General features: G+C 40.0%; 1 protein-coding gene across 1 annotated transcript; it reads left to right on the forward strand.

Moving 5' to 3' along the window:
• Positions 1 to 38,556: 38,556 nt before the first annotated feature.
• Positions 38,557 to 77,087, forward strand: ANKRD1 (ankyrin repeat domain 1). The gene is made up of 9 exons (XM_044056920.1): positions 38,557 to 38,823; positions 39,339 to 39,521; positions 48,823 to 48,957; positions 64,458 to 64,565; positions 71,333 to 71,431; positions 71,570 to 71,668; positions 73,039 to 73,137; positions 73,498 to 73,596; positions 74,433 to 77,087. The coding sequence occupies exons 1-9, from the start codon at positions 38,797 to 38,799 to the stop codon at positions 74,607 to 74,609; spliced, it is 1,026 nt and encodes a 341-aa protein (XP_043912855.1). The 5' UTR covers positions 38,557 to 38,796; the 3' UTR covers positions 74,610 to 77,087.
• The last annotated feature ends 67,092 nt before the right edge of the window (positions 77,088 to 144,179 follow it).

Raw genomic sequence — 144,179 nt, forward strand, 5'->3', positions numbered from 1 at the left:
TGGAAAAATCAGAGGTCAAAATGAAGAAAAGGCTGGCTGACTATGAGACTGCTCAAAAAGAGATGTTTCAAAAAATGATAGAGATAGAGGAAAACATGAGAATTTCTGCTGTACTAGAGAAATTAGAAGGAATAGACTGTATTAATTTTATGAAAGCACAGATAAACAACTGGACGGGTATTCCATAGCAGGATTTGTTAACTGAAAGGGCACATCAAGTCTATGCTTCAAACCTGGCTATGAGAAAGCAAATACAATATTGTATTATTAAAAATGTGATCCTACTGGCAGAAAGAGGTGCCCATGACAAAACTGTGGCAAAAGGGCAAAGTATTAAAAACTGAAGGCAGTAGAATGTTTGTGGAAAATTATTATTTACTGTACACCAGGCAGAAGAGAACAAATCTATCGTAGCAATGAGGGAATATTGAGAGGCAGGTGTGAGATTCAAGCTGCCGTATCCAATTGTCTTCAGAATATTTTGTCCTGGAGGATCAAATCACTTTTGGTGCAGAACTGGCTAAGGAGGAAACACAAAAGTTTGTCCAGCAAAAAGTGTGGCACCAAACAGAAAGGATTCTGTTCCTCATTCTTCTGTAATTAGGGGTACAGAATAGGCAAGACGGGACTGGAATTTACTAGGGAAGACTGGCAAAGGAGCAAATAACTAGAAGGAAATGTAATAGAATGAGTAGAGACCAAGAAGACATTTGGGCTGCAGACTAGAGACTGCCTTCCCTATCACGGACTGATATCAGCATACAGGCAAAGCGAAAGAGATGGAAGAATCCTAAGTGAAAGATCTTCTCTGGTAGAGTTTTTAGTTGAATGTACAAGAGAAGCTGCTGTTAAAAAGATATAATTAGTAGGGCCTATAAAACATTGCACAATAACGATAGGAACCAATTCTGAGGAGGTTAGAAAAAACTAGGAAAAGATAGATACTGGGATAAGCAATTCACAAGGAAACAATGGGAGGACATATGTATGGCTCCCAAATATGCAATAAAGTCTAGAAGATTCAGGATTTTTGCTTGGAAGTGTTTGCATAGGTATTTTTATACCCCAAGCAGCCTACACAGAATTTTTCCTCAAGTAGAAGCCAAATGTTGGAGAAGAAATAGATAACTGAGAACATACATTTATGGAGTGTAATAAGTTGGCAGATTTTAAAAACTCCCTGCATAGAACTCTGTCAGAAATATTGGGTGAGCAATTGGGTGTAACTAAGGAAATTATTTTTTGAGTGGGATGCAGGGTTTGAACTGCCTTGACATAATAAGGCCTTGTTAAGTTTAATTTTGGTGGCTGCCAGTAAAGCAATTACTAGAAAATGGATATCAAAATATAAACCAACGCTATTTGAAATACTGAATATTGTAATAGAGATAAAAGAACTGGAAGTGGGATCTTTAGAAAAGTGCAGGAGCAAATTACATTGAAAAAATAGAAATTGTGGGAACAATAAATGTACAATATTTTGTAAGAGGAGAGGTTTAAGGAAAGGCAGGAATTGAGCAATTTATGTAATGCTGGATTGATGATAGTTATAGAAAAGAATACATGTAATGTATAATGTTTGTAACTGGGAACATGTTAATATGGTTTGTTTTCTTTCATATTAATGCACGTTTGCCTATGTCTTAAGTGATAATTCGATAAAGGTGTTTAAAAACGAATTAATACTTGAACAATAACACTGACGTCATCAGTGTTGTGGAACAAAAGCACTGCTGCCCAGACATTTGTCTTTTCAAGTGGCATCACAAACAAGCATATTCACAGGTCTCATCCACAGTAGGGTGGCCCTAAAGGAGGGCAGGAAAGATGACCAAAACTCAGGGAAGGTCTAACTAGCCTGCATATATGATATATTAGTTAGCTAGGATCCGGTGCTAAAGACTACATGTCAGTAACTAGGTGCAGTAAAGAAAAGTACCCAATGGGAAACCTGACGTACACTGCACAGAATTAAAGGATAGCCAAATAAACTACACACCAGGCTCTGCAGCTCGCATAATGAACACAGGAAATGTAGAAGCTCTTCTACACTTCCAAAAGGCACTGGATGGCAAGACTTCAGACCAACTTTTATGGTGAGGCTGCCATATTTTATAACAAGTTTTCAGCTTGCTGAAGATGGATCATGGAACGCCAAAGACAATCAAATGGTTTCATAGCAACCAGAACTTGTAGAGTGGCATGGATGACAGAACCTCATAATAATAAAAAAAATACTAAGTGTTTTAGGTGCTTAGGGTGAATATGGAAACAGAATCTGCTGGCGGGGTGTAAACGTGTTTTTACTCCTTGTTTTTCTCTGTTACCTTGGCTTCAGTATGGCTGTAAAACCAATAATTCTTTGTCCTTTGTTTTTTTTCTACCTTTATCCTCTGTAGATATCAAGTAAGAGGCAAATTCCATGCTGGAAAGTTAAAAACGAGCTCTGCACTGGTGATTATGAGCTTGATGAAAGTGCCAGTCATTGATTTATATTTTTCTCACACACAAAAGATTTCCAAGTGGTCTTTGTAGATTAAAGTTGGTGGAAAGATTTTTGTGTTTGTTTTGTTTTTGTCTTCCAGATGCTAAAATGGTAAACTTACACAGGCTTTTTAGCATCAGAAGAAACAAAACCATTAGTTCCTACCCGCAGATTTGTTTTTTAGGTGGACTGGAGGAGAAAATGCTTTTTATCCAGTGCAGAAAAATTATTAAAATAGTACATTTAAAAATTGTTGCACTACTTCAGAAGTAGCTGCAAACTCATCAACATTTGTGGAATATAGACTGTGCCACTGACACTATGAAGATGTAAATATGCATATACATAAGGATACACGTGTGTGTGTGTGTGTGTGTGTGTTTTAAGGTATTCACTGGAATGCATATGTATTCCATGGGTCTATATTAAAATCTCGAAGTCTCACAATATCGAATACGATATTGTCGACACGAGAATACCGAAAGTGCACTACATCGAACGTTTAAACAGAAAATCTCCGTAGGGGGAGAGTTCCGTTTACTTCAATGTAGTGCGTTCTCGGAGTTGGTAAATTTAAGTGGGGGGGGGTGTGGGAGGCCCCCCTGCCTACACACTATTTAGTTGTTTTTTTTTTAATTTAGTATTTTTTTTTTTGGTTTCAATGGTTTAAGACTTTGATCACTAAAGTTCGATCTTTAGTGAGTTGAAGTTTTAAACCTTCGAGATTATAATATAGACCTGTATTCCATATGACTCTCTAAACAGCAGTGCAATGACTGGCTCCCAGCCAGAAATGGAGGAATCTTCTGAACTACTGCTTGCTCTTTATATGATAGTAGGGGATCTACTTGACATTACTAAATGTCAGAAGACGAACTTTCATATCACCAAGATGAAAAGAGCGAAGTTTCATATAACTGAAACTTCACTATACTGAAGTTCAGATGACTAAAAGAATGAAATGCTGACTCTAAGCTGAGCGGTACAGGAAGTCCATTCATTTCCGCACTATAGTGTGACTTCAGAGTTGGTATATTTAATTTGCAGGGGGGTTGGGGATGCAGCCCTCATGGGGGAGTGCAATGGTGCACAGTCCCGGGAAAAAAAAGTAACATTTTAAATTAAAATTTTTGTGATTTTTGTTTTAACAAATCTCCACTGAATATTTTTGTGGGGTATCCACATGAATATTCAGTGGGATTTGTTATTTTCAAGCAGCTACTGGTTTGTGGGGGGGGGGGGATTCTGGGAGCATTTGGTAGTTGTGTAGTTCACTTTATTTAACAGGGCAATGCTTATATTGATGAGTTTTTGGTTTTGTTGATAGGTTATGTGACAAGTAGATTGTACATTATTGGGTCGGTTTTTTGATAGTCGGCTATGTGGGGTTTCAGAGTTTTGGAATTTCGGCGTTGTCATCTTGATGATATGAAAGTCGGTCTACTGACATTTCGGTGAAGTCAAGTAGACCCAATAGTATTCATCATGGAGATCTATAGAGGACATCTAAACATCCTTCATGAGCAGAGGTAGAATGGATGGTACTGTGACCATCCAGAATTTTGTCTATTTTACAAATTGATTCAGATTGCTGAGATCCAAAATTGGTCACGGGTCCCCCTGTCTTTTTTTGCACTAAACAGAACTTTGAAATGACTCCAGATAATGTTCGTCTTGGAGCACTGGTTGGTTGACTGTTTTGTCCAGCAACTTTAAAACTTCTATTGCTGCAGATTCCAGCTGATTTGGTGGAATGTTGAGAATCTTTTTTTTTTTTTGTTTTTGGAGTTTCTGAAAAGGGTATTGTATAACCTCTAGTAATGATCCTAAGCACCCAAGTATCTGAAGTTATAATTAAGGGTGTACGGTGAAGCATCTCTCGAATGTCTCCAGAATGCGGCAGTTAGGCAAGTATTCAGGGACACTGATAAAGTTTCTTAGTGAATGGTCAACAGAAACCTTGGTTTTTGGGCCACCTCTACTTCTTGGGTGACATCCCATGGAATTGCCTTTGCCTCTGCAAGGCTTCTCCCTAGAAGCGTCCAGGTAAAAACCTTGAGATTTCCTGAACCACATTTTTCTTCCCCTTCTCTAATTCCTGGACAAGGATCTTTGAGGAGTCGATCATAGGAAGTTACTAGGCTAATGCACCTAGGGCCCTTACAAGCCTAGCCAAGTTCTACCCTTATTTCTGTGATCAGCACCTATTGCGCCTGTCCAAGAGGGACACAGGTGGTACCCCTGGGGTGAATTTACGGTTACTCATCCAATCATCCAGATTGTGTCTGAAGAAGGCCAATGAGGCTCTGTTTGACATGAAGTGGGAGTCTGTTCCAAAGGTGTGGTAACTTCTGGAAGACAAACCTGTCCCTCCAGCAGGTTCTATTAATGTCACATGCCAGGTGAAGGTCTTTAGAGCGAGTAATCCATATACCATTTGACTTGTGGATATGCAGCCTTTCCAATAAAGCAGGGTCAGAGATTGTCTTATATGCAAGTCAGAGATCACCTCTGAGTAGTCAGTATGAAGCAGAATAAAGTGACAGTGATTTCAGATTATCTGCATAGGACAGATGCTGAAGACCTTGAATTTTCCTTGTGAGGAGCCTTTGTGTCTCTCAGATTGCTGCAGGTGCTTGAAAAGGTACATACCAAAAGGGGAGTTGTACTCAATTATTGGCCTGATGAGGGAAGAGTGCAGGGAGGTTTTAACTTCTTTTTTTCTGGAGACAATGCCCTTTTTATGAGATGAGCAATATAGAATGCCCTTCTTTCCACTGCAGAGACATGGCGATCAAAGGTAAGGTCACTGTCAACCTGTGTGCCCAGGTCTCTCACCACTTACTGCGTACTTAGGGTGTTGCTATTGATGTGGTTGTTAGCAGGAACATCACTCTTACCAAAAGGGATGATAATACATGTTTTTGCATTGAGTTTAAGGCCATGATGTTGGCACTAATCATTTGTTTGTTTAAGACCTTCGTGTAGGATGTTAACGTCATTTGGAGATTCTATGACCACTCCCAATTTGCAGTCAACAGCAAACTTTGTCAGCCACAAATCTTTAGTTTTTGCTTGTACTTCGCAGAAATAGATTCCAAACAAGAGGTCCCAGGACTGATCCTTGTGGAACACCACTGATTACAGGTCTTCTGTTGGAGGTGGATTCCCTTATTTTGACTATACGGGTTCTATTAGTGAGCCAGTGAGTGACTCATCTAATGATATAAGGGTTGATACCTAGCTGTGTGAACTTGTCAATGATGCCTGAGTGGGAGATAGTGTCAAATGCCTTGGCTAAGTCTAGGTAAGCTGTATTCACAGATTTCCCCTCTTCCAGGGCCTTGGTGACCGTCTCGAAGAAGTCCACCAGGTTTAACAGACATGAACTCCCTTTGACAAATCCAAGCTGAGTAGTGTTAAGAAAGTGCAGTAGCACTCATGTTTTGTAACAATAATGCTAAACTGTATCTGTAATATGTTGACACTCCTGGCATTATAAGCAGCAAATAATGCAAGAAGAATTTTTTTCATTAATAAAATATAACATAAAAATTAACAGTTTGCTATCAGTTTAAGAAATGCTAACTTTCAGAACAATATAAGAAATGTGTTATTTCTCCTTAAATAAACACATCTGTTTACAGAACACTGTACAATAAAACATAAATAAATAAATACTGCTTAATATATAAAATAAAGCTAAGACTCTGTCATGTTTTACAACACAAAGTAATATTAAACTTTGTCAAGATAAAGTGATTCAAAGTAAAGTGATCACATTTTGTAAGATTGCCAGTGTTTTGGAAAAGTGTGACATAGTCAGTTTTATGCAGTTGTAACTAGCCTTAGTTTTCAGTTTGAGGTTTAGCTCAAACGATTTTCAAATTTTCTAAGAAAATGCCTTAAGCTGCTAAATGATTAAAATATTAATCATTATTTTGTGAAGAAACTGGTGTCATTAATAAATAAAAATGTAAAATGCTAGACTCTAGAGCAGCCTAATAAATAACCTTAAAATCATTTACATTCAAAGTATTATTTTCAACAGAAACATTCATAAGATTTGGCTAATAATTAGATAATTAATCCTTTACATGAGCATTTAAAACAAATGAAACTGGATGGATGGAAACAAAATTAAATTCTCTATAAAACTTGTGCCCACATGCATTTCTTAAAGGAACAAAGACAAAAAATTAACTCATCTAGAGCATTTTTTCAGTGAGAAGAATACACTATATTATGCTCAAAAGCAATCATAAATATATCAGTGATGCAGTAAATAAAAATATTTTATCTTTACATAATAAATTATTTCAAGGAAATTCTAAATATTTGTAACTTATTTTCCGTTTTACCCGTCTGTTATTTCTCTTCTAGTAACAAGCTTTTACAAGACATCTACTGTTGAATAAAACTCACGAAACTCCACTATGTCTTTTATAAAATAATCATACTATTGGTCTTTCTGATTTCTACTGATGTCTGGAGAATGACTTCTTCTTCTGGTTTCTGACATCCTAACTCGGATATACCACCTCTGCAAGCATTCCATAGAAGTTGGTGATGTTTTCTTCTGTTAACGACTTAAGACTTACTCCTTGCAGTAGGAAGTTATTTTAAAGGCCTTAGATCAGTGGTTCTGAAACTTTGCCAGCTGGAGGACTCCTTTTATAAACTAAATATTTTGGCGGACCCTATATTTTAGATTGTGTTTTTAGACTGATATTAATTAATGTTGTTGTTTTTCTTTCGGCTTTATAAATAATGCAACATGTGAATTTTAAATAATAGTTTTATTTTTAAATGATTACAAATTAAACAGACTCCAGATTCTAAAACTGTCAGATGAGCTAAAGATGCACTTGAGTTAATTTCTACAATATGTAGTGCATTATGGCACTTCCAAATATTATTAAATGTCATAGGTTTTCTTAAATATTTCTGTGAAAATGCTAAGTTATGTTGAAAACACATAATCAGGCTCCAGGGCCAATAAGTGAACTCTGAGCACCTTGGCTACAGTGAAAGCTATACCAACAGTTCTGGCTATTACGAAAGTAAATTTTAACAGGACAATAAAAGTAAGAAACATCAAATTGCTAGCATACCTCCTCTGAACCTAATCCTGAAATCACACGTTAAAGCTTAGTTATGAATTAAAAACCTAAGTAACAAATCACCAACCTCTGGGCTGTTTTCAAATCATAGGCCCCTTACACATTTTTAGGACTATGGAAAAGTTCTTTGCTTCACCTTCCTGATTGTATTAAATTATATCCCTTGTATAATACAGCACCACTTGTTAGAGCATGTTTTAAATTTATAGTTTGGAACATTTTTCCAGTAAGCAATGAAACAAAACATGTGAACCAATAATGACAAAACTGCCCAATTCAGAACATTTCAACCATAAAAGGCCACTCAGACTTTTGTCATTACAATCCACCAATATCAATCAATATGCACAATTTCTGCAGAAGTAAAAGTCATCTAAATATTTCCACATTAAAGAGATCTGTAACTAATGAAAAGATTGCTGCTAGCAAACAACTTAATATTTCAGTATTTCATCTACAAATTCAGTGATTGCTGCCCTTGAAGAATAAATTGCCTATGGTACATTAAAAACATGGTAAGCTGGTAATATTGCAATAGGCCAGGGAATGGATGGCAAACTGAAAACAGGTTCATAGTTACTAGGCATCTCATCCAAAGGAAGACATACTCAGGACTGCAGCACCCCACCCCCTTAAAATACAACACAGTATCAGCAATCCATCTACATGCTGATGGAGTAGAACCCACAGCCTTCTGCATTAAAACACAAGTATGCTACCTGTGCTAACACTGCTTTAAAATTCTATACCACAATAGTAATACCATTTGCACATTGTAAACAGACAGTATGAGCAGCAGTACACTTCTCTTCTCTTGAAGCTCACAATTCCTTAAAAATGCACTTGAAACTAAATTCCTTGGAAAATGCACCTGAAACTCGGTTCCTTGAAAAATGCAGCTTGGTAGTTGGGGTAGGATTTAGGCTCTTCTTTCCTGTAGCTAAGATACAGGGTTTGAACCTAAGCAAATTACTAACCATCTGCTAACCCTAACTAGGGTATTTCAGTCTCTCACAAGCACACCTCATCCTCTTAGTGCAAAAAATCTGGACAAAGCCTAAAATAAATAGTGACAGATTATAAATATTGCTCTCATGAATTTAGAAAATTGCTAGAATAAAAGGATTTGTGTTAGTATGTATTTTTCTAAGGATATGAAATCTAAAACTCAATTGTATGTTATTATTTCACAACTTCAAGCTTTTTCATGAGGAAGATACAAAAATATGGGCAAAATCTGGACATTCTTCAAAATCCTGAACAGTTGAGGGGTACACTACCTACTTGTTACACGCGCGCGCACACACACACACACACACACACACACACACACACACACACACACACACACACACACACACACACACACACCATACCTCTCAATCTCTTAGCACAAGAAATCTGGACAAAGCCTGTCATAATGGGGGGACAAAGAACAAAACTAAGAACTCATTTTAAATATTTCTCTTATAAATTTAGAAAGTTGCTAGAGTGCATTTTCTGAAGGATATGAAGTCTGAAACTCAAATGCATGTCATTATTTTAGTTTTAGTAACTTTAATCATCCCAGTGAATTGTCAAACAAGGACAATTTTTATGAGAAACAGACCAAAAATATGAGACAAAATCTGGATATTCTGCGAAAATCTGGACAGCTGTACCGCTTTGGAGGGATTTATTCAAGCCTTGGTTAAGAAAAAAAATACCTTCAGGGTCTTTGAACACTGTGTTCTCGCTCCTGAATTGCCAGGACAAGATCTTCAGGATCAGGTCTGCAGTCCTGGGTTTGCTATGCTAAGGACAGGCACACGCCTCCGTGACCAGCCTAAATCTACCACTGTAATTTATAGTCTGTACATGTTTCTAGTCTTACCCATACAAGACACACAGAACAGTTCATTTAAATTTTCCTCCAAGTTCCAACTGCCAGGCAGAAAATACAGGCCAAGCAAGCAGCTGCTTAGCCTCAGCCACAAATGCGAAAGTTATTAGTTCTTATTCTTCCTTTTTTTAACTCAGGATGAGCAGCCACTCAGCCGTGAACATGGAATTTTTTTACTGAGGGTCAGCTGCGTAGCCATAGCAGGAAATTAATTTTTTTTTTTTAACTACAGCAAGGTCGATCTTTGGGATACTGCAGAAGTGGATGTGAGGATGCAAAATCCAGGTGGGTGCAACAACCTGCAGACCCCTAGATGTTGTCATATGCAGAGCACAGGTTCAGATAATTCAGCAGCAGGATACTCCTCCTCAGTATGAGTTTGGTTCTGTTTAAATTTCTGTTTATTCTTTTCCGCCAAGTTGACTGATGGGAGAATTTCAGTTTCCTGTATATTTTCTGTCTTCCTCCCTTCCCATCTCTGTCAGTTCAGTTTCTCACATCTTAGCTTTTTCTGTGAAATATTATTGCTAAAGTCATTTACATTTTCTGCTCCCTTCTAAGAAAATCTCCAATTTGATCAAGTTCTACCTAAAACAACAGGACATATAAATGAGGTTAATATTCCAGGTTTATATATCTGAGTCCTATATGGATAAAGCTGCAGTCTTGCCTGAATTATTTCTTGACAGAAGTCATCAGATGGCTTCACTGTAAGATTTTTCCATTTTATTCTTATGTCTTCACTGCTTGTATTTATCTGACATTATTTAAGTTAATAAAATTTAATCCAGTATCATTAAAACTTGTCTGAGCACTCTTTCCTCATGACTCTCTTCCCACTCTGTAAATCCTTTCTTTTATTAAAGTCCTTCAGCAAATTTAACGCATCCAGAATGAATTAAGAAAATCAAAACCTCTTCTCTTCCTTCTTTAGGTATCCCAAACACTCTTATGTTTTGCATTATAGATCATCTGTTTTATGACCCTGTTTAATAGCTTCCTTATGCAGTTTGCTCATTTCAGTTTCTCTGCCTTCAAGTTGTTGAAGATTACCATGCCTTTTTCCCATTAGCTAAGAGTTTACCTTATTTGTTTGATGCTTAGGCTAACTAAAGATTTTGTGGACTATGCTAAATCAGTTTCCACAGCTAACAGTGTTCTCCAAAAAAAGGATAACAAACGTTATCACTCCTGCAAATAAGGATGAGTGCAACTAGGGGTACAGAGAATAAACAAGAGGTGGCAGAAATGTACTGTAGAAACCGACAAAGGAACCAAAGTACTGGTAGCAAATAACTGGAGCAGGAAATGTAATAGAATGAGGCCAAGAATACATTAGGACTGCAGGCTAGAGACTGCCTTCCCTGTCAAGGCCTGATAACAGAGCAGAGTCAAAGAGAAAGGGCTAGGGGAATCCTATGTGAAAGACAAGCATTGGTAGAGGTTTTAGCTGAATCTAGAACAGAAGCTGCTGTTAAAAAAAGTGATGATTAGTAGGGCATATAAAATATTTCATGATAAACTATAGTAATCAATCAGTGGAGGTTAGAAAATATTGGGAAGAGACTGGATAAGCAAGTCACAAAAAATAAATAATGGGAGAGGACATATGCATGGCGCCCAAATATGCAACAAAATCTAGACAATTTAACATTGGAAGTGGCTGCATAGGTATTTTTATATCCCAAGCCAACTCCAAAGGATTCTCCCTCAGGTAGATGTCAAATGTTGGAGGTATGATGGAGAAGAAAGAGATAATTGGAAACATGTTTTTCAGAGTATAATGAGTTGGCAGGGTTTAAACATTCCCTACAGACCCCCATGTCACAAATACTGGGTGAGGAAACAGTGTAACTAAGGAAATTATTTTTTTAAGTTGTGATACAGTGTATGAATTACCTAGACAGGCCTTGCTGAGTTTCATTCTGGTGACTGCCAAAAAAGCAGTTACTAGAAAATGGAAATTAAAATTTAAAGCACCCAGATTTGAAGTAGTGAATATAGTAACAGAGATAAAATGACTGGAAGTGGGATCTTTAGTAAAGGGTAGGAGCAAATTACATTGAAAATGAAATTGTGGGAACAATGCATGCAGAATAATGCTTTGGAGGAGGAATGAGGGAAGGCAGGAATGGACTGAGCCATGTAAAGGTGGATTAACAATGGCTGTACAGAAGCTCATGTGTGTATAATGTTTGTTACGGAGAATATGTCAGTATGGTTTGTTTTCATTTATATAACTACAGAATGTCGTAAGTGATAATTCAATAAAAAATTATTAAAAAACATCTCGCACAGAAAGGATTCATTAGTCTAGTTCTTCTTTCTTCCTTTTTCTATAATACATTCCTACACATTTCTTTACAGAAATTAATTTTGACCAAACAGTTACTGGACTATGCTGCTCCTTTTTTTTTTTTTTTGCATTGCACACTGGGATTTTAGTTTGATAGACAGGCAAACTTGAGCTTCACCAATGCCTTACTTGCCTTTTTTTTCTTATGGAAGCTACATGTTAATGCTAAAGATTTTTTTCTGCTTTTTTTATTTTAAAAACTGCTGCATAGCAAAGAAAAAACAGAAGCAATGTGTTTACTTTTTCTCACTAAGAGGATGTGCTTTTTAAAGCGAAGCTGTTTAAATCTTTGTCTATGAGACATAAAAATACATGCCCACACAGAAAAGATGTTTTGTCCAATCAGGTGAATGTATTTTTGTTCTAGAACTCATACAAGTGAATAATTCTGCATGATGACCAGATGATTCACCTGAGGCACGTGCTCAAACTATTCCTTCTTCTTTGACTAGTTGCAGTCTCGCACTTAGAAACAATACTGATAACATAAAAGCAAGAAGAAACATTATACATCTTAACATATCAGAATTTCTCCACACAATGAACTAATAAAACTTTAAAACAATACCTGAGAAAGAGCCTTACAACAAACTTAATTCTGCTTTGAGGAAAGGCTGAGTTTCTTTCTGTGTTAAGCAGGATAACAAAATCAAACTTTAAATAAAACTCTAAAAGCATCTCATATATGCACTTTCTGCACTGACTTCCTAAAAGAAATAAGTAGCACATCAAGGACTTAGCTACATTCATGAACTTGGAGTTCATCAAGGACTTAGCTACAGTCATGAACTTGGAGTTCACACACTGAGAGCACAGCCTAACAACAAGAGATGAAACAGAAAACAAAATAAAAAAATATGCATTAAAATTTCAAAACATGAGAAAAACTGTAGGCATGGTATAACAGATATAATATGGTATAATTATAACTTGGTATAATTACTTATGTTTCTAATGTAACATTTTAATGCCTTTTTATGATGATACTTGTTACAACTAGTGGAGCTTTTCTCCCCGGGCCTCTACTGAAAATGGACATATATCCAGCTAGACTAGCCCGGTCAACAAATGTAAAATAAAATAAAAAAAATAAAATAAAAAATATGTAATGTGATGTGGGATATACATGAAGATTACCATTCGATTCACATTAGGAGTAAAGCAATCACACAGTGACTAAATCGAAACATAATCCATAAATCATCACCGCTCCTCAAACTATGTGTTGGATTGACTGGACTGATGTGATTAAGCAATAACAAATATCTGAAGCAACATTCCTGTTACAAAGTCCCCAGTAATAATAAAAATAATAATAACATAACTGCTGAATATTATTACTGCATCTGTGGCTCAGTAGGTAACTATAAAGTCTTCTGAATTCCTATAGTCATTGTATAAATTAACTCTGTAAACAGTTTTTTTCCACAATTTGCTCCTCAACACTTTCTCCTCTCATAATAAGACTGCCTGGCTTACAAAAAGGCAGCATTTTTCACAAAGCTATTCATATTTACAGTAGTATAACTACATTGCAGATGTATATTTTCCGCTCCATGAATATAAGTAACCAGCTGTAGACCTGCTGATTGCAAGAGACTCTTTGTGGTGTATCTACTGCCCACACAGTTACAACCTGTCATATTCTCTTCTTTAGCAGCGTAACTGTTAACCTTGCATCTGATACCAAGAAAAGTACAGTTTTGTACCTACCATAAATGTAGATGTTCGAGTGTTCACCCTGCTGCAGTCATCACACTTCGGTTATCCTGCAGTCAGGCGGTCCCGCAGTCGGCCCGAATTCCAAAGTCTTGGTCCGGCATCGGTTGCTGTCACTTCTTCCCTGACGTCAGTGCACCAGGGGTATTTAAGAGGCATCCGATGCCATTTTCTTCAGTTTTTCTTGCCCCAGATGTCAGGTGCCCCCAACAGGTAGGCAAAATATATATGGTTATATAAAAATCAAACAAAACCCTTAGGCACAAGCAAACACACCGCAGAGGTAGTATAGGAAGAAGTGGTAGAGATAAATTTAGCTAGTTCAGAGGGGATGGAGGGAGGGTAACCTGGACTGCAGCAGGGTGAACACTCAAACATCTACATTTATGGTAGGTACAAAACTGTACTATGTTCATCGTGTTACCCTGCTGCAGTCATCACACTTGGGTTGAATCCCAAGGCTAAGGATGGGAGGTGGAATCAAACAGGGTTAGAAGAAGCTAGTAGGCCCTGCAAAACTGCAGTGGCAAAACCAGCTCTAGTCTTAGAGTATAGAGGTAAATGATAGAGTTTGGTGAAGGTGTGCACTGAACTCCAAGTAGCAGCTTCCAGAATGTCCTTGGTTGGCACTCCCCTGAGAAAGGCTGCTGATGTAGCTGTAGCCCTGGTGGAGTGGGACCTAATTTTAGCAGGTACTGGTTTCCCATGATGTGTGTAGCAGAAACGTATGCAATGTCATATCCATTTTGAATGGTCTGTTTTGAGATAGCTTTTCCTTGTGATCCTGTAGCACAGGCTACAAAAAGCTGGTCAATTTTTCTGAAAGCTTTAGTTTTATCCAAGTAGTAACGTAATTGCCTGTGAATGTCCAAATAGTGCAGGAGTCTTTCTCCTTTGTTCTGGGGATTTGGGAAGAAGGTGGGCAAGTGAATGGTTTGGTTTAGGGCCACACCGGATGCCACCTTTGGCATAAAGGAAGGATTGGTTCATAGAGAGACTCTGTCTTGATGAAAAATGATGAAAGGTTCCACTGCCATTAGTGCCTGTAGCTCTGAGACTCTTTAGCTGAGGTTATTGCTAGTAGTTGGGCAGTTTTCCATGAAAGAAATTTTAAATCAGCTGAAAAAGCTGGTTCAAAGGGCGGCAGTGTAAGCTTTTCCAGAACTAAGTTGAGATCCCAAGTAGGTGTTGGAGCTCTCCTTGGTGGTCTTAAGTTCTTGGCCCCTCTGAGGAACTGTCTTAGGAGTGGATGTGAAAATAAAGGAAGATCCGTGCTGTAATGCTCTGAAATTGCTGAGGCGTGGATCTTAATAGATGAAAAGGAAAGTCCTTTGTGAAACATCTCAGTCAAATATTGTAGAATCTGAGGGATGTTTGGATCAAGGGGGTTTAGGCCTTTAGCCTGGTTCCAGGCGCAAAATATTTTCCATTTGTCTGAATAGGCTTTCCTGGTGCTGGGCCTCCTGGCCTCCAGAATGACATCCATAACAGCTTTGCATAAAGGTGTTGGTTGGTTGTTTAGGTAATTTGCCATGCAGCCAGGTTTAAAGTCTTGAGCTGGCTGTGTAGAATCTGATGGTCTCGCTGGGTGAGCAGGTGAGGAATTTGTGGCAAAATCCATGGTGGGCCGTGGGCCATATTCCTTAAAATTGGATACCAATGTTGGCATGGCCAGTCTGGTGCAACAAGTATCATTTGTGGCCTCTCTAATCTGACTTTCAGCAGTACCTTTGCTAGAAGAGGCAGTGGAGGGAAGGCATAAACTGTTAATGTTTTCCAACTGAATGAGAGGGCGTCCACTATCCAAGCTAGTGGATGGAAGGTCCTTGTGCAAAATTTTTGAAGTTGGTGGTTGTGGGGGCTTGCAAACAGATCTATGTCTGGGTGTCCCCATCTTTGAACTATCATTGCAAATACTTGTGGATCTAGTTTCCATTCGTGTGGCTCCATGATGTTTCTGCTTAGGTCATATGCCAATGTGTTTTTCTTTCCTGGCAGGAATTGTGCTTGTAATTGAACCTGGTAAGAGAGTGCAGTGTTCCACAAGGTCATTGCTTGCCTGCATAGGGGGTAGGAATGTGTGCCCCCTTGCTTGTTTATGTACCACATAACTGTGGTATTGTCTGTCTTTATTAGTAGTTGTCCAGGGTGTAGAAGGTCCTTGAAAGCTGTTAGGGCATTCTGCACTGCTAGCATTTCTTTTTGACTGATATGCAGGTGTCTCTGATCTGTAGTCCATTTGACCTGAATGCACTGTCCTGCCATGTGTGCTCCCCAGGCATAGTCCGATGCATCTGTTGTCATAGTTTGCCTGGCTGTGGGTAAGGTGAAAGGCTGACCCTTGTTGAGGTGACATGCCTATGCCCACCACAGAAATTCCTGTTGAAGGCAGGGAATGAGTGGTATCATTGTTTCCAAGCTGTGGCTGGGCTGAGTCCATACACTTTTCGGGTACCATTGTAATTTCCTCATATGCAGTTTTGCAAATGGTATTAGAAGAATGCAAGATGCCATGAATCCCAAGGCCTGCAGAATTTTTCTTGCAGGGAGTTGGGTCTTTGTTGCCATTATTTTGAAATATTGAAACAGCTGTCGTTGCTTGTCTGGCATGAGGAAAGCCATCTGGGCCGTTGTATTCAAGCTGGCACCCAGGAATATTATGTTTTGTGAGGGTACTAGTTACATTTCGTTTCGTTTACTGTGTACCCTAGGCAACTTAGAAGGTGTTTGACAAATGCCAGATGCTTTAAAAGAATGTCCTTGCTTTCTGCTTGAATAAGGCAGTCGTCCAGATATGGGTATATTTGAATTTCTCTTTGTCTGCAGTATGCAATTACTGGTGCCAGGCATTTTGTGAAGACCCTGGGCGCAGTAGATAAGCCAAAGGGCAGTGCAGAGAACTGATAATGCGTTCAACCTGCAATGAAGCGGAGGTATCTTCTGCAATTTTGTCAGATAGGGACATGCAGGAATGCCTCCTTGAGGTCCAAAGTGACTAGCCAAGTATTCTTGCCCAGCATGGGAAGAAGCTGCTGTAGTGTTAGCATCTTGAATTTTGGTACTTGCAGATAGGTGTTCAGAATTGAAAGATCCAGAATGGGTCTCCATGCTTTCTCCTTTCTTGGGACTAGGAAGAGTCTTGAGTAAAATCCTTACTCTTGCTCCTGTGCAGGTACCTGTTGAATGGCTTTCATGTTCATGAGAGCTGTAATTTGTTTTTGTGCCTCTGCCCATTGATTTGGTGGCTGGTTTGGCATTCCTTTGATCCTTGGTAAGGTATGAAAGTGGAATCTGTAACCTTGGGAGACAATGTTTAGAACCCATTTGTCTTTTGTGATGATGTGCCAGTTGTCTGCAAAAAATGCTAGTTTTGCCAGGAGAGATTTGCTTGGTAGTTTGAGGATAGAGTCATTGTGTTTGTCTTCTGCTAGCCTGGGGCCTGTCTTCTCCTCCTTTCTGGGTAGCAGAACCCCCATTGGCGAGGTTTGTAAGGGCCCTGTGACTGGCCTCTGCCCCTTGGGCATCTGTATTTGCCCCTCTCCCATCTGTCTGAAGCTGGAAAGGACCAGTTTTTTGTAGGCCAATTTCTGCTGAAACGAGGGGGTTGTACCTGCAAAAAATCCTTGACCGTTTGCATAGACTTTGCCTTATCCTCCATTTTCTTTAAAACCTCTTCTACTTTGACACCAAATAATACATCCTGTTGTAAAGGTGCATCCAATAATTTTTCTTTAACATGGTCAGGGAGGGTTTGTTCTTTTAACCAAGCATGTCTACGTATGACAGAGCCAGTAACAGCTGCTCTACAGGAAGCTTCCAATGAATCAAATCCGCATTGCAAGGTATGTTTGCCCACCTATTCAGCTGCATGCAACAGATCCTGCATTTTCTTGAATTCAGGCTGTTCTGAATGTGTGCTCATTTTTTGTTTTAACTGAGACATTAGGAATTGTTGATATTTCAGCATGTGAAACTGGCAATTTAATGCTCTCATAGCCAGAGTTGCTGAGGTGTAAATTTTCTTTCCCCATCTATCTAGGGCTCTGGAATCCCTTTCAGAGGGCACAGGATTTTTAGCCATAGAAACTTTTGCTCCCTTAGGACCCTGGGAAATTGTTTCTGGGTCAGCTACAGGGCTTTTATAAAGGAATTTGTGTGAGTCAGGTACTCTGTAGTATCTGTCTGGTTTGGCTGGAGCAGGAGGTAGAGAGTCTGGATTTAAACTAGACGCCAAGTAAACATCATCCACAATATCTAAAACAGGAGGGATAGCAAGAGGTCTGTGCTGGGGTAGTAAAAGGAACTCTCTGAGCCTTTTCTTAGAATCTGAGTAATCCTGGCCTTCCCAGTGGAAATGTTCCCTCATGGTATGCAAAGTTTCCCCAAAGGAGTAGTCTTCAGGGGAAGAAGCCAAGGGAATGGAATCTTCAGCCTCAGAATCCTCATAAGGTGGAAAAGTGTAATCCTGTTCCTCAGAAGAATCTGAGGAGAGAGAAACCTGGTCAGAGGATGCATAATCCTCCTCTTGTCTTGGTCTTTTATCAGGAGGGGGATGGGAACTCCTAACAAGGTTAATTAAATCTTCAGCCATCTTAAGCATCTGTTTCTTAGGCATGGGGCCTTGAACTGTAGCCTGATGTACAGTTTTCTTTGGTTTTAAAGGAGTTTTAAGTTTAGCATAAGATTTAATGGTGAGTGTAGTCGGTCTGAAGACACCTTCTGCAACCGAAAGTGTTTCTGTTGCACTGGTGTCTAGTTCTGCTCCGGCATCGGTAGAAGGCTGTGTCGGCCTAGTGGACTCCGCTTGGGAGTCCGCAGCTGTCTGGGGTTCCAGTTCTGTGGTCGTCAGGGGCTGTGTAGGCGCCTCACTGAAAACCGGAGAACCGGCAACAGGCCCAACTGAGGCCTCGGTGTCTGGCTTATTCCTAGGCTGCCTGTCCTTATCCTTGTGTTTTTTATGAGTGGCGGTCATCGGCTGCTCCGACGGCATGATATAATTAAATTTCCTACCAAAGTAATGCCGTGCGAAGTCAAAACGGTGTTTGATAGTTCGTTTATTAAACCTAGCACAAAACCGACAACCTGTGACGTCGTGGTCTGGGCCTAGGCAAGGAATACAATAGGAATGGAAGTCCTTATGAGGTATTTGCTTCCCACAAGAAATGCAATTGTTAACTTTTTCTGACATCGGACTGAGGCAAGAAAATGTTCCCCAACGGGGTACCTAGCTTTAATGAAGACTTCGGACTGAAATTCAAATCGAAAATCTTAGGTGCCGGCCGACCGGCACTTGCAAACTGCTTCTGCTTCGGGCGGCAAGAAAGACTGAAGAAAATGGCGTCAGTGCCTCTTAAATACCCCTGGCACACTGACGTCAGGGAAGAAGCGACAGCAACCGACGCCGGACCAAGACTTTGGAATTCGGCCCGACTGTGGGACCGCCTGATGGCAGGATAACCCAAGTGTGATGACTGCAGCAGGGTAACACGATGAATATCTCAAGGTACAGATGCACTGCATCTCAAGTGTTCTACTAACCAGGCATGTTACAGATGATTTCAGTGCAAAAAGTACAAGGATATGCATTTTGGTAAAAGGATTTCAAGAACCACATATGTGTTATGAGTGCATCTGTCACATATACAAGAGGAAAACACTCCTGGAGTTATAACTGTACACAGAGTGTTTCGGCCTAGGTGGGGCTGACAGTGATCTGTTTAAGGATTTAGTTTCCAAAGCGGTTTCATTTGAAGTACCCGAAGAAAGAAGTGTTGGAACAATGTTCCACTGCATTCCTGCTCACTTTCATTACTATTATTTATGCAATGCCAGCTTTGGGGACATTGACTTGAAGATGAAAATGATTACTATAAACAAGGATCCAGATTGTAACCAGTTTAAACTGCATCTGACCTGCTACTGCAGACAAGACCACCCGGTGACTTTTGCTTAATACAGGGTATTAGTAATAGTACGACCTGCACTTTTTCTAGCTGATTTTAATAACTCTCTGGTGGCAGAAGATACATTAGAACAGTTCTAGATGTGTTTGCTACTGAGGCAAATGTCTAGCATGTTGCTATTGGTATACCTTGTTTGAGCTTTCTCTTGCTGGTTTCCATTATTAGAAATAAGTTTAAGATTGTAAGCAGCTACCGGATATGATTTTGCTACTGAATCCAAGACCACCTGAGTAATTGACTTTGGTGTTGATTCCTGTTGAGTACACCATCACAGCCTGCCCTTTCTAGCTGCTTTTACTGACCCTGCTTTGAATTTAAATTTCTGTATTTTTGTTTGTTTTATTTTTAATGCAGAAGAGAAACCCAGAATAGCTTTATGACTGTGTTTGCTACAGAGGTAAAATTCTAGTTAGTAGCTAGTGGTTGGTGTACTCTACTGAGCTTTCACTTGCTGTTTCCTACTGTTAAAAATAAGATAGTTTCTTGCTGTTTTCCATTACTATAAAGAAGTGGCTTCAGATTGCAAGCAGCTTAAACCAGATCAGATTCCTCTACTAAATCAAAGACCACACTGGTAAGTGACTTTTGTTTGATATTGCTTAATACTCAGAATACTATCACAGCCTGCACTGTCTAGTTGATTTTCATGACCCTGCTTTGAATTTAAGTTATTGTTTCTTGCTTACTTACTTGTTTGTTTATTTTTGAATGGCAGAAGAAAAAGCCAAAATACTTTTAGGCTTGTATTTGCTACTGAGGTAAAATTCTAGTGTGTTGTTCATGGATGAGCTTGCAGATTTCCATTGTTATAAATAAAGCACTTTAATGCATTGTTGCACTTAGGGTGTGCCATTGCAGTGTGCATTGCACAGATGCAGGTGTCCTGACCTATACCTCCTCCTGCTTCTCCCAAACCTTCTGTAGTCAGTGTTCCGAACAGAATGTACAAGTACTCACTGCTACCCGTAGCTGTGCAATGAGCCACGGTGTGCAATTGGATTACTGTCTAGTGTTTCAAGCTGCCGTAGCTATTCTTCATCACTCATAAGTTGAGTTGCCATCTTAGCTTGTAAACAACCAGTGTTAGCACAATGTGGTACAATCCACGATCTTCTTTACTTTTTACTTCTTTTATACGTTTAGTGTGTGTGCTTTCCTTCTTAGCTCATTTAATTTAGCTACATATAGTTAGTGTGTGTTAGTCAGCGTATCCTTCCATAAGATAACTTACTTAGTTACATCCCTCTATAATTTATATTTAGCTGTATGTGTTAGTTTATTGTGTATTTTAACTGAAAAGCCTGAATCACTGGAAAAAACAGCCCACTTATCTCCCTTCTATTGCCAGTCTCATCACTTGGTATATAAAAACAGTACAGTAATTGCCTTATCCTCAAAGATATACGCAATACAAATAATTCTGTCTATGACAGCAACAATTATTTAACTAAAATAAGCCAAACAAAAGTGCTCCACAGTGGATAAAAGTCATTCAAGCAAAAATACCACAATACAAAAATATAAAACTGAAGGATGAGACACGGCTAAAATAATAGTAAATTTATTAAAGGTTAGCATTTTCACAGCAAGGACTGGTGCTTCTTCAGACCATACACATCTCTCAACCATAAAAACGTTTTTATATATATATATATATATATATATTCAAAAATTAAAACAAATTCAAATCACATTCCATAGAGAGATAAAATAACCAATCAAAATGCAGCAATAAAAGGCGTATACAGTCACATGATCAGAAAAAAACAAATCCACGTACATCACACATTTTCCTTTAGCTACTGAAATTAGCAAATCAAATTGGTGGGTATGTCCCTATGCACCAATTAAAACAAATGGGTGTATATATTCAAATCATCAAACAAAAATATGAATCAAAACCTAGTAAATGAAACAGCGTGACCACTACATATAAACAATCTCTCAGTCAGCATAAAATAACAAATTTATATATATATATATATATATATATATATATATATATATATATATATATATATAGGGTCTATATCATGAAGTCAAACGATAAAAAGAGCGAACTTTCTTATATCGAACACTAAAAATCAAAAGCACGGAATGTTGAACATGCAGAATCGCTGTTCCGTGTGTTCAACATTTACTGCTTTCAGTTTTTAGTGTTCGATATAACAGCGTTCACTCTTTTTATCATTCAACTTCGTGATATAGACCCTATGTGTGCATGCGTGTGTGTGATATATATATATATATATATATATATATATATATATATATATATATGTATGTATATATATATATATATATATATATATATATATATATATATATATATATATCATTTACTAGGTTTTGATTCATATTTCTGTTTGGCGATGTGAATATATACACCCATTTGTTTTGATTGGTACATAGGGACATGCCCACCAATTTGATTGCCTAATTTCATTAGCTAAAGGAAAATGTGTGATGTACGTTGATTTGTTTTTTTTCTGATCATGTGACTGTATACACCTACGCTTTTTATTGCTGCATTTTGATAGGTTATTTTATCAATCTATGGAATGTGATTTGAATTTGTTTTAATTTTTGAATACATATAACATTTTCTGTGTATGGTCTGAAGAAGCACCAGTCCTTGGTGCAAAAGTGCTAGCCTTTAATAAATTTACTACTATTATTTTAGCCATATCTCATCCTTCAGTTTTATACTGTTGTATTCTAATTATTTAACTAATTTGGAGGTTCCCTCCTACATATTAAAAAAAAAGAAAAAAACAGACTGTGAGATGCATATACTTCCATCACAGTCCAAACAAAACTATATTAAAATGTCTTAACCAAAGCCTCCTCTCCTACATCTAGGAAGTGTTGGTTTCACTGTAAATCCAACACCTTATCTCATTCATACATACCTACAGCAAAGAGTCCGATCACTTTACCTCTTTTACTTCAAACCACTGCATTAATAAACATGTTTTACTGCTAGGTGACACCAGAGTGGAAAAAGATAGGGCAAAATTGACTTGGCTTTCTGGTGCCAGGATCTCTGACATCACAATGATTCTAAAGCCCCCTTTCCCTGACAGATGTGACTACATCATGGTGGTGGTGGTCCATGTGTGACTAAATGAACTGGGGTGCATACCCCTATGGGACATGTAGAGAAGCATATTACAAATGCAAGTCAGACACTAATCCTGAGTGGAATCTAGCCTTCTCCAAGAATGATGCCTAGGTACAAAAAAGATGATTTGCTTCAACTATTGGTTAAATAGTTGGGGTCATTCCAATGGAATCCAGTGTCGGCACAGGACAAAATGACAGAAAATCAAACTTGCTTCAGAAAAGATGGACTGCACTTCCTGTTCCAATATCCAGTATATGTATTTATCTGAAATTGTAACTTAATAATTTGAGATTTGTGCACTTTAAATGAACAAAATATTTTGACTGTATAATTGATTAATTAATCATCATTGATTGTGTAATTGAGGAGAAGCACTTGTATAAATGAAGTGGTTTGGTGCAAAAAGTTATTCCTTGAAGGCATAAGCCATGGTACCAGAAGCACTAGTAAAATAGAGTCTGGCTGCTGAACTGCTTGGTTCCAGTGTAGTTTTATGACTTATTATCAGGAAAAACCTAAAGACATAGCCAGGAGTAATGCCTCATCAGTAAACCAAAGATAGCAACCCTAGAAGAGGCATTAGCTGCATCATAGCTGCATTTAATTGAGTGATGGGCAACTTGAGAAGTGGACCCTAACAAGGAAGAGCAGAAGCCTTCCATTCAGAATTAGGAAAGTCAGATACCACCTTAGAAGCTTGGGAAAGGAGGGCCAAAACATTCCTGGTCATATGAGTCTGACAGTTAATGGCCCTAAAGGACAAGGTGGTAGCAGTATACACTTTCTTGCCCAACCTTTCCAGAGTACAACTATCATTATCAGAAGGGAGACATTAGTAGATGGCAACAACTTAGAGGGTTTGTCAGAAGACACTGATACCACTTAAGGATCAGCAGAAAGGCATTTATACAGAAATATACAGTCCTCAAGCACCTGGTAGAACATATAGGCTTTTTAGCCACAGGGGGGTGAATGTCAAGGCTTACAGAGGCTGCAGAAAAAGTACACAAAAGGGCAGCCAGAACAGGAGGGAGAGATGAAGGTTTGGGAGACTCCATACGCACAAGCTCATAAAACCACTTTTGAATGTCAGAGACCTGGGAACAGTCCTACTTAAAACAGTTCATCATGTAGGCCAAAGGACAACTCTTCCAAGGGGTAATCTGGACTCAGGGAATCCTCTTATCCAAACCATAGTCCAGGGGAAAGGAATTTGGGAAGAGTAAGCCAGAGATTCTTCCCCAGCATCCAAATCCTCATTTGAGGAATAACTCTTAGAATAGCAAGCGTAGATCCCCTGGACTCGAGCCGTGAATCAGAAGCAAACTCGCCTGTTGCTTTTTGTCACACAACTTTATTCGATAACTGCCAGCACCACAAAGTACATCTAGTAAGAATGGTTGAGTGCTTTCATCTGCATTCACCAGATTTCTTCAGAACCATTTACCTTAACATGTCACTTCCTTTATATACACAAATTTTTGGCGCCAAAAAGTTAATTACATAATTGGTTAAAAACAAAATTGTTAATTAAAAACAAAATCACTCAATTGACATTTGTTGTGAATAAAAATGCAATAAAAGTCACAAAAATATGTATATTAACCACTGTCATAAAATGTACTATATACTAGTACTAAAGTGCTTTTATACAGTGCATGATACATTTCATTATTGGGTCCCTTATACTATCTACCCTATGCTAAAATTTTAAATTTATAAATTCATAGTAAATATATATAAATAAGTAAAAATATATACTGTGTGTTAATGTATAAAATATATATAAAATGTACTCGGCTGATGAAATTTCCTTACTCTAACGCCAAAAAAGGCTTGATACTTATATAGTCATTTATACCCGGGGGGGATGTGGCATCTAAACATATCTGCCACTTGCTTTCTAACCAAGCTAAATATATTTTCCAATTTCCTCCTCTGTCATTTACCTCTACCTGGTCTATAATAGCAAATTTAAAACTATAATTGAAATAAAGTACTTGCTGAGCAAAGCAATGAAGGTAACCAGCAGTTCAAAAATTCACTCCCAGTAGATGTCCGTAGTGAATAAAATCCAAACGCTTCCAGTACAAATAATCCAAAGAGTGTTGAGATAAAAAATAGGTTTTATTAATAAATAGGTTAGCGCTTTCGCAGTCGCTTCATCAGACCTCTATTCACATATAAAAACTGCATTTTAAATACAAAAAAGGGCGCCAAAATCCATAGGAATTCCTTAAAGGAACAGTATATCAGAAGTACACTAGAGGCATATAAATTCAACTCATACATGATGGGAACAATTAAAATGCAGCATCATTTAACACTTTAATAAGATGCTTGAGTGAAATATTCAATAATAAAATTTAAAAACAAAGATAAAAACAAATGAGCTTTAATAAATATAAATATATATATAGTTTTCCCATCATTTATTCTTCAATCTCCTAGATTTCAATATAGGACGTATGGGAACCTTCCCATTCAAACCGGGAGGTTGATCAGCCCTAAATCTACACAAGTTCAACACTATAAACAAACTCGTGGTGTTGCAATGGGGGCTTCTTGTGCCCCATCTTTGCTAATTTGGTTATGCTCGAGTGGGAGAACAAGTACATCTTCCCAAGTGAATATTACCAATACATCGGACTATACACTAGGTTCCTGGACGACATGTTTATTTTATGGAAAGGTCCAGAAGAGAAGATACAAGAGTTCTTAGAGTACCTTAATAACACCACGGAATTCCTCAAATTTACTTACCAGTATGACAAAGTGGGAATAGCATATCTGGACACTTGGATTAGTACTACAGGACAAGGGTTTGAGTCTAGAATATACAGAAAACCCACGTTTTCAAATGACTACATACATTATAGCAGTTGTCATCCTGGCCACATCTTTCGTAATGTAGTTCAAGGCCAATGCATAAGGATAGCCAGAATGTCATCGACTAAGGAGATTATGCAAAGTGAATTAGATATTCTTTTCAAGTTATTTTTAGATAGAGGTTACCCTAAACATATGTTGATCAACATTACGTCTTATGTTAAGAAAGAATGGGGTAGTAAATATGTACCACTACTGGGTACAGGCAGTATGGTGAGTACTAAAGTCCAAATAGACCGAGATAATAGAGTATGCATCATCAGGTTTAACCCCTATACCAACATCATGACAGAAATTTTAAAGAAACATTGGGACATAATTACTAGTAATGTACCTATTGGAAACATACTAGGTACCTAAACCCTCTATAGTATATAAAACAGGTTTGAATTTAAAAGAATAATAGAGACTAAGAAAAGGCCTACACAGGAAACAGTAGGAAGGGCACTACGAGTTGTGGTGCATGTAGTCAGTGTAAATATATTAACACAAAATGTAGGATGAGACTTAAGAATATTGTGAAATCTGTAGTATACGCTAAGAAGGGTAATTGCAATACACAGCGTATTGTGTATATTGCTGAGTGTGAGAAATGCGACGTATACTATATAGGAAAGACTGAGAGGAAATTCAAAACTCGTATATACGAGCACCTGTATAGTATTAGGAAAGGAGATACTAAGAACGGTCTAAGTAGACACATTATAGAAAAGGGAAGTGAACATAGTTTTAAATTTGCTATTATAGACCAGGTAGAGGTAAATGACAGAGGAGGAAATTGGAAAATATATTTAGCTTGGTTAGAAAGCAAGTGGCAGATATGTTTAGATGCCACATCCCCCCCGGGTATAAATGACTATATAAGTATCAAGCCTTTTTGGCGTTAGAGTAAGGAAATTTCATCAGCCGAGTACATTTTATATATATTTTATACATTAACACACAGTATATATTTTTACTTATTTATATATATTTACTATGAATTTATAAATTTAAAATTTTAGCATAGGGTAGATAGTATAAGGGACCCAATAATGAAATGTATCATGCACTGTATAAAAGCACTTTAGTACTAGTATATAGTACATTTTATGACAGTGGTTAATATACATATTTTTGTGACTTTTTATTGCATTTTTATTCACAACAAATGTCAATTGAGTGATTTTGTTTTTAATTAACAATTTTGTTTTTAACCAATTATGTAATTAACTTTTTGGCGCCAAAAATTTGTGTATATAAAGGAAGTGACATGTTAAGGTAAATGGTTCTGAAGAAATCTGGTGAATGCAGATGAAAGCGCTCAACCATTCTTACTAGATGTACTTTGTGGTGCTGGCAGTTATCGAATAAAGTTGTGTGACAAAAAGCAACAGGCGAGTTTGCTTCTGATTCACGGCTCGAGTCCAGGGGATCTACGCTTGCTATTCTAAGAGTTATTGTTGTTTTGTTCCACTTTGGTTACTAGTTGCGAAATGGCAGAGGTGGATTGTCTTGGGACTCCATTGAGTCGTGAAGAGTACTCTACACTACGGTCGGAAGTGACGTCATTACAAGGAGACGTCAACAGGCTCCTTGAACTTGTGCAGAAGCTCACCGAAGCTGTAACAGCTGGTGTGGAACCAGCAAAAACTATTCAAAGTATTCAAGCCAACGCGGAGACATCGCAAGTGGAAGCGGTGTTGGTGGAGGTTACCAGCGAAGCTAGTGATATCCCTAATGGACAAGGTGAAGGGACTAAAATACACGACTTGGATATAGGAGATGAAAACAGGGACATATCAATTGAAGCTGATTTTACGTTTGATTTCAGCTTATTTCACACTAACAGTGAGAATATGAGAATGGGGGCACGCCCTAAAGAGCAGCGTGCTCCAGTACGGACATATTCAGCTATTGCCAAGAAGGCAAATAGCAAAAACAAAGGTACTGTAAATTTAGATAAGATATCTAGTCCTAAACCGAAAGGTATTCAGAAAAGGGATTATCGGGAACGTGTGTTAAATGTATCTAAAGTACTAAATGAATTTTTAGCTGATGAAGATAATTTTGGGGGGAGAAATACAAGTGAATACAGGCAAAAAGTATATGAATGTGAGGAAAATGTTACTAATGATGTGAAATCCAGAATTTATTTATTGGGTAAAAAACTAATACAACTTAAAAGTGTAAAAGTGGACAATGCATATCTTGAAAAATGTATTCAATTACAAGTGGTACCAAAAGGTTTGAGGTTTTTCAAACTACCACTGGGTTTAAAATATTCTTCAAAAATTGAGCAATTGTTTAACAAAATGTTCGATGATTTTGGCTTTTCGTACATGAAAGCACTTTTGAAATGTAATGAAGAAAAATTAATGCCCTTCTACAGGAAGTAGAATGTTTAAATGAATCTATTATAAAAGGTGTGGATTTTGTTGAATGGTATGATTTATATTCCAAACAGTTTACTAATGCAAAAAGTAAAGTGCACAATGTTTACAATAGAAAAATGAATAAAATAGAGCGAGATATGGAAATGTATAGGACAGGAAGAGCGTACATCTGGCCTAAGTATACAGATGAAAGGGAAGGGTATTTGAAGTAGTAGAAACAAAAGGAAGAAGAAGAAAGTATAGGTTGAACGAAGAAGAAAATTTTCAAGGGGGGCGATTTTACCCGGCACCAAAAAGATGGCAAAGGGGATACAATCAATAGAGAATACAGATGGAATGATTGACGGAGAAGGTGGTGGAAAAAGTGTACAGAAGCATGCACCCCCCACCCCTGTAGATAACAGAATTAATGAGAAGGCATCTACTTTTTGTACCAGTATTAGTATACCTGAGGAAAATCCAGTAAGGCATCCGAACATACATTGCTTTGAAGGGTTTAAAGTATACAACTATACACAAGTTCAGGTTACTACGGAAATTACTACATTGTTTAGCAAGGGGATGAAATTCATACCCACAGTTAAATTTGATATTTTTGATGCCATAAAAGAGGTGAAATTATTCTGTAGAAGACTTAATCTTGCTATACAGTTCAATCAAGGCCAGAATAAGGGAAAAGGAAACACTAATTGTAACAAGTTAACTAAGAAAAGCACGTACATTCCTGTATCTAACGCACAGATAGCTTTATACGAGAAAATGGTTTGTAAAGATTTACACATTTTACACAGGAATATAAAGAATAACAAGTTAGATCCCACAGCTAATAAGGACAATTTACTAACTGAAGAAAGGAAATGTTTAGAGAATCTCATTATGAATGATGAGATAAGAATAATGAAGCCAGATAAAGGTGGTGGGATTGTGATTTTTGAAAATAAAGAATATCTAAGAGAAATACAGAAGATCCTAAATGAATCTGGTAACTACAAACAAGTGTCGTTGAACCAAATAAATACAGGATATAGAAGGATAGATTTTGCTGTAGAGGAGTATTTATTAGATAGAAGAATAACCAATGAAGTATATGAATTTTTCAAAATGATTTTCCATTATTATCTAAAATTATAGGAATACCTAAATTACATAAAAATCTGGAACATCCACCTTTTAGACCTATTATATCTGGCTCCAAATCGAAAACATTTAAGTTAGGGGTAGCCATTGACCACTGGATGAAACATATATATACTAAAGTTAACCACATAGTAAAAGATTCATGGGATTTTTTGAGCAAACTAACGGATGAAGTTTGGCAGGAGAATTTGATTTTCCTCACAGTTGATGTGAAAGATTTATTTTCCAGTATACCGGCAGACATTGGTCTTGAATATTTTTGTAACAGCATGACCAAGTATTCAGGTTGTAGTTGGGACAGGATCAATCTCATCATGGATATGATGGGGCTGGTCCTAGACCACAACTACATCTTCCACTCAGGTCAACACTATAAACAAACTCGTGGTGTTGCAATGGGGGCTTCTTGTGCCCCCATCTTTGCTAATTTGGTTATGCTCGAGTGGGAGAACAAGTACATCTTCCCAAGTGAATATTACCAATACATCGGACTATACACTAGGTTCCTGGACGACATGTTTATTTTATGGAAAGGTCCAGAAGAGAAGATACAAGAGTTCTTAGAGTACCTTAATAACACCACGGAATTCCTCAAATTTACTTACCAGTATGACAAAGTGGGAATAGCATATCTGGACACTTGGATTAGTACTACAGGACAAGGGTTTGAGTCTAGAATATACAGAAAACCCACGTTTTCAAATGACTACATACATTATAGCAGTTGTCATCCTGGCCACATCTTTCGTAATGTAGTTAAAGGCCAATGCATAAGGATAGCCAGAATGTCATCGACTAAGGAGATTATGCAAAGTGAATTAGATATTCTTTTCAAGTTATTTTTAGATAGAGGTTACCCTAAACATATGTTGATCAACATTACGACTTATGTTAACAAAGAATGGGTAGTAAATATGTACCACTACTGGGTACAGGCAGTATGGTGAGTACTAAAGTCCAAATAGACCGAGATAATAGAGTATGCATCATCAGGTTTAACCCCTATACCAACATCATGACAGAAATTTTAAAGAAACATTGGGACATAATTACTAGTAATGTACCTATTGGAAACATACTAGGTACGAAACCCTCTATAGTATATAAAACAGGTTTGAATTTAAAAGAATAATAGAGACTAAGAAAAGGCCTACACAGGAAACAGTAGGAAGGGCACTACGAGTTGTGGTGCATGTAGTCAGTGTAAATATATTAACACAAAATGTAGGATGAGACTTAAGAATATTGTGAAATCTGTAGTATACGCTAAGAAGGGTAATTGCAATACACAGCGTATTGTGTATATTGCTGAGTGTGAGAAATGCGACGTATACTATATAGGAAAGACTGAGAGGAAATTCAAAACTCGTATATACGAGCACCTGTATAGTATTAGGAAAGGAGATACTAAGAACGCTCTAAGTAGACACATTATAGAAAAGGGAAGTGAACATAGTTTTAAATTTGCTATTATAGACCAGGTAGAGGTAAATGACAGAGGAGGAAATTGGAAAATATATTTAGCTTGGTTAGAAAGCAAGTGGCAGATATGTTTAGATGCCACATCCCCCCCGGGTATAAATGACTATATAAGTATCAAGCCTTTTTTGGCGTTAGAGTAAGGAAATTTCATCAGCCGAGTACATTTTATATATATTTTATACATTAACACACAGTATATATTTTTACTTATTTATATATATTTACTATGAATTTATAAATTTAAAATTTTAGCATAGGGTAGATAGTATAAGGGACCCAATAATGAAATGTATCATGCACTGTATAAAAGCACTTTAGTACTAGTATATAGTACATTTTATGACAGTGGTTAATATACATATTTTTGTGACTTTTATTGCATTTTTATTCACAACAAATGTCAATTGAGTGATTTTGTTTTTAATTAACAATTTTGTTTTTAACCAATTATGTAATTAACTTTTTGGCGCCAAAAATTTGTGTATATAAAGGAAGTGACATGTTAAGGTAAATGGTTCTGAAGAAATCTGGTGAATGCAGATGAAAGCGCTCAACCATTCTTACTAGATGTACTTTGTGGTGCTGGCAGTTAACGAATAAAGTTGTGTGACAAAAAGCAACAGGCGAGTTTGCTTCTGATTCACGGCTCGAGTCCAGGGGATCTACGCTTGCTATTCTAAGAGTTATTGTTGTTTTGTTCCACTTTGGTTACTCATTTGAGGAATCCCGTTCCCAGAAGTACAGGGAGCAGGAACTGACAACCCTTGAGGAGGCTTCAAGGCCATTAAAGCATTTAACAAACCCAGAGTGAAATCCTGCCATTCAATCTGGGAATTCCTAACAAAAGAGGAAATATGCTTATTCTTCTGTTTCTTTTTCTGGGGATATCCACCTGAAAAACCCTTGGAGGGTCAGACCCTTGACAGGACTCATTCATGGTGGTAGGAAATTCCTTCTTCACTAAAATTTGAGGCATTCCCCCTCAGTTCCTCAGATACCATCAGCTGAGGTTCCCCCTCATCATCAGGTGCAGATGTTTGAAATGCCTCATAGGACATGTGAGAATTCAAATCCATGCCGGCCTCTGATGGGGTCTCGGCAGATGAATACGCAAGCACTGGACAATCCTCAGGGCTTTCACTTGCCTCTACAGAGACATCTGATAGAGGCTGGACAGCACCCAGATCAGGCTTAACCTTTTTTGGCCTTGTCCTTGGCAGATGGCCAGCCTTTGGGATAGGAGGATTCCACCATAGCACATTGAGCCAACAGCTTAAGTCAAGATATATGAACAGAGAGGGCAGGCAACTACATAGGGTATTAGGCACAAAAGCCTGGCAGACAGAACACTGTGTATGATCACGGGAAGCACCCAACAAAAAAGTCACTGGCCATGGTGGTCTTTCTGGGGAATCTGCCTCCTAAACTGATATTTCCCTTTCCAGATGACCTATACACAATACCAGATAATAGGAACAAAAGAAGACAGGAAACCTCAACGGGGCACTTATCTGAAAAATGACCTGGTAAGCAGCACAGCAGAAGGGCATTCAGACCGACATACGATAATAATGTTCAGACTGGCGGCAATGAAGTTCTGAGTGTTTGCATCTGTACATCACCTTTATGCCCTGCGTCATGCACAGGGAGCATACGTGTAACATACGGAGCTTATAAGGACTGAAGGCTTTGATATACTGGCCAGGCATTGGACTCTCCTTGGCAGGAGATCCCTTAGGTGATGAATACTGCAACAGTGATATGGAAGGACATCTATAAATCACCCTAAACAGGACAAAAGATTAGCGTATATCCTGTTACAGAACATCCTTCATGTCCCCTGATAATCAGGTAAGGTTATTAAATGTAAATGCACTCAATCTCCTTATAAACAAGAACTCCTAATACTGACACACTTCAACTACTCACCAATAAACTGCAACACCTATACCTCCATTGCAGGATAAGCCAAGAAGTTCTCGGACTTAATAAACAAAAACTCCCTGGATCAGACAGTCAACAAACCTACAAGAGGATATAATATTCTCGATCTGGTCCTTACAAATATAGTCTCTTCAGCACTATTCCCATGGTATCTCCTTCCTCAGTTAAGCTGGACCATAAACTAGTGGCAATTATCTTCAAAATTTCCGAAGTCCATACTAACATCATCAAATTCTATGACGAGGTTTCAAAATTCACTCACGGCAGCTTCACAAAAGAGTTATACACCATTTATATAGAAGTACAGAGTTGGCAGTCACAACCAGAACAAAACATAATGACAAATTCAAAAACTAACCTTTATGGTGGTCATTCAATAAAAACAAACATTATAATAAAAGAAAAACTCTCTAATCATACAGCACATCCAAAACCTTAATATCAAGAATAATATCAGTAATATTAATAAAAATGATTTGGTCCATTAAAGCAACCCATGGATATAGGGTTAGCATCTGAAGCTAAGGACAGTAATAAATCATTTTTCAGCTACGTCAGGAGGATCTACTTCAGGAGATCAAAATCACTACATATTGATCGGCTAAACATAGAGCCAAAAACAGCAAAGTGAAAAACATTGAAACAATAAGAAAATATATAAAACATCTTTTTGTGGGGAGGTCAAGCCCCCCCCCCCCCAGCATTTCCTACACACTTTGCTAATTATATATACCAACTCCAAGATCATACTACAGTGAGAAAAGGGCTAATTCACCAGTCTCACATATAATACGTTTGCCATTCGTTTCTCTACTACGATGTTGTGCATTTCGATATTTAAATTTTTGAGATTTAGTCACTTGATAATATGGTCAGTGGATGTCCTTTGGGTGTTCCAGTTTCCTACTACATTCCAAAAAGATGCAGTAGGTAAATTTGACACTCTAAATTGGCCATAGATATGAGTGTGCATGTGAGTAATGTGTGGTATGGAACAACTGTGGCAGGGCTAACCACCCGACAGTGTGAACCTGGGCTCTAAATGACTGGTACTTCTGAACTATTACTCTGACCCCATGTCTAAAAATGAGAAAAGGGGATTTGGGATGAATAAAATATGGTCAGTCAACAAATTAACACAGACCCAAGTTAGGAGACTAAGGAATAACACTCAAAACTGATCTTATTCAAAGTGGCACTACCTACTTAGACCCAAAAGACATTTCCTATACACTTTTAAACAGATTGAAAGACTTCTTTCCAAAGTCCACTTATCCCTAAATCCCTTAAAGCCCCTCTATTAATGCAAAGAAACATATACTGAAGGTGAATTCTAAGACCAAAAATACTTTTACTGGGGATTGACAATATACCTACCTCATTACCCACCAGCCTGATGAGTCTCATCTGCAAAGCCATGGAACGTGTTATAACTGTCCTTATAAACTGTGATATCAAGAAACCTCAGTAGACTTGATCCACAGTAGTTTGGTTTTGTCAAGTGAAGATCAAAGATCCTGCCTAATGAATTTTGAGAAGGTTATATAAGGACTGTTGACAGTGTCATTATGTCCACATGGCATATATTCACCTGCCTAACCATTTGACACCATAATCCATGCTAGTACTGTAAGTAAGCCTAATTCTTTAAAACAGATCCTGTGTGGTAATATGGACAGCAAATTAGCTGCAAGACAGAACTCATATTCTGTTTGTGGAAGGTGCCTCTTCACAAAGTATGCATATAACCAGTGGTTTCCTCAAGGTTCAGTGTTGGGACAACTCCTTTTGGCATTTACTTTTCTGATCTCCAGACAAGAAACCAAGACCTCTGGCTAACTATGTTTGTAGACAACTGTACACTGGGAGTTATTGTCAAGTCCCCCTCTAATACCTTAATTCTTCAACAAGAACTTACATAACTGGTGTACTGAAAATGTGTTCAAATTGGGCCCTCCTGAAAATATCAAAATGCCAGAACATCAAAGACCAGTTCCTCAAGATGACATCACCAAATCCACTAAACATCGAATACCCCGGGAAATGAATCACTTGGCCACCATGGTGAAGCTTGCCCTTTCCCCAGTGTAGTGCAATCTCAGAGTAGGTGGATTTTAGTTGCTGCAGTTTTTTTTGTCCTGGTGGCCAAGTGGTTCAGTTCCCTGGGTTGGCTTTGGCAGTCTGGGTGTTCAATGTTTGGAGGATTCGGTCGTCTCAATGAACCTGTCTTCGATGATGTGGCATTTCGATGTAGTGAAGTAGGCCCATTCAAATTAAATGTCAAAGAGTGAAATACTTTCACAATTAGTAAATGACCCCTCATATCAGCATACAGCATAGACAATAACCCATTTCAAAATGAAAATGTGAAGGACCTTGGATCATGAGTTAATAATTCTCCCTACTTTGATCATCATGTGATAACAGCAGAGTGAAAATCCTTCTACTTAACTTTGTTAATTACAAAAGGAATATCATCCAGATCTAAAGAGGTTGTTGTTCCCATTTATTCAGCACTGACTAAGGCAAATAGTGTGTACAAGGATCTACTTCAGACCACCGAAAGCCCAAAACACTAAAGACGACTTGGCCGAGATGAGAATCACAAAATTTAAAATGCCGAACCATGTAAGTATTCTCAGGGCAAGTAAACACTTGCACAACACTACAGTAAAAGACACCGCAGTATCTGAAACCTACCTAGGTGGGGGACCATGCTCCCCCACACCCCCCCCTAACTATATATACCAACTCTAGGATTGCACTACAGTGAGGAAAAGGGCATAATTCCCCACACTGGGCAAGTGTTGACTTGTCCTGAGAATACTTGCACGGTTCAGCATTTTAAATTTCGTGATTCTCATCTTGGCCAAGTCATCTTTGACATTTTGCACTTTCAGTAGTCTAAAGTAGAGCAGTGTACGATGCCCCCTTATGGATTTACCTTACTAGAAATATCAAACATCTAGAAAAAAATCCATTGATTCCTAACTAAGATAATCTCAGGCTTAAATACCCTGAGATGCCAATAGAGACAGGAAGCACTACCCTTTATTCAGTACCTTACAAACTCTTGCGGGAGATATATGCCTTGCATTCTGTGCCATTAAAGACTTAGCTGTCCTGGACTTCTTGTACCATTACAAGTCTAATAGCTCCGTAATTACCAGAACCAGGGACCTAAATCTTCACCAGCAGGTAAATAAAACACAGAAGATTGATTCATCATGCATCACCTCCCCACTTCTGGCACAGATCACCACTGCAGGTTAATCACTGTAATACACTACCATCCTTCAAAAAGAAGGCATTGATGATAGCTGGCTTAGAGAAACAAGGTGGCCTAAGGGTGAGTACTAGCAAGGAGTAAATAGTCACAAGAATCAGTTGCCTTGAAAATTCCTATAAATTAACCTTATGCAAAAGAAATAGGTGGTACAGCACCAATTAAGGCACATAGATCAACTGTGTACTCATTAGAGTTGAGAACACAGTATGACGTGGCTGCAATGAAGTGTTAAGAGCATGAGAGAAAAAGCTGAAGTAATAGTGCTGGCCTAGGTCTGAGCAAGGGTGGCAACTGGAAGGGGTTGATGCAGGAAATATTACTTCAAATAGAGGGTAGTTTTGGCCTTGAAACATACCGTCCATGGTGGTGCAAGACTGTAAGTAAACAGAATAATTCAAAGGAGTATAGTAAAGAGGAAAGAGTATAAGATGGGAAAGGATAAAGCAGCCACATTGAGGCTACGTGAAAGACTCAGGTGGACTTAATGAACCATAACTCAACTTCCACTAGTGTAGTTTTATACTTTTTATAAGCTAAGTTTTTTTTAAATGATAATACATGTATTCACATAATTCACTTTGCTCCTCTTCAAATGATGAATTTTCTATTGTCTCCTAATTACTGCACCATGATTTTTTTAGCATGTGATGTGATTTTATCATTGTTATACACAAAAAAATGGGGCAAACAATCTGCCAGATGTGTCAGAGGTACTACTTCAAGCCATGGTGCTGTAGATTTAGATTCACCAAGTATTTCCAGTGGCTGGGGGACACCTGGAGGCCAGCTTGTCTAGAGTGGAAGAGGTTGTAGGGGTTATCATGACATTTTACACTCGTTAGTAGAGACCTTAGAGAACACAACAATGAAGATGTCTAATGGGACACAAGCATGCTGACATCACTATGCATGGACATCCTACAAGAGACAAGATGCATGTTCAAAATCCCAAGACCGGAAATGCTAATCTTCTCTCCCTCACCTGTCCTGATTGATGCAGATCTCTACCTCATGAAGGTGACCCCATTCTGGAAGATAACCTGCTCAGTCTTAAGGTAGGAATAAGGTACAAGGACTTACTTGGTCAGCACTGTAGGTAACAAAACACACAGAAAAAAATCCTGATGAAAAAAAGAAAACTTCTAAAATAGAATAATATAGCTTTTGGCAAAAAAAAAAAAAACAATTCTGAAACAGAAAAACACGACAGAACCAAAGACCACTCTCCACTTTGTTTTGTCAGCTTTAGTGTAGTTATACCAAAAGCCAAATGCATACTATCACACAACAACTAAATATTGGACAAACAATGGGAAATTCTGTGCTCCTCAGATGATATCAGGTTTAATTGTTTTTAAATGTGCTTGATTAAGATTTTCACATACAGTGAAAAGGGAAGAGGTACAATTTGGAAGAGTGTGTCAATAATATTCATAGATAACAGATGCACCAGTGCTCCTTACAGATCCCCAAAAGCTCCAGATATATTTAGTTCATACACAGTTTAACAAATGAGCTAAGCTTCCTATCAAGAGAAACATCAGGTCACTCAGCTCTTCTCAGAGAACACAAACTGAAACCGGAAACATATCTAGAATAAATGAACAAACATCAGATAGCGTCTACTGTATAAACAGTTTTGTTTTCACTGCTACCCATTTATTAGTAAGTACGGATTTTAATGATGGCTGTGAGCAGTTATGCCTGATTGCAATTATAGTTTTACTTCTGTCTCAGGAGCTATGGAATCTATACAAATTTTCCCAGTTCTTGTCAAAATTCTGGCTTTTACCATTTTTCAATACTACGTTTAATCATTAGTGACATTAAACATTACTGCATTCATAATTAAGTCTCATCATTGCAGTTATGTATCTGCTTTAAGAGTTTCAGGCAATAGCAGTCTTGTGTTGCACAGATAGGAGTAACAGAGCAGGACATAGGCTTTGGCTTGTCATTAAATAATGTAGGACTACAGTATCATGTAGAAAGGGAAATAATGCACTGCCCAGGTTCTAACCACAAGGTAAACCATTTAAGTAAATGATTCTCTGCAATCTCTGATCACTACCAAAGTTAGACTAAAAAAACATGTGTGAGTAATGAAATTAAAAGATAATTTCTTTGCAGTGTGTGGGTGTACGCTCACACAAAACATACACATTTGCCTGCCCATGCTCATAATTAACAATAGCAACAATAAATAAATAACTAACAGTAAATCAACCATATTGTGACTATTAAAATATACAGTTCATATAGCAGATATGAAACAGAGCAGCGTTTTCTATGTATTAACTATAAAAATCTTTTAACTACTCTCAGTCTTTGAAGGAAGAAAATTAATGCAGCAATAATTCATAATACGGCATCAGTTCTGGTGATATTCAACTAACAGCAGTTTATTTACAAGCATGTATGATCACACAAATTCATACACACATATCCAGCAATATGTGACAAAAAGGAACATTTGCCTTCTCCATTAGAAAATCCTGTAAGTCACCATCATAAGAAAATAAAATATTTGACAAAGATTTTGCAGAAGGTTTAAGCCAGGCAGCACTCTTTTTTTACCAGAATTATTTAGTAGCTTCTGTTTTATATTACTTTCCAGTACATACAGGTTTAATACTAGAGAGCTGTCAGACAAGTGACATGTCACAGATGGAGAGATAGCATGTCAAACATTGCTGAGTTCTTTAGTCAGTTGGCAGTGTAACGCTGTCTGATTTCCTCCTGATTCATGCATTTGGGCTCAGCATACTGGAGGCATCATTTATCTGTCAGCTTCCCAAAGACCTTGTGTGATACAAGATCCCGTGTTGTAGTTAATGATATGCAGAGAATGAGGAATTCTTCAGTGATGCCCACATGCGAGCAATAGAGATTCACGGGGTTCCCAGCTTGGAACATTAGCTCATAGGAGAATGGTGCTGGTATAAAAACAGCTGGTAATGTGCTGGTCTCAGTAAAGTGTCCACAGCTTTGGGAATTCAGGATCACAGCAATAAGTGCTTACAGTATGGGTCTTCTACAAGTTCAAGAGCTGGTAAGTAGATGTTTTTGGCAGATGAATTACTTAAATCAGTAACCTGCAAGCTTTAAAACCTCACAGTTATTTATGGTAAGCCCATTTTTTTAGTACCTTGCTCAAAAGATGGTGGAAAATAAAATTCACCTCTGTTACTGCTCTGCTTTTAGGGTCTTTATTAAGTGAACCCCCTCCTAAATGCTAAACATAGAAAGGGATAGTAACAGCAGCCTTCACTTGTTTTTCTTATTATTTTTGTCTGCTGCATTTTTTAACTATATTATAGTGGCTAAATTAATAGCTTTGTTTAGGACAATAATTGTGTATTTTTATCTTTACTGACATACCTTGCTATCATTTTTTGATGTAATAATGTATTTATTGTACAGTGATTAAAAAATATTTTGAAAACTTGTTTTCAGGCATTTATGAACTGCTGCACAGGTCACATTCAGACTACACACACATACATTTTTTAACGAAGAATCTTATTAACCGTAGCAAAACTTGAGTAACAATGTGAGTATTTGCAGGTGACAGGGAAAAAAGCTGATGATAAAGGGAATGCAGATTTCCTTCCAGAAGACTTCAGTACTGGAGACTATGAAAATGCTGTAACCTTAGAAAAACAAGATGGGCAGAGAACCTTCATTGAACCATTGCCACGGAATGAATCAGGCAGCGCTGCAAATGAGACACTACAAGAGCACAGAACGGTAAACACAACTGCGTATATATGAACCACTTTATTTGTTCTGCCTTTTTTAGTATAAGTAGCAGATTTATCCAGCAGAACATTATAACTTATCCTTCACTGGGTGGGTTAAATATCTCCCACCATATACCATTTGAAGGCATTATTTTATGAGCTTGATTTAACTATAACATTAATTTGTAATTTCTTCTATAACAGACTCTGTACTGATGATTCAGAGAGGTTTAAAAGTTAACTAATATCCTACAGCATGAAAAGTGTTAATTGTTTATAGCTTATTTATCTGACTTTTAATGCAGTCTATGTCTGCTGCAATTCCACTACTCGGTGTGCCTAAAAACGTATACTGACAGATGTACTACTACCAAAGAAACTTTTAAACATTTTTAATTTCTCTTGACCTAGTTCTAAATATGAATGAATGTCAGATCACAGCTGCTGGCTGTATTTAAAGTTCTTACAGATGTTCACCCTAAATTTCTTAAGTGAAGTGTAAATCTAGCCTAGTTCTTAGCATATGTATACACAACCCACAGAAAGCCTGAATAATATCCATCTATCTATATAAATACAGAGGCAATCTACAATTTATTCAGGTAAATTAAATATACTAGCATTGCTGCACACAAACTGAAACAATGCTGGAAAGTTCTAAAAATTAGTGAAAAAGGCAAAACTTAAATTAACAGAACAAGCTGCAGTAATCTGGATTTGTTTCCTTACCAGAGAAATTGAATATGTCTGATTTATTATATATCAATCAGGAAAACAAGTGCTGTTAGCACTGAACCTTCCCTTTGTAACTCAGTCTTATATGTTGTGTTTCCAAGCTGTGGTTACAGAATGCAGTCTAAAATTGTTCACTATGTAAAAAAAAACTGAATTTGCTAGGCTATGCATCAGAATTAACAGCTTTTTTTATAACTTCTGACTTACACAGATACATATTCTACTGTATCCTGTACACATTCATTCAGTTCTCAAAGAGCCAGCACTTTCAAAGTTGCTTTATGCATGAAGAAATGCCAATATGTGAAAAAACAGTGTTGTACTACAGAATTTTAAAACGAATCCTAATTTTCAAGCAAGTTTACAACTGAGATTAGACAACATAACTCTCAATACAGAACATTAATTTGCATGTCATTTTACGACCACGCATACCCAAGTACAATTTTCAGTGTTATAAAGAGGTAATTCATCAACCAATGCTTAATGCTAGTTTTCACATTTGAACATAAAAACATTACAAATAGCACATATATCAAAAACATCTGGCATGGAGATTAAATTCTGCAATGACTGCATTTAACAGCATGTGAGCGGGAATACACATCTTCAGTGTATGTGGGAGCATGATTCGCAACTCCTGTGTATAAGCATCATGAGTTTCACCTACTACTGATTTCACAAAGCAGCTCACATCTTTTGTTCATTATGTCTGCAGTATATTTATTACTCTGTATGATTTATTAATTTTTTGTTTCATCAGCAGAACTGAAACAATTAAAGGTCAACAAATATAAGTAGTCAGGTATACATTACTTATCTAAGATTTCACACACTACTAGTGCTTATATTCCTGATTCTGCACAATAATATAAAAACAGTAAGCAAAAAGTGAGCAGATAGTATGAAAAAGACAGAAAGATGTATTTACAGATGAATGATTGACAGAACTTTAATAGAGACTTGTGTCCATCGATCGTACAGCATCGAAACCCACAACACTGAATTAACAGTATAACTGAATAAAACAGGAATTTTGCAGGATCAGGCAAGCCCTTTTACATATTCACATCCTTGCACCTATATATATATATATATATATATATACATTATGTGTGTGTGTGTGTGTGTCTGTGTGTGTGTGTGTGTGTGTGTGTGTGTGTGTCTGTGTGTGTGTGTGTGTGTGTGTGTGTGTGTGTGTGTGTGTATATATATATATATATATATACACACACACACACACACACATATATATATATATATATATATATATATATATACATACATAGGTCTATTTCTAATAATTGCCCAAAGACAACTTTATCAAGATGACAACACCAAACTGTTAATTTACAAATTATCACACTACCAAATTTCATAACAGGGTAAGTATGTACTTGGCCAACATGGAGAATTTGCCCTTTCCCCACTGTAGTGCGATCGCGGAGTTGTTATATTTAGTTAGGGGGGCTGTGAGGGGTGCAGCCCCCCACCTGGATGGGATTGACATACTGCAGTGTATTTCTTTGATCAATGTTGGTCAAGTGCATACTTACCTTCTTAAAAAATTATGTAATGTGATTGTTCAGTAAATTAACAGTTCAGTGTTCTCATCTCATTAAAGTCGTCTTCGGGTAAGTGGTCTTTCGATTGTTAGAAGTAGACCCATATATATATATATATATATATATATATATATATATATATATATATATATATATATATATATATCTGCACACACACATCACAAAATAGTAAGGAAAAGGGGAAATTTCAAAATCTACACTGTTATGCAGTCTCACTATTTACCACTGCAATTGTTTCAGCAGCATGGCAATTGACCAAAAGGCCCCAACCATTTTCCCTGACTGACCACCTGTTTAAGTACAACAAATGACCTATCCCCTCATCAGTGCTGCATAATCTACACTTTAATTATTGTCCTTTCTGTTCCACATACATCTGCATTCCAATCTTTAACACAGACATCTAGAAAGTTTATTTTTTTGGTAAAACAAACATGACAGAGTACCTAATTCCTGAATTATACAATACAATCAATTCGCAGTAGAAACTGATGTACAGTTAATACATTACTCTGTTCTGTGAAACTATAACTCGGCTATCTATATTCTTAAAGCATTACAGTTTTCATTCTGCAGAACAGTCCCTGTATACATTTACCTTACCAATATACTGTGCATTTTGTAAAAATAATTTGTCTTCAGTACTGCAAACTGCTTACAAAGCGAGTATTATGAACTTTATATCTCTTTGTGGTATAGAGTTTGTCCTGCGATTTCCATATCGTTTCTCTACTTCATCTTTGTATTTTCCCCAAGTCATATCTTGAAATGTTCATTTCTTGCTCAAAAAAATACTTGATAAACAAAAACAAAAATGTGGCATATTTATTGGTGCACATAAATCTGTGGGCTAAATAACCAAGTTGATTTCTTTACATTATTAAAAGATGAAATCTGTTAAACAAAGACATTAGGCTCTGCCCTGAACTGTGCCTTCAAATGACAGGTCCCCTAAATATACTATTTATGGACAAACAGCAGAGCAGTTGTTACTATATGGCACTCTTGGCTGGTCAGACAACAATTTCAGGGTCTCTTAAGTATCATTCAGCTGAACCCTGTCTTACGTCATGGTTTTTCCATTGTGGGTTTAGTTCAGGGGCAATTTCAGACTAGCTCTGGTGACCAGTGATGTGGTAACCGTTAAAGTCGCAAATTTCTTTTAAAGTTCTTCCTGAAGCACTGCTCCATCAATCATGTTAGCAGTTTGCTGCCTTGGTGGCATACAGGAATAAAGCTCTGACTACAACCCCAGAGACTCAAATTTGATCACTTGCACAGGTGACTGATGGAGTGGCAGGGAGGGATGGGTACTAACATCCCAGCAGGGAAGGACATTTACACGAGCATTCTCTATTATTGTCACTGGGGGAGACTTGAGATTTCATGCCACATGAAAGCGTGGTTTAAAGAGTGATACGATGGTGGACTTGGCTGAGTACATCTAGTGGGCTTTTTACCACAAACCTTGGGGGGGCAGAAATTCTTCTGTGATTCAGAAGTTGATGATGATTTACTTGGAATATCATCTTTAGTGGCATTCTCAAAATTTCAGGTTGATGTCCTGGTCTTGCAATGACTTCAGGAAATGCGTCTTGGGACACCTCTTAACATCTTTCGGTATGGCTGCTTGAGTACTCATAGACAGCAAACTCAACACAAGATTTTAACAGACAGAGAGCACATCTCCATCAGCTTAACTCCACAATTGTTTTTCTTTAGAAATCATTTCCAGTGTGGTTTCGAAGTGTGCAAAAGCAGTGATTCTTTTTCTTTAGGGAAAATTTTCCCTTCTTCATGTTTGTTTTACAGTGGCTAGGGTATATATATATGTTTGGGGGTGGGGGGGCTTACATGCAAGTGTTTCTTGCATGGCGGTAAGTTTTTCATCAAGCTGAATTCACATTGTACTCAGTGAATTGGCTCCGCACTGAGTTACAACAAAAAAAGTCATACTGGAAGCTTCTGTACATTTGTTTAGGTACATTAGCACTTTTAGAAGCATCCTAGACAAAGTCTGTTTATCACATACTGTCACTTAGAGCCATACTCCATTTACAAAGCAAATGCTTCTGGTTGTTTCTCTCTGGAGCTATCCTGAATTCTCACTTTACCTCCATCCTTCATTTCTGAAATAGACGAAAGATGTTATAATACAATATTTGTCTTGGCTGATTCTGTTTCTGTAGCTCATGATCCTGATTTTGGTTTACAGGAGTCAGTAAATAAGTGGATGTAGTAATTATTACTTCTTATCTACAACACATAAGTAGCACAGCAGACAAAAGACCAACACGTTCCAGTGGTGTGTGTATACATATATATATATATATATATATAAAATGAGAATCTGCTTAATACTCCAAAACATCTTTATTCAAATCTTCACAGTGTGGTTGTCTATGTGGACTTGTCATTATGGTACATGTAATTGGAATTGGACATATACCGAAATTCCCATTGCTCCAAAAATCTTTTCTATTCCATGGTGAATTTCATGCAGGTATGGAACATTATTTAAAACAGTTCCAGTATGAAGCCTGAAGGCAAAACCAGTTAAAACAAACTGAATGAAGTTTAGATCAGATAAATAAAATAAACTTTTTTTTTTGGGGTGGGGGTCAATCCTCCTTATTCCCACACATCCCCCGTCTCCTACATCAATTCCATGGTCACACAACCACAGAGTAACATAAAATCAGAAAACACTGTCAAAGTACAAATCATGCCAGCAGTGGTTCAATATTAAAAGCCATGTTCTACAAGCTGTGGGTTGGGGGAAGATACTTAAGGATCTGAAACCATGTCAAGTTAACACCTTACACTAGGCCAGAGAAGACCGCAGCAGCAACTGGAATGTGATACCTTAAAAACAGAGCTTTCAGTGTACTGATTGCACCTGTAAATCTTTGCATAAATATATATTAAATTCACTATATAGACCCTGACACACACACACACACACACACACACACACACACACATATATATATATATATATATATATATATATATATATATATATATATATATATATGTGTGTGTGTGTGTGTGTGTGTGTGTGTAATGATGACCTATGGGTGGTCAGATGTTCAGTTTGTCAAATGGCACAAGTGATAGGACTGTCATACAATCACAACATGTCTGTATTACTTTGTGGGAGATCACAGTACAGTGAGGAGTGGAATTTGCCCTTTTGCCACTGATGTGATGCATTTACATGAAAGTAGAAGTGGTTGTTGGGTGTACAGAGGTGCTTGTCCTCCTGCCAAAAATATGTATATACTGTGCAGATAACTTCTTGTTTATTGATAGATTGTGCTTAGGTTGTTTTCTTTTGATTTTTTTTATTCCAACAGTTTTACACATTTTGATGCACACACAAAAACACAAAATAAAAATGATGGAAACTGTAATTCAACTGTAATATAACAATCGATATGTAAATCAAACTATCACATTAAGGGCTTTCATCTTCAAAGTAGACTTTTTAAACTGGGATAAACACTGACAAACACATTTTATCATTTTATTTAAGCTACAAGATAGTCATGTGAACAAAACAGGTCACATGGTCAGGGTCAATGAGCCAACCATCTTTTTTTTTGTTAAAAAAACCTTAAAGTTTTCCATGACTTTTAGACATGTGCTTGGCAGGCCTTTAACTTCACTTGCCACACACACTCTTTTCAATCAGTTTTAAGTCGCTTCTTTGCCAAAAGGAGGAAGACGCTTCTCAAACTCTGGACATTAAAACGTCACAGCACTGGTCTCTAAAAATCACAGCAGTGGGTCAGAAAGTGCTTTCTTATTTTTCACCACAGAAGGTCTTTATACAATAAACCTTGTAGAGTTAGTGGTACAGAATCTTTGTACAGGCTTAGTTTATGCATGTACCCATGAAGAGGTCTGACTTTATGAGGAATATCATAATCGTAGGAGAAACAATACTAAAAATGATGGCTAAAATCATAGCAGTTGAGAAGTATGAGGAGAAAAAACTCTTCCAAAATGGTAAACTTATAACCACTGACTGGACAGTCCATAGCATGTTTAGAAAGCGCATGTATCCCAATTCCTAATGGCATACATAAGTTCATAAATTCTCGTAGACAGACATCTGGATGTTTCTGGCTTTGCAAGCGAATACTTTTGGTATTCTGTTTAATTTCTCCTTTAATGGTATTTCTGATGGAACATTCTAAAAGGCAATCTTTCTTCACAGCAGTCTTCTGATCTAGCCAAACTTTCGTAGAAACTTCTTTAACCATCTGTGACTTCCCACTACATGCTGCTCTGCAACCTCCCACAAACTAATGCTGCCATTCTGTGATCGTATTCAATGCCTTGTGCTGGCATAACAAACATTCATTGAACCAAAAAGATTGAGATAAAAAATGTAAATTTCAAAACATCAAAGAATAAAACAAAAATCTGATTTTTTAGGGTGTCATGTTCTCTTCACCCCCATAATATGATACTTTTATATATAAACTTCAAGCTCGCACAACAGCAGGGAAAGGGCAAATTCTTACTCCTTAATGTTCCATGACCTGACCCAAAGCATCATACTGGATCGCTTATGCCCTCATTACAAACGGTGAAATAATTAAAGGAGTTAACACACACACAGACATATATACACACACACACACACACACACACACACACACACACACACACACACCACTCTCTTGATACAAAAACAAAATCTGTCTCAGTTTTGCTCTATGGTATACCTGGAACTGACTATAACTTCTTTAGGATGTTATTGCCATAGTCTACACTCAAATTAGTTATAAGTTCTTTCTTATGGATCTTGTTTAAAAGCAAGTTAAGAATGTGTTTAAAAGAAGTGTAAAATCCTCATTCAAAACCAAAACATTGTTGCATCACAGTTTCAGACTAACACAGTTGCCTTTTAGGAGCATCATATGGTGGACACAGTGCCAAGAGAAACTTGTCTGGCTAGTGATTACTAACTACTGACTTTATAACAAGTTTACCTCATTTTTCTTCAGTCACTGAAATCAAACTCTTAGTGTTTATACTGCTTCTGTTTTTCCTCTGGAATTACAGAATGCTGTTACATATCTTCTGTTTCTGAGTGAATAAGGAAACATTTGGCTTTACGTCAATCTTTCAGTAAGCCATGGCACTGGCTGTGAAAAGTAAATCGTCCCATTCTGGAGTTCCTTATTCTGTATTTAAAATGGCTAACTTAGGGAAAAATAGAAATTAAAAAAAAAATGTGTTTTATATTGCTCTAAATGTGAATCAGGATCAGAAGGTGTAAAAAAATAATTACAAGTGGACTGAAATGAAAAATATTATTGTGTAGTGCATGGAGAGCAATGATTATGCTCTGATATCCAGAAAAAGACAAATCAATATAGCACAAGACCAAATATTAACAAATGTTAAGCCCCACTACCACCACCACCACTACTACTTAACTTGTTAATGTCTAGTGTCATGCTAGGTAGATAAATCTGCCTGCATTGTCCAGCAAATGACAGTGAAGATTTGTTTCTCCCTGCTGTCTTTGCCAGTAACAGGTCCTTGACTATTTCTTTATAAGCCTAGAAAGATGCTACAATAACAGGATTTGTGTTAGCCTGCATTTGTTTTGAAGAACACAAAATCTGAAACTCAGATGTATATTATTTAGTGACTTCAATCCTCAATGAGTTGTCTGAAAACAAATGTAATGAGGAATAGGCCAAACATAGGAGGCAAAAATCTGCACATCTGAGCGGTGCAGAAGGTTAGTGCAAACACAGAAAACTTTCTGACAGCACTCACAAACTGTTTTACAGCTTTGAAAGCTGACAAAACACTCAGTGCTTTTTTCTGTAACCAGTTGTACATGTAGCAAATAAAGCTCTATCCACTACAGATAATTATGATCAGGTCTCCAATCATAACCCCTGATTAGGTGTTCAAGACCCGGATGCCAAGATTCACCTATCGAGCTTCACTCTTGAGGTTACTTTCTTGGCATCTATGTGTCAAAACAGAGCTCATAAACTTCTATGTAGTGGAGTTCGCAGTAATCATGTACTAACTCCAGTGCATGGCAAATCACAGACAGTGCTTAGTATGCAAATATGAATGAATATTCTAATTGTGGCTAAACAAAGACAACCGTGGGTAAATCCAGCATTACCCACACCCAGGTGTGGGTTATTGCTATTATACAATGACATTATTTAAGAAAAAAAATACTTACTTTTCTTAAATAATGGCATTGTATAATGCCTCCCTGCTGCCCTTCCGCAGCTGTCTGGTATTCTGCGGCAGTTCTGATGTACTGCGCGCAGTACATCAGAGCTGTGGGTGGAAGCAACGGAGAAAGCAAGATCTCCGTTGCTTTTTACAAAGTGTCTCGCTATGTTAAAGGAGTTTAACATAGCGAGACAGCTTTAAAAAAAGCAATGGAGAATCTTGGACCTTTTTCCATTAGTATAAGTCTGATTTACAATGTGCACGCTGACTAATCAGCGTGCATGTTTTGGAATATTAATGAGGGGTCATTGTATAATAGACTTTCCTTCATAAATTAGTAACAATATTATTATAAGCTGAAAACATCAACTGCCGGCTGAGATGATAAACGTGATATTGATGTGTTATCGTTTTGACTGTGTTTTGTGACAAAACAACTTTAGGGTGCCACATAATTTAACAAAGAGAATGTAGTTAACAAAGCCCAATGAGGAAAACAAAACGTAGCTGCATTCACTGTATCAGCATTATCCAAGCTAACATTTCTCTCTGCATTTACGAAACCCATTTAAAGTATGCTTTCTAAATTATTTTTTTCTCAAAATGCTCAGTTAGCAGTCACAAAATACTAGAAAGTTATTGTTCGATTGCTGGAATTGTTATGCATTGTGTGATGTTGCTTGGAAATTAAGCAAAAAGAAGGAAAGCAGCAATTAAGACCGATTACCTGCCTAAGTTTGTTCCTTCTCTTTCATCCAGACAACGTCTAATACAGAAACACAACAAAAGCTTGAAACACTAGAAGATCTTGAAGCGATCATAAACTTGAGGAGAAGGAAAAAGGAAAGGAAACTCAAAGTCTGCTCTTCAAAGAAACCTGAAGCTGAAGTCATAGTAAGTCCCCTGTATAAAACAAATGCCGAGACTGATTGTATGTTCTTAGGACTACAGACAGTAATCTAGCTATCAAAGGACTCTACTACTCTAGCCTCCGTTTTCTGCATGCTTATCCCCTATGTACCCAGTACTTGTAAGTTGTTCATCAATCACTCATTCGAAGATAACAAATCACATTTCCTCCAATCTCTTCTTCCTCTGTCCTCTCTCACAGCCACGGAATTTCTTAGGATTCTGGGGTTCATGGCCCCCACCATTACCATGCTTTCTCTTGCCAGACTCCATATGAGGAAGCTTCAATGGTACCTCAGATTAGTGAGGCTTCAAGCATTGCCATCTCCTGGAGTTCCCCTGTTCCTTCCATAGGTTTATAGATTCATACATGGTTACTAAGCTAACGGCCCTAGAAACCCGGTTCATACAAGGTAACTATGCTAATGGTGCTAGAGCCCTTACAAGCCTAGCCATATTTATCCCAGGTTTCCCCAATTGTCAGTGGTAAGGTGAGTGGAGTTCGCAGAGGTAAGGGTCTATGGTAGTAAATACCGACTTCCTCTGTCCAGGAAGGATTTGGGCACCACCCCAGGAGTAAATTTACGGTCACCCATCCATCGATCTATGTTGCATTTGAAAAGGGTCAGGGAGGGGCTCTGTTTTCCACATGAAATTGGAAGCTTGTTCCAGAGAAATGGCAGTCTCTGGGAGATGTATCTATCCATCCAGCATGATCTGTTCATGTCAGAGGTTAGGTTAAGATCCCTGGAGTGAGTGACCCTTCTGCAGTTTGATTTACAAATGTGTAGAATTTCCATCAGGGCCAGGTCACAGACTGCCCTGTAGGCCAGGAACAGGTCAACCCTTAGCAACCTGTAGGAGACAGAATACAGTGACAGAGCTTTCAGTATTTCTGTGTAAGACTTGTTTTGTGTACCTTATAATTTCTTGGGGAGAAACTTCTGTGGTCTCTCTAGTTATTGCAGGTGCCTGGTGAGGTACAAGCAAAAGGGAGCCGAGTATAATGGAATTGTGACATCCTTAGATCTAGATGTGATGCCTTTACTTATAAGATGGGCCACATAGAAGGATTTCCTTACTGCTGTGAACACATGATGGTCAAAGTCCAGACTGCTATCAACCTGAGTACCCAAATCACTTACTACTGGGTCTACACTTATGGGGGTACTAGCTATAATGTAATTAGCAAGGATGTTAGCTTTCCCAATGGGAATAATAATAATGCATTTTTTTGCATTAAGCTTTAATCCGTAACTTTGGCACCAATCATTTGTTTGCATTAACCCGGTTTGCAGTATATTAATATCATTGGGGAACTCAATGATTGCTCCCAATTTGTATTCATCAGCAAACTTGGTCACCCACAGGCCATCCAAGTGTGCCTGGTCATCTGAGAAATAAATTCCGAACAGAAAGGGGCCCAGCAAAAAAACTCTGTGGTATGCCACTGGTGACTGGAGATTTGCTAGAGGTAAAGTCACCCACTTTGACAGTGTGTGTCCTGTCGGTGGGCCAGCTAGCTACCCATCAGGTAATGTAGGTGTTAATTCCCAATTGGGTGAGCATCTCTATAACAGAGTGGGGGATTGTGTCAAATGCCTTAGCAAGCATGTTTAACAGGCATGATCTACCTTTAACTAATCCAAACTAGGTTGGGTATAGAGTTTGGAGATTACCTATGTCCTTGTTAATAAGGTTCATAATATTTCTTTCAATGGCCTTGCAGATGAGGTTAGCTAAGCTTATGGGCCTATAATTCAGTTGATGGTCTCCCTTTGTGCAGAAGGATTACTGTTGCTGTCCTCCATTCTGCCGGAACATAGCGAATTTGCAGGCTGTGGTTAAACAGGGGTTCAAGTGGGTCTGCTTGGTCATGTTTTAAGTTGTTTAAAGGGCAACCTGGGATGTTGTCTGGTCCCAATGATGCCATGTTTTTGAACTTGGAGAGACCGAGATGACCTGCTCTCTTGAGATAATAGGCTGAGGAATGCTGCAGGTATTCATTGGGGGTTGACTGGAAGAGATGGGTGGGGGGGTGAAGTTTGCTCCCAATCTGTCAGCTAGCATGTTGGTTATTACCTCCAGTTGAGAATGGATGGTGCCATCCACAACCAGCATAGCTGGGTATTCCCTTTTAGATTTCGGACATAATTAAAGAATGCCTTGTGATTATCCTTAGCTAGGGAGGGTATTTTTACTTCATAATTAGCTTTGGAGGACTTGACAAGATTTTTAATTTGTTTGTTTAACCTAGAGAGGGATTTCTTCCTCTGCTGAGCCAGTTCCCTCTTGTTCTTGGACATTAGTTTCTTTCTCTTGTTGTATAGCCTGTTTATACTAGGGGCCCACCAGGATGGCTTGCTTTTTCCGGCAAGACCTGGTGTTGATCCAGTCAGGTACAGCCAATTCTATACAACTACTTAAGTGATTCTACATGATATTGATGTACACCTCTGCACAGGAGTCCATGTTATCTGCATTCAGTCGGGGCTTTGAAACTTCATATACCATCACTTAGTATGAGGTAATTTGTCCTTGAAAAATTCTTAAGCATCTTTGAGCTTGATGGTGTATCTGGCCTTGTAATTACATCAAACAAGACTGATTTATGGTCAGATCTTACAAAGGAGATCATCACACAGGGGCAGGGGGTGCAATGCTCTCCCATGTTAGTGAGTACTATGTCCAGGACATCTGAACCTCTAGTGGGTGTGCTGACAAGCTGTTTCAGAGCATTTGCACTGACAAAGTCCAAGAACCCCTGAGCCAGCATGTTTGTGGTCATGTATGTTTCCCAGTCAGTGGTAGGATAATTAAAATCACCCATGAGTAAGGTGTTGGGCTGTATGGCAAGTGACTCCAGTAAGTCCAGGTATGTGGTATGCTTTTCCTGTTTCATGGTGTGGGACCTATAGCTAGCTATGATGTGGTAGGGGGTGTTGCCTATAGTTAATTGGACATAGAGTAGTTCAAGACAGTCATACTGTCTGACCAGTCTCAAGATGTACTTATCCTTAATGAATATGGATACACCTCCTCCTTTGACTTTTTTCATGCTCAGTTTGTGATCTGAACATACGGAAGGCATTATAGCCCTGCATGGCGACTTCACAGACATCAGAATCTTCTGAAGTAAGGAGTGCTTCCAGAAGTTGAAGTTTCTTGTTTAGATTCCTAGCATTAAGCAGATGTACCTTGAGTTTATCTAGAGAGTATTTTGTTATGTTGCGAGGTTGGTTATTTTGACACTGCCTAAAAAAGGCACAATAGGGGTGACTAATGCCTTTGCCAGTATCCAAAAGCCTAGAGGAGACAGGTACAGACCATCTCTGGCAAAGAAGTGTGGCTTGTCGACCATGTTTTCCCAGGCTGACAGATATTGGATCCCGTTGGACTGACACCAAAAGCTAAGTCAATTGTTAAAGTCAATCATTATTTGTTTGCATTGTGGCATCATCCTTGGAGAATGTGGAATGCTGCTTAAGGCTATGCTTATACCTGTCTGTGACACACAATCTGAGAGCTCAGTCATGTTCATAGGTGTTTACTAGGCTAATGACCACAAGGGCCTTTTTAAGCCTATCCATGCATCCCATATCTCTGACAAGTTCTGATACCCTTGATGAGTGCAAGCATGGGCCTGGGAGATGAAACATTTACAGGTTGCCTGTGTCCATTAGAGACACAGGTGCCAAACCAGGGATGAATTTCCTGTTTCCCACCCAATTGTCAAAGTTGCATTTGAATTGGTTTAGGGAGGAACTCTGCTTCAAATGGATGGTGAGCCTGTTCCATAGATGGGGTAGCCTCTGAGCTACATACCTGTTTCTCCAGCAGGTCCTATTTATATCACAGGCAAGGTTTCAGTGTTGAGAATGGGTAATTCTGATGCTGTATGTTCTGTGGATATGCAGGAGGTCCATCAGAGTGGGGTCTCACAACGCCCTGTAAGCCAGGCACAGATCTCCCCACAAAAGCCTGTAGGAGACAGAATACAAGGATAGGGCCTTGAAGTGTTCTGCTTAGAACATTTTACTTGTGCCCTGTATTATTTTAATGAGGAACCTCTGTGAATGTTCCACTTGTTGGATATGCCTGGTTAGGTACATACCAAAGGGGGTACTGTACTCAATGACAGGTCTGATGAATGCCAAATACAGTGGAATAATAACTTCCTTGGACTTAGATGCCATACCTTTGTTTATAAATTGTGTAACATCGAATTATTTCCTCACTACTGTAGACACATGATGGTCAAAGACTAGATTACTATCTATGTGTGTCCCTAAGTCCCTGACTACTGGATCAACTCTAATGGGTATGTTGTCAATATGATAGTTACCAGATATGGATGACTTCCCAGAGGATGTTATTATGCATTTCCTGGCATTTAGTTTTAGTCCATGGCTCTGACACTAGTTGTTTGTGTCAGCCCATCCTGGAGAACATTTGTGTCAGTGTGGGATTGAATGACAGCTCAAATTTGCAATCATATGCAAATTTAGTCAGCCAGACATCACTGACATTGGCCTTCATGTCTGAGAAGTAAATGCCATAAAGAAGCAGTCCAAGAACTGATTCCTGAGGGGCTTCACTTGTAACTGGCCTCTTTGTAGAGGTGGACTCCCCAATTCTAACTTCCTGGGTCCTGTCTATGAGCCAGTTAGCTATCCACTGGGTGAAGGGTCTACTTTATTTGCTGAAAGCCCGAGAATATCGAATACGATATTCTTGACATGAGTTCACCGAAAGCGCAAAACAGCGAAAATGTAAACGGAAATCTCCGCAGGTGGAGATTTGCGTTTACTTCAATGTAGTGCGATCTTGGAGTTGGTATATTTAAATGGTATATTTAAGTAGCGGGGGGTGTGGGGTACAGGGGGGCTTGCCCCCTGCCTACACTAGTTTAATTTTTTTTTGTATTTTTTTTTTTTTTGGACTTCGATTGTTTAATAGTTTGATGCATATGGTTTGATCCATATGCATTCGAGCTACTAAACTTTTGAGGTCCTAAAGTAGACCAGGTGATATACAAGTTTGAACCTAACCTCTTGAATTTGTCAACAATGCCCGAGTGGGGTATTGTGTCAAATGGCTTGGTCAGGTCAAGGTAGGCAGTGTGAACCATTTTCCCTCATCCATTGCTTTGGTTACCTTCTCAAAGAAGTCCACCAGGTTCAGTATCCATGATCTGCCCTTGATGAAACCAAACTGGATTGGGTCCAGTGTCTGGGCGTTTACTATATCTCTGTTGATCATCTCCATTATAATTCTTTCCATGGCTTTACATATAAGACTAGTGAGACTTATGGGTCTGTAGTTTCCAGGGTCTGTAGATGGCCCACCTTTGTGCAGTGGGATGACTGTTGCCATTCTCCATTCATGAGTCATGAAGCCTGTTTGGAGGCTACAGTTAAATAGTAATTCCAGAGGTCCTGCTAGGTCATGTTTCATGCTATTTAAAAGGCATCCTGGGATATTGTCTGGGCGCATTGATGCAGTGTTCTTGGTCTTAGAGAGAGCATTAATGATCTGTTCCCTAGTGATACTAGGGGGAGTTATATTTGATGGTATTTCCCCGAGGGAAGGGTGAGGGGGAGAGAGGGGTAAAGTAGCTAACTTTATCAGCCAGAGGTTTGCTATATCTTCTGGCTCAATTTAAGTAGCTCCATTTACAATGAGCTCTGCACACAATTATGAGGTTGCAGACATAGCTAAAAAAATGTGTCTCACAATGAGGTCACCTATGACCGATGCATTAGGTTTTGTGATGTCACACATTATGGGCCTATTTGTTGAGACACTGGTGTGTGTGTGTGTATGTGTGTTATTTTGTGTTCTGGTTGTTTTTCACTTTGTTACATGTGTAAGTGGTTTCTGTTTGGGAGGCCTCTGATTGTTTGGTAAGTTACTAATGAGTACCTTCACATATGTGGGTTTATGTGTCGTATCCTTATTTAGTGTGGGGAGTGTGTCTGTTTGACATTCAGTTTGTCCTTCTTTGAGAGTCTTGCCTCCAATTTCATAGTGTAACTTCATCTCTCACATAAAGTATTTGTTTGTTTCAGGAATAAGTGGTTGTCAGTATACATAAGACAATTGCTACATTGCCTCAGGATGCCCATGTCTTACAGGCTGGCCAAAGAGATGATGGAAAACTTCCTGTGCATGATAGCAGGTTCTTACTGTATGTTTTATTAGGGAAGGGAATGGGTTAATTTGACAGGACTGTGCTTGTAGTCCTGAGACTACAAGTGGGACCTATACTCTGTGTAGACTAAGGATGACCAACAAGGCAATGCTGCTCTGTGCGCAACTGAGTTACTACTAGAGCAACAGAAAAACTTGAAAAGGTTTCACTGACAGCTGTTTAGGGAAAATGAGCTTCTATACAGGGCACTGGTGAGTAAAGAGCAGCACCAGGCAAATGCAAGGCTTAAATACCAGTAAAGGGAAACATGTTTTAAGCTACCTACCAATCAGGAAAGCACACAATGATCCTTCCACCAGCAATACCCAACTCAGACTGGTTAGGTCAGCACACTTCTGCCACAAGGATATAACAGCTAGTTTGGAGTCCAAGTGTAAAATGACCATACAAACTACCTATAACAGCCCTACAACTAACAGATACAATGTAAAATGGTACAATTAACTACTTAAAGCAGCAGCAGACAGAACAGTTTTTTCAAACTGCCAACGTACAGTCACAGTATATATGAGAAGTGCAAAAAATACTTAAAACCCTGTTGTGTGCTTCCTAGTTCAGATAGACCAGGTAGACACCTACTGCCACTAGATGAATAATTCCAGTCCTTCTAATGTAAAGGCAAAGAAGAGGAGTGTCCAGAGTGAAATGCTACCACAAACAAATTTAAAAGATATGAAATGCTACCACAAACAAACAAAGATATGGATTCAGCAGTGTACATTAAACAGCATATAAAAGTGTGGTTATTCAATAAAAGTATTTTACTTTGCATAAATTATCCAAGTGCCACTCAATTGTACAGAATTTATAAAGGCACTAAAAATAAGATAAGCTGATTAATAAGCCCTCTAGCCAATAAAACTACATGCAGAAATCTCAAGTGTTTCCCCAACCTAAACAGATCAGGCTTCCTCCCAGTGCACTAGATGGAAAATCCACTGACTTCATTATGTAAAAACAAGTGCTTGCTAGAGTGTAAAAATATACTACTTTATCCAACAGCTAACTAGATAATGAATTCAGAAAAAGTAAATCAGTCGAACACAGAATCTTCTTCTTTCGTCTTTTCCCAGTTAGGGGTCGCCACAGCGGATCACCTGTCCGCTCATGATTGGCAGTGGAGTTTTACAGTGTCGAGTTGCCAGCCCGGCACCCAACCTTCCACAGAAGGCACACACATGCACACACTCACACCTAGGGCCAATTTAGAGTGTCCAATGAGAGGCAAAAATGCACTTTTTCAATATAAGCATAGGGAAAGGCAAATAAATAATTCAGGATATCAACAGCAGTATAAAAATGAGGGGTTATTAAGCTCAATTTACAGTAGGGGTGGGCAGCTTAAAATCACCAGGTTTAGAAAAGCACATCAAGGAACAGGAGTGTGGGTGGAAAGAAGCACTAGCAGGGAATCATTAATAGTACTTTAGTTTATGCATGCACTCAAGAGACATTTTCAACAATGAAAAAACATGTGACATGCTCACCCTAGACAATTTAAGTGTCTATCTCTCACAGGGAGCAAAAACACCAGGCCAATCAGATTTCTTAAAACAGAAAACAAAATAGATTAGGTAAAACACAAAGCAGCTCTATCAGCAAATCACAGAAAAAAAATATAGGTTTGCTTTCCTCACCCAATAGGGAATCACTGGGAGTGCTTTAGTTTATGCAGGCTTGAAATCTTTTTAGAAAAGACAAAGGACCAGAAATTCACTGTGTATTAAGTATCACTCAAGAGACAATTTAACCAATGAAAAAAAAACACTTGAAATGTGCAGCCTAGATAATTTAAGTGTCAGTCTCTCACATACACAGTAAAAACACCAGGCCAAGCAGATTCCTTAAAATAGAAAACAAAATGGAGCAGGTAAATTAGAAAGTGGCTCTATCAGCAAGTCACAGACAAACTCCAGCTCCAGTGGTGGATTTAACAAATTTCTCTCAATACAGGACTGCCTTTCATGCTCCAGTTCCTTCCCAAGAACTGTTCACTAATGCCTTGGAACTGTGGTGGGGTGTTTCTTGTGGCCCTGAAAAAGTTCATGGTCTCTGGCCTCTTCAGCACGTCAGACCATATCAATATAAAAGAGGAGGGCTCTGCTTCTGGCACTACAGACCTTTTCTCCCTTTTTTCCCCCCTAGCCCCCTAAAAATCAGCATGGACAATATCATCATGATGTGGTATATGAACAAGTGGGAGAGTGCAATGTCTTAGCTCCTTTGCAGGCTGGCTCTTCAGGCCTGGGATCTGGCTATCGGGTGATTCGTCAGGTAGTTTACATTCCTTCAGGGCACAATGTAGTGGCAGTCTCTCTTAGGAGGGCCAGAACACAGGCTCATGAATGGATGCTTCACAGTGATATGTTGAGGACATTCTCTCTTAGGAGGGCCAGAACACAGGCTCATGATTGGATGCTTCACAGTGATATGTTTAGGACATTCTCTCTTAGGAGGGCCAGAACACAGGCTCATGAATGGATGCTTCACAGTGACATGTTTAGGACATTCTCTCTTAGGAGGGCCAGAACACAGGCTCATGATTGGATGCTTCACAGTGATATGTTTAGGACATTCTCTCTTAGGAGGTCCAGAACACAGGCTCATGAATGGATGCTTCACAGTGACATGTTTAGGACATTCTCTCTTAGGAGGGCCAGAACACAGGCTCATGATTGGATGCTTCACAGTGATATGTTTAGGACATTCTCTCTTAGGAGGTCCAGAACACAGGCTCATGATTGGATGCTTCACAGTGATATGTTTAGGACATTCTCTCTTAGGAGGGCCAGAACACAGGCTCATGATTGGATGCTTCACAGTGATATGTTTAGGACATTCTCTCTTAGGAGGTCCAGAACACAGGCTCATGATTGGATGCTTCACAGTGATATGTTTAGGACATTCTCTCTTAGGAGGTCCAGAACACAGGCTCATGATTGGATGCTTCACAGTGATATGTTTAGCACATGGTGCATTGTTGTGGTTATTCCTCAATGAGATCTTTTTGCTTCCCCTCTGAACAGGCAAATTCCTCTGTTCTGTCTGAGAGTACCAAGTCATCTGGCTTGGAAAGTGGATGCCCCATCTTTTACTTGGAAGGGGATGTTTTTACTCAAGATCAATCAAAACTCTCCCAAAATCCTGCTGGTAACTCCCTTTTGGCCCATACAGCACTGGTTCCCCCTTTAGTTTCATCTGACCAAGGGCAATCACCAAAAGTTACCTCACCAGGTGGATCTTCTCTCTAAAGACAAGGGATCTCATAGCCACCATCACCTGTCCACTCTTCAAACGAGACTATAGTGATAGGGTTTTGATTCCTTTTAGGTACCTCTTTCCTGAGGATGTGGTTTGGGTTCTGCAGGTAGCCAAGAAACCCACTACCAGAAAATCATATAAATGTAAATGATAAAAATTTTCTTATGGTGCCTCTGTCATCATCAAGATCCCTTCTCTGTAGGGGTTCCTTTGGTTCTATCTTACTTGTGTGATCTGCTCCATGCTGGCTAGGCATATTTTTCAGTTGAAGCTCACCTGTCAGTTATCTCTGTTTGTCTGCCCTTGAATCCTTCATTGGTCTCCTGGTTTGAGGTCAAGCAATTTCTGAAAAGCATCCTTCATATCAGGGCCCTGAGAAAGTCTATTCCTCCTTCTTGGGATCTCAATTTTGTACTTGAAAAATTGACTCAGACTCATTTTGAACCTGCTAGTTCAGCCTACTTGCAACGTTGTACTTGGAAGACTGTTCTTCTACTGGCTCTTACTTCGGCCAAGAAAATGCCTGAGCTCCAGGCTCTTATGCCCATTCCTACTTTTTTTACTCACACAGACAAGGTGTCTCTTCATACTAATCTGTCTCTTATGCCCCAGGTGGTTAATGAGTTGTCCCCTAATCAGTCTATTCAACATCCTTACTTTTCTCTTTCTCTGCCGTCTGCCAGTGAGAAGGCTCTCCACTCCTTGGACCTACATACACAGGTCAGCTATTATTTGGATAAAACAAAGGTCATTCACAAATCTGAGCAACTTTTTTGTTTCCTTTCATCCCAGGACTTTGGGTTTAGCTGTTTCCAAGCAAACCATCTCCTTCTGGATCTCTAAGGCCATTTCCTTTTGTCATTCTTTTCATGGAAAATGTCTTTATTTTTATGTAAATGGACATTCTAGTATGGCAGTTGCCTCTTCTGGTGCCATTTCAAAGGAATGTACACCAATCCCATCCTTTAAGCTGCTGTTTGGTCCTCTGCTCATACTTTCACTAAGCATTACAAACTGGATGTTATTTCCAGGGCCAGAGCTGGCTTTGCCAGGGTTATTCTGCATGGGTTTGTAGAGGACTCTTCTGTACCTTCCTCCCTCCAGTCTTCTTCTTAGCTTTTGTACTTTCCCTTCAGTGAATACTACTGCCTCCTTCCCCCTTTGTCATGGTTCTTGCCCCTGGTTTCTGTTACCATGCTGGCCGAGGGGCTCCTGCTTCCTTTCCCTTCCCTTCTGAAATGTTTTCTTCTGGATGTACATGGTCAACATTGTCCTTGGGGGTATTTTGTTCCTCCTGGGGCAATTCAATTCTGAGTATCTGCATCCATATGTTCCCTTTATGCCGTACAACCTCAGAGGGGAGTATACATGTGACGTATGGCACCTATAAAATCCAAAGGCTTTGGTATACTGATTGGATGTTGGGCTATCCTTGGCAGGAGATCCCTTCAGTGAAGAATACTGCAACAATGGCATAGCAGGACATCAGTGAGACCACTGAAACTCACTATGACACCAAGGGAGTACTTTTTACAGGGGCCTTCATTCACATACCATTACTATTTATGTACTCTTTCCCTAAAATCACAATGCCTTGGAGTAAGACAAATACTCAATGATGCCACAACCTCAGACTTACAGAGCCTCCATATTCATATTTCCATTTCCCTCTTCCAAAAGATCACAATTAAAGTCATCAGAATTTTAAGAGGAACCTACAGGAAAGTGAACTAAATTTATAAAATGAATACTACCAGAATATTAGATGTTAAGTATTCCATTATAACCCTCCTTCCAAAGGTTTCAACTCACATTGAATGGATCCATTTGAAATCTAGGTCTGCTACACAAAGTACTATATAAGCAAATATTCAAGCACATCAATAGTTACTGTTTCGTCTGTGGTAAGCAACATGGCTTTGAAAACTGCTAAGTACTAGGACCGCAGCGTATAATGTCACAAACATGATCTACTCTAACATGAATGACAGCCTCATCACAGCTGGCCTTCTTATTGATACAAATAGAACTTTTGAAACTTTTAATCACAACATGCTACTCGATAAACTTAAGTTCAGTTTCAGACAAAACACAATATAGATGGTTTAAGAGGTACCTATGAAACAGAACATTTCAGGCATTTGGTAGTGACCTTTACTCAGTACCAGAATCAAATACCCTTGGCAGAAGAGTTTACCAGGGGGCTGTTTTCAGGCCACTTTTCTTTTCCGTATTTATTAATGACCTACCATATGACCTTCCACAACCCAATCTGGTTATGCCTACAGATATTTTACTGCTTCTGGAATCCAACAAAAACCTTTTTATCTACAACATGCACCATATGTTAAGTTTGCCAAGCTACACAATAGTTGAATAAGCACAGAAACAGTTCTAGTTAAAAAGTCACTTCCACGATTATTTATTTTCAAACACAAAATCAAAAAAAAAAAAATTTCACGCTTTCATTTTGCCTCGTGTTGTAGACTTCATCAGAACATGAACAACTTAACAATGGTAGCTTGTATTTAAAAAAAAAAAAAATTAATTAAATCATCAATGAGCTGTGCAAGCAAAGTTAGTTATACATCCCAAAAAAAAATACAATCAATAACATTAAATACAAAAATTAATTAAACTGTTCTTTGTAAAAACTGTCATAAAATTGAATCATATGAACTTCATTATTTAATAAACCTTACAATTAATAAACTTGGTTTGATTTAATATATTCATAATATCTAATAATGCAACATATATAAATATCATTTAATTAATTTAATTAAATCTTTAATTTTATTTTGGGTGGTATACATTTACATTAGTCCCGGGTATTGCTTGCATTAACCTGATTTGCCCATTTTATTTTCTTTCTCTGATACTAGGCCCTTAATGTCTCCCCGGATTTTTTTTTATCACTTCTAGGCTCAAAAAAAAAATCAATACAATTTTGATTACTATTTAAGTGCCCAGACAAGGCATTGTTGGTATCCTGTTATCTAGCCTGCTTGCCTTACTTATACTACCTTTACTATACAGGCTTTTTTGAAGCCTTTTTCTGGCTTGCCTTCTTATAGGCACTATTCTTAGTATAGGTGAGTGCATAGATGGACCTACACCCAACACTGGTGTGTACTTTTTCCCCATTTCCTATAACATATACATAGTAACATCCTGAACCAAATCCTCAGGATAGCCTCTATCTATAAATAATTGAAAAGAAACTTTGTAATAGTTATCTTGAATATACAGTAATCATCCAGATTCCCCAAAAAAAAGCATTATTAAAGGACAGTCAATCAGAGTTGCTAGGATGACTACTGTCAAGAGGATTTCCTTAAGGAAATGCATTTTGTGAAGAAATTATTTATAGATATGTTTGCCAAGCTATGTAAATGACCTCTCAATAATGCACTTATTTATTTTAATAAATCTATTGCTGTGCTATTCAGTATTCCACAAAAACTATCTCCCACCACTTATAATTAAAGATGATTTCAGCAAACATATTCCTAGCGTCTCCCAGTAAAAATACCTGCAGTCATACTTGGTCCTGCACTGTTACTTACAGTTCAGACAGAAACACCAGTTAACAAAAATCACATCTCAGCTGAAGCTCTGCTATAAAATCCCCGTCTCCACCCCCCCCCCCAAGTGCACAGCAGATAATAGTTAGAAATGGTCTCATACCCAAAGTGGACTATATCCTTCCTGTCCGTTCATTAGACTCTACGACCAACACTCAGATGATACAGACAGCAGAAAACAAAGTGCGTTGGCTTTGTTCTACTAGTTGATAATTAAACCCACGACTATGAAATCCTGAAGTATTTTATGATTACCTACATGTGCCACATCGTTAATGATTCTTAGCACACCAATAGTCAAGATATAATCTTCAAGCAATACTCAAGCACTAATGACAACAATGACCATAAAGGACCCAATTTACAAACTGAGACATAACCATGAAGATGCCACACCCCTTGTTAGATCATGTTTCAAATCCGCATAGAAATAAAAGCTCAAAAGACTGCATTTCAAGACTAAGGTAAAAATAACATCTTCCTGATGAAATTATATACAAATTCATTGAGACTGCTGGTTAACCCAAATGTGTACCTTTCTTCTATTTCCACAAACACTCAACATATACACAAGAGAAAATGTTCAAAGAGAAACTAAAGCACATCTGTAAATAATTGTGTAAATCCTATACTAACAACTGTAGATGGGACCCACTGTATGTGTAATATCGATGTATCTATGTCATTGTGAAGCAGCTGCACCTCCGTCTTGTAACTGTACTAATGCTCTTAAGGCGAGTTATGGCTGAAAAGGATCATCAGACCAATCCATCTACCCAGTTAAACTGAAATAAATAAATAAATAAACTGTTAGACCATCTGTTACTTAAAATAATGGCCAGGTTTTACTTCTTCAAAGTAGTTCACTTAATATGCATTTATTCAATTACGAAAGAGTTTTGAGTATACTAGGCAGCAGAAATTTAATTTGAAAAACAATAGCAAACAGCACTACACATATTATACATTTAATAAATTTGATGCATTATCCGCATGCTAAAATATAGTCCTGTATTTCGTAATATGTACTTAAGGCTGTGATTACTCTCGAATTTTCAGAATGTTCTTTGTTTTTCAGACTCCCCCTGTGAATTCTTGACATGTAACCTCAAGAGGGCTCATCTGACAGAGCTGAACTGGCAGGGATTCACCCCAGAAACTAAAATTAAAGACAAGTATTTCACCCACCACCAAAGTGGATCAAGCCTCCAGTCCCCCAAATGTATATATACCAACTTCTCACTCAAACAAAGATGAGGAAGGGAGAAAATACACTATATGCTGCTATGGAACAGACTTCCCAGCCACATAAAATAAAGTTCATCTCTGTCCATTTCAAGCACAACTTAGATCTGTGGATGGAAAACAGAAGATCTACCCCAGGACTGCCCACTTTACTAATAATGGACAGAAGTAGCTCCTAGTATACTTTAGCCAATGCATGGGTCACCTCATATTATCTATGGTATTATCTAATTTATTCTCATTAGGGGTAATATGTAATTAACTGTCATGGGATGGGTAAGGCCAATCTATAACCAAACGGGACATGTTAGTTCAAGCACAAAAAGGAAACTGGCTAGGCTTAATATGGCCTTCAAGGGCAGCTAGCCTAGTACTTACCTATGAACCTATAAACCTCCTAAAACAATTGAATCAGTGCCAGCATGCACTTAGAAACTGCACCATCATTGAGTTCCTATAGAACACATCAACCAGCAAATTCAGCATCAGGGAGCGTTGGTGCAGAGAACTAAAGATAAGTTCTGTCGAGGTGCGGGTCAGAAGTATGATTCTTTTTTCTTGTCTGAGTTAGTGCAGGGGATTAAGGCTGTTGTGTACTTTTAATGAGCTACTTTCTGTGGTACGGGTTTGATTCTCATATCCTTCCTTTGCCTGCTGTGTGACTATGAGCATGTCACTCAACCAGAAAGTGTTCTGGAGCAACTGGGAATTTGAGCTAGGCTCCTAAATGGTTTCCTGGACTGCATGCCTAATAATTACTTATGAACTGAATGACTGGCGTAGTCATGAAGACAGGACTCAGAGAACGTAAGGAAACCAGTTTCATGCACACCCAATGCAATGAGCACGGAGGCAAACAGCCAAGCCATACTTTATTTTTATGTAGGAGTGCAGTGATCATTTTGTAAGGGTTGAAATAGATTTCAGAAAGATTACTGTATTTAAGGAACAGTTGTCCTTTACGTGTGCCTGGGTATGTCACAGAGGGATAATCGTGGTTCAGTAAACTTTGCTAGATCCAAGCAAAACATTTAAGGAGGAGTCAGACTTGCATGTCCTTGTAAAAAAAGTCAAATCACCATAAAGAGATGACATGTATATAATAAAGTACTAAAGTAATCACAGATCCGAGTTAGCCGTATGTAAAAAGACATCTTAAATATGATTTATTCCCTCAGACAGAACCTGTGGACCACTCTACATTTCTAAATGCTGCACTCGAAAATTCATTACCTGTTGTGGAGAAGTACCTGGTAGATGGAGGCGATACAAATATTTATGATCAGGTAAGATTCATGAAACATACAAATTAGATGATTAAAAAAACAACAATAAGAATACTTTTCTGTACCTGAAACAACTGGATAATGAATGGAATACAGAAAATATACACAATTATTTAAACAAGGAATAGCATGAGCAAGTTGCATGCCTTGGTGTTACAGCTTTCAGTACTGTGCATGCTATCTGTGACAAATAGGAGTACTAAGCACTCAAATAGCAGTACTAAGAGCACAAACAGCAGCACTAAGAGCAGAAACAGTAGTACTAAGAGTACAAACAGCAGCACTAAGAGCAAAACAGCAGTACTAAGAGCACAAACAGCAGCACTAAGAGCAAAAACAGCAGCACTAAGGGCAAAAACAGCAGCACTAAGAGCAGAAACAGCAGCACTAAGAGCACAAACAGCAGCACTAAGAACAGAAACAGCAGCACTAAGAGCACAAACAGCAGCACTAAGAACAGAAACAGCAGTACTAAGAGCACAAACAGGAGCACAAACAGCAGCACTAAGAGCACAAATAGGAGTACTAAGCACTCAAATAGCAGTATTAAGAGCACAAACAGCAGCACTAAGAGCAGAAACAGCAGTACTAAGAGCACAAACAGCAGCACTAAGAGCAGAAACAGCAGTACTAAGAGCAGAAACAGCAGCACTAAGTGCAAAAACAGCAGCACTAAGAGCAGAAACAGCAGTATTAAGAGCACAAACAGCAGTACTAAGAGCACAAACAGCAGCACTAAGAACAGAAACAGCAGTACCAAGAGCACAAACAGCAGCACTAAGAGCAGAAACAGCAGCACTAAGAGCAAAAACAGCAGCACTAAGAGTAGAAACAGCAGTACTAAGAGCACAAACAGCAGCACTAAGAACAGAAACAGCAGTACTAAGAGCACAAACAGGAGCACAAACATCAGCACTAAGAGCACAAACAGCAGTACTAAGAGCTGAAACAGCAGTACTAAGAGCACAAACAGCAGCACTAAGAGCACAAACAGCAGTACTAAGAGCACAAACAGCAGCACTAAGAGCAGAAACAGCAGTACTAACAGCACAAACAGCAGCACTAAGAGCACAAACAGCATTACTAAGAGCACAAAGAGCAGCACTAAGAGCACAAACAGCAGTACTAAGAGCAAAAACAGCAGCACTAAGAGCTGAAACAGCAGCACTAAGAGCACAAACAGCAGCACTAAGAGCACAAACAGCAGCATAAACAGCAGCACTAAGAGCTGAAACAGCAGCACTAAGAGCACAAACAGCAGCACTGAGCACAAACAGCAGTACTAAGAGCACAAACAGCAGCACTAAGAGCAAAAACAGCAGTACTAAGAGCAAAAACAGCAGCACTAAGAGCAGAAACAGCAGTACTAAGAGCAGAAACAGCAGCACTAAGAGCAGAAACAGCAGCACTAAGAGCAGAAACAGCAGCACTAAGAGCAGAAACAGCAGTACTAAGACCACACTGTATGATTCTGTTCACTTTCTGATTTGCTCTTTGTACTGTGGTTACTGAATGAAAACTCAACCAACCTTTTCTATCAATAAAGTAAACTGTAAAACAAGTACAAATGACATTTTTGCTAAAAACTACATTCTGAGAATAGGTTTTCCTGCTATAGAAATGACTCAAACATATAAGCAGGTGCAGTTAAAGAGAAGTGCATTTGTGTGCACCTGTACCCCCCCACACACACACACAACATTATATGTGTGCTGTAAAGCATTGATAATAAGCATGTTAAAAATAGAAAAGAAAAAAAATGTCTAATTTTACTAATAGCCTATTCTATTTATGGATCCATTTCTAAAGATTAGGTCACTATATCAATTAAACAGTTCTGCTGTGACAAAGTTGGTGGTGTGGAAACAGTCCTTTCAGAATTGCTAAAGGCAAGGGCCAATAAGGGGGTGAGGTCGCTGTGATGCCCCTGCACTGGCCCTGTAATCAAGAAGCCTCAATTCTCACCACTGGCAGTGGTGGATATACACACTGGGAGGATGACAAGTACACACACGGTAAAGTGTAAGAGATCACAGTCAGTCTGGAGCTGGGGCTGGTTTCTCCCTCTTTCTCCATATCCCCAAAAAGACTCCCCACTGGCACAGCTATAGGGTTGAGATTTCAGCTGAGTAGCCAAACCAAGATCTCCAGTACCCTCTCTGTCCAATCACTGCTTCATTTTGCTGCCCAAGTAGCTGTCACCAACCACTCTTTATCGGCTACTTTAAGGCCCTTAACAAAGGGTGACCGATCTTACTGTGTAATGTTACTATTAATCCAATTGGTAGTTTGACCAAGAGCCAGGCTATAGCAGTGGCCCGTACAGTACCACCAAATAGATATGCCAGTACTCTAAGAGCTTAAATACATCTCACAGATATCAGCCACAAAGATAGGTTTAAATATATTTAATAATAAATAATAAAAGAATAAGAGAATACTCAGTAAGTAATCAGTTACATCAGAGTTCAAAATCACAGGAAATATTTAAAACAACATTGCAGGACAGTCTCAAATAAATAAAGAAAACATCTAAGCTATACTTTACTATATTCCTATCCAACTTTAAAAGAGTTACTATGCCCTAAATACTTACTTACAACAAGGCAAGTGCAGATGTGGTGAAAGTGAATGTTTCCTGGTCAAAGGCAAAATACAACATCCCCTCCCCCTTCTTTTTCTCTCTCTCTCTCGCTCTCTCTGAGAGTTCTTAAATTAATATCAAATATTATTGCTAGGTTAGCTTAAATGACATCACTTTTTGTCACCTGACTTTAGTTCTCAAGCTAACCCCCCATTGTCAGAAACTACCAACATTTAACATATCTCTGTGAAAATACATCATTCAGATGTCTTCAACTGCTAGAGGACATAAAATAATAAAAAATTACAAAATTTCACAGAGAGTTCCCTAGTGTAGACATCCTGTCTCCTGATTACTGAAACTGAAAGATAACTTTTATAACACAATCATAAGACAATTTAATTTCAACTATTTTCTTGAAGTTTTGCAAGTTAACCCTCTATGTTCTAGTTCCCACTGTTAAAACATATACATTTACACAATCACAATAGTTTATATACATTTCTGTTCTAAGCCAGCAGGGCATGCTGTGGTTACATTTTAGCTCGGTACATAACATACATTTCTAACATAGTTGTAGCACAAGCATATTACATGAAGCATGTTGGCATTCACAAATGACACATAACCACTTCCAAAACTCCAGATAGCTGGGCTGGCAGTATCTCCTTCTGTTACATTTCTATATAAATCATATTAATATTCACAAATGACATAGAATTATTTACAAAATTCCAACTAGCTGGGCTGGCAGTATTTCCCTTTGTCACAGTCACTAACATGTCTTTTCAATACTGTGTGTAAGAGTTAAATAACACCTCAGGACTGGTAGACTGAGGTAATGGTCCTCATATCAAAACAAGGGAGAGACAGGTGTGTTCCAGTTAAAGAAAAATCATATGCTTTTCCTCCTTTCTGGGAAAACATATGCCAGGGAAAGGATACTTCACACAAAGTCAAAGTAAAATTTACTGTCATACAGATCAACGCAGAGGAAAAAGTGTGTTTCACTGCACGAAATTTCGATACTCAGGGTCGCACCATAAGAATGACAGTCTACAAAAGGAAGACAGATTAAATCATTTTAATATATTAAAAATAGAAATCAAAAAGAGAGTAAAAATAAATAAAGTAAAAAAATTAAAGCTTTTTCCAGCAGAAACAAAACAAATACAACAACAGAAACAGACAGAAATATAAGAATATATAACAAACAGTACTATGAATAAATAGAGGCACACATATAAAAATAACTTGCCCACCAGCAATATATGCCATAAACGTACAGTTGACAGTTTTCATAGTGCAGACAGAGATGTGTAAAGTGAGCTATGCAGGGAGTTGTGTAAATAACAATGACATATTGCACATAAATAACGTTTTACCCGTTTAGTGGGTTAGGCTATGGGTTTGTTTTTCATCAGTCTGATAGCAAGTGGGAAAACACTGCTATGGAATCTGGATGTCCTGCATCTAATGCTTCTGTAGCATTTCCTTGTTGGCAGGAGTTGGAACAGTCCATAAGCTGGATTGTGTATATCCCTCAATAGTTTTCAGACTCTACCATAGCACCTGTATGAATATATGTCCTGTAGGGATTGAAGGTTGGAGCCAATGATTTTTGTGGCCTGTTTAATAATTTTATTCAGTGCCTTCTGATCAGCTTGAGAGCAATTTCCATACCAGACAATGATGATGTTTGTCGGTATGCTCTCAATTGTGGCTTTGTGGAAGGTTAAGTATGACCTGTGGATGGGGGGGGGTAGCTCTACGAAGTCTCCTAAGGACTTGGAGATGGTTGTTGGGCTCTCTTTATAAGGTATGAAGTGTTTGTGGCCCAGCTTAGGACTTGCAAGATATGTACCCCTAGGAATGCTATTTACTAACAGTAAAAGCTCTGATTCAACAGAATTAATGTGGATTTCATCCTGGATATAGAACAACTCCACCCATGAACAGATACCAAAGGGTCACATGAGTTTACCAGCATTGCTTACCTGTATCGTTTGAACCTAGATATGCTTGAATATGACCATGACATCTGAAATGTATTGTGGGAAGTCCTATAACAGAAATCTGACCCCAGGGCTGCTGTTATGTGTCTTTCAGTTCCTCTGTTGGAGAAGCAATAGCACGTTTGTATTCAGGGTGATTCAGATATGATCAAGGTAGCATATGACTCCACTGATGGTATGTCCTGTCTCCCCTCCTGTTTGTGATTTTCAAGGACATGATTCATAGGTAAGTACTAGGCTAACTGCCCTTGTGGGCCATTTTAAGCATAGCCAATTTTCCTCTTGGTGAGAATCAAACCCTGTACCTCTTGTCTGGGAGGTCAACACCTTAACCATTATGCCAATCCCCCAGATATCAAGGTACAGGCAAGGTCTGCAGAGTAGCCAGTTAAGGTGATATGAAGGCTGTATATTTGTTTTCTGTAGATGATGATGTCATCTTCACCTCAAGAGTGACTGTGACTTCCAGTTTACAACAGAGTGGTTCACTGCTCTGTGTGAAGTGACTAGGGTGAAAATCAGCACCCCGAAAGCAGAGCTTACGGTTTTCTCCAAGAAAACAGTAGATTAGTCTTTGCAGATGATGGGAGAGCATCAAGTACTTTTGGGGATCCGCTTAAGAGTGAATGTAGAGGAATCTGAAGGCTGACAAATAAATGTGCACAGGGACTGCATAACCTGTTTATGGTCATAAAAACTGAGTAGAATCCAACAGTACAACATCATTAATACAAGAGTTTAAAATGATGTTTCTTAACAAGATATCTGGACTGTGCAGTAGATAAATCACTTGAGGTGACTGAGGCACCTGTAAAGAATTCATTCTCCAGGAATTGATGGAGGACTGCTCTCTCTCATCATGCCTGGGAGTACTTAAGAATGTCACAAAATTCACTGGAGACGGTCATTGTGAATATGTAAGTCTGACCTACCCTGTGCAAGCTGTTACCTCCCTGACCTCGCCAGGATAAATGTTTAGAAAGTGACTGAATGGGCAGGTAATTACATACCTTTTATAGGTAGCCTTATCCACATATTTTACCTAAGACAGTTTATACATATAAATTCATTAAAACATAACAAGCAGTTATTACAAAACATTTTTGTTTGGGGTGAAATCAGCACCCCTATTCTCATACCTGACATACAGATAAAACAGAAGGGTTGAAGAAACAGCAATACACTTTTATTATTTATTATAAAATTAGTTTAATATAGTTTACTCTGTGGTGGTTCTGTAGCACTGATGTTTTGGCACTGACAACACCCCAAATGTCCCATGTTCAACCAGTGGACCAGGCAAAGCAGGAGCCAGATAAGCAGGTACTACTGTAGCCATCTGATGCTGTCCGTCCTGGGTATCCAGGCCAGACCAGGAGATACTACTGTGAGCATTTGATGCTGTCCATCGTGGCTGTCCAGGCAGATAAGGAGATACCACTGTGAGCATCTGATTCTGTCTATCCTGACTGTCCAGGCGTTGACAGAGTCCTGCCATCACCCGGCGGAAACCCAGGACTGCAGCACTTGCAACCAGGACTCTGGGGAGAATGAGATCTTCGAGAAGTGTATTCTAACTAAAACTGCAGATGTATGGAAGTGTGCAGCTGCATAGAGGCTAACATAACAGGAACTGATTTTTGGACAAAAGAAGATTGTTTAGAGCAAAAAGAAAAAGAAAACGAAATCCCACCCCCCACTGGAAAAGAGCCACGTGACCAGCTGCTGTGGCATCCCTCTCATTGTGCCTTGGGGCACTAGTCTAACTGGATACATGTCCATTTTCAGTAGAGGCGCGGGGAGATAAGCTCCACTATAATCTACATATATATGAGACAGGATGGATGAGTGGTAGGGCATCAATTATTTTAAAAATATATACATATATATCTGTGTGTGTGTGTGTGTGTGTGTGTGTGTGTGTGTGTGTGTGTGTGTGTGTGTGTGTGTATCTAATATCTGTACTTGTCTGGTAAACAGAAAACAAAACAAATGTTCTTAAAAATGGTAACTCTTCTTTAACATTTAGAGAAATAAGTGCATATGTACCTAAGACTCAGCAAAGACATAAGGCCTGACTAAATATACAATACCAGCAGCAAATTACATTGATTATGCTAAAATGACCTTGCCATACTTTGCATCCTAAATTATATATTTTTTTGAAGTTCAACAGAACAGCACTGCACAGAGCCTGCTCTGAGGGTCATGTGAATATTGTACAAAAATTACTAGAAAATGGTGCTGAAATTGACTTCAGGGATAAGGTATGATACATTTAATATTTTATTATTATTAATGAACATAGTAACAATAAGGTTAAGGAAAGTGCAATGCTGGATTAGATGAAAACCTAACATTCTGTGCTGTTCTCAGAACAGTTAATCTGTGCACTTTTCCCATAGCTTGAAGCAACAGCAGTCCATTGGGCATGTCGTGGGGGAAGTCTGGAGACACTGAAACTCCTCCTAAACAAAGGTGCAAATGTAAATGACAGAGACAAGGTATGAACATTTATTTTTGCTTAATTAGAGCATTAATATTTTAACCCATATCCATATTAGTCTTGGCAGACAGATTTGGCTTCATCAGTTAATACATCATTATGTATTAAATATGTACGTTTGCAACATATATGATCAGATGATTTAAAAATGTTCAGAATTTTGCTAACATCTTCATTTAAAGAATCATAATGCTTTGTCAGTGGTAGGTCTTTTCTAAGTACCAGAGACATTTGACAGAATCATATATAGCCAAGAAGGAATAAACTATATTCCAAATGTGTAATTTATTTTATTTTTATTTTATTTTACATTTGCTGACCGGGCTAGTCTAACTGGATACATGCCCATTTTCAGTAGAGGCCTAGGGAGATAAGCTCCAATATAATCTACATATATACGAGACAGACAAAAAGTACAAAAAAACAATCTAAAATACATAAACTTGAAAATATCCTTCAACAAGTTGATTTATACAGAAACTAAAATTCTACTGTGGATACATAAAATGTTTAGCAAGGCAAAAATACAGTAATGTTACCTTGAGAAAGTCTTAGATAATTTACAAAGAGGGGAGTGAGAGGATGAATTTACTAAATTCAGCAAGGTGGGTGAGCTGAGGAGAGATGTAGAAAAAGGCAATACTGGGGGGGGGGGGGTTAGTCTGGGTTAGTACATGGACATAGCCATTGTAACTTTACTTTAATTTTTAGTTGTTTTTTAAAGAGTGCTAATGATGAGAGGGATGTCAGTTTACTGGGAAGCTTGTTCCAGATCTTCCCCACTGAGTTTGACAAAAGAGAGTTACCTGCCTTATTGTGGGATTTCTGAATGGTTACCAGTAGTTTATTTGCAGATCGAAGGGTAGTAAGGTTTGTGTAGGGGGAGATGAGGTAACAGAGGAGTAATATGCAAGCTACAGATTTATTACCGAGAATATGGGATAGGATATTCTTTTTTGTGTATTTACTTTAGGTTTCCTTTACTGCTGCACAGTATTTGCATTCTTTAACTTTCCATCCAGAATAGTACTGAGAAACAGTTTTAGAGTCAATTAAGTGTAGTTATACACCCTGAGACACTAGTGTCATAATAAAGACAACCTGTTTAAGAAGGAATCTTTAATATGTAACAAGTGTGATAAAACTATTTAAATGTTACTATTACTCTGTGACAGAAGAATGATATAATGTTTACATTTATAAATATCATTGTGTTGTCTCAGACACGTGTCATTCTTAGAACTTTGCCCACAGTGTCCCTGTAAATAAATCTGCTTGCCCACAAGGCCTTTGTGGCCAACATAATGCAATTAAAAAAGGAACAATTGATTACAAACTTTTATTTATGAAGCTGTTTTCCCATTATAGCTGTTAAGCACCCCTCTTCATGTTGCAGTCAGGACTGGACATTACGACTGTGCCGAGCACCTCATTGCCTGTGAAGTTGATCTGAATGCTAAGGACAGAGTAAGCACTACAGTATACTAGATTCAGAAGATAACTATAAAATTGCATACAAGCACATAATGTGGGTATGCACATGTGAGTTCATGCATGCATACATATTGTGAGATTGTGTGGGCACAGTGTGTGATAGAAAGCATGATTCTGTGTTGGGGTATATGCACATACACAAGTCTATGTCTGTGTGCAAGAAAATCTTATATAAAACAAACTTGAAGATTTTATGTCGACATTAATCAGATGCATGAATGATACCAGATCAGCAATGAAAAGAACAAATATACTGAGTAACAGCATAGTGGAAGAATACTGTCTTTCCAACATTTATACATATTACTTTGATATTTTTTTTCTTTCATTTAGGAGGGGGATACAGCTATGCATGATGCTGTAAGGTGCAATCGATACAAAATCGTGAGACTTTTGTTAATGTATGGAGCAAATGTGACTGCAAAGAACTGTGTAAGTACTAATATGCATATATAGATATACATCCTTTATTTACAATGATCTGATTACATTTAAAGTAGCATTTACTGCTACACTAACAATTCCTCAAATAATTATTTTTATTTTCCTTCGTTACTCGTTTTTTGAAAAAAAAATTATAGTAAGTGGTTTAACTCTTCCTTTAGCGAGTGTTATTGCACGTTTGTACTTGTTATATGTCAAGAAATGGCCATCAACCTTACTGTTTCATAACTGTACAGCGCTGTCCCATCACATATAAAAATAATGTTTTCTTAGTGTTTTCAAAGAAAGGAAACATGTTACAAAACTGTCACTTGTGTCTCTAGTATTCTAATACCTAGCACGAGTTTTAGCATAGCTTAAGAAAAGCAGAGAAGAACTGTTTGTCTCACGTGTCTCTCCTCATTTTTCTACTTCTATTAGAAAACAGACTATTGGTTCTTCCCCTACCTGCACCAAATAAGAACTGGCTCATGTTGGAGCTAAACATTCTTATATTCTGTCACTGTTTTTGTGTTACTGAAGTTAGCACCTCTTGAAGAATGCTGTTGCATTCTTGCACCCCCACATACTGCACAGATATCTCGAAGGTTCATTTGTAATGTACAGAGCACTGCACCAATTTAATAACGTTGACTTGAGCCATGCATGTTCACATGCAGAGTACTTCAGGGGCACACCTGAAACAAGGTAACTTTGCCGGGGGAGGGGGGCAGATGCTTGTCAGTTTGAAGAACTTTCACTCTGTTTAGTTAACACTGATACAGCAGTAAAATACGCTACAGTAACATTGCTTCACATGCTGATAGCTCTAACTTTACTTGCAGGAAGGAAAAACTCCCATGGATCTTGTTCTTCAGTGGCACAACGGCACCAGAGAAATTTTAAACAGCTTTACAGAAAATCAACACCAACATTCTCACCATGGCAAAAAGAAGAAAAAATTGAAAACAAGCAGTCACCAAATAAACTTCCAAAATCTCCACTGCAATATTAATAATTGAACATCACATCATAATGGATTACCACAATGAATTCCAAGTCCTAGACATGCAATGTATTAAAATGAAAGTACATATCAGGAGAATGGTGACTAGCAACTGCCTAACTGGATGCGTCTAACTTTCACTGGATGGTAACCCTGCACATTTAAGGAAACATAGCAAAACTTTTATATTCAATTTCTTATTATTGTGAAAATATTTTATAGGAATGTGTTTCAGTATTGTGACTTCCTGGTTGTTCAGCAGAGTATAGGACTAAAAACTTTCTGTTCTCTAATATTGAGAATGCTTACAGACATTGGCACATATATCTGAAATACTTGTATACCAGTAAATACTTTTACAAATCAATCATAAATAGTTCTGAACATTTATACTTTATGTGCAGTAGATGAAACTTTTATTTGCACAGAATTTTTGATTTCCTAACTACCACGTGTAAGTTATAATTTACATAATGTATTTATATTATAAAAACTAGAAACTAATTGCAGAAACCAAAAGAAGTTTGGTGCTATACAAGACATGGTTAAAGCTAAGAGTTTAATCTCAAGTAGTCCTGGGTTTGGTCTGCTGAGACTGTTGGATCTGTTTTTGCATACCATGCAGCTGAAAATTAATTTGAGAAGCCAGTATTCGTACGTCAATATGTCACTTCTCAAAAATGATGCTTGTGACCAATGGGTCTTACATGGTTAATAAATAAATAATAAAAATAAATTAATAAAGGTTTATCAAGCCAGTAAAACAGTCTCTCTACTTAAAGCTATGATTACATATACATACAATATTTTTCTTACTATATAATTTAATACGTTGACATGTTTAAATGAAAATAGCATACCCACATCTTTCGAGTTTACTGTACAGCTCTACTGAGGTTTATAAAGGGGCACGCACCTGCGTGGCATGATGTTGCTTGTGTGGTACTGCTTGCAGCAGACGGAGAAATCCATCCACAGCCTCCTCTTAACTGCAGTTTATTTTTTTTTTTTTTTTGTGGTTGAGGTGTTACATCAACAGTGAACATCATCTAGAGGTAATGTTCACATCACCAGGCAGCTACCCCTGACATGGCTAAGGTTAGTTTAGAGTGTCCTGTCTAGCTACTGCATGTCTTTGGAATGTGGGAGGAAACTGGAGCACCCAAGAAAAACCCACGCAAATTCAGGGAGGACATGCAAACTTTATTCTCAAGTCAAAATTTCTATGATTTTATTTTTTAATATAAAACAAAAAATACTGGGTATCAACAAGAAATGTCACAATTTAAAAAAATCATTCAGCAGTTTATTAAACTTGTGATACTGATGTTTTTTACTTTTTTTTAAATATAAAATATATTTCCTTGTGCTACCCACCTGGTGACGTGAACACTGGCTCTGTTTGATGGTCACAACTGATGTACTACTCTGACCCCATGTGCAAAAAATAGGAAAAAAAGGTTACAGATAGATGTTTCTTTGCAAAATGTATCTGCGAGACTGTGATGATCTTATTGGTTGCCTGCTTTCAATTCCATTATTTATTGGTTTATCACACAGAATAAAAAATGGCTGCTGTTCTGCCGCTATATAACTATTATTATTATAACTCGGCGGATTCTCCATTTTAAAAAGCAGTTTTGCTTCTTTTCTTTGCACTGCTAAGTTTATGGAAGTATACCATCTGGTTGATTCTGCTAAATTTGGAACACTAGTGCTGTTTTATTTGTCTTCTGTTTGATTTACATTCATCAGTGCTACAATAAACAAAAGGTTAATTATCTTAAGAATGATAAATGCATTCAAAGGGGGGCTACTAGGGTAAAACAGCATGTTTACCATGAGTTTCATGGTCTGTACCACATAAAGCAGCTGTTCATACCACAATTGGAGAGCAACTTTTAAATATAAGTTTAGAAGAAAAACTGCTAAGTTCTGAAAGTGCATTTCACTTTGCAAGATTTTACATCTCCCAAAGTAAGAAAATGATATACACTTGGCATGCATCTGGCAAAGCTTTTTATGGGCAACATCAAACTGCACCAAAATGAGCATACAGATTGCTGTTTAACTGACAATTATTTCAGCTCAGAAACTGTACTGATTGGTAAACTGGTCTTGAATTACTTTTTCCAGCCAATGATACTGCACTTACTGGATCCCGTCAACAAGGCATCAAGAACTGCATTAAAAATAAATATTTGACTTCATTTTAAAAAATTTGTCTGGTATCAAAGACATCAAATCTGAACAGACCGTATGCAGAGTTTCAAGATTTTTTATACTAGGCTACCAACAGCTATGACAAACTAATAACTAACAACAGAGAACGAAGAAACTCTGACTGAAAGTTTAATATCAGTGGATTTTCGCTGTATGTGACAAAGGTTAGAGAATGTATAACAAAGAGATGTAAGTTAAGCAGAACTTAAAAGTCGAAATAATATTTTGTAAATTCGTATATTGAGAATTATATGTATATCATGAATGTATATTTATTCTGTTAATATTGGAGACTTAATAAAAAGCATAGTTTGTATTTTTGTTTTGTCTATTTTATTTGACTGATGTGTAGTAACTGGAGAAGTGGAGTGGTCAGAGGATAAATGCTAAAGCTACTGATTATGTGCCATAAATTAATACAAAGCACTTGCACATTGTGTGACCTTCAGAAGGCTGGATGACTGCCAGGGTTTGAGCTCTTCCAGCCTTCACATAAGCTAAAAACAACCCTCACTGACAGCCAGAAAACCAACAGCAAAATGTCACATGTCAGGTGACTAAAACAATGCATCACAATAGGTAGGTGCATTAGAAATATTGATCGCTTTCCAGGTGTGATGCAAAGTTAATTATGAGCTACAGGTCAGAGAAATAGAGCAAATAGAATGCATTTGGTGAAAAGTGTGTGTGTGTGTGTGTGTGTGTGTGTGTGTGTGTGTGTGTGTGTGTGTGTGATCATGTTCAGCGGAAAATAAATAGTATGAAGACAGGGAATTTTATGGACCCACTGTAAAGCAAGTCAATCAAAGCAGTTTACCCAAGAGCAGTTAACTGAAACTGCTCTTGGCAACAAGTGTTTATCTATCTATCTATCTATCTATCTATCTATCTATCTATCTATCTATCTATCTATCTGTCTATCTATCTATCTCTGTCTATCTCTCTATCTATAGACACACATACATATTCAATAGTGGTTGAAATATGATAATGTTTCCACTTTCAGCATCTCACCATCTTTTACTTAGATGAGTGGTGTTAGCATTTGGTCACTGGATTTTACAAAACTAAATAAATGAAAACAGTAAAATCTACTAAAAGGTACAGAAGGGAAGACAAGTTCACACATCTTTTTTTAAAATGACTAATTATAAGACTGCTACAGCTCAAAGCATGACCATTTGCAGTCAAAAGTGGTCAAACAAACCAAAAACAGTTTTGGGTCAGATTGCATTTATTAACTTGTTCTTATAGCAAGTACTTTTGTATAGATGTGTTTTTGAACAGTCACACCCCACAGATTAGTGGCAGTAATGCTATGACAAACAGCAGCAAGGAAAGTGTTCTGTTTGCAAGACAGTTAGATTGCTTTTCAGCTATTAAAAACATTAGATGATCATTAAAATCCTAGTTAAAATAATTGCAGTGAAAAAAAGTCATATTTGAAAAAAGAACTGCAACAGGAATGAAGGAGGAAATTTTGCACATAACAAAATGCCACATCACCATTTTAAAATATTCAGTACAAAATTATGCACACCTTTCTGAAACTAATTTATTTAGATACTTTTTTTTTCCATTGTTCACTGTTGTTTGTACCTTTGAACTACCCTTTATGACTCTTTCTTCTCCAAAATAAACTTGTCAACAAATTATAAAATTCACGTGGTGGTGCAGCGGTAGCGTTGTTGCCTCACAGCAAGAAGTTCTCCCATTCGATTCTCTGCTGGAGTGCAGGGAGTGTCCTCTGTGTGGAGTCTGCATGTCCTCCCCGTGGTTGGGTGGGCGTTCGAAAGACATACGTAAATGGGTGTGCCTTCGCTGAAGGTTGAACGTCGAGCTGGCACCTCTGCGTTCATGAACATCTACTGCCAATCATTAGCGGACCGGAGTTCCGCTGTGGCGACCCCTAACTGGGAAAAGCCGAAAGACAACAACAACCAGTATCACAGTCCTATATTTCCAGTAACATTTTACCTAAAGCACAGTTTGAATACCAGTACACAGGATGACTGTATCTGATACTTGAAGTGTTCATGACAGCCCACATTAAGATCACAGAAGTAAACATCTGTTAAGATAGTGTTACTGTAAATGTATTTATTTTTTTATTTTATTTTACATTTGTTGACTGGATGCATGTCCATTTTCAGCGGAGGTCCAGGGAGAAAAGCTCCAAGGGTAAGCAGATACAGCATTACATAATACCAGCATTACATATTACAGACTATTTACAGAGATTACATAAGTAAGCAAGTTAGTTACACAGGTTACAGTTAATCCTGAGCACAAATCAGGATTAAATTAAATTACACAGTAAACTGGTTAACAGATTTTTACACATTCTAGAGAGAGTTAGCCAAGCTTGATACATTGACATAGCCAGTTAAGTGACAAATGTTGTTTGAGTCTAGTTTTAAATTGACCTAAGGTGGAAAGTAAGGTAATATCAGCTGGAAGAGAGTTCCAGGATCTACTTACAGAGTTTGCAGAGAGAATCACCGGCTGTGTTATTAATTTTGCTAGTTTGAATTAGTAGTTTTCATCTCTGAAGTGAGACTTCATCAGAAACAGAAAAACTCCACTAATGAACATTCAAATACCGATTTAAGTTATGACATCACACAATTGATCATAAATTTAAAGCTGTATATACCCAAGCAAAAATACTCATTTAAAACTATAAAGAAAAATCATGCTTACAGATGAATATATAAATGAAATATGCATTAATTTATATTATACTTCGCCATTATTTTCCACTTTTTTTACACATTCCATATGAAAAGGCCAATCGGGTCATAATCTAATATAAATAAATAAAATATTAACTAAGAATAATATGTTACTACGATCAATGATCAAAAAATCTTTTATATATATATATATATATATATATATATATATATATATATATATATATATATATATATATATATATATATATATATATATATATATATATACATATATGTATAAGTATGTAAAATTATATAACAAACTTCTATCATACTTAATATTATTTCACCAATACCTATCCAATAAATATTACATAAATATTTCATAGATATTAATATAAATATTAATATACACACATATATATGAAAAAAACTTTACATTATTATGAGATACAAAGGGAACAAATTTTGACTGAAGTTCAAAGTTTGGATAAGAAACTCAAAAGTGATTTATTATTTTCTCATTTTAGTACTTTATATTTTAAAATGTTAGCTAGAGTAGACAATAGATGTTATAACATTTTTCAAAAGAAAAAACGTAAATTGGATCGGGACCAGAATAAACAGGTATATGTCAATAAAATTGATAAATATGGTGAACAGTCCAACAAGAAAAAGGGAATGGTTCACTATTACACTGGTTATATGGGAAATAGGCAAAATTCTGGCTATGAATCACCAACTTATAGAGAGGTTGTAAGAAATAATTCAGAGTGGGACAATGAGGAGGTGGTATTAGAACACCAGGACAGTGAGGATTTTCCAACTGTCAGGCGCTAGGAGAGATTGGCACAGTACTATACGGAGAAGGGGGAGTACAACAGGAATTATTATCCACACAAAAAGAATTATTATTCCCACAAGAAGAATTCTTACTAGATGGGGCAGCTATGGATGCTTCCACTATAGTTAGTGACACTATTGTTCATCAAAAGGAAGGTTTTACCATATATAATTATTTGGATAGGACTATTTCGGATGATTATTTTAAACTATTTTCTAAAGGTGTTAAATTTATTCCGTCAACTACAGGGGATATAGTGGACAATATTGTGGCTTTGAAATTCTATACTAGGAAATTAAATTTAGAAATTAGTTTGGAACAATTGGAAAAGAATAATTCAGTATGTCCAAACGTATACAATATGCCTAAGAAGAAGAGTATATACAATCCGCCACTGCATCCATTGGTTGAAACTTATGAGAGACTTGTCATGGAGGTTATTTAGAGTGCATTTAAACACCACAAGAATATGGTTAGGTGGAACTTAACCAAGGGTGAATACGATCTATTGAATGACTTGAGAAGTGATAAAAATATTTGTATTATGGTCCCTGATAAAGGGGGTGGGATTGTTATATTTCGTAGTATGGATTATTCAAATGAAATGCTGAATTTATTATTTGATGATAATACTTATATAGGAACATCTAAAAATCAGATTAATATATCATATTCCAGGATAGATAGCTATCTGGAAGAATACGTTTTGGATGGCAGAATTAACAGGGAAACATGATTTTTTATATAGAAAAAATCCGATAGTCCCTGTTTTCTTTGGTATTCCAAAGCTTCATAAAAATATAGATAAACCACCCTTTAGACCTACTGTAGCAGCAAGGGGGTCAAAAATCCATCCATTAACAGTATTTATTGATTCCCATGTACAGCATATAGTTAATAAGGTACCACATCTTTTGAAGGATTCGTGGGAATTTTTGAGAAGTATTAAATCAGAATTATATGATGAAAAAATTATATTTTTAACAATTGATGTAAAGGATCTTTTTACTAGTATTCCCAAAGTGGAAGGCATGTTATTATTTGAGGAGTTTATTTTTCAGTTTTCGGAGTTGGAGAATGATATGGTAAAATTGATTTGTGAACTTATGGGTATAGTTTTGGATAATAATTTTTTATGGTTCGATGGGGAATATTATCAGCAGATAGAAGGTGTCCCGATGGGAGCAACATGCTCACCGGTGTATGCCAATTTGGTTTTATTGGGTTGGGAAATTGTACATGTTATGAGTAGTACATTTTGGCAAAATATTAGATTGTATCTTAGATATCTGGATGATATCTTTATTCTATGGGGGGCCTGGAAAATGAGATTCCAAAATTTATAGATTATTTAAACTCTAGTAGAGATTTTTTTAGTTTTACTTTTCAGTATGATAGGCAGGCTATTAGTTTTTTTGGATACATACATATCTAAAGAAAAAGGAAAATTTAAATCGCAAATATATAGAAAAAAGACTTTTTGCAATGCCTATCTACATTTTGAAAGTGATCATCCGTTAGGGCAAAAGATTAGTATTGTCAAAGGACAAGCTATTAGAATAGCATGGATGAAATCAAATAAGGAGGATTTATATAGTGAATTTCAAGTCATTTCTAAAATGTTTTCCGAGAGAGGCTACCCTATAGATTTATTAGATGGTATTCTTCAAGAAATATATTTTGAATGGGGGAACAAATACAAACCCCTTTTAGGTACCCCTCAAAAAATAGTAAATGATAGTACTAATAAAGGCGAACAAGATATATCCAAGAATTTTAGGAAAGCCTGTGTTTTACAGTACAATGCTAGAACTACTATGACTAAACAGGCTTTTGAAAGAAATTGGAGTATATTTAGAACAAATGAAGACATATTTCAAAAAGTGGGTAATAAACCTAGATTTATTAATAAGGTGGGATACAATGTTAAACAGTTGTTAGAATATAAGTTAAATAAAGTTGTTCCAGTTATACAAGGGACAAAACGGTGTGGTATGTGCCCCTATTGTCCTTTTATTAACAAGGAATCAAGCTTGATTTTTGAATAACAACATGAAAAGTAGGGTTTATTTCAAAAAGGGCAATTGTAATACTAGGGGAGTGGTGTATTTAGCCATGTGTTATACTAGTGGACATTTCTATATAGGTATGTTAAAGAATAGAATATATGAACACTTAAATGACATAAAAAATAAAAAAATCTACAAATGCTCTATACAAACATGCTATTATTTGTAACAATTTTGAAAAATTTGTTTTTGGTATCCTGGATGTAGTACAAATAAATCCGAGGGGGGGTGATTGGAAAAACACCCTAAAAAAGAAAGAAAGCCAGTGGCAATTTAGACTGGCTTCTATGTTTACACCAGGTTTAAATGACCATGTTTCATTGGCACCGATGTTAATGGAAAGGGCCAATAATATATGAATTTAACATCATTTTTAATAAATTTTTAAATGAGTATTTATAAATAAAGTTTTCAAGTTTTTAGGTTTTTCATATATATGTGTGTATATTAATATTTATATTAATATCTATGAAATATTTATGTAATATTTATTGGATAGGTATTGGTGAAATAATATTAAGTATGATATAAGTTTGTTATATAATTTTACATACTTATACATATATGTATATATATATATATATATAAGATTTTTTGATCATTGATCGTAGTAACATATTATTCTTAGTTAATATTTTATTTATTTATATTAGATTATGACCCGATTGGCCTTTTCATATGGAATGTGTAAAAAAAGTGGAAAATAATTGCGAACTATAATATAAATTAATGCATATTTCGTTTATATATTCATCTGTAAGCATGATTTTTCTTTATAGTTTTAAATGAGTATTTTTGCTTGGGTATATACAGCTTTAAATTTATGATTGATTGTGTAATGCCATAACTTAAATCAGTATTTAAATGTTCATTACTGGAGTTTTTCCTGTTTCTGATGAAGTCTCACTTCAGAGATGTAAGCGCTTAAATGGTTAATAAAAAGGTTTTAAATGGTTTCATTGGTTGACGTGCCTTGGATTTTCCTATCAGAGTTCGGCATTTATTGTTTTTGTTTATAGTTACTAGTTCATTATTTGAATTAGTAGTTTGTTAGAGGATCGAAGCGGTCTAGGATTGTTACAGGGGGTGATAATATTTTTAAGTGCAGGAGTATTGTCCGGATTATAGAGGATTTTATAGGCCATAATCAGTTGGTTATACTGGATTAGGCTGGGTAGTTCAAGCCACCCAAGCTGATTTAGATTGATGCAATGATGTGTCCTAAAAGGCAGCCCAGTGGCAAACCTGGCAATGTGGTTGTAGCAAATTGAGAGTTTGTTAAGGACAGTCTTGTTTAAATTCGAGTAGAGGGATGCATACAGAAGGGTTGAAAGAAGGTGAGAGCAAGCTATGGCAATTTTAGCTGGAGGGGTTAGGAAGGCTTTTATTCTGTAAAGTGACCCTAGCTTTTTATTGATGGTTTTGATTGTTTGGTTAACATGTAGGTCAAATTTTAGATTATTGTCTATGATGACACCTAATAGTTTTGTAGATGGGTCAGGGGAGATTATAAATTAATTTGAATATTATGGAAACAGCACAGATAATGCAACTAAAGTTGTTACACTATCTTCCACCATATGTCTAGAGTATAACGTGACTTTTGTGACTAATTTTCAACAAAACCTGGCAAATTGCTAACTTTTTCAGCACAGTAAAAATTATTTGAAAATTATTAAATCCTCACTATGGCTATTTTCTATGTGCAATAATATACTACAAGCTAAATGTTATAAGGAAATAATGCATATGTTTGTAATCTATTATTTGTCTATAATGCACACCCTCTTAGCATTACTTAGGTGGCATATCATTCCTGTAACTGTCTAGGCGTGGTTTTGCACCTAAGGGATCACACAAACAAAACAGAGATGCTTTATATAGGGCACACATTGGAGTGGGTGGGATGTGAGTGTATGTGTGTGTCTGTAGGCACTCACAATCATGCACACACACAGACACACATGTGTGTATGTATGTATGTGTGTGTGTTTATATATCAACTAAGATTGAAAACAAAAAAGAAAACAAGGACCATCATAAAAGTGAACAGAAAATCCCTAATACAATTAAGAGTAACTGCTCAATAACTAAACCATAAAATACCAAATCAAACAGCCCTAGTACACAACAAAATAGCAGGAAAAAGTGTTTTATGTAGGGGGATAAGCCTCTCTGAACCCCCCCAAAGGCCCCAGACTTCCACGATCACACCAATTTTAAAGAAGAAATCTCCTCTAAAAGGAATTACTGCCAGCAGAAACAGAATAGCATACTGGTAATAATTCAAAAACAAAAACAAAAAAGTTAAGTAAAACAACCAACAACAAAACAAACATAACTCTCACTACAAACATCTGCATTATTGACAATCTCACATAGTGATATTCTATTTGCTCACATTTTACACCTGTAAAACTGTTCAACCTTCTGTGCATTTGCACATATCATGCTCTTACATATATATTTATATAAATAATAGCTGTTGTGTATACTACGAACCAAAGTGTACCTGTTTTTAGAGTTACTTGTTAAATATATTGTTAATCTCGGCAATCTTGTTTTAGAAATCTTCCCTTTTCCTTCTGTTTTTCTCCATGACACTTAATGCACCTTGGACTGCTGTCTTTCTTCTCAGTCTTAATAGTTTAACAGAAGTAACTCACTAGAAAAACAATTGGTTATGCTTACCTTCCATTTTTCCTTCTTGTGAATGCTGCATCTATCACCCCAGCACCTATCCCTAAGCTTAACCTAATTTTTTTTTTTTTTTTTTTTTTAATTTTATTTTATTTAACATTTGTTGACCGGGAAAGTCCGACTAGGTTCCACAGATCCTGTTTTCAGCAGAGGCCTGGGAGAAATACTCCAGAAGCATGTCTTTCGAAATCTTTCAATGTCTTTCTAATGCACTACGTATCAATTGAATTTTGTTACTCACTGCTCTGCTCCTCGCCTTTATTTCTATGACTAACTTTAAGAGCAACCCTTGATGCCTGGTGGCATTATTTTTGACAGAAGGAAATCCATATAGTTTCTACTGAAGGTTTATGCTTTTAGGATCAACCTAGGATGTCAGTCACTGCTCATCTCTGGGGGAGTAGAGGTAGCCAAACTCATGACAAATCAAGGAATGGCTTCTCATTCATTGCATCTGTTATGCATCTTGGAGATTTGTTAAATCCATTCCTCTGTCCAGCAAGATCTATATTCACATCCAGTTCTGTTTCCATGCTAATCAGGTTACAGGTCATACAGGTAGACCTCTTTTCTAGAAGCAATCCATTTCTCTACCTCTGACTCATTACACTTCCTGAAGTCCACATTTGATGTTTTATTTACATAGTTATGAGCTGTTTTAGAGGCACAATATGTGCGTAGTCACGTTAAAAAAATATGTGGTAGTTACAACTAGTTTTTAAAAAGAACACTTCAATATGATGTCTGCAAACAGAAGGTAAGGTACAAAAGAGTTATGCTGAATGTACCGATCATTTATACTAATTAATAATTACACCTCTCTGCAGGTCCATATTATAGCAACACTGTGTATTTATAGTAAACAGATTACTTAGAAAACACTAGTGTTGCATGTTATTGATAAAAATGTATATAAAATAGTAATTAAAGTTACGGATTAGACTTTTTTGATCACTGGTGTTGTTGCATTTCTGCTCGTTGCTGATTACTACAGTGTTACGGCATTTCGAGTTGCTGCTCTAGAGACTTGCACTATAGAGTGCAGGTTATTTTTTCTGATATACCTTTATTACCTGACTGACTGCTGTACTGTTAATGCACATGCAACTACTCAGTTAGATTATCTGCTGCTATTACAGTTACTGCATCTGGATCCATTGGGTTAGACTATGTGTTGCTCATTGCTTTTACTAATTAGGTAAAGACCACATTAGTATTCTGGGTAAAGCTATTTAATGTAAATGTGCACTTCTGATTTCATGACTGATCCTATCTATTTCTGCCACTTTTACATTATTTCTTTTTTTTGCACTTTTGGCTACTACAACAGTCACAGCTCATTCTTTTATCCTTTAGCTGTATACCATATTATCTTTTCATAGTCCAATCAATTACCTCCCCTGTCTTACAGCAAGAGCATGTTATTAACACTATCCTGTTTGGTTACACCCCTTCATCTACACTGGCCAATATGGAATTTCAGTCAGCTTTTACCCCTTCTACAGCCAGTAGTAACTGCCTTGTGCTTACTGAAAACTTTCTATTGCTAACTCACGATTCAGTATGTGATAGGTGTAAGTATCTACTTAATTTGGAGGCTACCGTCTCATCTCAGAACACATTCAGTAAGCACAATACATAACAATCAGCACAGAGCTCTTCAACTAAATCAACCTAAGGTGATGTTAAGAGGGAAATGTCTCGGACTCCCAGGCTAAAAACTAAGACAATTCAGACATTAGTTCACACAAAACACTTCCACCTTCACCCTTCACACCCATAGCCAATACACATACCTCTAGGAGTCAGAAGGGTGCAAACTCCAAGCCCTTAGGGCCCACAGAGATTGCATCAAAGCATGGTAATGTTCTCATAAATGGCAACTGTATTGTAAAGCATTCGGACACCACCCTCACCAGGCTAGATTAGAACATGATGACATTTGACTGTCTTTGTGGAGGCAGGATCCGGGATTTCAATAAGACTATGACCTGACAGTGGTCTCTGTGGGGGTAAATGACCATAGACCCAGTACCCAGATGGACATGCAGAAGTATCTAACTACAATTGTAATGCTAATGTCTGAGGCAGGAAAGACACTGGTCTTAAATAGTATTGTTGCCAAGATTCAAAGACAAGATAACTGACTTTAATAACTGGCTATTTAGGTTGTGTCATTCCAGTATGCACCACTTTGGGATGAGATGGATGACAAGCCTCCCTGTTTCGTCAGGGATGGTGTGTACCTCCCTTATCAAGGCTTTCACAGTCTGGCTAAAGTCCTTGCTGCCCCCACAGTACTTTATTTTTTTTAGGCAGAGTCCATCTGATGGACAGTCCAACCTAATGAATTAAACTTTAGAAGACATTAAAGTTGTTCTACTCATTGCCCAACCTTGACTCTCTCCTGCTGCTTGGACACGCTCATATGTGTGTAATTACAGAGAAATAATTTGATAGCAATAAAAGCACTCCCTCTGTTCCTGAATATAGCACCTATCATTTTAGACCTACTGGCAATTGTGGTACAGTGTCAGTATTATCAAGGATATCATCACCTAGGGGCACCACACTGGAACTCCTACATGTCCAAATCATCACAATCAAAACTAAATACAACTTCATAGCTAGCTATAAAACACCCTATATGTTCCCTACTGAGCAAGATCACTATTTAATGCATTAGTTGAAATCCCCATTAAACCCAACACCTTTCAACTGGGGGACTTTAATTATCCACCAGTAACCTAGCTGATGTCTGGGGGTCTTTAATTATCCACCAATAACCTAGCTGATGACTGTGGGACTTTTATCCACCAATAAGCTTGCTGAGCTACATTGCTTTTGGTCAGCATACCCAACACTTCCATGACACTATAATACTAATGCTCTTTTACAAAAAGTTAACCATCCAATAAGAAAGTCCAACATCCTTGAAGTAGTCCTCACAAATATGGCCACTTCTTGCACACCTCCTTATCTATCATCCTGTCTTGTTAAATCAGGCAAAAATAACTGACTTTTTAAAACTGGTGGTACCTCTTGTGTTCAGGGACTTCTCAAATGCAAACTTTCTTCTTTACTTGATGATCTAAATAAAAGCTGCGATCCTCCTCTGAAGGCTCTCATTGCGATCCTCCTCCAAAGGGTCTCATTGCGATCCTCTTCCATAGGCTCTCATTGTGATCCTCCTCCAAAGGGTCTCATTGCGATCCTCCTCCAAAGGTCTCATTGCGATCCTCCTCCAAAGGTCTCATTGCGATCCTCCTCCAAAGGTCTCATTGCGATCCTCTTCCATAGGCTCTCATTGCGATCCTCCTCCAAAGAGTCTCATTGCAATTGGTGCTGCTTATTGCCACTGAATTCTACTCCCACTTAAACAGTTCATAACGCAGTCCCTGTCCGAAACAAATGTAGTGAGAAATATAAACGCAAACTGTTATGGTAGAACACCCAAATAAATAAATTACATAGCAACAGAAAGAATGTGCATAACACTTATAAGAGGTCTCATTCTACTTACCTTAACAGCACTCTCAATTAAACTAGTAAAGAGCTCAACTGAACCATTAGGAAGCTCAAAGTGGAGTATGAACCTAAAAGAGCCACTAAAACCAGCAATAACTACAAGTCTTTCTTTAACTATATCAAGAATTTAGGAACCAACACCAACAATATTTGGAGCTAGTCCACAATAGTACTGCAAACACTATTCCAAAGGAAATAAGTAACTCTTTATTAACCAATTTTGTGCAAATTTCCCACAGCTATAGAAAATTGGACTATTCCCCAATCCAACCACCACTAGCCCTTTAATTACTATGGAACAATTTCTCTCAACCCTCTCAAAAACTACCACTGCCCCATCCATGAACCCTGAAAACACACCAGGTTGCCTGATTAGGAGTGCCAGATTTGGTCTATATGAACCCCTACTAAACCTATTTACTCTATACCTCTCCACTAATTACATCCCTGAACCATGGAAAACAGCCACTATAATGCCATTATACAACAGTGACCCAACTACAGATCAATTAGTCTGAATACCCTCGTATGAAAGGCTATGTGGTATATTATTTTAGACACTAACCTGACACTGAAAACTCCTAGACCCTCATCAATACTGCTTTGTCAAAGGAAGTTACTGCCTACTTAACCTCATTAATTTCTTTAAAAAGTACACACTCCAAATCTCGTAAAACTTGAAATGAGAAGTAACCAAAGTAGTGGATAGTGGATATGCTATAAATACAACATATTTGGACCTGGTCAAGGCCTTTGACCCTATTCTATGACAGACTTGTAAATCTAAATATAAATCCTTATGTTGTACACTGTATAGTTAAACTGGTTGTGTGGCAGAACCCATGTAGTTAGAGTTGCAGGTGCCATTTCTGAAAGCAAAAAAAAGTTACCAGTGATGTACCACAGGGCTCATTTTTGGGCCATCTCCTATTTGGCATCTATTTCCCAGACTTTAGACCAACACTCCTGGCCTGTAGTTATCTAAGTCTGCAAACAACTGTAAATTGGGTGGTACTTATCTTCTGCTGGCTCTCAGTTGCTTCATTATGGGTAAGACCATGGTAGCAATTGGTGCAAGGACTGTGATCTCCAATTATATGTGAAAAAATACAGAATAGTTCATTTTGGTAAACAACACATTTTCACATACCATATACGTGACACACACCCCAATCAGATACTGTTGTAATGGATTTGGGTATTCTTGATGATTCCTTATTGCTCAGCTGTCATGTCTCTACAGGAGTACAAAAAGCCTTCTATCTGGATCAATAATTTCCAAAGATATCTCCAACAGATCCACAGCAGTTTTCATGTCCCTTTATTTGAATTTCATCAAACCCATTATTGAATGTAATTCTCCTTTTGGCATGTATTTGTCTAATTATATCACTCAGTATGAGAAACCTCAGAGAAAATGATCAGAGGCCTCAAACATCTTAGTCACCAGGACAGACTGGAACCTCTCTCACTATACTCAGTCACTCATGGTCTACCCTGTGAAGATCTGTATCTAGCTTTTTGACCTATGAAAGATCCAAACATATTGGATCTCCTATTCTTTCATAAAACAATTGCTACATCAAATACCTGGTTGAAGAAACTAAACCATCAGTGGATAAACAAGATGCAGTTGTGTAATAGATTCATATCCCATTGTATCTCTTACCTCTGGGACACACTACCACCACATGGCAACAGAGTAGCAGAAACCTAGATTATTGATAGGCAGCCTCAAATTCTTAAATAGTAAAATAAAGAAGTTGCAGAGTTCCACAACAGATTTACCTTTTATTTATATAAAAAGAGAGTAAGTGCTCAAATTCTTCCCCGGCCTACATGGTAGATCATAGCTACTCCTGTCTGTCTAGCCTAAGTTTACTATAACAAAGTGGCAGGATCTCTTCATCTCTTACATATAATTTAATCAAGTTTTGGGTATGACAATAATATTTGGGGAGTACTGAGCTATTCAATCATGAAATTCTGCTTTTTTGTTATGGATTCTGCAGAGGTTAATATTGCAGAGTTGAAAGGCAGATAATTTACACAGGTTAGGAACTTTGGTGGATTTAGGGTTGCTAACAAAAGAAACAGTGATTTCTGAACATGAACTAGGGTTAGGATGTATATCTCCACAACTTTTGCACCTGCACTTTTAAAGTTTGTCCTGTTTGTTGCATTTACTTGTTGAGGCTACACACTCAAGTGCGCTAGCCTGTGTTACATATTTATTGCAATTTCCTGCTGTTTGTTGCAAAAAAGAAAAAAAAAAGTTATCCTTGTTTCCCATCTTTCCTGACCTAGAGTAGTCCAAATACAGGCTTTGCTGTATTCTGGACTTTTGGAAAGTTCCTGTGTTGCCATTTCCTTTCTTGGATAGAGGGAGGCTTCTTTGTTCACCAGTGGCAGTGGGGAGCTTGGAGCAGGCTATCTGTCCCTGGAGGAGTGTTCCCAGCACAGGAATCTGGTAGTCTGTTGGCTGTTTTGGGCCAATTTCTAGCTCTTTCAAGTCCGCCTGTATAAAACCGCTGTAGCGGCTTTGCGTGATTTTGTGCATAGCGCTTCATCGAGCAGCGCCCGCTTATTTGGGTTTGAGCCTTGGAACTGATCTAGTTCTCATAATAAACACCCTATTCCTATGCTAAAGCCTAGCACTTGCTCACTAAAGCAATTATATAAGTCAGCACTAAAAATTAAAGCACTACACCCTCACAAACTCCCTTGAGTAACTTGTTCCCCATTGGCCCTTTTTTTCAATTATAAAGGAATTCCCAATACTATTCTAGCATGTCCAAAGGTCAGTTGTCAATCTCCTCTCCGGTCCAGCTGGTGTACCTGGGAATCTTGAGGCAATGTTACAACTGCCTAATGTACACAGACAACCCTCTCCTCCTCCCAACAAATTCCAACACATGTGAGAGATGCAACCATATAGCCAAACTGGAGGCTAAGCTCTCTCAACTCAGTACTGGCATAACCAGTCAGGAGGAGAAGGAAACCACACTCACTACAATTCCAGTCTCACATAGACCTACCACGACAGCAAACCAAACACATAAACACACAAAAACATACTTGGAGGCTCTAAATAAAAATCTGCCTAAGCAGCAGAGACCTTCAAAGCAGACACCCAAGCAACCGCTACCCCAAAACAAAACACGTGCAACACATAGCTCACAAAGCCAGTGTGCCGAACAGTCACCCCTTAAGGCTAAACAACACACCTGATACACTTGTAATAGGTGACTCTATCATCAGGCACACTGACGTCCCGCTCAACAGGCTGAACAAGGAGAAGGTCACGGTGAGCTGCCTATCGGGTGCTAGGATCCGCCACATAACACAAGCACTCAGGTCACTCCAAGGCAAGTACAAATATGACTCAGTCATTGTCCATGCTGGTGTGAATGACCTGAGACGTACCTCCCTGGACTACATGAAAAGAGACATAGAGGAGCTCTCTGGGCATGTAGCCCAGGCCGGTATGACCCTGACCTTGAGTAGCATCTTACCCTCACCAAGAATGATGCCACAGTATGAAGACAAGATTATCAATTTCAACAATTGGCTTAAGTATTGGTGTCATTCAAAGGGGATCCAATGCCTGTCAGCCTGGGATGACATGCTCGACAAACCACGATGCTTCATTAGGGACGGCTTGCACCTGTCACCCTGGGCTTTTGGATATTGGCAAAGGCTCTTGCTACCCCATAGTGCCTTTTTAGGCAAGGCTCAAAGACAAACCCACCTCCATAGGTATCACAAGGGATAAGAAACTAAGAGTAATGCTACTCAACGCCAGAAGTTTAAACCTCAAGATGCACTCGAAACTCTCCTTAGCATGGAGAACATCGATATCTGTGCAGTAACAGAAACCTGGTTCAAGGCTCTCGAGAGCACCCCAGCACTACCAGGTTATACCTCATACCATGCTTTTCAGCCCCAAAACTTGGACGAACCACAAAAGGAGGGAGTATCAATATTTGTCAAAGATACCCACACCTCCAGGTTGGTGGCACAGCACGAAGCATCAGAGACTATCCATGTGCAACTAACAGTGGGTAAAACTGCCTTCCAGTTTATAGCCTGCTACAGACCACCCTCCCAAACCCAGGAACCCCACTCAGCCTTCCTGAGAACACTGGAAAATATGAAGGTCTCTCCAAACACCATTATATTGGGTGACTTCAACTACCCAACCATAGACTGGGAGCATTACTCTAGCTCCAACACCCTAGCCCAAAGGTTCCTAGAATTTATAAACTCAAATGCTATGGAACAACTTGTTACCACTCCCACAAGAGGGAAAACATACTGGACCTGATCATCACCAACATGGGGACTCTATGCTCCAGACCAGAAGTGTATCCCTCACTGGTAAGATCAGACCATAAACTAATCTCACTGGATATTCACATCCCGACCCCACCCCATGCCCAGAAAACCACAGTGAAAAACTTCTCTAAAGCAAATTTCACACTCCTCAAAACCGAGGTGGAATCCTTCAAAGCCCGGGCCTCTGGATAATATGGCCCAGACCACAAAATCCTTTATAAACGCATTCTATGAACACCTTCAGGAATGCATGGATCATCACAATCCCAAATAAAACCAAGACCCAATCCTCCAAAGGCAGGCGTCCTGTCTGGTGGACCCCAGCCATAAACAAACTATACAATAGAAGGAGGAAGCTACTACATGACAGAGCAAAATCCCAAAAGGGAAGGCATCTCTGATCAGTATTAGCAAAAACTACAGGCACTCATAAAATCGTCTAAGGCCTGCTTCGAGAGAAAAATTGCACAGGACACTAAGGATAATCACAAGGCTTTCTTTAGTTATGTTAGGAACCTGGGTGGGAATTCCCAGATATGCTCAGAATTAGTCCAAAATGACAAAAATACACGAACCCACAGACATTGCCAACATCCTAGCTGACAGGTTCAGCGCAAACTTCTCCCCTCCCACCAAAGGGCTAATATCTATCCCAGCAGAGTGCTGCCCCCCTGACATCTCAGATGCTCAGGTAAGAGCTGCCCTCTCCAAAGCAAGAAACACAGCATCAATGGGACCAGACGGTGTCCCGGGCTGCGTCCTACATGAGCTCCAAGAAGAGCTAAACCCAAACCTAAAACTACTGTTCAATCTCAGCCTTACTACAGGATATGTACCCAAAGAGTGGCGTACAGCAACAGTGGTCCCTCTCCACAAAGGTGGTGCCTCAACGGATCCTGGAAACTATTGCCCCATAAGTCTCACTAGCTTGGTCTGCAAAGCTATGGAAAGGATCATCATGGACCTTATAAATAAAGATATTGGAAACCTACAGACACCGGATCCTACCCAGTTCGGCTTTGTTAAGGGCAGATCCTGCCTCTTAAACCTGGTCAATTTCTTTGAAACAGTCACCAAGGCCATTGACAAGGGGAAGGTGGTCCACACAGCCTACCTGGACCTCGCAAAAGCCTTCGATACAATACCCCACTCGGGCATTATAGATAAGCTCACCAGCTTAAATATAACCCCCTATGTCACTAGATGGGTTGCAAACTGGCTCAAGGACAGAACCCATATGGTTAGAATAGCTGGAGCCATGTCAGACTCCAAACCAGTTACAAATGGCGTCCCACAAGGCTCAGTCTTGGGACCTCTCTTGTTCGGTATATATTTCTCGGAGGTACAGGCCAACATGGAAGGACTGTGGCTGACCAAGTTCGCAGATGACTGCAAACTGGGCACCATAATAGACTCTCCAGCTGACACAAGCATCCTCCAAAAGGGCCTCATAGAAACAGACAACTGGTGCCAGAGCCATGGCCTCAATATAAACGCCAAAAAGTGTATAGTCATCCCCTTTGGCAAAAACAAAGTGCCCACAAATTACCACATAGGTGGTAATCCATTAAGTACAGAAGAAGTAATTAGGGACCTGGGGACCCAAGTTGATAGCAATCTCTCATTTGACAACCACGTGGCCAAAGTGGTTAGAAAAACATTTTATATAGCCCACCTAATCATGAAGGGATTCACATCTAGATAAGGGGAGGTCATCGTGCCTCTTTACTCATCCCTCATCAGGCCCATAATTGAGTACAATGCCCCTTTTGGGATGTAGCTTACCAGACACCTGCAGCAACTGGAAAGACCCCAAAAGTACCTCACCAAGAGGATCAAGGGGCTCAAACAGATGCCGTATTCTGCCCGGTTAAAGAAACTCCAGCTCTACTCAGTGGCATACCGCCTGCTCAGAGGCGATCTGTGCCTGACTTATAAAGCCATGTCTAATCCGGAATTAATGGACATGCTGCACCTCAGAAAATCCAAATCCCATCAGCCACGCTCGAGGACTTAAACCTCAGCACTGAAATAAATAGGACATGCTGGAGGGACAGATTCATAACCCAGAGGCTCCCTTCACTCTGGAATAAAATCCCAGTCCAGGTTAGGCAGAGTCCCTCATTGACTCTCTTCAAGAGGAATCTTGATGAGTGGATGGGAGATCGTAGGTTTACCCCGGGTATCACTTCTGTGTCACTGTTAGACAGAAGCACAGTATACTAACCTCGAAAAAGGGCATAGCAAAATTAATTTAAAGTGGGTGGCGAAAGCCATACACACTCTGGCTAGGCTTATAAATGCCCTAGGGCAGATAGCCTAGTATGAACCTATGAACCTATGAACATATTAAGTAATGGGTAATACTGAACAAGTGACGGGACATAAATTGTTTACTTGATTTTGGATGAAGTGTCTAATTAAGGAAGGATAAATGATAGTCTAACTGGGCTTTCCTGAATAAGTGGAAAAAGTTAATAATGAACCAATATGCTGCTATAGGGAAGTAGAAAGGTTAGCTGAGGTGACAAATTGAGTGCTAGGGGTGGGTAGGTAGATGGGGTAGGGTAAGGGTATAGGAGATGTGATGATATATACTCCTACCACTATGGATGCGATCTATGCAGCTGTATGATTAGCATGTTGTGTTAGAGACTAATGCATGATAAACTGCGGAATGAGAAATTTGAGTTGGGTGTGCCTGTAAGATTTAATAGTGTACAGCTAGTAGATACACTGAGCGAATACTGTTTTAACAACTTTGTGTGTCTTTGGTCAGGATTAGCAAGAGCATGTTGTGGTGTGGTAAATCTATAATAGAAAACTGAGGCAGATAAGATAATATAGTAATTTAGTGTTACTATGTGAAGAGTGAGAAAATATTTAGTAGTGTCTAAATTACTGTAGAATATAGCATATTTGATAATGATAAGGTAAGAAATGTAGTGACTACCTGTGTTTTCTTTAAGTGTTACCTCTGGTATATATTTAGGTATACACATGCATGTTTTACCACATTTGAAAAAGGAAAAATGGAAATATAAGAACTTTATCCCTCCAACGGCTCAGTTAACCATGATGTGTATATGACATATCTTACATCGGGAACATTTGTATAGTAACAGCACTGTTTTACATCAACTATTTTGTCCTTTATAAAAATGATAAAGTGCAGTTGTTTAAAATCTTACCATAATAGTAGATGTCCTTCTCTTCACTGTTGCAGTACTCCTTATAGTAGGGATCCCCTGTCAAGAGTAACCGATGTCCGACCAGTATACCAAAACCTTAAGTTGTAATAGGGATGTCATAAGTCACACATATGCTCCCCATGCATGGCATAGGGCATAAAGGTGGTGTTCAGACATACCATCTTCAGAACTGAAGAGCCCCAGGAGGAAAAACAGTCCAAGGAGAAAGGGCAGAATGTGCATCCAGAAGGAGAAAGAAACGGAAAGGAGGGACTACCGTTATCAGCGAAGAGAAGGATATCTACTGTTATGGTAAGATTTTACACAATTGTACTATGCCCTTCCATATCACAGTTGCAGCATTCCTTACAGTAGGGAGAGTACAAAAGCTAAGGAAGAAAGTTGGGAGGAGGAAGGCCCAACAGAGTCCTCAAGAAAAGCTTGAAGGATAGCCCTGGTAAATCAGCTCTAGCCCTATAAACAATGTCCAATGTAAAGTGCTTGGTAAAAGTACACACACAAGTCTAAGTAACTGCCTCAACAATGGACTTAGTATCCAAACCTTTGAAAAAAGCACCAGAAGAAGCCACAGCCCTGGTAGAATAAGCCATAGCAAAAGAAGGAAGGCTTTTTCCATGAAAGGAGTAACAAAGGAAATGGCTTTAGATATCCAAGAAGAAACAGTTTAGAATCAGCCAAACCTAATGGCCTAGAATGAAAGGAAACAAAAAGCTGCTCAGATTTACAAAAGGCTTTAGTCTTTTCAAATATCCAAGTTATCTATGCAAATCCAAGGTGTGAAGAACCTTCTCACTAGCAGACTGTGGAAAAGGGGGCAGTGGACAAACTAATAAACTGATTAAGAGACAACGCATTCACCATCTTGGGCATAAAAGAAGGACAAGTACAAGGAGACACCCTGTCCTTATGAAAACCAAAAAGGGGGGAACAGCCATAAGGGCCTGCAGCTCAGACACCCACCTGGCTGAGGTAATGGCCAAAAGAAGAACAGTCTTCCAGGAACAATGCTGTAGGGCAGCTGAAGCTGTAGACTCAAAAGGAGCCTGAGTTAATTTTTCCAGGACAAAATTAAGGTCCCGGGAAGGAGGAACAGCCTTTCTGGGAGGCCTAATATGAAGGACACCTTTAAGAAACTGTTTGACCTCGAAGCCAAAGGGGCAGTCAAAGTTAGGTAAATAAAAATGGCTGACAGGTGGGCTTTAACAGAACAGTATGCCATCTCAGTATTGAGCAACTCACAAGTAAGAGAGAACCAAAGGAACATCTGCAAAAAAATGTAAAAAAAAATGTATCGGGGTTACAAGTAAGGCACCAAACAGAACATCTTTCATTTGGATACATATGATTTTCTGTTACCGGGTTTTCTGGCCTCCAGCAGAACCATATGCATGTTTTCAGAAAAAAAGGTGCCTAAAAGGGATCAAAACCCTATCACCCATAGTGTTAGCTGAAGAGTGGACAGGTGGGGATGGATGAGGGATCCCTTGTCTTGTGTGAGTAGGTCCACCCTGTGAGGTAAGTTGTGATAACTGATCTTGGCAAAATGCAGAAGAGGAGGGAACCAATACTGAATGGGCCAAAAGGGAGTCACCAACAAGATTTTGGGAGCATCCTATTCTATCCTGAGCAAGACCCTCAGTATGACAGGAAGGGGAGGGAAGGCATAAAGAGACATCCCCCTCCATGGAAGAGACAGGCCATTTACCTTCCAAGCCAGAGAACATGGGACCCTGCTGCAAAAGAGAGGAAGTTGTCTGTTCAGAGGGGAGGCAAAAACATCTAACTGAGGAGTATCACAATGGTGGACAATGCCCAGAAACAAATCTCTGTAAAGCATCCACTCATGCTTTTTTGTTACGGACCTGCTCAGAGAATCTGCCACAATGTTCTGATCTGAAGGAATATAAACAGCCTCCTGAAGAGTCACCTGATACTGGACAGCTAGATCTCAAACCTGAACAGCTAGTCTGCACAAAAGGTAAAACCTTGCCCTGCCTTGCTTGTTAATATACCGCATCACTGTGGTATTGTTTGTGAAGATTTTGAGGGGCCCTGGAAGGAAAATAGAATTGAAGGCCTAAAGAGCCAGGAGAAGAGCTCTCATCTCTTTCATACTGATGTGGTCCTTCTTTTGTCAAACAGACCAAAGACCCTGAACTTTCAGAGGACTGAAAGTGACCCCCCCCACCCCACGTCTGAGGCATCTGGAGATAGGCATCCTTGACACCCACAGAATCTAAGAAAGCCTGAGGAAGCAGAAGAGGAAACAAGGTTCGAAGGAATAAAATTTAAAAGGAGGTAACCTTCAAAAGGGTGTTGAATTGAGAAAGATCCAAAATGGGTCTCCAGGTGCCTTCTTTCTTGGGAACCGGAAACATTATGGAGTAAAATCTCTTTCCCTTTTGAGGAGCCAGAACTGCTTGAATTCTTCCTTGAGACAAAAGGCTCTGCAGAACACTGGAAAAAAGGGCAGCTGTTTTCAGAGGAGGTTGAAGAATGCCCAAAAAGGGGGGATGGGATTTACAAATCATGAAATACCCCTGTTGAATGATGGACAGCAACCAAGAGTCTCGAGTGATCCTTAACCAATTTGGAAGGGACAGGGAAAGATGAAGAGACAGAGGAATGTAACTGAGGAGTGGGGAAAAAAGACAGACAGAGCCTGGCTTGTCTGAAAAAGGAAGCTTCTGAGCTGAAGGAGTTTGAGTAGACTTAGCAGGAGGAGCCCTTCTACCACCCTTTATACCCTTGAGAGGAGGGTGAGACTGCCTACAGTGCTTTATTAGGATAGTTACTTTGAAATGTGGGAATGGGGGAAACAAATTTATGTTCCAGTTCCTGCATAGCCTTATCCTTTTCCTGAAGAGACTTAAAAAGCTCAGCAGCTGCAGAACTAAAGAGATTTTTATTATCAACAGGAGCAACCATCAGCTTGGCCTTAATGTCATCAGGCAAAGGCTGAAGACGGAGCCAGGAATACCTGCTCAGCACAAAACCAAAGGCTGCAGCCCTCGGAGAGGCATCAGCTGCAGAATAACTGCATTTAATGGAATGGCAAACTACTTGAGAAGAGGACTCTAACAAAGAAAGAGACAAAGTCTTCTCCTCAGATTCAGGCAAGTCTGAAATAACTGAAAAGCCGGACAGAGAAGAACCAAAACATACCTGGTCATGTGGGTCTGATAATTCACAGCCCAAAAGGCCAGGGTAGCAGCAGTATACACTTTCTTGTCCAATCTCTCCATTGTTCTACTGTCCTTGGCAGAGGGGAGCAGCTTTGTAGAAAGTAAAGGCTTAGACTGTTTATCAAAAGAAACAGAAACAACAGAAGGGTCAGCAGAGGAACACTTGCAATAGAATCTGCAATCATCGAGCAACTTATAAAACTTATTAGGTTTTTTAGGAGCAGGGTGCTGAGAATCAGGGACCTGAGAAGCTGCAAAAAAAAGTGTCCAACAAGGCAGCAAGAACAGGAGGGACAGCAAAGGGCTTGGAACGCTCCATCTGAAGGAGTTCATAATACCTGTACTGGACATCTGAGACCTGAGTACAGTCCCACTTAAACTCCATAGTATGAAAAGCTGTATCTCCAAAGGAAATCTCCTCAAAGGGAGAATCAGGACTAATAAATTCTCTTCCTAAGAACCAGAGTCTAAAGGAGAGGGAATCTGGGAAGAATAGGCCAAGGATTCTTCATCAGAATCAACATCCTTATCAGATGAAACCTGCTCCCTAGGCCTCTTAAGAGGCATAGAAGACCAAGGTGGAGCAGGGACTGAGACCCCCTGAGGGGACTTTAAAGCCATAAGGACATTAAACAAATCCTGCTATTCACACTTTCACACTGAGGGTCCTTTGGAGTAGGAGAGATATGCTTAGTTATCTGCTTCTTTTTCAAGGAGATGTCAGCATTAAAGATCTTAGGAGGCTCGGACTCCTGCATAGCAGGAATCTCCTCCTTAACAAGGATTTTGTGGAACACCCCTAGGACCTTCAGAAATAATCAGCTGCAGTTCCCCCCGAACATCGGGAACAGATGTCTGCAAGGCCTCCAGAGATGTGCAAGAAGCCAGATCCATGCCAGCCTTCAAAACAGTCATGGCAAAGGAATCTGACTGAAAAACCGGGCAATCTTCCAGGCTTTCACCAGCCTCAAGACAGACATCCACTGAGGTGGTACACCCAAATAATTTGTCCTGGATGTCTTGGTCTTCTTCTTTGTGGACAGCTGGCCTTCGGGCTGGGATGACTCTGCCCTAGTAGCCTGAGTCAGTAATTTTAAATAAGAAGTTATGTACTTACCATAACGTTCCATCTGAGTAGGTGACTTCATTTGTCTGCAACCTTTGGGTCTTGGATCCGACTTCGGATCCGAGCCAGCAACTTATTTTACAGCTTATGGATCTGAGCTCCTAGCTCCTCCCCTTACCCATAATCCCCTGCCAACCCGGATTGACCTCAGATCAAGTTTGCCCTTATACCAAAATTCAGACCAAAAGCGTCCCGAAAGGGACCAAGAAAGGACATTCAAGAATTAACTTCTGAAGGCCAGGGGGAAGGAGGGGGGGATGGTTGCAGACAAATGAAGTCACCTACTCAGATGGAACGTTATGGTGAGTACATAACTTCTTAATCTGAAGTAGGGACTTCATTTGTCAGCAACCTTTGGGACAGAGTCCCCAGCTACCTGAATCTTGGGTGGCCATCATGGAAGGATGTTCCGGAGCACTGCAGAGCCAAAGGATGCTCTCCCTCTGGAAATAACGTCCAGCTTATAATGGTTGATAAAGGTATGAGATGAGGCCCAAGTGGCTGCAGAGCAAATATCATCCAAAGATACTCTAGATCTAAAGGCAGCAGAAGTAGATATGGAGTGAGTAGAATGCGCCCGTACTCCCTGAGGTGCGGGCCTCCCAGAAGTTTCATAGGCCAGAAGAATACACTGTGAAATCCATCGTGATAAGGTGACCACAGAAATAGCTTTACCCAAATTGAATTTGGCAAAGGAAATGAACAACTGATCGGATTGTCTGTGACCAGCAGTGCTATGAATGTAGAAGCACAGTTTTCTGTGCACGTCTAAGAAATGCAGCTTGTATTCTCCTTTATTCTGGTACTTAGGGAAGAAAACTGGCAGGTTAATGGACTGATTGATATTGGTTTCTGAGGCCACCTTAGGAAGAAAGGAGGGATTGGTCCTGAGGTACATTCTATCCTGATGAAAAATCAAGTAGGGATGTTTCGCACAAAGGGCCTGAAGTTCGGAAACTCTTTTCGCTGAAGTGATGGCGACAAGGAATGCCGTTTTCCAGGAAAGGTATTTAAGTTCGGCCGAGGCAGCTGGTTCAAAGGGAGGGGCAGTCAAGGCTTGAAGGACTAGTGATAGATCCCAAGGGGGTACAGCTTCCTTGACAGGAGACCTGAGCAGGAAAGTACCCTTGAGGAAGGTTTTACATAATTTCGCAGTCATCAAGGGACCTGTCTCGTGTCCCACATGGTAATGAGAAATGGCTGCCAATTGAACCATGACCGTAGAACAGCTAGCTCCCCGTTGAAAAAGTCCGGTGAGGAAATCCAAGATGGACGGTAACGAAGCCATGAAGGGATCTATGTTATGGTGTTCCGCCCAGATGGAAAAATTCTTCCATTTACTGCGATAGACTTTGCTAGTGGAAGGTTTATGTGCTGCCACCAAGATGGCTTTAACTGGTGAAGAGATGCCGGGAGCCCTGACTAAGAGTGGAACTGGAGCGCCAAGCTGTCAGCTTCAGGTTGTCCAGATTTGGGGTCGGTAGACCTAAGGGATGGGATATTAGATCCGGAATGGGATCCAGAATACAGGAAGGATTCACCAGATGAGACCACAGGTAAGGGAACCAAGTTTGATGAGGCCAGAATGGTGCAATGAGGATCATTCTGCTCCCCAACCGAGAGGCTTTCTGTATAAGTTTCAGCATCAGGGGTAGAGGAGGATAGGCATAAAGTAGACCGGGAGGCCAAGCATGCACTAGAGCGTATCTCGGGGTTTCCCCGAGGGGGGGAATCAAAGTGAAGAAGCTGGAGCATTTCATATTTGAGGGAGTGGCAAAAAGATCACAGCAGGGTTGCCCCCATTCGGCAAAAATCCGCTTCGCTACCTGGGAATTGAGAGACCACTTGTAAGGGGAAAGAATAATGCGGCTGAGCTTGTCCGCCAGAATGCTGGACCGTCCCAGAATGTGCGTTGCGATAAGGAAGCGGTTGGTGGAGATCGCCCATTCCCACACCCTCATGGCCTCTCAACAGAGAGGGTAGGACCTGGTTCCCCCCTGTTTGTTGATGTACCAGACAACTGACATGTTGTCCATTTGTATCGCAATAGTTCCTACGGGGAGAAGGTTCTGAAGTGCTTGCAACGCCAAAAGCACCGCCCTCATCTCCAGAAAGTACAGTTTTGTACCTACCATAAATGTAGATGTTCGAGGGCTATTACAGCTGCAGTAATCACATATGGGTTTTCAGCCGGCAGGCGGTCCCTCGGTCGGCCGAATTCCAAAGTCTTGGTCCGGCGTCGGTTGTTGTCGCGTACTCTTCTGACGTCAGGAAGGCTAGAGTATAAAAGACACAGCCGACGCCATCTTCTTCAGTCTTTCTTGCCCCAGATGTCAGGTGCCCCCAAAAGGAAGGCAATACATAAATAAGTCTAATACACAAAAGTAAGCAAATAAAACATAGCAGGATAACCCAGTCAGCAGGTATGAATTCAGACCCCAAGGTCTTACCAAGTGGGGAAGGAGGGTGGGAAACCTGTACTGCAGCTGTAATAGCCCTCGAACATCTACATTTATGGTAGGTACAAAACTGTACTATGTTCATCATGCATTACAGCTGCAGTAATCACATATGGGTAGAATCCCAAAGCTATGCATAGGGTGGTAGGTACTATACGGAACTGGATTGAGCTAGAATGCCCTGCAAAACTGCAGTGGCAAAGCCTGCTCTTGTTCTGGAGTATAAAGGCAGATGGTAGTGTTTTGTGAAGGTATGTACAGAACTCCAAGTGGCTGCCTCCAAGATATCTTTAGTAGGCACTCCTCTGAGGAAGGCTGTGGAGGTGGCTGTGGCCCTAGTGGAGTGAGGTCTGATACCAGTAGGGACAAGCTTTCCATGATAGGAATAACAAAAGCGTATGCAGTGACCAATCCACTTGGAAATGGTCTGTTTAGTAACAGGTTTCCCTTGACCCCACAGCATAGGAGTAGTTGATCTGATTTTCTGAAGGGTTTGGTTCTGTCCAAGTAATAACGTAGCTGCCTATGGATGTCTAAAGAGTGAAGCAGCCTTTCCCCTTTGTTTTGAGGGTTAGGGTAGAAGGTAGGAAGGTGGATGGCCTGGTTTAAGGCTACCCTAGATACCACCTTAGGCATAAAGGAAGGGTTGTGAAGGGAAACCCTGTCCTGATGGAATATGAGGAATGGCTGCACTGCCATGAGGGCCTGTAACTCAGATACTCTACGAGCTGAAGTGATGGCCAGGAGAAAAGCTGTTTTCCAGGACAGATATTGTAATTCTGTTGAAGCAGCTGGTTCAAAGGGAGGTAATGTCAATTTTTCCAGTACATAGTTAAGGTCCCAAGCTGGCACTGGCTGTTTCCTTGGAGGTCTTATGTTCTTAGCCCCTCTGAGGAATTGTCGTAGGAGTGGGTGTGAGAATAAAGGAGGATCCATGTTGAATTCTGCAGAGATTGCTGAGGCATGTGTTTTGATTGAGGAAAATGAAAGTCCATTGCTCAAAAGTTCAGCTAGGTACTGCAAAATCTGAGGTAGGTTCAATTTTCTAGGGTCCTGTCCTCGTTTTTCATTCCAACAGCAAAACCGCTTCCATTTTGCGGAGTAAGCTTTTCTAGTAGATGGTCTTCTGGCCTCCAAAATGACATCCTGCACTTCTTTGGAGAATAGTGTCTGATGTGATGTTAAGGAATTTTCCATGCAGCGAGACTGAGAGTTTTCAGCTGACTGTGAATGGTTTTGAAATTGTTCTGCGTCAGCAGTAGAGGTGTTAGAGGCAGGGGCCACGGAGGAGTGTGTTAGGCTCCTCAGGAGTGGATATCAGTGTTGTCTCGGCCAGTCCGGAGCAATCAGTATCATCCTCGGCTTGTCTGTCCTTACTTTCAAAAGTGCCTTGGGCAGTAGAGGTAGTGGTGGGAATGCATAAACTGACCAAGTTGTCCATGTGAAGGAAAGAGCGTCCACTTTCCAGGTCTTTGGGTGGAAGGTCCTTGAGCAAAACTTTTTTAATTGATGATTTTTGTGGGAGGCAAAAAGATCTATATCTGGCCTTCCCCACGCTTGAACAATCTCTGTAAATACGTGTGGATGTAGCTTCCATTCGTGAGGGTCTGTCATATGCCTGCTCAGAGTGTCTGCCAGTGTGTTTTCCATTCCTGGCAGGCACTGTGCCTGAAGCTCTATCTGTCTTTCTAGAGCTAGGTTCCAAAGAGTCATGGCTAGTCTGCACAAGGGATATGAATGAGTCCCTCCTTGTTTGTTTATGTACCACATTACTGTGGTGTTGTCTGTTCTTATAAGTAGTTGTCCTGGATGCAGGAATTCTCTGAACACTGAGATTGCATTTATTACTGCCAGCATTTCTTTTTAATTGATGTGAAGGTGCTTCTCTTTTTGGGGCCATCTGCCCTGAATGCACCTGCCCTTCATGTGCGCTCCCCAGGCGTAATCTGAAGCGTCTGTGGTTATGACTTGTGTAGCTTGAGGCTTGCAGAATGGGAGGCCTGTGTTTACTTGGCATGCTTGGGCCCACCAAATGAATTCCTTTTGAAGACAGGGAATTATTGGAATCTCCGCTTCCAAGCTGTGACTGTGTTGAGACCATAGATTTTTAGGTACCATTGAAGTTTCCTCATGTGCAACTGCGCATGGGATAAGAAGAATGCAAGATGCCATGAATCCCAGAGCCTGCAGGATTTTCCTTGCAGTAAGCCTGGTACTTTTGCAAGTATTTTGAAGTAATGAGATAGTTGCCCTTGTTTTTCTGTGTAAGGTAAGCCATCTGGGTGTTTGTGTCCAAGCTGGCCCAGGAAGGTTATTTTCTGAGAGGGTGTTAGCTTTGATTTCTCCTTGTTGATGGTGTATCCCAGAGAAAGCAGTAAGCGTGTCACATATGCCAGGTGTTTCATAAGTAAGAGTTTGCTGTCCGCTTGGATCAGGCAGTCGTCCAGATAAGGGTAAATTTGTATCCCTTGAAGTCTGCAGTATGCAATCACTGATGCCAGGCACTTGGTGAATACTCTGGGCGCAGTAGATAAGCCAAAGGGCAATGCAGAGAATTGATAATGTTTTGAACCTGCAAGAAATCTGAGGTATCTTCTGCAACTTTGTCTGATTGGGACATGCAGGTATGCCTCCTTGAGGTCCAATGTTACCAGCCAAAACCCCTTGCCCAGCATGGGAAGGAGTTGCTGTAATGTGAGCATCTTGAATTTTGGCACGAGAAGAAATGTGTTTAGAACGGATAAGTCCAGAATCGGTCTCCAGTCGCTTCCTTTTCTTGGCACCAGAAAAAGCCTTGAATAAAACCCTTGTGCTTGTTGGTGCGTAGGTACCTTTTGTATAGCCCTCATGTTTAGGAGCTTTGCAATTTGTAGTTGTGCCTCTTCCCTTTGATTTTGTGGTAGGTTTGGCATGCCTCTCATTTTTGGAAGAGTGTGAAAATGAAATTTGTAGCCTCTGTTTATTATGTCCAGAATCCATTTGTCTGTTGTGACAATATGCCAATTGTTTGCAAATAGAGCCAGTTTCCCTCCCAAAGGTGCTGCCAGGTGAATTTTGCTTGGCATGGAAATGAGGGAGTCATTGAGTCTGCTTCCTGTACTGCTGTGCACTGTCGTCACCACCTCTTGGTGCTGGTGATTGCCATTGTCTGCCTCTATAGGACCCTTGGGCTTGTCCTCTGCCCCTTCCGCGTCTGTATCTGCCTCTTTGGGGCTTATCAGTGGTTGGAAAGGACCAGTTTTTTGAGGGCCAATTCCTGCTGAACCATGGTGGTTGAACCTGTAAGAAAGCTTTGACAGTTTGCATAGATTTTGCTTTTTCTTCCATTTTACGTAATATATCCTCAGCATTAGCACCAAAAAGAACATCCTTATGTAAAGGTGCATCCAGAATTTTTGCTTTCACATGGTCTGGCAGATTTTGTTCCCTTAGCCATGCATGTCTGCAAATGACTGAACCGGTAGCGGCCGATCTGCTGGAGGCCTCTAAGGCATCATAACCACATTGTAAGGTGTGCTTACCCACTTGTTCAGCACTATGCATCATATCCTGCAACTCTTTTAAATCTGGTTGTTCAGGCTGTGACATTTTGGTCTTTAATTGTGATAACAGGAATTGTTGATATTTAATCATATGAAACTGGCAGTTTAGGGCCCTCATGGCTAGGGTGGCCGAGGTATAAACCTTCTTACCCCACCTTTCTAGAGATCTGGATTCCCTTTCGTGGATTCTTGGCCGTGGAGGCCTTAATTCCTTTAGGGCCTTGAGAAATAGTCTCAGGGTCTGCATTATGGCCTTTGTAGAGGAATTGATGAGAATTAGGTACTCTGTAATACCTATCTGGCTTAACTGGTGCAGAAGGCAGAGAATCAGGATTAAGGCAGGCCTCCGAGTAGACATCATCCAATACCTCCAACACAGGAGGAATAGCCAAAGGTCTATGCTGAGGTAACCAGAGAAATTCCCCAAGCCTTTCTTGGAGTCTGAAAAGTCTTGGCCTTCCCAGTGGAAGTGTTCTCTCAAGGAGTGTAAGGTTTCCCCAAAGAAAAATCCTCAGGGGGGGATACAGAAGGAATAGACTGCTCTGCATCCGAATCCTCGAAAGGGGAATAAGAGTGTTCTTCAGCATCAGAATGTTCTGATAAAATGGATTCTTGGTCAGAGTTAGGAGAATCCTCCTCCACTCTGGGTCTCTTGTCGGAGGGGGCTGGGAGCCTCTGATAAGAGTGATAAGGTCCTCAGCCATTTTAAGCATGTGCTTCTTAGGCGTGGGCCCAGGTGTTGGGCCTTGTGTAGCAGGCCTAGTATGTTGCTTGGCTGTTTTGGATTTAGTGAAGGCCTTGATAGAGAAAGATGATGAAGGCCTAAATACACCATGGGTGGATGTAGATCTATCCACATTGGTAGGCTCGACATAAGCAGGAGCTTCGGTTGTAGTCTGGGAAAGGGCCGAAGAACCAGCGGTCTCGGGTACAGAAGACCCCGCCGAGGGGGTGTCGTCGGTAGTCAGGGACTGCAAAGGCGTCTCACTGAGAACCGGACCACGTGGAGCCTGCTTCGGCGTGGTGTCGGTGGAGACAGCGGTTCTCGTCTGGCGGTCCTTTTCTTTACGTTTTTTAGATATAGCGGTAGTCGGAGTATCCGACGACATTTTATAATTAAACGCTTTACCAAAAAGTGCTGGAACTCCGCCCGGCTTGATAGTGCGTTTATTGAAGGTAGCACAAAGCGACAGCCGAGGCGTCGTGGTCTGGGCCCAAACAAGGTATGCAAAGGGAATGGAAATCCTTGCTTCCCACAAGAAATACAATTATTAACTTTTTCTGACATCGGTCTGAGGCAAGAAAAAATTCCGGGGTACTTAGCTTTAATGAAGACTTGGTTCCAAAATTTTTCGTAATTCAGGAGCTGGCGCGAACTGCTTCTGCCGGGCAAAAAGACTGAAGAAGATGCTTTTATACTCTAGCCTTCTGAGGAATGCTGGCGACAACAACGAGGGACCGCCTGCCGGCTGAAAACCCATATGTGATTACTGCAGCTGTAATGCACGATGAACATCACTGATATGCAAGGAGGTGTCTGTGTCATTCCACGTGCCTTGGACCATTCTGCCTGAGCAATGACCCCCCCCACAGAGGAGGGGCGTCCGGTCATCGGTGGGGAGGGCGGCGTGCAGAAAGGTCGTCCTGTATGGAGGTCCAGGGACTGGAGCCACCATAAGAGGGCCCTCCTGCAAGCCCTGCTGAGTGAGACAGGGTGACTGAGGGGAAGAAACTGAAAGGACCATTGGACTAAAAGGGTCCATTGTAGCACCCTCATATTCAGATGAGTGCATGGAGCCTCAGGACCAATTCCGCCAGTGGGGCTTTTGACTGGAGGATGGCCACATGAAGCCTCAGGTTTGCACAGACTTCTTGTATCTAGTTTGGTCCCTATGAACTCTATCACTTGTGTCGAGACAAGGAGGATTTGTCCATGTTGATCATAATGCCTAGTTGGGGAGCTAACGGAGAAAGTAATTTCTGGCTGTGCAGAGTAGATGCCTTGTGGAAGACTTGCATTCCCTGGAGTCTCAGGTGCTGCTAACACTTTGGTAAACACACTGGGTGCTGTGGTGAGACCAAAGGGAAGGACCCTGAACTGATACTGGCTCCCAGCGCGGAGAAACCTCCTGGATTGTCTGTCCATTAAAATGGCATCCTTGAGGTCTATTGAGCACATCGAGAATGGATTGAAGGGTGACCATCTGTGACAGGTTCAAGGGTGAAAGAATCGGTCTCAAGTCCCCTTGGCACCAGAAAGAACCTGGAGTAAAACCCTAATCCAAGCTGATCTGGGGGGCTGGATGGCTTTGCTGCTGAATTTCTGCAGCTGCCGCCTCCCTCTGATTGGGTGGTACATCGAGGAGGTTTTTGAGTCTGGGGACATGGTGCAGTGGAATTTTGTAACCTCTGGATCTGACGTAATGGACTCCCAAGCCGCCAGGTGCTTCGAGAAGTGCCCCCCGACTGCCTCCAGAGTGGAGCAGTCGGGCAACCCCTCAGGGCTGCTGTGTGGGCCGATCAGAAAAGGTTTCTCTGGACCCAAAATTTTTCAGGGCCCCTCTGCCTCTTGGGTGGCGTCCTCCCTGTCCTCCTCTGCCACAGAAGGACTGGTTGTCCGCAGCAGGATGGGAATGTTGCGATTTCCAGAACCACATCTTCTTCTGTCCCTTTTGGTTCTTGGAGAAGGACCTCTGGGGAGCAGAGAAGCGGACTCTGATGGCAGACAACGTCTTCCCATCCTTTTCACTCTGGACAAATGTCTCTTGCCAAACAAGGCAGAACCATCAAAGAGGGGCAGGGGAGCTGTAAAAGGGCTCAGTCACAATGTCAGAGCCAGGCCTGGCGTCTCATGACTAGACCCACTCTGCTGGCTCTAGCGGCTCCCTCTGTGGAGTGGGACAAGAAACAGATCTTAGAGTGGCGGTGGAGTACAACTGCTTGTCCTCAAGCAGCATATTCTTTGATAAGATCTCGCTGCATTCTGATGACATGTGCCATGTAGTTCCGGGACCTTACTGAGAAGGCTGAGCTCGCTAAATACCGCTTCCGAGGCGATCATCCGGCGGGACTCTTTGCTCGGTGGATGGACCGAGGGGCTCTCCTGAGTTAATTCCCTCTTGGTGGCTGCCGCCATCAACATGGCATCTATGGAGGGACCCTTGCTCCAATGGGACGGTCTGCAGGGGGACACAAAATTCTATCCGGGCATTTGGGGACTGGCCCCACAGTGTCTGGCTCCTTCCACGCCCTGGTGGTGATAAGGTCCACCAGAGGGAATGCCTCCAGGAACTCCTGAGCATTTCCATGATATCTCCAAAGGAGACATCCTCGGGGGAGCCTTCCCCTTCATCCAAGTCCGTGTCCTCTGTTAAGGACTCGGGGGAGTCCACGTGTCTCCTCTTACATTTATGCTTGCGAGGCACTTCCTCAGGGGGACTGTCCGAGGAGGTCTCACCAGCAATATCCTGTTCCAGTGGAACAACCTGGGACATCGAAGCAGGCTGCCCCATGTGGCCGGGTGATGGAAGCCTGACCCAGCAGAGAGGGAGTGCAGGGTGGCGCCGATGCAAGGACCGGGGGTCCGGATGCTCTCAACAGAGCCCTCTCCACTGCATCAAAGGCCGAGGGGGAGCCGCTTTCCCTGGGGTCCTAAAGCAGACTCCCACTCGGATCCGATGAAGGGATCGGAACCGGCGCCGAGGCCATCGGATCCACCTGTGTGCTCCGACCTGGATCCAGGGATCCCGAAGTACCCATACTGGTGAGCGTGCGACCCCCCCGCTCCAACGCTGCCCGCTATCAGGGCAAAAGTATCTGCAGCTGGGCCTGGATGAACCTTCTTATCATCGGTCCAAGTCTGCATCAGAAAGACTAGTAAAATCTCGACCCACGAGGGGGCGCGGGAATGTCGCCGCGATGTGACCTCGATGGATCGGGTCTCCTCCTCCGGGAAAAGCAAGGGGATCGGATCTGAGGAGGAGGGACCTGGAAGCTGTGGAGGAAGCTGGGGGGCGGCGGAGGCCACGGCCCGCCTGCCGCTGGTGTTTTCTCCTCCTTCTCCCTCCTGGCCTCCCTTTCCTCCGGCATCTTAGTGGGAGTTTGAGTCGCCGAGGGGGGGGGCAGAGTGTAACCTACCGAGGTCTGAGAGGGGCAAAAGTCCGCCAGAACCAGCTTGACCTCCGCTCTTTTCAGTGCCCTGGGGTTGAGCAAATGGAACACCCAGAGGACAGGTGTTCAACTGAGTGTGGCCATCCGCCCGGTGGCTTATGGCCACCTCGGTGCACTTAGAAAAAATGGGTTTTGGGGCCTCCGACTTTAGAAAAAATAAAGTAAACTGCACAAACATACCAGACCCCAAAAGCACAAGCAACACGCACACACTCTATGAACCAGCGAGGGGAGGAATTACACTAAAAATTAATAAAATTAACGAAAAGGGATCCTAAACTACACACACTGTTCAATTAAACCAAAAAATTTTCTAATTTGACAAGTTTTGAAGACTTATCTGGTAGCGCCAGCAGGCTCTAAAAATCCAGCTGTCTCTTCTACAAACTAGATCTGAGGTCAATCAGGGTTGGCAGGGGATTATGGGAGGAGCTAGCAGCTCGGATCCATAAGCTGTAAAATAAGTTGCCGGCTCGGATCCAAGACCCAAAGGTTGCTGACAAATGAAGTCCCTACTTCAGATCATTGGTTCTCAAGGTAAATGGCTAACAAGGAGAGACAACTAAGCAAAGTCTTTGGAACAAGCACCTGACAGACAGGACAAGACGAATGGTCGCAAGAAGCACCAAAGCAAAACAAACACTGGGTCCTTATGCTGAATCTGTCTCACACTGGCATTTCTCCATTTTTGATGACATGAAACAAATGACCACAAATAAAGGAAGATAAGGCATTTGGACTGGTGGCAAAGTAGTTCTGAGGATGGTACATCTGTATGTCACCTTTATGCACTACGAATATCATGTTCTGTCTGTACAAGCACTCTAAAATTTGTGCACACTGTTCCCTATTTTAACTCAGGCCCTGCTAAAAATAACTCTATATTATATAGCTCCTATCAATCAATGTGGGTCTGAACAACCAGACAATTTGACACATACTGTAAAATGTGAATAGCATGAGGGACTGCACAGAGATATGTGATGGTGTTTGTTTAATGGATTCCTCACCCAGACTAGATGTCCTATGTTTACTTGCAATGAAGCTCAATAATCAGAGCTAATGTATAATCTTGATATAATGTATATATATATATATATATATATATATAGTCCTTTTGAAGGTGTTAGAAGTCAATAAATTTCTATGTATTGTCTATGTATCAAATATGACTCCACTGATATGCAAGGAGGTGTCTGTGTCATTCCATGTGCCTTGGACCGTTCTGCCTGAGCAATGCCCCCCCCACCCGAGGCGAGAGGCATCCGTGGTCATCGTGAAGAGGGGAGGCGGTGTGCAGAAGGGTCGTCCTGTATGGAGGTCCAGGGACTGGAGCCACCATAAGAGGGCCCTCCTGCAAGCCCTGCTGAGTGAGACAGGGTGACTGAGGGGAAGAAACTGAAAGGACCATTGGACTAAAAGGGTCCATTGTAGCACCCTCATATTCAGACGAGTGCATGGAGAAGAGTTATTGCTGCCACCATGGAGCCTAGCGCCCTCAGGACCAATTCCGCCAGTGGGGCTTTTGACTGGAGGATGGCCCGCACATGAAGCCTCAGGTTTTGAAGTCGCTCCGAAGTGAGGAACGCTCACAGACTTCTTGTATCTAGTTTGGCCCGCCCCTATGAACTCTATCACTTGTGTCGGAGCAAGGGAGGATTTGTCCATGTTGATCATAATGCCTAGTTGGGGAGCTAGCCGGAGAAAGTAATTTCTGGCTGTGCAGAGTAGATGCCTTGTTGTGGCGGACAGGAGCCAGTCGTCCAGGTACGGGAAGACTTGCATTCCCTGGAGTCTCAGGTGGGCCGCTATCACTGCTAACACTTTGGTAAACACACTGGGGGCTGTGGTCAGACCAAAGGGAAGGACCCTGAACTGATAGTGACTGGCTCCCAGCCGGAAACCTCCTGGATCGTCTGTCCATTAAAATGTGGTAGTACGCATCCTTGAGGTCTATTGAGCACATCCAGTTGCTCTCCCACAAGAGGGGGAGAATAGATTGAAGGGTGACCATCTGGAATTTTTCTTTGGTTACTGACAGGTTCAAGAGTGAAAGGTCGAGAATCGGTCTCAAGTCCCCCGTCTTTTTTGGCACCAGAAAGAACCTGGAGTAAAACCCTAATCTGAGCTGATCTGGGGGGACGGGCTGGATGGCTCTTTTTTCTAGCAGCTGCTGAATTTCTGCAGCTGCCGCCTCCCTCTGATCGGGTGGTATATCGGGGAGGTTTTTGAGTCTGGGGACATGGTGCAGTGGAATTTTGTAACCTCTGGATATGATACGAAGCACCCAGCGACCTGATATAATGGACTCCCAAGCCACCAGGTGCTTCGAGAAGCACCCCCCGACTGCCTCCAGAGTGGAGCAGTCGGCCAACCCCTCAGGGCTGCTGTGTGGGCCAATCAGAAAAGGTTTCTCTGGACCCAAAATTTTTCGGGGCCCCTCTGCCTCTAGGGTGGCATCCTCCCTGTCCTCCACTGCCACGGAAGGACTGGTTGTCCACAGCAGGATGGGAATGTTGCAATTTCCAGAACCACATCTTCTTCTGTCCCTTTTGATTCTTGGAGAAGGACCTCTGGGGAGCAGAGAAGCGGACTCTGACGGCAGACAACATCTTCCCGTCCTTTTCGCTCTGGACAAATGTCTCATGAACGGTCTTGCCAAACAAGGCAGAACCATCAAAGGGGGCATTCGCAAAGGACGCCTTAAAGGGCTCAGCGAAGTCACAATGTTTGAGCCAGGCCTGACGTCTCATGACTAGACCCACTCTGCTGGCTCTAGCGGCTCCCTCTGTGGAGTGGGACAAAAGCCGCATAGAGGTATTTGAAACAGATCTTAGAGTGGCCATATGAGTGGAGTACAACTGCTTGTCCTCCGCCAACATGGACTCTGGGGGGGAGCAGCATATTCTTTGATAAGATCTCGCTGCATTCTGATGACATGTGCCATGTAGTTCTGGGACCTTACTGAGAAGGTTGCTGAACTAAATAACCGCTTCCTGAGGTGATCCTTCGAGCGGGACTCTTTGCTCGGTGGATGGACCGAGGGGCTCTCCTGAGTTAATTCCCTCTTGGTGGCTGCCGCCATCAACATGGCATCTATGGAGGGACCCTTGCTCCAATGGGACCGGTCTGCAGGGGGACTCAAAATTCTATCCGGGCATTTGGGGACTGGCTCCACAGTGTCCGGCTCCTTCCACGCCCTGGTGGTGATAAGGTCCACCAGAGGGTCGGCCGGAGGGGACACCCAAGAGGTAGACGGGCCTGCTTCGAATGCCTCCAGGAACACGGACTCGTCGGAGGAAGCCTTGGGGGCAGACCCCCCCCCCGATCCTGCGCATTTCCATGATATCTCCAAAGGAGACATCCTCGGGGGGGGTGACCTTGGGGAGCCTTCCCCTTCATCCAAGTCTGTATCCTCTGTTAAGGACTCGGGGGAGTCCACGTGTCTCCTCTTACATTTATGCTTGCGAGGCACTTCCTCAGGGGGACTGTCCGAGGAGGTCTCACCAGCAATATCCTGTTCCAGTGGAACAACCTGGGACATCGAAGCAGGCTGCCCCTGTGGCCGGGTGATGGAAGCCTGACCCAGCAGAGAGGGAGTGCAGGGTGGCGCCGATGCAAGGACCGGGGGTCCAGATGCTCTCAACAGAGCCCTCTCCACTGCATTGAAGGCCGAGGGGGAGCCGTTCTCCCTGGGGTCCGAAAGCAGACTCCCACTCGGATCCGATGAAGGGATCAGAACCGGCGCCGAGGCCATCGGATCCGAAGGACCTGTGTGCTCCGACCTGGACGGAGCCGAAGGCACACAATCCCTCGGATCCGAAGCTCGGGCTACGGCTCCGAGAGGGTGGATCCGACGAAGGACCCCAACAGACTCGAGGGGCAGGGTCGGATCCGAAGTACCCAGTACTGTCGGCGCCGACCCACCCCCGGCTCCAACGCTGCCCGGCTCCGAGTGCTCCAAACCCGGGAAGCGGGTCGGAGAAGGAGCTATCAGGGCAAAAAAAGGTGTCGAGTTCCCCCCCCGAAGGGGGGGAGGCAAGAGCAATCCCATCTGCAGCTGGGCCTGGATGAACCTTCTTATCATCCGGTACAAGTCTGCATCAGAAAGACTAAGTAAATCTCGACAAGGCCACCGAGGCGGGCCGGGAATGCCGCCTCAATGACCTCGATGGAGATCGGGTCTCCTCCTCCTCGGGTCTCGGGGAAAAGCAAGGGGATCGGATCCGAGGAGGAGGGGACCTGGAAGCCGTGGAGGGAGAAGCCTGCTTAGCTGGGGGGCCGAAGCGGAGGCCTCGGCCTGCCGCTTGTGGTGCTTCTCCCTCCTTTTCTCCCTCCTGGCCTCCCTTTCCTCCGGCGTCTTAGTGGGAGTTTGAGTCCCGGCCGAGGGAAGGGGGGCAGGAGTGGCTACCACCGAGGTCTGAGGAGGAGCCACGGGAGTACCGGAGGCCGAAGACGGATACGGGGGCAAAGTCCCGCCAGAACCAGCTTCGACCTCCGCTCTTTCAGTGCCCTGGGGTTGAACGCTGCACAAATGGAACACCCAGAGGACAGGTGTTCAACCCCAAGGCACCGAACACACCGAGTGTGGCCATCCGCCGGTGAAAGCTTATGGCCACACTCGGTGCACTTAGAAAAAATGGGTTTTGGGGCCTCCGACTTTAGAAAAAATAAAGTAAACTACACAAACATACCAGGCCCCAAAAACACAAGCAACACGCACACACTCTACGAACCAGCGAGGGGAGGAATTACACTAAAAATTAATAAAATTAACGAAAAGGGATCCTAAACTACACACACTGTTCAATTAAACCAAAAAATTTTCTAATTTGACAAGTTTTGAAGACTTATCTGGTAAGTCGCCAGGAGCTCTAAAATCCAGCTGTCTCTTCTAAGAGCGGCAAACTAGATCTGAGGTCAATCAGGGTTGGCAGGGGATTATGGGTAAGGGGAGGAGCTAGGAGCTCGGATCCATAAGCTGTAAAATAAGTTGCCGGCTCGGATCCAAGACCCAAAGGTTGCTGACAAATGAAGTCCCTACTTCAGATCATTGGTTCTCAAGGTAAATGGCTAACAAGAAGAGACAACTAAGCAAAGTCTTTGGAACAAGCACCTGACAGACAGGACAAGACGAATGGTCGCAAGAAGCACCAAAGCAAAACAAACACTGCTCGTGACGGTCCTTATGCTGAATCTGTCTCCCACACTAGCATTTCTCCATTTTTGATGACATGAAACAAATGACTACAAATAAAGGAAGATAAGAAGAAAAACGTCAATGGGGCACTTATCTGAAAAATGGCTTGGCAACTAGGAGATGAACGACTGATCAGACCGACAATTGAAGATAGCATTTGGACTGGTGGCAAAGTAGTTCTGAGGATGGTACATCTGTATGTCACCTTTATGCACTACACCGTGCGCATGGAGCATAAGTGTGACATACGATGTCTCTATTACAACTTAAGGCTTTGGTATACTGGCCGGACACCGGGCTACCCTTGGCAGGAGATCCCTACTGTAAGGAACATGGCAACAGTGACATACAAGGACATCCCATGAATATCATGTTCTGTCTATACAAGCACTCTAAAATTTGTGCACACTGTTTATGGAAATCAAAATGGAAACCCTATTTTAACTCAGGCCCTGCTAAAAAATAACTCTATATTATATAGCTCTGAAATTTCCAAGTGCAATTTAATTAAACAAGGATGCAAGCCTATCAATCAATGTGGGTCTGAACAACCAGACAATTTGACACATACTGTAAAATGTGAATAGCATGAGGGACTGCACAGAGATATGTGGTGGTGTTTGTTTAATGGATTCCTCACCCAGACTAGATGTGCTGAGGAGATACAGACGACAGGCCTATGTTTACTTGCAATGAAGCTCAATAATCAGAGCTAATGTATAATCTTGATATAATATATATATATATATATGTGTGTGTGTGTGTGTGTGTGTGTGCCTGTATGTATGTATTTATATTACTCCAAAAGCACAGTCCTTTTGAAGGTGTTAGAAGTCAATAAATCAATTAATGACATATCTGCAGTTCCAGTAATAACTGATCTTATTAATGCTTTGTTTTATTTCTATGTATTGTCTATGTATCAAATATGACTCAAAGAGCTATATTGGCACTGTTACTGAACCCTAAACTAAACGAACTGAGCTACTCAGATAATATGAGAATGTAGACCCATGCAGGAAATATATAGTACGGCAATTTTGGTGTCATAGTATAGACATGAAGGGTCAAAAATAAAGACATAGAACACTTTAAAAAAAAAGACTGCAATGTATTCTACTACAAGAAACTTACATTTCAGTTTCATAAATTGTTTTATACAATAGAATGTGATTTATCCTGCATTGCAACCCACTTTGTTATGGTAACAAGCTTTGGCTTTTATCTTGCACTATGAAAGGAATGAAGAAGCTATAAATAACAGAGAACAGATATACATTGTGCTACATCACACTATCCAGGGCATGTGATGGTCAAGGACAACACAAATACCAAATTACGTACAACACCTGTTGTGTACGTGCACCAAAGTATGTACAAAACCTGTTGTGTACGTGCACCAAAGTACATACAAAACCTGTTATGTACATGCACCAATGTACAAAACCTGTTGTGTACATGCAAAGTATGTACAAAACCTGTTGTGTACGTGCATCATAGTATGTACAAAATCTGTTGTGTACATGCACCAAAGTATGTACAAAACCTGTTATGTACGTGCACCAAAGTACATACAAAACCTGTTATGTACATGCACCAATGTACAAAACCTGTTGTGTACATGCAAAGTATGTACAAAACCTGTTGTGTACGTGCATCAAAGTATGTACAAAACCTGTTGTGTACAAGCACCAAAGTATGTACAAAACCTGCTGTGTACGTGTTTCCTTAGAGATTCTCAGCCTTGATGGCACCTGTATGCTTTTCTCCTTCATTTTTGGTGCCATTGGTGAAATGGTAATACTAATTTATGGTTCAACCAAACTGTTTTATCCTAACAGCCCATATTTTGATTGTAAGAGACAAATCTTGACTTTTTTCCATCATTTTGAAATACATTTATGAATATATTGTTCTGTTTCCTGAAGCAATATTTAGCTGAAACACAGTTCACTGAAAAACATTTACAGAAAACACAAATGACTGAATACTGCTTCATGGGAACATACTATTCTGAAACAGTAAATAAAGAAATAACACTTAAATAAAAAAAATATATATTTTATGCTGGAAGGGGCAAGCAACTGAATTCCTCCACATCTCCCATTATTTATTATTCTAACCACAAGATCACTCCACTGTCCATGAAAGTTTCAAAAAAGCTAACTTTGCTATGTGGAAACATTTTTACATGTTTCAAACTGCATAGACCTAGGAGAAAGTAAAATAAGTTAAGGGGGTGTGGAGTTAAATCTCGCCATAATGGGGGTATGCTGGGGGATTAAAACCTACTTAATATACTTTTAGCTGCAAACTCTTTGGGTCCCACACACAGAAGCAACACTCTTAAATATGCATAGTGGTCAAGTAAACATTTTCTTTGGGAGTTAGCATGAGCAGTAAGTTGGTAGCACTCTCTTACGTAATACTGCCTTGTCCCTAAACAAAACAGATTCCACAGTTTGCATATAGGTATGTTATGTACATGTCTAGGGCAGCAGAGGCGGTTTTATGATGGTATGGTGAGAACCAAGTGGGTGAAAACATGTAGTACTTGTGAGTTATGTCTGTGGTTGTGGACTGGCAAATGGTAGATTTATCGCTCACAACACACTTTCTCGTTGCCACTTTTTGAAACAGCAAGTGCTTGAATTCCACTGCATGCAGTGCAGAGAACTACAGGACTGTAGAATGAGGATAAATAGGGAACAGTAACAAAACACTCATATGAGAATGTTTTCTATGGGCAGAAGGATTCACATAGATGCTCTGCTATGTGTACAAAACACAAAATGGATAACTTTAGGGATATTATGTCATTCAAAACAGTCCACAACTTCTGGATAGCTCAGGTGACTTTTACAGTACACTGAGCATGCTCAGCACAACATGCATTCCTGCAGCATACAGAGCACTGCACCAGCTGAACCTCTACACTGAGCATGCTCAGTACAATATGCATTCCTGCAGCATACAGAGCACTGCGCCAGCTGAACCTCTACACTGAGCATGCTCGGTACAATACGCATTCCTACAACATACAGAGCACTGCACAAGCTGACCCTCTACACTAAGCATGCTCAGTACAGTATGCATTCTTGCAAGCATACAGAGCACTGCACCAACTGAATCTATACACTGGGCATACTTAGTACAATATGCATTCCTGCAGCATACAGAGCACTGCGCCAGCTGAACCTCTAGCTGATGGATGTGCAGGATGGAAGCCTGTGTACCTCAAACTGATTTGTCCTGGTTATGTGAGAGTGGAACTGTTTTTACGTAAAAGCAAAGAGGTTGTTGGATTTTAGCAGTCTACATTACATCAGCATGACAGAAAAACTACACAACAGACCTATCTTGTCTGGTCTTTAACTACATGTAATTTTCCACATGTATTCCCTGTATCACTCCATTCCCTACCTTCCTCTTCAGCTTTTCTCTTCCCCCTCTTCTGAAGATGTGGGCCAAAAAAAAGGTTTCCTAAAGTTGGAAGACACCCCCCCCAAAAAAAAAAAAAGTATTTCCTCAATACAGCTATTAAAACACAGAGTAAGTTAGTTCTGGCTTCTTAAATGAATATTTCTACCTTGCTGTGTTACATAGGGACAACATCTAAATGCAGGGGAGTTTGACCCTGGTATCCCCTTGTGTTTATGGCTTACTCTGATATCATCCAGCTTTGGGTTAATTTTAAAATCCTTGTAGCAAAACAGTTAATGGAACAGGCACATGCAATAAAAGTGCAGTTAAAAGTGAGAGCCATGTAAATGAAAATCCTTGGAAACTCTTATTCCCTCGTGTCTTAGTTTCTTGTGAGCAGAGCTCTGGCTCCTCTAATCCCTAGTTGTGGTTCTGTTGAAACTGTAAACTATGTTACTGTAATCCTTGTGACATCCCCACTCTGGGGCAGTACTCAGGGATCCTGAATCCTCACCACTGGCACTGGAGAGGAACATTCACTTGGAACAAAAATGGATGCACCCAGTATTTCCAGATGCAGCTCTCTGCATCAACCACATTTTCCCTTAAGAGCACACAAGGAACACACTCAGTCCTGGGGCTGGTTTTCCCTCTCTCTCCAGATCCCCAATAAGACTTCCCTCTAGCACAGCTATAGAGTTAAGTCCTCAGCCGAGTGTCAAAGCCAAGTCCTTCACCACTCTCTCTGTGAAACCAGTGCTTCGTGTCCCTGCTCCAAAAGCAGCTGACACACACACACTCTTGGAAATTTGATTTACACACACACACACACACACACACACACACACACACACACACCTGGGAAAGGCTGGCACAGATTTACTAACTATGCCCCTTCTGCCCAGACTAGAACAGACACTACAAAGCCAGCTACTCTAAGGCCGTTGCAAGGGTACCCAATTATACAGAGTGAAATAAATATTAATACCAATGACAGTGTTTGATCAATGGAGTAAGGCTTTCAAGAGTGGCCACAGTGTGTCACAACTCAGATACTGTGCTCTCAAAGGTTAAAATATTTTCTAAAAGACCAGCTACAATTAAAAGTTTAAATACATTTAATAATAAGTAATGGAAGAACATGAAAATACTAAATATCTATTTACAATAAACACCAGAGTTTCAATCACAGGAAAAATTAAAATAACACAGACGAAAATATTCACACGCATGCAGAAAAACAGTAATTAACTAATCTCACTACATCTTCCTAACTAATCTAAAGAATTACTATTCCCTGGTTCACTTACTAGAGGAAGGCAAGATGAAGTAGGTGAGGGGTCCTTCTTTTTCAGGTTCCAAAAACAGACTGTTACGAGACTTCAGTTTTACCTACTATTACAATATAATTTTTGTCCTAGATTACAGAATGACATCACATACATCTGGTCACATGACTTCTGTTTCCCACACAAACCCCATCACTAGAAGCTGCCATAAGCTGAATAAGCTGAATGTCTAATTCAGCAGATTCAAGGAAGGGAACAAAACAGTGAAGAAAATACCAATTGGCCATAACAAGAAGATGCTGACAACATCCTAGGGCATAGTTTCAAGACTATGCAGTCCAACTAAGAAATGTCCTCATGGATATCTTCAGTAACTTTCAGAGTCAGCAAATAGTTCCGAAATACTTCAAGAATACAACATGATTCCATTACCAAAGAAGTCTCTGCTATCTTGCCTAAATGACTACCTCCCTGTAGCCCTCACCTCCACAGTGATGAAGTGCTTTCAAAGGCTGGTCATGGATGTCATAACATCTGGGCTGCCTGCTGATCTTGACCCTCTGCGGTTTGCTTACTGAGCAAACCGCTCTATGGCAGACACCATCTCTCTAGCAGTTCATCTATTGCTGGAACATCTTGAGAATAAAAACACCTATGTGAGAGCACTATTCATTGGCTTCAGCTCTGCTTTTAACACAGTCATCCGTCTTCATCTGGTAATGAAGCTACTCCAACTAGGTGTCAACACTCCACTTTGTAACTGGATTCTTGACGTTCTCACAGACGGATCTCAGAAAGTGTGCACAGGAAATAACTCCTCAGACAGCATCACTCAACACTGGAGTCCCACAAGGATGTGTACTAAATCCCTTGCTCTTCACCCTGTTAACACATGATTGTACAGCCAGGTACAATACAAACCACATAATCAAGTTTGCTGATGACACAACAGTGTTGGGCCACATCAGTAACGATGATAAAACAGTGTATGGAGATGAGGTGGAATAACTGACTACCTGGTGTGGAAATAACAACTTAGCACTAAATGTGAAAAAGACAAAAGAGATAATTGTGGACTACAGGAAAAATCGCAAAGAACATTCTCCCCTCACCATCTATGGGGAAACAGTGGAAAAAATGAGAAGCACAAAGTTTCTGGGAGTGCACGTTGATAAGGACTTGTCTTGGAACACCAATGCAAATACCACAGTCAAGAAAGCACACCAGAGACTGCACTTTTTAAGAAGGCTGAGGAGAGCAAAATCTCCCACTGACTTCTCACTGCCTTCTACAGAGGTGCAATAGAAAGCATCCTGATGAACAACCTTATAGTATGGTATGGAAGCTGCTCTACCTCTGACAGCAAATCCCTCCAGAGAGTGGTGAAGAGATGTGAGAGGCTCATCAAGGCAACCTTACCACCTATACACAACTTGTACCTATCCAGATGTCTCAGCAGGGCCAGAGGAATAATTAAAGCTGCACTCACCCTGCTTACAAACTGTTCCTGGATCTATCATCCGGAAAGTACTTCCGAAGCATACATTCCAGAACTACTAGATTCAGGAACAGCTTCTTCCCTAATGTCATCAGGCTTCAGAACTCTAGTAACCACTATGCACCATGATGCCTTTAAAAGATTTATTTATTGAAGGAAGTATAACAATTGATGAATATAATTATTTGAATATCCAGTTATCCTGAGTATTTTTGGCATCCAAAAAATACAAAAGGATATCAGTGACCCCCCCCCCCCATTGCATCCATTAGTGGACGCATGAGATTCAATCACTAGTGCTTGTGCTAAATTTCATGACGGGCATATTAAACACTTTGTGGCCACAGAAAATCAGGTATGTTAAGATTCATGGGAGTTTTTTGAAAAAAAAAATAATGATTTACAATGTGTTAGTGAAGTTGTATCGGTCACCATTGATGTCACAGATCTGTTCACAGTCATTCTGCATGTGCTAGGAATCCAATGGTTTTGTGAATTCTTACATGAGAAGAAAATGGAGTAATATAAGATTAATTTATTTGAACAACTTCTTGAAATAGTACTGAACAACAATTATTTTGGGTTTGCAGGAAGATACTACCTGCAAAGGAAAGGGGTAGCCATGGGCACCTGTTGTGTTTTTTTTTTTATTTCCTAATATAGTGATGATTGTCTGGGAGAAGAAATTTATTCTGAATAGTACTTACTCTGATTCCATGTAATTATACATTTGTTATTTGGATGATATTTTTTTCAGTATGGAAGGATGGTAAAGGACAATTACTTTTTTAGAATATATCAATAATAGTACTGATTTTTTAAAGTTTACATCCCAGAGTCACTTGTTAAAAATAGCATATTTGGATGTACTTCTTGAGAAGGACCTAATGAATAATATATATGTTGCTAATATATACAGGAAGCCCACCCACTCAAATTTGTTTATACATTATAGCAGTGCGCACCCACATACACAAAAAGAACAGTTATAAAAGGACAATTGGTATGTACTGCCAGGATGGTGACTAGGGAGGAAGATTTCCTTTCTGAATGTGAAACCTTACTACCATGTTTATAAAGTGAGGATATCCTCTCAAGCTCACTTGTCTTTTGAGAGAAGAAGTGGTGCGAAAAAGGGAACTAGTGTTTCACAAACCAATCCTGGATCAGAATGGACGTAACTCATCTGATATTGTGTTAACTGTTAATAATGGAGATAGTTTTGGGTATTCCTTTGTGATGACATTTAATATGGAAAGTGATCTTATAAAACACATAATATTTAAAAACTGGGAAATAATAAAAAGTGACCTGGAACTAAGGGATAAAATGGACATCAAACCTAGCATTGTTTATAGAAAGGGTACCATGTTAAAAACTATATTAGAATGGCCCGTTATACATGAAAAAAGTATTGTGAATGGGGGAATGCATAAATGTGGTTGTTGTGGTTTTTGTAAACATATCCAAGTGTGTAATAGTTTAACCATCAGTGATTATAATATTGTTTTGAGAGACAGATTTAATTGCTTATCTAATGGAGTTGTATATGCTGCAATATGTCAGCAATGTTCCATATTTTATATTGGAAAGATGAAGCACATGTTAAAAGAATGTATATACGAGGATATGTACGAAATAAAGAAGCAAAAACTACAAATGCCCTAGCGAAGCACATTTTAATGCATGCAGATCATGGTTTTAAATTTATTGTGATACAAAAAATTGATCGCAGTATAAGGGGAGGTCCTTGGGCAATATTATTAGAAAGGGAGGAACTTTTCTGGCACTTAGCACTGAATACTGAATGCGATGGAATATCCAGGTATGAATGAACACTGTTCTATAGCAAGTGTTTTAAAGCTAAAAGCTTTAAAGAGGTAATAACAATGTATTTTAAATAATTTTCATTGGACCAAGCTGTATTTTAACTTATTACACTTTGATAGTGCCTTTAGGTATACTACGTACTATGTTTGTAGATAATTGGTTAGAATTTGGGGCTTGGCTTTATTAAGTTTTCAAGAATTGGGTAATATGGTGGGTTTGCTCATTTATTTGTATCTGACTGGTTATTTTTTTAGAGGACGTATTTTAAACTGGATATTTAAAGGATTAATTAATTGGTTTAATTTGTCTGATGAAGTCTTGTATTTCTCAAGACGAAAGGCTTACAAACCGTGTTTTTGTAGATATTAAATACTTTTTTACACCCACACAGTTACTGTTACATGATTTTTCCTGTATTCCCATTTTTAGTACTCTCTTTCTTTTGAATTCTTCACTTTACGAGAAGCAATGGCAGTATTGTTATATCCTGTATGAAAATATGAAATGCTGGCTATCTGACTTTGAATGTAGAGTAGGTACAGCCTGCCTTAAATAGTTTAGAAAGAAACTCCAAAATCTAAGGTAAAGGGGCTGTAAAAGGGTCTAACCCTTTTGAAGATGCCCATAAACAAAATTGTTTCTGTTCACTTTTGTAAATCTTCCTAGTTGAATACATTTGAGAGGAAGACATTATATGAACTACTGGGGTGGAAAGCCTGGCATCTCTAGCAATTGTTAAAACTGGAGAAACATACAATTTGTTTCATGGCCAGGAAATCGAGTAAGAGGTAACCCAGGTGGGTGACTGAGGAGATCTGGGATGGGATCCAGAGCCCATGGTAGATAGAGAAGATGAGGCCAAAGAAAAGTGAACTATACCTGCTGTGGCCAAAAATAGGCAATGAGGATTTTTTGGTCTTGTACTTCATCATGGTTTTCTGAACTTGGTAATGAGGGGAATTGGAGGAAAAGCATAAACGAGACCTGGGGTCAAAAAATGGACTAGAGCATCTCTCAGTGACTGTCAAAGTGAAGGGATGAGAGTGAAGTAACTTCTGCATTTGTTGTTGAGGTATGAAGCAGAGAGGTTGCAGCAAGATTGGCTCCAGCGGCTGAAAATCTCCACTGACACTGTTCTGTTGAGACTTGTGAGGCAACAGAACAGTCATGTTCAATTTGTCCTACAGAATACTGGATGTCCCAGTTATGTGCATGGCTAAAGGAAAGCGGTTTGAAGACATCACCCACTGTTCAATCTCATGGCTTCTCAGCAAACAGGGCATGAGCATGTTCCACCTTGTTTGTAGATGTATCAAATCATCGCATCTTGTCCTAGTGGATGGCGATCACATCCTTGGGTAGCAGAGCCTGAAAAGCCTGCAATGTCAGGAGGACTGTCTTCAACTCCAAGACATTAATGTGGAGTTTGGCCTTTACTGATGATCACATCCCTTGAACTGCCTTCCCTTTGAAATGCACTCCACACTCTAGAAGAGAGGTGACTGTGGCTTTGAGAGTAAGAAGATGGAAGGGTGCTCCCTGAGCAACTGTCTGTGATGTAATCCACCACTGTATATGATCCCTGCAAACCTATGTCAGGCAAATCCCGTTGGGAAAAGTTGAAGTTTTTGTGACCATTGTTACAGCTAGTATCCACTGTAGAACTTTCATGTGATATCTGGCCATGGGAACCAGAATTATAGAGAAGGTCATTCGTCCCAAGAGTCACAGAATGAGTTGTACTTGATGTCAAGGGTGTTTTAGCACTTGGAGGGCTACAGACATTAAAGATTTGGCTCTTGTCAGGGGAAGTTTTGCTACCTGATGTACTGTGTTTATGCAGCCTATGAATTCTATGTTCAGAGAGGGGGAATAGTTTGCTTTTATTGAAGCTGATTGATATTCCCAATTGAGTGGGTGGGAAAATGGCAGAATGGTTAAGGTGTTTACCTTGCAGACACAAGGTGCAAGGTTTGATTCTCACATGGGGTAATTGGCTAGGCTTAAAATGGCCCACAAGGGCAGTTAGCCTAGTACTAATCTATGAATCTATGAGCTGCTAGGGATAAAATGACTGACTGGTGCTGCAATAGCAAATCCTTGGAGGTAACAGCTAGAAGCCAGTCGTCTAAGTATGGGAAGACCTGAACCCCTTGTAGCCAAAGATAAGCTATCATAACTGTGATTATCTTGGCGAACACCTGGTGGGGCTGTGGTGAGACTGAATGGCAGTGTCCTGAAATGATAGTGATCAGCTTCCAACTGGAAATGGAGGAAGCCTCTGGATCTTGATGTGATTGTAGGAGTCCTGGAAACTAACACAGCAAATCTAATTGTTCTTTCTCAACAGAGGTAGAATGGACTATACCATGATGATCTGGAATTTTGTTTGTTTTACATGTTAGTTTAGATTGTTGAGATCCAGTAATAGTTTGAGGTTCTCTGTCTTTTTTTGGAACTAACTAGAACCTGGAACAGACTCCGATTCCTAGCTGGTCAGGGGGACCAACTGGATGACTCTTTTGTGTAGTAACTTTGAAACCTCTGTTGCTGCAAATTCCAACTGACTGGGTGGAGTATTGGGAATCTTCTGTCTTGCTCCTCCTGGGGAGTCTAAAAAGGGTATTGTGTAGCCTCTAGCAATGATCGTCAGCACCTGAGAATCAGAAGTTATTGTTTGCCAGGCTAGAGGGTGCAAGGAAAAGCATCCATCAAATGCCTAAAGAATGGAGCAGTCAGGCAAACATACAGGGATGCTGACAAGCTTTCTCTATAAATGGCCCACTGAAACTTTGGTTCTACAGATTGCTTCTGTCTCATGGTTGATGCCCAATGGAATTGTCTCCTCCTCCTCTTCTGCCTCAGGGAGGCCTGTCTCCATGAGTGTCCTGGTGAAAACCTTGGGATTTCTTGAACCACACTTCCTTCTTCATCTTTGATTTTTGGAAAAGGATAGTACAGTTGTGTACACTTACCATAAATGTAGATGTTCGAGTGTATTCACTGTTGCAGTCATTACAATTGGGTTATCCTGCTGGCAGGCTACCCTCAGTCGGCATGAATTCCAAAGTCTAGGTCCGGTGTCAGTTGCTGTCGCCTCTTCCCTGACGTCAGTGCACCAGGGGTATAAAAGATGCAGCCGACATCATTTTCTTCAGTTTTTCTTGCCCCAGATATCAGATGCCCTCAAAAGGGTAGGCTAAAAATATGTCAATAAAACATGCATGCAGCAAAGAAATATTTTTCCTTCATCTACAAGCAAATACACCACATAGGTTGCATAGAATAGAAAAGTACAGATAAGTTCCAGCAAAGAAAAAGGGGGATGGCGGGTGGGTAACTTGGACTGCAACAGTGAATACACTCGAACATCTACATTTATGGTAAGTGTACACAACTATACTGTGTTCTTCGTGTTTCACTGTTGCAGTCATTACAATTGGGTTAAATCCCAAAGCTAAGGTTGGGAGGTTGGAGCTAAATAGCATTAGGAGTGGCTATTAGGCCCTGCAGAACTGCAGTGGCAAAGCCTGCCCTGGATTTACAGTAGAGTGGTAAGTGATAGTGCTTTGTGAAGGTGTGCACTGAACTCCAAGTAGCAGCCTCTAAAATGTCTTTGGTTGGTACTCCCCTAAGGAAGGCTGCTGAAGTGGCTGCTGCTCTGGTTGAATGTGGCCTAATACCCTTATGTATTGGCTTGCCATGTTGTGAATAGCAGAAACGAATGCAGTGGCCTATCCACTTTGAAATAGTATGCTTTGAGATAGCCTTTCCTTGTGATCCTGCAGTATATGCCACTAGTAATTGCTCTGTCTTTCTGAAAGCTTTGGTTCTATTCAAATAGAAGCGTAGCTGTCTGTGTATGTCCAAAGAATGCAGAATTCTCTCCCCTTTATTCTGTGGGTTTGGATAAAATATAGGCAGATGAATAGTTTGGTTAAGGGCCACACTGGACACTACCTTAGGCATAAATGTTGGGTTTGTCCGCAGAGAAACCCTGTCTGGATAAAAAATGATAAAAGGTTCCACAGCCATGAGTGCCTGTAGCTCTGAGACTCGTCTTGCAGAAGTTATTGCTGGGAGCAGAGCGGTTTTCCAAGATAAAAACTTTATATCAGCTGTAGCGGCTGGCTCGAAAGGAGGCAGGGTGAGTTTTTCCAACACATAATTGAGATCCCATGCAGGTATTGGTGATCTCCTTGGAGGCCTTAAATATTTGGCCCCTCTGAGGTACTTCCTTAATAAAGGATGAGAAAAGATTGGTGGCTCTGTATTGTAATGAGCCGAAATGGCAGAGGCATGAATTTTTATAGATGAAAAAGATAGGCCTTTGTTCAGCATCTCAGTCAAGTATTGCAAAATCTGAGGAATGTTTGGTACAGCAGTGTCAATTCCTTGTGCCTGGTTCCAAGCACAGAATCTGTTCCATTTTCCAGCATAGGATTTTCTAGTACTAGGCCTCCTGGCCTCCAAAATGACATCCATCACCGCCTGAGTGAGAGGTGTATTTTGTATGACTACATTATCCGCCATGCTGCCAGATTTAAGGTCTTGAGTTGGCTGTGCAGGATCTGATTGTTGTGCTGGGACAGTAGATTGAGGTACTTGAGGTAAGGTCCAGGCTGGGCATTGAGACAAGTTCCTTAGGATTGGATACCAGTACTGGCGTGGCCAGTCTGGGACAATCAGAATCATTTTTGGCTTCTCCTGTCTGACCTTTAGGAGTACCTTGGGGAGGAGAGGCAGAGGAGGAAAGGCATATACTGTTAACTTTTTCCAGCTGAACGATAGGGCATCCACTTTCCATACTTGTCTGTGATAAGTCCTTGTGCAGAATCTCTTTAATTGGTAGTTGTGAGGTGATGCAAATACATCTATGTCCAGGCATCCCCATTTTCTTGTTACCATGCTGAAGACTTGCGGATCCAATTTCCACTCGTGGGGATCCATGAAGTTTCTGCTTAGTTCATCTGCCAAAGTATTTACCTTTCCTGGCAGGAATTGTGCCTGCAGATGTACTTGGTAAGCCAATGCCGTGTCCCACAAAGTCATGGCTAGTCTGCAAAGGGGGTAAGAATGAGTGCCTCCCTGCTTGTTTATGTACCACATGACCATGGTATCGTCTGTCTTTATCAGTAGTTGTCCTGGATGAAGTAAGTCCTTGAAGGCTGTCAGGGCATTCTGAACAGCCAGCATCTCTTTTTGATTGATATGTAGATGCATTTGGTTTGCGGACCATGTGCCTTGAATACATCTTCTTGCCATGTGGGCTCCCCAGGCATAATCCGATGCATCCGTTGTTAAAGTCTGTGTGGCTGGGGGTAGAGTGAATGGCTGCCCCTTGTTCTGGTGACAGGCCTTCGCCCACCATCGAAACTCAAGTTGCAGGCAGGGAATGAGATTAACTATTGTTTCCAGGCTGTGGCAATGTTGAGTCCAAACACTTTTTAGGTACCATTGAAGTTTCCTCATATGCAGTCTTGCATATGGAATTAGTAGAATGCAGGATGCCATGAAGCCCAAAGCCTGCAGAATTTTTCTTGCAGATAACTGGGCCTTTGTTGCCAACAGTTTGAAATAGGTAGTCAGTTGTCTTTGTTTGTCTGGCGTGAGATAAGCCATCTGGGCAGTTGTATTTAAGCTTGTACCCAGAAATATCTCTTGAGAGGGTACTAGTTTTGATTTCTGTTCAATGACTGTGTACCCTAGGCATGGTAGTAATCTCTTTACAAACGCCAGATGCTGTAGTAGAATGTCCTTGTTCTCTGCTTGAATGAGGCAGTCATCCAAATAAGGATATATTTTTATTCCTCTTTGTTTGCAGTATGCAATTACTGGTGCCAGGCACTTTGTGAAGACCCTGGGCACAGCAGATAAGCCAAAGGGCAGTGCAGAGAATTGGTAGTGCATTGAGCCAGCTTTGAATCTGAGGTAGCTTCTGCATGTTTGTCTGATTGGGACATGCAGGTATGCCTCTTTTAGATCTAAAGTCACAAGCCAAGTCTTCATGCCCAACATGGGCAGAAGCTGCTGTAGAGTCAACATTTTGAATTTTGGAATATTCAGATATGTGTTTAAAATAGATAGGTCCAGTATTGGTCTTCAGGCTTTATCCTTTCTGGATACCAAGAACAGTCTTGAATAGAATCCTTGTCCCTGCTCTTGCTCTGGCACTTGTTGAATGGCCCTCATGTCCATGAGGGATGAAACTTGTTTTTGTGCCTCTGGCCATTGATTGCGTGGCAGGTCTGGCATACCGTTTAGCCTTGGCAGGGTGTGAAAGTGGAACCTGTAGCCTTGTGAAACTATATTTAGAACCCATTTGTCCTGGGTGATCATATGCCAATTTTGTGAAAAAGTGCTAGTTTCCCCCCCAAAGGGGGTGCCAAAACATAAGTGCTTGGTGCTGGAAGTGGAAAGTCATTGAGACTGTTTCCTGTATGGCTGTAATTTTTCTTCTCCACTCTTGGAGGTAGAAGCACCCCGTTGTTTAGGCCTGTATGAGCCTTGGGGCTGTGATCTGCCTCTGGGGCGTCTGTATCTGCCTCTTTGTGGTCTATCTGACACTGGAAAGGACCAATTCTTTGTAGGCCAGTTCCTGCTAAATCTGGGAGGCTGTACCTGCAAGAAATCCTTGACTGTTTGCATAGATTTAGCTTTGTCCTCCATTTTCTTCAACACCTCTTCTGCTTTAACACCAAACAAAGTATCATGCTGTAAAGGAGCATCTAATAATTTTGCTTTAACATGATCAGGAAGATTTTGTTCTTTTAACCAAGCATGCCTCCTAATGACAGAATATGTAACAGCGGCCCTGCAGGAGGCCTCTAGAGAATCAAAACCACATTGCAAAGTATGCTTTCCCACTTGTTCAGCTGCATGCAGTAAATCCTGCATTTCTTTATTGTCTGCACATTCTACACTTGCTGGCATTTTCTCTTTAAGCAAAGACATAAGATATCGCTGATACTTAAGCATATGAAATTGGCAATTTAAGGCTCTTACAGCCAAAGTAGCAGAGGTATAAATCTTTTTGCCCTATCTGTCTAGGGCCCTAGAATCCCTATCAGAGGGGATAGGGTTTTTTGCAGTAGAAGCCTTGATCCCTTTGGGACCCTGACAGATGGTTTCTGGGTCAGCAGCAGGGTTTTTATAAAGAGATTTATGTGAATCAGGAACCCTATAGTATCTGTCTGGCTTAACAGGGGCTGGTGGTAAAGAGTCTGGAGAAAGACTGCACTCTGAAAATACATCATCTCATCATCATCATCTTTCGGTTTTTCCTGTTAGGGATCGCCAAAGTGGATCATCTCTTTCCATTTCTTCCTATCCTCTGCATCTTGCTCTGTCACACCAACCGCCTGCATGTCCTCTCTCACCACATCCATAAACCTCATCTTAGGCCTTCCTCTTTTCCTCTTACCTGGCAGCTCCATCCTTAGCATCCTTTTCCCAATATACCCAGCATCCCTCCTCAGCACATGTCCAAACCAACGCAATCTCGTCTCTCTTGCTTTGTCTCCAAACTGTCCAACCTAAGCTGACCCTCTAATATACTGATTCCTAATCCTATCCATCCTAGTCACACTGAGTGCAAATCTTAACATCTTTAACTCTGCCACATCCAGCTCTGACTCCTGCCTTTTTGTCAATGCCACTGTCTCCAACCCATATAACATAGCTGGTCTCACTACCCTCTTGTATACCTTCCCTTTCACTCTTACTGGTACCCGTCTGTCACAAATCACTCCTGACACTCTTCTCCACCCATTCCACCCTGTCTGTACTCTCTTCTTCACCTCTCTTCCACATTCACCATTACTCTGAACTGTTGATCCCAAGTACTTAAACTCGTCCACCTTTACCAACTCTACTCCCTGCATCCTCACCATTACTCTACCCTCCCTCTCATTTACACACATACATTCTGTCTTAGCCCTGCTGACCTTCATTCCTCTGCTCTCTAGAGCATATATCCACCTCTCCAGAGTCTCCTCAACCTGATTCCTACTCTCACTGAAAATGCATCATCTACAATGTCTAAAACAGGCGGGATAGCAAGGGGCCTGTGCTGAGGCAATAAAAGGAAGTCTCTGAGCCTTTTCTTGGATTATGAGTAAACTTGGCTCTCCCAGTGGAAATGCTCCCTCATAGTATGCAGTGTCTCCCCAAAAGAATAATCCTCAGGAGGAGAGGCTGAAGGGATAGATTCTTCAGCATCAGAATCCTCATAGGGAGGAATAGAGTAATCCTTCTCAGAGGAGGAATCAGAGGAAATGGAAACTGGTCTGAAGATTCATATTCTAATTCTTGCCTAGGCCTCTTATCAGGAGGGGGATGGGAACCCCTGATCAAAGTAATTAGGTCTTCGGACATTTTAAGCATCTGTTTTTTAGGCATGGAGGCCTGTCCAGGTGAATGCTGTACTTGTTTCTTTGTCTTTAGAGCTACTTTAGTCTTTGCCTTTGAAGCTGAAGTAGGTTTCACATAGAACTGTGTAGGCCTGAAAACACCCTCAGAAGCCGATGCCTGCTCAGCGGCTCCAGACCCATCTGAGGGAATAGTTTCCGAGTGTCCAATACCTTGAGTTTCCAGAGGCCCAGTTGGCTCCACGTGGGAGTCGGAAGCAGCCAGTGGCTCTGAGGGTAGCGGGCATTAGGGGCTGCGAAAGCGCCTCACTGAGAACCAGCAACAGGCCTAGCAGAAGCCTCGTCGTTGGTTTTGGATCTCGGATGTCTGTCCTTTTCTTTACGTTTTTTTATAAACTCTGGTAGTCGGCTGATCCAACGGCATTATATAATTAAATCTTCTGCCAAAGTAATGGAATGCAAAATCGTACGGACGCTTAATAGTTCGTTGGTTAAATCTAGCACAAAACCGACAACTAGCAACGTTATGGTCAGGCCCTAGGCAAGGAATACAGTAAGAATGAAAATCCTTAGGAGGTATTTGCTTCCCACAAGAAATACAATTATTAACTTTTCCTGACATCGGTCTGGAGCAAGAAAAAAGTTTCCCCAACGGGGTACTTAGCTTTAATGAAGACTTCGGATCTGAAGTTCGAATTTGAAAAACTCAGGAGTCGGCCGACCGCCACTTGCGAACTGCTTTTGCTTCAGCCACCGCGCGGCAAGAAAGACTGAAGAAAATGGCATCAGCTGCATCTTTTATACCCCTGGCGCACTGACGTCAGGGAAGAGAAGACAGCAATCGACGCTGGACCTAGACTTTGGAATTCAGGCTGACTGAGGGTAGCCTGCCAGCAGGATAACCCAATTGTAATGACTGCAACAGTGAAACACGAAGAACATCTTTGAGGAGTAGAAAAACGGATCCCTATGGCAAATGAGGTCATGCCATCCTGTTAATTTCTGTTAAGATTTTCCTTTGCTTTTAGTCCAAATAAGGAGGAGCCATCATGGGGGCATTTATGAAGGATCTCTTAAAACTTGCCACAAAATCACAAAACAGCATCTAGGCATGATGTCACATGGTAATAACTGTGCTGGCTGTCCTTACTATACCACCTGCTGCATTGATAACAGTCTCATGGCCACATTCGAGGATGACTGTAAGGTAGACATTTAGGTATTCACTGTTTTCTGGACATCCAGAGGTAAGCTACCAGACAAGGACTTTGAAAGCTCCTTGAACAAGTTCCTTTGGAATCATGTGAAGTGTGCTAGATAGTTCAGCACTTGGGGTGCAAATGCAATTGAAGCATATGTCCATTTCCCCACTCTGTTCAATGTCCTTGACACCTTGTTCAGAGGGTGGACAGAGGAACTTTCTTTGGACAGTTCCTTTTTTATGGTGCTAACACCATGGCATCTACTGGAGGACCCTCAGCCAAATGTTTTCTCACTTTGGGAGCACCTAGAATCTTATCCACCTTTTTCATGATAGGCTCTACCACATCAGGTTCCTTCCAAGACTTCAGGGTAATGAAATCAATCAAGGTGTCATGAGGTGGGACCACCACGGCCATGAAAGGCCCAGAAACAAAAATATCAAGAAAGACTGACTCATCAAGTAGCAGTTTAGGTAGACCCCCCCCTCTGTTTCATCAATTCCATAATGTTTGCAGTGAAACATCTTCAGTGGGGGGGGGGGCTTGGGAAGCCTTCTCCATCATTTAAATCAGTGTCAGTGACAGACTTAGGAGAGGAGAAGGCTTCCCAAGGCCCCCCCCCACTGAAGATGTTTCATTGGGAAGCCTTCTCCTCTCCTAAGTCTGTCACTGACACTGATTTGAATGATGGAGAAGGCTTCCCAAGGCCCCCCCCCCACTGAAGATGTTTCATTGGGAAGCCTTCTCCATCATTCAAATCAGTGTCAGTGACAGACTTAGGAGAGGAGTCAATATGCTTCCGCGTACAAGTTCTCTTTCAGGGAATGTGCCTTGGGGTTTCTGAAGGAGACAGCTCAGAGTCAGACATTGAGTTTGAAGAGGGAGTGGCCTCAAAGCTAATTGGATCCATCTGTCCTTTTCACCCTGAATGAATTGAAGGCAAAACCTCTAGCGGGAGTTGGGATGGAGCCAAACTCTGTGCTCATACCAGTCTTCTTGTTCTTGCCAAGGCCCTCTACACAGCCTCGAACGCTGACTCAGCCAATAGACCACTGAAGAAACACCCATTACAGCAGAACTGGTAGCATTCTCAACTCCAAAGGCAGACGGTTCCAAGGAGGACCTAAGAACTGAGCTATCCAGGGCTGAAGATCAGAGGCATAGGGACAGCTATGAAAACTTGAAATTCAAATACACTGTTGGGGCCCCAACTCCAATGGTCCGACTCCAGAATGCTAACTGACCCAAATGCATCAACGTCAAAAAAGTGAGGGAAGAAGTCTAAGCCAAAGTCTCCAGGGCCACTGGTATGGCAGTGGGGTTGGATCACATATGCATCAGCTTCAAAAAGGGAGATGACTTCAGAACTGGCATGGCCAGTGTTGAAGAGTCTGACCCCAGTCCTCTCCTTGGGGATGCAGCCTGAGAACCCGCAGCTGAATCTGTATCCTCAAAAACTTCTTCTCCATACAGTCAGCATCCAGTTCACTAAGGCCTCTAGTGGATTGACTAGATATCAAGAAAGAAATTACTGATGAAGGCCTCAGTTGGAGCTACTGAAGAATCAGAGAGTGAAGACTAGGGCTAATTAGCCCCAAAGAAAAGGAAGTTTTTGGAGATGGAGTTCAGATCCTGGATGGAGAAGGACCTGCTATCTTTGGTACTCGATCTGGAAGAGCAGACAGATCCAGAGACCTTCTCTTAGGTCTATTGACTCCTTCTTCTTGTCTTTTTTCTGTTTTTCCCTAGGTTTGTCGCTATTTCTGTCTTTCTTTCACTCTCTCTTTTTCCTTCGATCTTTCTCTATCATTTTCCTTTTATCTTTTCAGCAGAAGGAAAGGTAGTGTGTGCCTTCAGACCAGAAGACTTTTTGGACCATGTCCACAGGGGAAGGATCCCTTTCAGAATGGGCTTCTCTTTCCTTCCCTGGAAAAGCCCATGTGCTGAAGGCAGCACAAATACTGCAGGCGTCCTGCAAATGGGAAGGCCCTAACCAGTACACAGACACACACACACACACACACACACACACACACACACACACACACACACACACACACACACACACACACACACAAAATGTGTGCATCTTTGTCCTGCCAAGGCCCTCTACACAGCCTCAAAAGCTGACTTAGCCAATGGGCCAATGAAGAAGTATATGAGAGAAAACACTATACCGGGTACCACACAATAACGTCTTTATTTAAACAAAGTAAAAAGGAGAGGTGGCTTTAACCGTTGCTTCATCAGACAAACAATTAACTGTTCAACTGCTTGTTTTATATCACTCTCAGTCAAAAAATGTTTTCCAATTAGTGACATCATACAACTTTTGAAAATTTAAAGGCATATATGACAAGAATATTGTAAAATACGCATATAAAATATATATACACAAAAATGTAAAGTATGTTCATATTTATGCATATCTAATTTAAAACAGTTAAATAATCTCATTAAAAATGCATATATATAAAAATGCATATAAATAAAAATGCATAGTATATTCATATTTATGCATATCTAATTTAAAACAATTAAATAATCTCATAAAACTGCATATATATAATATATATATATATAAAAGAATGCATAATACAAAATATATAATATAAGAAATATATGTATATATATATTTTTATTTTGTGCAAAAAATTAATTGTGTTGAAGGCGTCTAGCTTTAAGAAATGGAACCAGTGATGTACAACCATTTAAGCCTGGATATCTATCAGCATTGAGCTTGATAATCCATCTTTGTTCTCGGCTCTCTGTGAAATTTTCTATATCTCCTCCCCTCACATTTCTATGTATATGTTGTAAAACAAAGAACTTGAAAGAGTGTGAAGGGTCAGTGTTTAAAACATGTTGAGCAAGCGCACTAGTAGTTTTGTTATTTCTGATGTCTCTTATGTGTTCCAATATTCTATCCTTTAAGTCCTATTTGTTTTTCCTATATAGAAGGCATGACATATTTGGCAGAAACAAAAATAAATAACATCTGTGGTTTTACAGTCTGCATATGAATGAGAGCATAGTGTAAAATTTCTAACAGGATGAATATATGGTGTAGTACTATGAATATGTGTACAAGCAGTACAAGACCTACAAGGAAAAGTACCTTTGCGTCTGGAATTATAGGTAGTTGTTTTGACGTCTTTATTACACAATTGGTGTTTTAATGTTAGATTATTTCTGAAACTGAAACTAGGTGCATTACCAATGAAAGAATGTAAACAAGGAATCTCATGTAAAATGTGCCAATGTTGTTTAATAATATTAGTATACTGATTAACATTACTAGCATACTGAAAAACCGCTCCAATGCTATTATTTTGTGTATTATTTCTCAAATTACTGCTATCTGACGTAATAGAATTAGAAGATTGAAAATACGCTTTACATTTAGAGTCCCTGAGTGTCCAAGCATCAGAAATAGTTCTATCTATTTCATCCATATGATATCCTCTTCTTAAAAAATCAGTTTTCAATTTATTCAAAGCTAGTACTGCATCATTATCATTGTTGTGTAATCTTAATGTTCTGTATACCTGCCCCTTCAGCACATTTCTTGGAATGTGTCTAGGATGCATACTGGTTTTGTGAAGGTATGTATTTTTCTTCGTGGGTTTGTGAAAAATTTGGCTGGTAAAACCTGGCAACTCTGATTTGATTATATATACATCTAAGAAATCAATCTCAGATGTAGAAAATTTGTATGTGAATCTCAGAAAATCAGTAGTTGTATGCAAATAGTTAATAAATAATATAAGCTCAGATATATTGCCTTTCCATAATAAAAAAACATCATCCACAAAACGTGTATACCATAAAAGCTGACTAATAAATGGATTCTTATCAGAAAAGACATGTGTTTGTTCCCAGAATGTAAGAGATAGATTAGCATAACTATTTGCACATGGTGTGCCCATGGCAACTAATCTGTTGCAGAAAGAATTGTTCTTCAAAATATACAACATTATTTTCCAGAATAATCTCTAACAAACTGCATATAAATTGTACTTTTTCATTGGTGAAGCAATTATTTCTTGTAAGAAAATTTCTAATCATATTAATGCCCCATGTATTTGGGATACTTGTAAACAATGACTCTATATCCATAGTAATAAGAGCAAAGTCATTAATATCTGATAAACTTTCAATTCTATTATGTAATTTCTCTAGAAACATTTTGGTGTCTCTTAAAATATTTTCACATTTGTCTAAGAGCACATGCAGTGTACTTTCAACATAAATAGACAGTGGTTCTGTACACCAACCAGTGCCTGAGACTATGGGACGCATTGGTGGCAGACTTCTGTCTTTATGAACCTTTGGTAAACCATAAATCTTAGGAATAGTTGGATTCAAGACATTAAAGTATTTAAACAATGGTTCATCTATTAAATCAGTAATTAATAAGTCAAAAATCAAAAAAGACACTTTATCAATGATGGCATTCACTGTAACTTTTGAGATTCCTCTGTATGTATCATTATTAAGCAGTAACTTATACATTTGTTGTACATACAATTGCTTATCTAAAATAACAATACCTCCACCTTTATCTGCCTGTTTAATAACGACAGAATTCAAGTTCTTTAGTTCATTCAGTGCTCTATATTCACTTGTATTTAGATTTCCATAGTAATAGTCACTCAAATTATCATCATATATCTGCCTAAAAGATGTTTCACATATATCAAGGAATCTTTGTATACTTGGGGGAGTATAAGGAATGAAAGTGCTAGGCTGTTTAAACACATTCATATTATTTGTAACATTGTTTGGGAACAAAACTTTTAGAGACAAATTCCTGCCTAATAATTTAAGGTCTTTAATCATTTCTGTAAGATTAGCCTTTCTAGCAGGTATAAATGAAAGGCCCTTATTTAAAACATTCAACTGTTCCGGTGTTAAAATAATAGAGGAAAGGTTCAAAATCAAACCTGTAGTTAAGTCCGTCTCCTCTTCGGAGAATGTACTTCTCCTTCCAGTGAACCCAGTTGCAGTGACTGTCCTTTGTGTACATATTGTTTCATTCGATTCTTGTAAGGTAGTGGTACTCTCAAAGTGAAGTCGCCCTGTTTGCTGGCATCTAAAAAAATACTTTCTGTGTTTTCAGTCACTTGTATGTTTGAAGTTCCTTCCTTACTTTGAGTCGATGAAGTATGACTTGTAGATGGTAAAACTGCATATGTTTTCTTTGGAATAGCTCCTAATTTACTGTTTTTATCTTTTAAATTACTGTTTTGTTGGTCAGAGGACTCAGAAACAGGGAGAGTTAAACTGGTGTTTACAGTAATTTAAAAGATAAAAACAGTAAATACCTGATATCCTTAAAGGGTAATATACATATATCTCCATTTTGCCTCTGATTCAAGAGGTTTAAGGTATCACACAGTGGAAATTCTAGCTTTGCTAGATTTTTCTTTCTGTAATGGCTCTGGGATTAAACCCATGACAGATGGAACAGTCTTCTTGTAAGTGCAGGGAGCCTAAGCAATATACACATAATGTGCGAGTATCTGAAAATGGAATTTTGTGCACACACTTGTGGCATTTTTTGGACCCTGCAACGCCTTTCTCTTTCTCAGCCATAACACCAATATTAAACTAGCAAGACTGACACTACACTAAAACTTAGACAAAAAGTCAACAAGAGATGCTTTTTTTTTTTTTAAAGGGACACAGCTATAGAAAAAAAAATACAGAAAATACCAGCATTGGATAAAGGCTACACCAACTGTAGAAAGAGAATACTAACTACAGTATTCAAGAGTATGGAACGTATGAGAGGAGTGAGAAACTGTAATAAAAGGAAGCGATAGGCAAGGGAAAGTAAACAGACCTAAGATTTTAACAAATTTAGTCCAGAAAATAGTAATTTTGACAAAGAAGAAATCACTTAGCTCATGAGTAGTGGTAACCTTGTCTTTCGCTCAAAGTGACAAACGAGGTTTGAGGTACTTGGGGTTGGTGCATTATGGGTAAGGGAGAAGCTTGATAGGTTAATGTGGCCACGAGCTTTTGTAGAGGTGAAGTCAGATCTGAGGATCAGATCCAAACCCATTGGTTGAGGATAAAATGAAAATTTACATCAGATCAGATTATTTGAGTAAAAGCTCTAAGTTCTTGGAGAAGAAATTATTCTTCCGAGCAGACAGCTGAGGAGTCTCAAGCAACAAAACCAATGTATTATGCACTGTGCATAACTGCTTAAATACTGGAAATCTACTGAGCTGAAGTGATCTCCCCACATACACACGCACAAAAGATTCCAGGAGACAAACTCCAGCTCAACCAAATAGCAGGCTATAAAGGCAGATGAACATATCATAAAAAGACCATCACCATCAGTTCACTAAATCTTCTGAAAATAAATAAAACAATTGCTCAGTACAGCAGAGATAAATTTTATCAGTTAAGCGCTTCTCTCAAAAACAATCCATCTTCCTCACAACAATTTCACAGCCCCCCAATCACATTACATAAACAACATAACATCAATTACATGATCCCAAAACACCAATGAACTATTATTTCAGCTCATTACACTTTCATTGTAAAACACTGATAACACAAATATAATCGTTCGGGCCTAGTGGTTTATCGGTATCCAGGGAAAGCTGCCAGAATGATTCTCTGATCAAAACAATTTTTCCATTCATTTCCCCTCTCAAAACATTTTTTTTCCCTAAAACAAAACATGTGAATCTGTTCATACGAGGTTACTAGGCTAATAGCCCTGGGGCCTTTACAAGCCTAGGCATGTAAAAAAAACCCTGGGTACCTAGTTGACCTAACTTAGATGGCTGCTGTATGCAGAGCAATACTACGATCAGCAGTGAGTGCCCCTGCCCTTGAGGCCCATAGGTGCCATCCCCAGGGTGAATTTGTGGTTTCCCATCCAATTGTCAAGGTTGCGCTTAAATACAGTCATTGAGGAGCTCTACTTCACATGTAGTGGGAGCTTATTCCAGAGGAGCAGCAATCTCTGGGAGACATACTTGTCTCTTGCGCTGGTTCTATTACTGTCGCAGGGCAGGTTGAGATCTCTGGAGTGAGTGGCTCTTGTCCCACGTGATTTGTGGATGTGCAGCATTTCCACAAGGGCAGGGTCAGACACTGCTCTGTAGGCCTGGCATAGGTCAACTCTCAGCAGCCAGTATGGTACGGTACAGTACAGTGACAGGGCTTTTAGTCTTTCTATGTGGGTCATGTCTTGGAGGCCCTGAAATATCTTGGTTAGAAACCTCTGTGGTCTCTCCAGCTGCTACAGGCGTCTGCAGAGGTACATACAGAAGGGAGCATTGTATTCAATCAGTGGTCTGATAAGGGCCGAGTACAGCAGACCAATGACTTCCCTGGTTAAGGTTGCGATGCCTTTACTTATGAGATGGGCAGTGTAGAAGGCTTTCCTCACTGCTGTGGAAACATGGTGATCAAAGTTTACATTGCTATCAACCTGCATTTAAAAGTCACGCACCACTGTGTTTGAGCTTAGAGGGGTGCTGTCAATATTGTAAATAGAAGGGGCTGCTTCTCTGCCAAAGAGGATAATGAGGCTTTTTTGTGTTTAGTTTCAGACCATGGCCCTTAGCACCAATCGTTTGTCTGTATCAGTCCCTTCTGTAATTTGTTTATGTTGCTAGGGGACTCTGATTGCTCCCAGTTTACAGTCATCTGCAAACTTAGTAAGCCACAGGCCATCAACTTCTGACTGGATTTCAGAAAAATAAATTTCAAACAGTAGAGGGCCCAGTACACATCCTTGTGGTATACCACTGGTAACTGGTAACTGGTACACTGGTGGAGGTGGATTCCCCAACTTTAACAGTGTGCATTCTATCAGTGAGCCAGTTTGCTATCCATATAGTGATAAATGGTACCCAGCTGGGACAGTTTCTCAATGATTCCCGAGTGGGGAACTGCGTCAAATGCCTTGGCTAAATCAAGCTAGGTGGTGTGTACTGCTTTACCATCATCCAGGGATTTGGTGACTTTCTCAAAGAAGTTCACAAATAAGCAAGATCTACCCTTGATGAAACTAAACAGGGTTGGGTCAAGAGTCTGAAGGTTGCCTATGCCCTGGTTGATAAGGTCCATGATGATTCTTCCCATGGTCTTGCAGATAAGGCTAGTCAGGCTAACAGGTCTGGAGTTCCCAATGTCAGTTAATGGACCCCCTTTGTGCAAGGGGATTACTGTTGCTCTTCTCCACTTCTCTGGCACAAAATCAGTGTGCAGGCTGTGGTTAAAGAGACAGCTAAGTGGTTCCACTAGGTCTTGTTTTAGAATGTTTAGTATGCAGCCTGGGATGTTATCAAGTCCCAAGGAGGCCGAATTGTGGGTCTTGGAGAGTGCTTGAATAACATGTTCTTTGGAGATAAATGTTAGAGGCCAGGTGTCAGGAATGTAATTTCTTCAAGTTCTGTGTGAGTGGTGCAGTCCACTATAAGTTTGGCACACAACTGGGTATTCCCTTTGAGGTTTCTGATGTAGGGCAACTCAAGTGCATTTTGTTTACGAATACTATAAATGTATTGATATATCTGGACTCTCAATGTATTCACCATTTTGCCCATATAAAAAGAGGGACATGAGTAACAAAGCATCCTTTGCATAAAATGCTCTTCCCTTTACCATAACAAACTTATCCACAGTAATAAACTTACATTGCTTACACATGCCACAGCAAACCATACCAATAGCGCTGTTAAAATTAATAGGGTTGTTTCTCTCAAACATTGTTTGATGTTACCATTCCTATCATAAAAATGGAGGGATGTACCCAGTTTATCCAAATAACCTAAGTGGCTGAAGATAATATCTAACGTGACTGATTTTATGAATAAGGTAATAGCAACATATCCAGTCCTTGACAGAATAATAGCAATACAGTAGGAAAATCTATGTCCTTTCCGGGACCAGTGATGGTGTCTAGTCACTGTGGGGGTGTTCTGATTTGATTTTCATGGTAGTTTTTTTTCTACTTTCCTGGTAGTGCTCTTACTCAGAAGGGAACCTCCATTCAAATTTCTCGAGGTCTGCTGAAAGTTACAGATGTTATTAAACTTAATTTGAAGCTGAAGAAATCACAGGAACAATTTGTGCCTTCAAAAATGTTTTATAGATTGCTGAGATAGAGCGGCGCTCTCTAACTTGGAAATCAGAACCACCCCTACGGCAGCTAGACACCATCCCTGGTCCCCAAAAGCCAGAGATTTTCTTAGTCAATTGCTGTTATTCTAACCCACTAACCATCTAGGAGGTGAATGTGATCTAACAGTAGGAACATCAGGAACTGACAGAGACAATTTTAGATTAATAATACTGACAGAATAATAGGGTTAAACTGGAGTATATATGAAGAGTCAAAGGCAAGAATTAAAGATGGGAGGATTGCTCTCCAATAAGATGCATTTGATTGGAGGAAGCAAGAGAGGATGTCCTGTTTTCCCCTTTATTTCCTTAATACTTACAGCCAATGGCAAAGAAAATAATCGGCTCAGAAATTCAAGGATTCAACTGGTATGAAAATCCAAAATGTTAGCTTTACTCACAGAAATGTTTTACTTGATAAATATAACAACATAATTTGGTGTTGTGGAACATTTTGCCCACAGTTTCAAGTCTTTTCAGGATATAAAATACATGAAGATGAAAAAAGAAGTTATGTACTTAGCAAAATGTTCCATCTATGTTGTTCATTTTCATTCTTCCTCAACTAATGGGACTGAATCCGATCATCGGATCCGACTCAGCTCTTATACTACCTCGTGGCCTCCAACAAACTCTCGAGCTCCTTCTAATGCACTACCCCTAACATCTCCTAGATCTTGTTTGCAGCTTGACAGGAAGACTATAAAAGAAGTACCATAACTCGAGTTCAACACAAAGGACATAGATGTCCTCAACTGTCTCATCCCTCCAGAAGTCAGTAATGAAAAATGGTGGGGGTTGGTGGGTGGAGAGTTGAGGAAGAATGAAAAAGGGCAACACAAATGGAACATTATGGTAAGTACAAAACTTCTTTATCTGATGTTGCCAATTTATATTCATTCCTCAACTAATGGGACATAGTCCCCACCTACCTAAATTCCTGAGTGGACTCTAAGGAAGGATATTCCTGAGTATGATTGAGCCAAAGGCTGCCCTTCCCATCAAGACCAGATCTAGTTTGTAATGACTGATAAAGGTATGAAGATTTGATCAAGTTGCAGCTGCACATACATCATCCATAGAGGCTCTAGACTGAAAACAGCAGAAGTTGCCATATAGCTGGCTGAATGAGCCTTTAATGGTTTTGGTAAAGGGGGATTCAGTTTGTTATAGACAAATGAAATGCAATATGTCAACCATCTGGCTAGAGTTACCTTTGATTCGCCCAGTGCATTATGTGCAAAGGAAACAAATACCTGATCTATCTTTCTAATCTCTTTTGTTCTGTTTAGTTAGAAATGTAACTGTCTATGAACAGTAGACAGTAAGTGCAGCATATATTCCCTTTTATTTGTAAATTCTGGGAAGAATACTGCAAGTTAATGGATTGATTAATGTTGGACTTTGACACCACTTTAGGAAGAAAGCATTGGTACATAATGTGACCCTATGCTTATGAAAAATCAAATATGGGGGCTTAGAAATAACGCTAGAAGTTCTGAAATTCTTCTGGCAGATGTAATTGCAATGAAAAAGATA

The sequence above is a fragment of the Protopterus annectens genome, chromosome 14.part0 (assembly GCF_019279795.1).
Source record: "Protopterus annectens isolate FY-2018-M chromosome 14.part0, PAN1.0, whole genome shotgun sequence".
NCBI classification, from domain to species: domain Eukaryota; kingdom Metazoa; phylum Chordata; order Ceratodontiformes; family Protopteridae; genus Protopterus; species Protopterus annectens.

What these genes read in the sequence shown, in the direction of transcription:
- ANKRD1 (XM_044056920.1), top strand. Translation starts at nt 38,797, where the DNA reads ATGGGTCTTCTACAAGTTCAAGAGCTG. An exon ending in CACTACAAGAGCACAGAACG is followed by an intron (nt 39,522 to 48,822) that starts GTAAACACAACT and finishes TCTTTCATCCAG; the next exon opens with ACAACGTCTAATACAGAAAC. An exon ending in AACCTGAAGCTGAAGTCATA is followed by an intron (nt 48,958 to 64,457) that starts GTAAGTCCCCTG and finishes TTATTCCCTCAG; the next exon opens with ACAGAACCTGTGGACCACTC.